This window comes from Lytechinus variegatus, chromosome 1 (genome assembly GCF_018143015.1).
Source record: "Lytechinus variegatus isolate NC3 chromosome 1, Lvar_3.0, whole genome shotgun sequence".
In the NCBI taxonomy this organism is placed as follows: domain Eukaryota; kingdom Metazoa; phylum Echinodermata; class Echinoidea; order Temnopleuroida; family Toxopneustidae; genus Lytechinus; species Lytechinus variegatus.
The window spans coordinates 28,532,348-28,676,526 of record NC_054740.1 but is presented as its reverse complement, the minus strand read 5'-3'; the positions used below and the strand labels follow the sequence as shown (position 1 = coordinate 28,676,526).

Below are 144,179 nucleotides of genomic sequence, written 5' to 3'. Positions count from 1 at the left end.
GTACCATATTTCCTTAGAATTGCTTTCATTTACCGTAGTTAGAAAAGTAAGAAAGCCAGTGAAAAATGTTCAGCTCTTTATTGACTCGGAAAAAATTATTTTATCATCAAAAGTGGAGTGGCTAAAATTTCACATTTTGCATCTTTAAATCCATGAAATGGTCATTTATTTTCCATATTTTCTTGTTTAAAAAAAAATATTTGGAAACCATCAAGTCTTTTCTTCATAATTTTATGATGTTCCACTCTGTCAATAATTTTATCTACATGTTTTCACATGCTACTTTTTTATCTATTTTGAGGAATACCTGTTCACTTATTAATGAATTATTACTAACATTGTTTAATATTGTATGATTTTTAAGTAATTTCTTTCACTATGCTTAGAATCTTGGGTGTGTGTGTGTGTTGTGTGTGTGTGTGTGGGTGTTTGTGTGGGTGTGACTGTGAGTTGAACTTTGATATAAATGAATTCAATATCTAATTTCTACTTCGCCTATTCCAGTACAATAACCTGTACTCGGCCATGTAATAAAGGCCCACATACCCTAACTTTTCCTGAAGTTCTTTGAAAACGCAGACTTCTACGAAAATTGCATTTCTCCATGGGGGAGTCTAAATTTGGTGGGAATGTATTCATTAATAACTTAAATATACATGACAATGAAGAAATCATCAAACTTTATTGGAAGTTTTGAATAATATACCCGAAATGTAAACTCTGTCTGAAACAGAAAATCACCATCATTGAGGCCTTTACTGAGCGAATTGTCCCCCAGAGCTCTGGCAGAGAGACAGAGCTCAGACTGGCTAGCTAGTATGCGCACGTGCGTGAGGCTCCCGCCGGCCTTGTAAAATAGATGGAGCTTTGTTTGATGATTTATTGTCTGATATTTACCTCATCCCCTCAAAAAGGGAAACAAATGAATTTTAAGTTATAATCAACAAATACGGCAAGTTATTTTTTATGTTAATAGGCCGTTTTGAAAAGCAAAGCCGAATGACAACTCACCAATGCGCGGTTACTAGACTGTGATTTATTTCCTGTGTAATTCTAATTATTTTATCACAGAATTGTGATATCGGAAGGGGGAAAATGTGCATTAGAAATTGCACATGATGGTAGTCATAATGGACCCCTATACTACATTCAACTGTTTCCCGGCCATTGCATTGATTTTTTTCATACCTGGTACCATGTATGGAAATACGTGGTACAGAAAAAATAACGCAATTTTGGAATTTGAAACTGCGCTACTCGCTATTTTTAAAGGCTTATTCATGATTTTGAGTGTGGATTTTTGATGATTTATGGAAAAACGAGGAACGGTACAGAAAAAAGACGCAACAACCACTTGCCCGATCGGGCAATTGACTTTGGGAAGTGCTTGCCCGCACGTCATTTTCACTTGCCCCGGGCAAGCGGGCAAGCGGGTTTGTCGCGCCCTGATACAGCTGAAAATCATAAAAATCAATATATCATACAATTCTCATTAATAATCAAGTGTTTTTATCCACTTTTAATTGTGTGTTATTCCATCTTAGATTGTGAGTTCATGCTGATAATTGCAAATCATGTTCCACTTTTGGTCTACTTTAAGCTACATGAAATATTTGAGATCAAAACCATATCATTTGATCTTGAAATTATTCCAAATATAGCTATTTGTTGCTTTATAAGTAGCATATTCAAATCGCACGTGTACATTGTACTTTGCAACACATTTCAAAATGGATTTTCTCATAGAGAGAATACATGATCAGGCTGATATATGCAGTATTAGTAGTCTGTAATGAGTACTTGGAAAATCTACAGTTTAGGTAACTATTCTATCAAGACATGAGTGGGTTAAAAACACTTGATTACTAATGAAAATTGTATGATATATTGATTTCGATGATTTTCAGCTGTATTTTCAAGGTCAGTGTCATGAGAGAATAGGTACTTAATCTGTAGATCCTCCAAGAACCCATTACAGACTACTTATACTGCAAATATCAGCCTGATCAGGTATTCTCTCTATGAGAAAATCCATTTTGAAATGTGTTGCAAAGTACAATGTACACGCGCGATTTGAATATGCTACTTATGAAGCAACAAATAGCTATATTTGGAATAATTTCAAGGTCAAATGATATGGTTTTGAGTTCAAATATTTCATTTAGCTTAAAGTAGACCAAAAGTGGAACATGATTTGCAATTATCAGCATGGACTCACAATCTAAAATGGAATAACACACAATTAAAAGTGGATAAAAACACTTAATTATTAATGAAAATTGTATGATTTATTGATTTTCATGATTTTCAGCTGTATTTTCAAGGTCATTGTCATGAGAGAATAGGTACTTAATCTGTAGATCCTCCAAGAACCCATTACAGACTACTTATACTGCAAATATCAGCCTGATCAGGTATTCTCTCTATAAGAAAATCCATTTTGAAATGTGTTGCAAAGTACAATGTACACGCGCGATATGAATATGCTACTTATGAAGCAACAAATAGCTATATTTGGAATAATTTCAAGGTCAAATGATATGGTTTTGAGTTCAAATATTATATGTTGCTTAAAGTAGAACATGTCCTCCAAGTTTTGGCTTAAGCTCACCCTTTGTATTGAAATGACACTCATTTGAAAGTCAATGTAAACACCATTTGAATGCCATTTGATTCTGGAAAATTAGCCAATTTACTGTTTTTATTGAATTTTAGGTGTGTTTTCAAGGTCATTACCAACAATACAAACTATTTTTGAAGATATATCCTTTTAATACTAATTACAGACTATCATCACAGAAGAGATCAATGTCTTTGGGCTCTTCATTTGAAAAGTGTTAAAAAGCATGTATGTGTCATTAGCATCAATTTTAGGGTGTTTACGACCATTTTGGAATGCGCAAATCAGCCCCTTAACATTCCGGTAGCAAAATTTCTCAAGTAACACTTGAAAATATGGGTAAATGTCTATCAAAACACAGAAATTGGTCCCCGTCCTCGATGGGACGGGAGGTGATCCGTGACCTTGAACTTGGCATCTTTTGAAAAAAATCCAACTTTGAGGGCGCCCTACAGGAAAACGACACATACTCTTGGGTCAATTTTTTGTAATTCTGTTGAGCATCTGAAAGTCCATAAATGTGCATAATATTTGGTTCTAAGCTAATTTAGTTTTGGATTTATGAGCCTCCAAACATGCTTCTGAAATCATTGACACGGATGCTTAACGCCATTTTCGGTGACCTCGTGTGCGAAATCCGGTTGACAGGTCCGCGCTACAGTATACTCTGCATGTTTAGACCAAAAAGTTCTTCCAATTTACTTAAAATGAAGACTGTAATCAATCAAACTTTGCTGCAGTAGTCAATCAAACATAGCCAATTTTATTTAAAATAATTTTGTTGTGTGCGCATTGGTTGCTATGGGAGGCCGTATCATAGCAACCATTTGACCTTGGGGCAAAATATTTCAGATTTTTCCGTCAGACACTTGGGGCAACATTTGGTGCGAGTTTAAAGAAAATCGAAGAGGGTCGGGTGACAAATTGTCTGAAAATTGGTTGATTTGACGTGGATTGACCCTATTTCTTTTTAGTACATCTAGTCAAAAATGCCTTTCCTTTATCATAATACGATTATAAACTATAGTGAAACATATGGCTAGATAAATAGTTGTACCCAGCTGAGGGACCCTTTCATCTAGTCTTATCGTGTTCTTAAAATTTGATTTATCTCAGTTTTGCACTTTCGTGTTTCATGCATGAGTTCAGTTCATTAGTCAAAGCGGTTATTTATTTCTCATACCGACTGAGTCAATAAAAACGCAACAATTTTTAGGTTTTTTTTACTAGTTTATTGTCATAAAAATTAGAGAGCTTGAATATGAGTAAATGTGACATCACTGACATGGTATGGTAGAGCAATTCTTTCTCACTGCTTTGAAACCATTTTTGATGAGTTTGACTTTTCTGGGACAGAGATGAAGCGAGAGCTATAGAAACAGAGAGAGAGGGGGGAGAGGGTGGATAATGGAGAGAGTGTGAGAAAGAGAGAGACGGGCGAAGGGGAAGAGAGATAAGAAGGTAGAGGAAAAAAGTTCGTTGTTTATGTTAATCGTGATAAGGCGGAAAGATAATGATGGTTAATCAATGGGAGTATTATTTGGGCTAGATAAAGTCTGGCGAGACAAGAGATTATGTGCATAAGATAAGACATCATTAATAAATCAATTTGGCAATTTCATTTTCAATGATCTTTCCAGTTTATATTGCTAATGTCTTGGAAACGAATAGGCAGTTATGTCCCATAAGCAATAATATAGAAGAAAAAAAAATAATATCGAATACGATAATCAAAGGAGGATCGTGATATTAATGATTCTTTCTTATACATAAATACATGTACGATTGGAAGTTTAGAACTGCATCGGCAGTTCGGCACATTTTATTTAACCCATACAACATGTTAATATTGATATATTTTAATGTTGTCAGCGATAAAGTAAAAAAGAATGCCTCTCTGATGAGTGATGAATTTAATTGTACATTGTTTCACTGAAAACTGAAAAGCCCTGTACAATCAGGAAATGACGGACATGCTTTGAGAGGAAACAGGAAAGTAAAATGAAACGAAACGGCGACGCAAAAGCACGCCTCCGCAAGTAATAGTAAGTTCGTAATTGTAGGATTCTTGGAAATGGCAAAGGCCGACGCCCCAAAGACCCAAACTAAGTACCATGACAACTTTAAAACTGATAAAATATGAGACTTCGAGAGATGGAAAATAATGAAGTTAATTTTTGCATATTTTTAATTAGGCTTCTTGGTACATCTTGAAGTTCTTGCATTATTCAACATTTCATGTATCAATACTTCATGTCTTACTGTATTTAACATTCTAAATTAGCCGTTATTAGTAGATTAGATTCAACTTTGTGATTACGGTTGTTGTTTTTTATGTGTGTCTTGTATTCCAAATGGCAAAGACCAACGTCCCAAACTAACCGTTACAACTTTGAAACATATAAACAGGAGACTTACAGAGATGAAAAATAATATAGAGTTAATTTTCGCGTATTTTGCTAAGGCCCATTTGTACATCTTAAAGCTCTTGAATTATTTATCATTTCCTCATTTTTACAATACTTCATGTCTTAACGGTCTTTAACTCTCTAAATTAAGCGTTATTACTTATTAGTAGATTAGATTCAACTTTGTGATTACTATTTTGCCGTTGTTGTTTTTTTTCCTTTCCTAGTTATAGCCTGTAACTACCGGTAAGTGGCTATTCAGAGTTTTGTTTTGTTTTTAGAGTTTAAAAAAAAAATGTTCGCAAAATAAACTTTGGAAGTTATGACTGAAAACTTACAAGATGACAATGTTTTGTCCGTTATCTAGACATCAACGGAGCCCTCAAATTCTCATTAGATTTTAGACCCCCCCCCCCTCCTGGCCTAAAGACAAGTGATAAAAGATACAAATAAATTTGGAAATCGGCAAAGATATCACTGAGTGACAGGTGAGAGACTGAGAGTGAGCGCGGGAGTAAGAATATACATGTAGATGTAGCATGGCATTTTCATTTCACGAACTACTTCACTAAATTCCCAATTCACTGAGCAAGATTTATTACGCACCGGGCACCCCAGTTACATAAGCTCATTAAGCTGCGCTGGAAGGAGTTTTATGGGAGAGAAATGAGACAATGTGCATTGACACGAGTATGGCCTTTTCTCAAGTCTTATCGCGATCACGCTACCAAAAATAGTAATGCATTGAAGTACCAAGCTATCATGCATGCGCTGCCGCACGTCTTGATAAAAGGCTGTATCATTGTCAACGACGAGTATGCGAGTGAGATTGTGTTCTGTTCGTCGGCGGCTATGGAATACCAAACAAATTTACGACCTTGGTTCGAACTTCGAAGACGGTATTATTACCAGGAAATAAAGACCAATTTTCCGCTTCAAAATAACTACTTAAGACAGATATACGAGCATTGTATGAATAATCTAGGTAATATCGGCTTTTGAGACGTGAAAAGTTACTGTGTGATAGACCCAGGCTTCGTAATCGTATGGTCCCACCTGTTGCGTTCCGTGATGGACGTTGTCACTCAATACTCTTGCACATTTTGCCTTCGTCCGAATTACAATTTGGCCGTAATTAATGATCGTAGATGGCGATATTTTAAGGTCAAATTACTACTCGAGTACTCGAGAAAACTCGAGTATTTTTTTTTACTCGCCTCGAGTAGTAAAATCACTACTCGTGCCAGGTTAATCGTGGTGATGGCGGAGGTAATCGTGAACTCTTAATGGTCGCATGACCTCCTGAAAAAGACGCATTATCCAGAGTTGTTTACCACGATATTCACCTTCTCTACAACATCATAGTGATGGCGGAGGTAATCGTAATCTCATAAAGGTCGCAGGACCTCCCGAAAAAGACGCATTAATATCAAGAGTTGTTTACCGTGATATTCACCTTCTCTACAACATCGTAGTGATGGCGGAGGTAATCGTAAACTCTTAAAGGTCGCATGACCTCCCGAAAAAGACGCATTATTATCAAGAGTTGTTTACCGTGATATTCACCTTCTCTACAACATCGTGAGGTAATCGTAATCTCATAAAGGTCGCATGACCTCCCGAAAAAGACGCATTATTATCCAGAGTTGTTCACCATGATATTTACCTTCTCTACAACATCGTAGTGATATAGCGGAGGTAATCGTAAACTCTTAATTAGAGGACGTATAGTCAGATAGTCGTAAATATTACCGCGCATGTCAGCGTGTTCAACTAAATCTTATTTGCCTCCGCTTAAGATCAAAACATATCGTCTTTTCGTTGTTTTTCTTCCTCCATTTTTGTCGGAGATCAAAACAAATTATCACCAATTATCATCATCGTTTTGTTCTTCCCGATTATGTCGGAGATCAAAACAAATCATAATCTTCTTCTCCACCTGCCTTTCCGCTAATATCGGAGATAAAAACAAATCATAATTTTCTTCCCCTTTATCTTCTTTTCCTTCCACCGCTTTTGTCTGAGATCTAAACAAATCACCAGCGCATTTTGACGGCAAACATGTCGCCACATGTTTTTTTTTTGTCTTGTTATGTTTTGGTTTTTCCGATCCGATTTTTTCCCCACTGGTCAAAAATCGGAGTTCGGAAAAATGTAGAAAAAAGGGGAAAATCGGATCGGATCGGGAATTGGAATAAAAATCGGTTACAGCATTAGAGTGGTATGATACCTGTAAATGTGAATAGCAAGAGGTTGAAAGCAATGCCAAAGTTCCAGTAGGTCATTTTCAAACGTGAGTGACACGACAATCGGAGAGGTTTAAGGGCTCATATCTTCAAACTTTAAGGTTATGAATCAATCATGACTACTATATTATATACAATGTAGGACTGGCATGGGCCACTACGAGTTTGATTTGAATTCAACAATTCGTTTAGCAGATATGATTAAAAAATGGTGCGTGAGTGACACGACAAATTTTGGACATGGGTTTCTGACCACTAACACATATGGTTGGATTCGTGCCCAAGTAGTTGTCATGGAGTACTGTGAGTACCAGTAAATGGACATAAATAGTGTACCTATCTAACACATATGGTCGAAATCAATCAAGCCTTCTCTATGGAAAATGGTACCCTCCTATATACCGTGAGTGACACGACATCCAAAACGTGAGTGACACGACAAGTGCAAAAATACAACATTTATCTCAACATTGAAAGTATTTTTTGCATGATGTAGAAGAGTAAAATACCATTAACCAAAAAACAAGCTTAATTACATAATAACTGCTTTCTTTTAAGTTCATAATATGTCATCCTGATGTTTTATTCTTGGTTTATGGTCATATTTGCCCATCAACTCACATTCCCTATACCATACCACATTGTCACACTAGGGCTTCTACCACTCTCCTCTTTAGAGGAGGAGGAGGCACTTGAAGGAGGTGTTATGAGGTCTTGGCATTGACATCAACTCAAACATTCTTTTTGTGGCCTGATATCATTCAAAACTTTGACTCTTTCTCCCTATCTGTATATGAAAGTTTACAGGTTTATACAATTCAGCATCCACAACGGATGGAATAATTTTTCCTTGTAAGAAAGGTATTCTCAATAGTCACTCACATCATCTTGCATGGTCTGGTAGCCAATGATATCATGTATGACTCCCTTTTCTTGAAATATTGGATTACAATATTATCCTCCTTTAATATTTTTATAGGCATTGTCCAAATAGGACATGGCAGTTTAAATGTCTTTTTTGGTACCAAACCACAATCACGTTGCTGCACACTTCAGATGGACTATCAGCAAATCGCCTTGAGAAAATTGGAAATTCAACTCAACAAGCATAGGTTTTCTCCTGAACACTGCTTGTATGTGGACCCTCCCAAGGCAGTACATGTAGGCACTGTACCAAAATTCAGCTCTATGCTTTTTGCTGGAATTTGTAAGCGCCTTTTCATTGCTTCACCTGAAATGTTTGTTTTCTTGCAAATTTGTTTATTTCATGTCCTGGAATACAAGCTTTATGGCAAATGAAAAGGTTGATTTAATCAATCAGAAGGAAAAGAAAAATATTTTCTTTTCTGAATTTGAAAAAATGTTTGGTGTTCATGGTGATCTCTTATATCTCATGTACACTACTTTACCACTAAAATTTCTGCAAATTTCAAAAAAGGATCCGTGACTTTTCTAGCTGAGTATAACAAAGAAATAACTTTACTCAAAAGAAAGGTGAACTTTCTGCTTATTTCTGTAAATGGAGACAGAGAATGTTCGAGTAATACCTACGTGTAGGTATGACTTGAACCATCACCCTCACCAACCCTTTATGCATTGTAAATATGTCCATTGCTTAAGTATAGTGGTTTTCTCTTGATACATTCATAATTTTGGGTTGATTGATTATGTTGTTATATTCTTAATCACAGTACATTAACCAAAATATGAATTAGGATCCGAGTCTTCACACCAATGGAAAATTGTCAGGATTTTTTAAACCAAGGCAACCAAGGAGAGGAGAGAAAATAGATGAACTCAATGTCAAATTCAATATTTCCATAAAAAGGAGTAAAATTAGGAAGATGGAGGAAATTATTAGCCTGAAATAGGCCTAAATGATGTCAGGAACAACATTTTGACTGTATCCCTGGTAAAACGCTTCAAAAATTAATGGATGTCCTTTTTTATACACAATATAATACGTGAGTGACACGACATTTTGTGAGTGACACGACATTGTGAGTGACACGACACAACTTTGACAGTTAATTTTAGCTTTACCTTAACACATTGGACAAAGTTACTTCATATACAATAAGGTACAGATAAACTGTATTTGCTCCAGTACTGGGATAAATTAATTTTCAGAATACACAGCTCTAGAAAACTTTTTGCATTTAAAACGTGAGTGACACGACAACCAGTTTTGAAAACTTTGAAACCCAATTTTTTTCAGAAAAACACTTCACAGAATTTTTTTTTGCTTTTTAGGAGTTAGATACAATACACAGCTTGTATCTTGCCAACAAATGTGCTTCTAATACAAATTTTATATTGTGATAGGCAATATGTGAATTTTAATGCAAAAATCAACATTTTGTAACATTTAATTTCCCTTGCATAAAATTCACTGTATCTCAAGACATAATTAATAATTTTATGTAAATGAAATGGAAAAATATACTTTAAGATGTCTAGTTTCAAAAAACATTGAAGCCTAATGATTTCCAGCAAGTTTTAATTTTCACCCCCATGTCCACTTTTGTTTGAAAATGACCAGTAGCACAAACAGTCTCAAGATTAGCAAGTGCAAGTGAGAATTTTTTTCAAGTCTATATAGCTGCCATAAACATTCAACTACGTAAAAACAATGATGCAGTGGGGAATAACTTTTCCTTGGACAAAAACAATACAAAGCAATGCCTCCACAGTCGCCCTGCAATTCTAGCCAGCACACTCAACACAACGGCAAATTGTCCATAGACTGTGTACAACGGATAGATCGTCTCCGCACAGCGATTCGAAGACCGCTGATTGGTCAATCGCGCAGATCACGTCATGATCACGTGGTCCGAAAAATAATTCCTTCGGACTGCGTGCGGAAGTATCGATAGCGATAACGATATCCGGTCACGTTGTGTACGCGGTAAATGGTCTTGGTTCGTGATCGGATCGCTCCGGTATCGATCGAAAATTATCGAAACTCTGCAATTTCATGCATATTCACGCGACGCTCCGAAACCCGGAAGCCAATTGACTTTGTGCACGTTGCGATAGACTACAAATTCTAACGAACACGATGACATACAGACGCTAATTTGTAAGATTTTGACGGAAAAGCAAAAAGTAATCGAAATTCTCTTACCTGTGCGGTATCGGTGAGAAAATAGATCCTCCGAGAATACCTTTCATAATTCATATAAAATACGCGAAAGTGAAATTCTAGGTCGATTTTGGTACGAGGTGATAGAGAATTGCACACTTGTTTTGGTGGAATTCTGTGTGGGGAAATAACAGGCTTGCACTGCGCATGCTTGCTATATTTTCATTCATAAATTGGTTCTCGGCAGTGGCTGGATGACGTCATGTAATAAGCAAAAATGTACACGACCGCTACGTTCACGCTCCGCTATCCGTTGTACACAATTTGTCGCTGTGCTCAATGCCTCATTCAGAATGCACCTAGAGGGCGGTTTTGCAACATACCTACCAGGTAGCCTGGGGCGTTTTGGGGAGTGAAAGTCATATACTATAATACTGTACGTATGGTCACTCCCCACTAACGCCTGGGAGCTAAGCTTGTAACCGATTTTGCAATCGGCAACCGATTCCATTCGATTTCACCACAATCGGCGATCACTTGCCGATCTTCGATCATGCCCCTTGAAGAAAAAAACCGAAAATACAAAATCGGCGTAGATCTAGTTACATTGCGTGATCGTTCAGAACATATTTCAAGATTGTTTTTGAGGTGCTAGCTATTTAGAGATGGCATTATTCAGGGAGAAAGACGCCGTATTATCTCTGACGAGGTTTAAGAGGATAGATATCTTCTCTTCAACCTTGTGGTGATAGCGGACCCCGCCATGAACTTTTAAAAGTCGTACTATCGACGGAGCTCATTGCGTTACTCTCTTACATCGTTTAGGATGATATACATTCTATTTTCAACCTGGTGGTGATAGCGGACGCCGCCGTGAACTTTGAAAGGTCGTATTACCGACGGAGCTCACTGCGCTACTCTCTTACCCTCTTTATGATGCTAGACATCTTCTCTTCAACCTCGTGGTGATAGCGGACCCCGCCGTGAACTTTTAAAGATCGTGATAATGACGGAGCTCATTGCGTTACTCTCTTACATCGGTTAGGATGATATACATTCTATTTTCAACCTCGTGGTGATAGCGGACGCCGCCGTGAACTTTGAAAGGTCGTATTACCGACGGGGATCACTGCGCTACTCTCTTACACTCTTTATGATGCTAGACATCTTCTCTTCAACATCGTGGTGATAGCGGACCCCACCGTGATCTTTTAAAGATCGTGATAATGACGGAGCTCATTGCGCTACTCTCTTACATCGTTAATGATCATATAAATCTTCTCTTCAACCTCGTGGTGATAGCGGACCCCGCCGTGAACTTTTAAAGATCGTGATAATGACGGAGCTCATTGCGCTACTCTCTTACATCGTTTAGGATGATATACATTCTATTTTCAACCTCGTGGTGATAGCGGACCCCGCCGTGAATTTTTAAAAGTCGTACTATCGACGGAGCTCATTGCGCTACTCTCTTACATCTTTAATGATCATATAAATCTTCTCTTCAACCTCGTGGTGATAGCGGACCCCGCCGTGATCTTTTAAAGATCGTGATAATGACGGAGCTCATTGCGCTACTCTCTTACATCGTTAATGATCATATAAATCTTCTCTTCAACCTCGTGGTGATAGCGGACCCCGCCGTGATCTTTTAAAGATCGTGATAATGACGGAGCTCATTGCGCTACTCTCTTACATCGTTAATGATCATATAAATCTTCTCTTCAACCTCGTGGTATTAGCGGACCCCGCCATGAACTTTTAAAGATCGTGATAATGATCGAGCTCATTGCGCTTACTCTCTTACATCGTTAATGATCATATAAATCTCTTCAACCTCGTGGTGATAGCGGACCCCGCCGTGAACTTTTAAAAGTCGTACTATCGACGGAGCTCATTGCGTTACTCTCTTACATCGGTTAGGATGATATACATTCTATTTTCAACCTTGTGGTGATAGCGGACGCCGCCGTGAACTTTTAAAAGTCGTACTATCGACGGAGCTCATTGCGTTACGCTCTTACATCGTTTAGGATGATATACATTCTATTTTCAACCTCGTGGTGATAGCAGACGCCTCCGTGAACTTTTAAAAGTCGTACTATCGACGCCATCGACGGAGCTCATTGCGTTACTCTCTTACATCGTTTATGACGATATTCATCTCCTCAACCTCAATGATATATTTGTCTTTGCAACTTCGTCGGGAGATGCTTCTTTTATATTTCTTCTTAGATATCAAAAGTTCATTTCTCAAGATAGTAATAAATTGATTTGAAAACGCTAGCTACCCAAAACATTTTAATAAGGCCGCTGAAACTCGATGTTGAGTTTCCCGTCGCCCACCCGTGTTATGAAATTTGGCCCGCGTTTGAAAATCAAATTCTGAAAATAATTCATTATTTCACTATTTTGACATAGATCTAGATTCATAACTGATTTAAAACATTTATATAAGCTTTTCACTCACACAATTACTTGTATATCTTGTAAATACCTGTAAATCTTTTCTTTCTAACTCAATACACGGGAGCGACGAGCGATTCGGCCCTCGCAACTGCCTACAGCTGCAAAGTACCGAGCATGAGCGACTCGCAACATGAAAATCGCTCCCGTCCGTGCCCATCCATTTTCCCATTTACGACTGCATTATTATTAGTAGTCAGACAGCCAGGCCAGCGCAGCCGCAGTTTGTACTTTCATGCATCGTCGCATTCTGACTTGTAACTGGGTGGACTTTTTAGAATCACAGGTGCGGCGCTTCAGAAAAATGCGTATCGAGTTTCAAACTCTCGATATCCCGTGTACTATTTTTCAAAACACTGCACGGCACTATCGCCGTAACTTTGATAGCAAAAAATTTCCTTTTCTATTGGATAAATTTTGTAAGATACCATCCTAAATTTGCAAGAAAATAAGATCGTGAACTCTGAAGAAAATCACAGTTTTTTTATTAGATTAATTTTTGGATATTCCACTTCTCAAATCTGAACTACATGTAAGCCACTTGGTGCCAAGGAAATTTGGTGCAGATCCAGCAGTTTTCAGTGAAATGAGGATTTTCTGTGGGGATCTTTGGTGGGTAACTGTCAGTGCCCGAGTGTATACATAAATTGGCGTTAATGCAGTTTCATACCCTCCTGTATTGCGGTGATAATTTACTGTGAGCTGTGTGTTGCAGTGGTCATTGACTGAGAGCTGTGCTATGTTTAGAGGCTGAGCTGTGCTAGCGTAGGCATGGCCTAGCCTACATGTAGCTTGAAAAATAGTTGACATGGCGACGTTAGCTGTCAGGCTGTGATGCATTCAATGTTTCATAAAATGATTTTCAAGTGAGTTTTTATTTAGTCAAAAGTATTTATGAAAAGGATTCCTATGAATACAATTCTGTTCAAATTTGATAAACTTCATCCTTTTCAACTTGATGTACGAAAATAGATATTAAAAAAAGAAGTTAGAACGTCCAGTTAATTTATACCGGTACAAGAAGTAATGAGAAACAAACATTTAACATTAGATCTACATGTAAATGGACAACAATTAAGAAAATAATCATTCAACAATTAATTACAATGAAGAAAAAATAAATGGCAATTGAATAAACAATGTTTAACATTAAACAAATTTGTAAACAAGCAGGAAAAACTGCGATGCAAAACCATGCGCTGAATCACTTTTTTAAAAATGGCTCTCGATCCAAAACTGAAAATGGCTCTCGCAAAATTAAAAATGGCTCTCCTTTATTTTTCAAAAAAGTTCCTGAAAATAAAAAGTAATTTCAGCACTGTCCAGTACATGTCAATAAGGTAGGGAGGCGTCTCAGTGAGAAGGAATATTAAAGGGACATCCAAGCAAAGAATCGGTGTTATGTGTTAATATGTGACGTATCCCCTACCACTACCAAGTCACCTTAGATCTACAAATTATGAAACAGCAATACAATCCACTCCATTTCAAACAACTCAAATGAAGATATAAACAGTGTTTATTTTCCAATAAAATTTATTGAGTGTATTGCAGAAAATGTCCAAATTAACAAATAAAAGTGTGTTATAAGGTTACAAAAGGTCAAACTTTCATCTTCTGGAAAATAATGAATTTATGAATAATGAAATCAGTTCCTCATTATGAGCTGGAAAAAATGGGACGGGAAACTCAACATCGAGTTTCATTGGCCTAACATATTTCAATTCAGCGTGCGTGCTTGCGTCTTCTACTACATTTTAATTGCACTTGCGACTTTAAGATGATGCGTCGTACGAGATCAAGATCATTCCAATAATTCTAAATCGCTATCACCTAAAAATACTTATAAAAGATGTCCCGCCAATCGTTCATTAACCTGTGATATATGAGAAATATTTTCATTTTATTTTCCTTTGCGCCTTTGCTCGGAAGATGCGTCTTTCGTTTATCTTTCTAATAAAAATCACTCTGTTTATTTTAAAGCAATAACACCTCAAAACCCCTTTAAAACATGTTCCAAACGATCGCGCATGTTGGCGACTTCCATTCCAATGCATTCGTCTTTGTGACTTTGTCAGGAAGATGCGCGCGACCGCGAACAAAATGTTGATGTATTCCTTTGTTTTTAAACATCGCCGATTCGATTTTCAATTCGATTTTGATTTTAGGAGCTTAACTGCTGATCGGATTTTCGATCTTATTTTTGTTCCGATTTACAACATTACCTATATTTCCCCACATACGGGTACAATACCAGAAACTTTCGCCCCCGAGAATTCTACTTTCCCTCTAAAAAGATCTAGCCCTAAAACGTACGTGGGGTCCAACTTCATTTAGGTATGTGCAAATACGGGGCATCGCGAGCGCTGGTTTTGGTGGCACGGTTTTCGCGCGGGTTTTGCTGCAAGTGGCATCGCCTCTGTCTGGGCGGCTCATCGAAAATGGGGTTTAATGCCCATGCGCACATAGTAGATATGCAATCTCGTGCCTTTTAACAGACAGTTGAAGATGTGCACTTGCCAGGGTTCCCGCGGTCATTAGTAGACCGGCCAAAACGATTTTTTATACTTTGGACGGCAAAATTTGTTAATGCTTGCTAATGCTTGGCATCCCAGCTAATAGTCTTGCAAAAATACCCAGGAATAGCGTACGGCCGGATGCCAAGCGCAATTTTGCGTGAAAGTGTCATTTTTAGCGTAAAATCTGAAAGACTGTCGAAAATCACGCATTTTGATATTTTGACGGATTATCATCATATTTTTTATTATCTTTGATATGAAATTATTTTTATTCAGAATTTCAAATTATAAGTCTACTAAATATGCATTTCAAATTTGAATATTACACACACACATATGGCACAGGGAAACATAAAACCGCGATTTCCTCGAAATAAAAGTTTGTGAAAACTATCAATAGTTTGAAGTTTTTTTACGCAACATAAATTCTTCGATTTAAATGCGTTTATCCATCGAATGTATAGTAAATGTCCTAGTGCCACAAATATTAAAAGAATTTTCAAGTAAGATGGTAGATATCTCATTTTATGTTATCTGAAAGGAGACAATGTGCATTTTACCAGGTGCGCATTTTAAAAGAAAAATTGAAAATACCGTACATTATGTACATAATTACATGTGTAAGTACATACTAAAGCGAGTTTTTATTTACATGTATAAGTCCATAATAAAGCGAGTTTTTAATTGGATAGCACAATTTGTCAACTCCTTGCATCCCAGCTAAAAGTCTTGCGGAAATACTGAGGAATAGCGTACGGGCGGTTGCCAAGTGCACTTTTGCGTGAAAGTATCCTTTTTAGCGTAAAATCTGAAAGACTGTTGAAAATCACGCATTTCGATATTTTGACGGATTATCATCATATTTTTGATTATCTTTGATATGGAATTGCTTTTATTCAGAGTTTCAAATTATAAGTCTACTAAATATGCATTTCAAATTTGAATATTACACACACATATATGGCAATATAAAATATAAAATCGTGATTTACTCAAAATAAAGGTTTTTAAAATTTATTAATGGTATAATGTTTGTTTTCCGCATCTCAATTTCGTCAAGATTTAGTGCTAACCGAATAAATACTTAATAATTGTTGTCATGTCACATATAGTGAAAACAAATACTGAAATAAGATGCAAAATATATATCATTTTATGTTATATATGCGAAATATAACAATGCACATTATTTTATCAGATGCGCATTTCTGATAAAAAAATAAACAGCGCACAATATTACATCGATATTGCACATAATCTTATATCAGTGCGATACTCGTCATGATATTATACAGGATTATGTTTGCTTTTGTAGAGTTCGATCTTCTTGCTATTTCCACGAATGAATTGGTGCTGAACTTAAATCTACCTGTGGCGATATTCAGAAATAGGTCTGATATTTAATTTGCCGTTACCATGGTAGCATTAATTTTACAGGAATATCTATATCCAAAATCATAGAAAACATACATGTATGAATAAAGCGATTGAATTAGCATTTTTAAACCACTCTGTCAATTTTCAGTGTAATGCTTATTGGATTTTTTTTTCTCTTTTCAATCAAATCAATTTTATGTTGGGGTGGACTTAGCTTGTCCTTTAAAGTTCACATTTCAAATCTTAAAGCTCATTTCATCACAGTGTATTGCCATTTTGGGAAATGCCGTCGCACGACCATTATGACAAACAAATCTAAAGGCTAATGACCAGCGTCCAGCGCATATATTGTAATATATAGATGGTCGTACAACTGCATTTCCCAAAAGGGCATTGGTATGTCCAGGGCTGCCCAGGGTCGGGCTGTCCGGCCCCCGTCTTATAGACCAGGATATATAACAACATGGACCTGTGATAATAGCAAATGCAAAAACTTTGATGAAGTAAAATGAATTGAATGAAAGTTACAATTTGCAATGCAAAAGACCAAATAACATTATATTACTCATATTTTAACATAATAATTATAGCAGCAGGACATTGGAAACAACTGAAATTAATAATAAAAAAAACGCCATCCATAGCTCATCGAACCAAAATAACGTATGACCTTGATCATGTGAACTGAAATATGTGCAAAATGATCGATGATACTTTATTACCCTTATGTTCAAGTGTAATGATTAACTGGATCAATAAAAATAAAAAGTTATGATGACATTTAAAAAAATACCCCATATGGCCAACTTGAAAGTTCAGTGACTCTAAATGACTTTTGACCTTAATCATGTGATCTAAAACTTGTGCAAGACGATCAGTGATACATGAATATTAAAGTGTCATTAAAATTAAAGTGTCATTAATTTTTTTCTATACGTTCAAAGTTATAATGAAATTTTGAAAAATGTAACTTTGGTTAAGATTTCAAGGTTGATATGACGCTGTTATATCAAAACTACCGTCACCTCCACCGGAGAAGTGGCTCCTTTAGTCCTGCTCTGCTATGCCGGCGAGACAAAAAATAGGTACTGCCGTGCAACGGCAATTTTTTAAAATATACTTTGATAATCAAATAAAATGTAAATTGACAGAGTGGTTTAAAAATGCTAATTCAATCGCTTTATTCATACACGTATATTTTCTATGATTTTGGATATAGATATTCCTGTAAAATTAATGCTACCATGGTAACGGCAAATTAAATATCAGACCTATTTCTGAATATCGCCACAGGTAGATTTAAGTTCAGCACCAATTCATTCGTGGAAATAGCAAGAAGATCGAACTCTACAAAAGCAAACATAATCCTGTATAATATCATGACGAGTATCGCACTGATATAAGATATGTGCAATATCGATGTAATATTGTGCGCTGTTTATTATTTTTTTTATCAGAAATGCGCATCTGATAAAATAATGTGCATTGTTATATTTCGCATATATAACATAAAATGATATATATTTTGCATCTTATTTCAGTATTTGTTTTCACTATATGTGACATGACAACAATTATTAAGTATTTATTCGGTTAGCACTAAATCTTGACGAAATTGAGATGCGGAACACAAACATTATACCATTAATAATTTTTAAAAACCTTTATTTTGAGTAAATCACGATTTTATAATTTATATTGCCATGTATGTGTATGTAATATTCAAATTTGAAATGCATATTTAGTAGACTTATAATTTGAAACTCTGAATAAAAGCAATTCCATATCAAAGATAATCAAAAATATGATGATAATCCGTCAAAATATCGAAATGCGTGATTTTCAACAGTCTTTCAGATTTTACGCTAAAAATGATACTTTCACGCAAAAGTGCACTTGGCAACCGCCCGTACGCTATTCCTCAGTATTTCCGCAAGACTTTTAGCTGGGATGCAAGGAATTGACAAATTGTGCTATCCAATTAAAAACTCGCTTTATTATGGACTTATACATGTAAATAAAAACTCGCTTTAGTATGTACTTACACATGTAATTATGTACATAATGTACGGTATTTTCAATTTTTCTTTTAAAATGCGCACCTGGTAAAATGCACATTGTCTCCTTTCGGATAACATAAAATGAGATATCTACCATCTTACTTGAAAATTCTTTTAATATTTGTGGCACTAGGACATTTACTATACATTCGATGGATAAATGCATTTAAATCGAAGAATTTATGTTGCGTAAAAAAACTTCAAACTATTGATAGTTTTCACAAACTTTTATTTCGAGGAAATCGCGGTTTTATGTTTCCCTGTGCCATATGTGTGTGTGTAATATTCAAATTTGAAATGCATATTTAGTAGACTTATAATTTGAAATTCTGAATAAAAATAATTTCATATCAAAGATAATCAAAAATATGATGATAATCCGTCAAAATATCAAAATGCGTGATTTTCGACAGTCTTTCAGATTTTACGCTAAAAATGACACTTTCACGCAAAATTGCGCTTGGCATCCGCCCGTACGCTATTCCTCAGTATTTCCGCAAGACTATTAGCTGGGATGCCAAGCATTAACAAATTTTGCCGTCGAATCCTTATCTAGAGCACTTTTTGAGGTTTGGCCGGTCTACTACATGGAAAACCTGGAAAAGTCATGGAATTTTTCATTTGTTTTTCCAGGCCTGGAAAAGTTATGAAAAATGAAAAAATCAAGCTATATCATGGAAAAGTCATGGAAATTAATAAATTTGCTTATTTTGACCTTATGATTCAAAATTATCATGATTATGTATTTTGTAACTTGTTTATTTTAAGCTACTTATTTTTTTCTTTCCGAGCGCAGCCAAACAGTGCAGAGAAATCAGCTCCAAATCATGTTCGGCCGACTCTCTCCCGCCATAGCATGCAGCATGTATTTGTTTGTGTGTGATTAGGCTTTGTTTTCCACATAAAATTATTACGCAAAAAAAAGTGCCGATAGTATTTGTGTGTAGAGTCAAGTGTGAGCGTGAATCAAGGCTGTATGCCACTCAAAATGTTTCTTCAGCCCGTGCCCTACTTCTAGCATATCGCATACACATTCAAAATATTTCCCCCCAAAAGAAACAAAAATAGTTCCACCTCCCCCCCGCCCCCTTACTCGTGCATTCAAGCTTCCATGTACGTATGTACTGATATTTGTGGCATGATATGCGTGCGGATGAATATCAATACATAACATGCATTACACGTGAAATTAGAGTTTGTTTTTTTGTGTGCGCGACCGAGTGTGAAAATCACGGAAACTCATTCTTGAATGCCGAGAAATATTGTTTTTGTATAGACTTCGTCTAATTTGGCCTCATGACAGATGTTTTGGATGATAATTTATTGGAATTATTTGGAGCATATTTTTGCGATGAGCAGATTAAGACATGAAGATCGACACAATCGTAAGCATGTTTTCCCCAGTCCCATATACCGATTTTGGAGTGGTAATCAAGTGTGTATGTGTTGGCCGTTTTTATTTTGTGGAAACTGAGACCGAGTGACACTCGTAATTATAATCGTGAAGATCATATGCGGAAAATTATGAACGTCACCGAGCATTTCAATTCATGGACATAGAACTATTTTCCCCACATTTACAGGATTTACATGATTTTCTTTGCTTGAGAAATAGTTATTTGGAGCTATTCATTTGTGATGTGATTTGTACATGTACCAGTTGCAGAATAATTTGAACTCGTGAAATGATGTAGGTCAACACTCGACAGATGGATTTATGTGAAAATCAATTGTGAACGCTTGTTTTGGCTGTTTATTTTTTTATCTGTCAAGTGAAATTACATTACCACAGGTAAATTGCTAGCCATGCGAGGTTAATATTGTCATGGAAAATTGACAAAAATGCATGGAAAAGTCATGGATTTTTTTTTAATGGAAGGTGCAGGAACCCTGACTTACACTTTCTGTACATATAAGTTTCAATGTGGATACTCGCCTGTAAAGTATGGATATCGGAGCTTGAAAGTTCATCAAATTTTTGGACACATAAATGTTCGAAAATTTTTTATGGTAAGTAGAAGAACGTTCCAATTAGGTATGAAAATTGACTTTAAATGTATTAACATTACTAAAAAATCTAAAATCATACCATTCTGACATTGTGCAGTCCAGATATAAGAGGTGCCAGCTACCCTTGTCACAGCCGGTCTCTCGGCAGTCGAGCTGCCCGATGCGGTGGGCTCCCGTCGGTCTTTCGGCAGTCAAGCTACCGGTACCCGATGCGGAGGGCTTGGTGAGGGGAGCGGTCGATAGTGAGTCGTTCATGCTGGATTGAACTTGATCTGTATTGTTTTCACTTGATAATATTGTGCCATACCATAGATTATTATGCTGATATTGATTTAAATATTTGTCACAAAAACATTCTTTCCTCCCAAGGTTATAGAGTCGAGATGTTTGATTGTTCAATCCCTTCAATCAGTTCTTAAAGTGGACCATATGTATCCCACTAAAGTATTGTATAACACCCTAAAACTTGATAATCTTGAAGACCGTAGATCAAAACAGTTGGCTCTTTCTATGTATCGTGCCATCTACAAACTTGCTCCTGATTATATTTGCAATACATTTTCCATTCGTAACACACCTACACCCTATAATGCCAGATCTGGAAAAACCCAATTAAGGTTAACGCATCCAAAGACGAACTAGAATTTAATTCGTCATGCGGACGAATTAGGTGGTCTGTCATGATTTGTCATTCAGTGTCGGCTGATGTATGAAATAAATCATTTAGATATCATTGATAATCTTGATCGTAGACATCCTAAGAATAAGTTTTGACCATTACTAAATGTGATTATTGATGTGGTGATGACAATCGTCAGACATACATCTTCAAACAGATACATACAAGATAGATGATTATACCTCACGGATCAACACGGCAATGCCGGCATGATCCGGGGAGGTCCGGGATAGTTTTGCCCCAGATGACTGTGAACACGGCATCAACACGGCAGCTTCACACGGATCTACACGGATCATGCCGGCAGAGCACGTCGTCAACACGGACCAATACGTCAGCAACATGGACCTACACGTCAGCTACACGGACCACCACGTCAGCAACACGGACCTACACGTCAGCAATACGGACGAACACGTCAAATGCGTTATCCATTGAGCTAGCATATTCCCCATAGAGATTACACGTAAGCAAGTTTGAGAATTACAATTCAAATTTTGCAAGCGAAATACTGGCATGATCCCGGCATCTGATCAAAAAATAACGTGCAAGTTCCGAAAGCTTAGAATCTCAGCTACAACATACTAAAAGCTCAGGGAAAACTGACAAGAAACAATGGAGATATGGCTCACGAAATAGAGGAATGTCGAATCTAGTTTTGAGAAAAATTCATGTCCCATAGAGATTACACGCAAAACACATGTGATATGAAAAAAGCAATTATAATCTGTTTTATCTTGCTAAATTTCAACTTTAATACCTTTTAATTATCATAAAGGATGATTAAAGAAGTGGCAAAAAGAAAAAAAAAGTGAAAAAAAAAATCATCTTGTTCACCCCAGGACTCGAACCCGCGCCCTTTAGAAAGCAGTCAAAGCCACGATATTCCCCATAGAGAATACACGTAAGCAATTTTGAGAATTACAATTCAAATTTTGCAAGCGAAATACGGGCATGATCCCGGCATCTGATCAAAAATGGAGGGTAACGTCCGAAAGTTAAGAATCTCAGCTACAACATACTAAAAGCTTAAGGAAAACTGACAAGAAAAAATGGAGATATGGCTTACGAAATAGCGGAATGTCGAATCTAGTTTTGAGAAAAAGTCATGTCCCATAGAGATTACACGCAAAATGAGGAAAAATGACATGCCTCTTTTTATCGCTGTTTTACGCAATGATGCGTTTCTCAAAACGAAAAATCATGATTACTAAGGAGAAAGAGTACATTCTAAACTACAACATATCGAAATCTGGGCGAAAAACAATCTATATTCGAGAAGTTACAACCAAATTTGCATAAATTTGATGACGTCATTTTTGAAAAAATTAAATTTTTAGTTTAGGCGCCATTTTGATGACGTCATGATATAATTTAGGGACATTGATGACATGAAATCAAATCTACAACTCATACTCTATCGATATATGAAAAAAAAATGGGGGGTCAATGGACTATTTAAAGAGCTACAGTGAATTTTCAAGAGGCATGTTTTTGCCCATATATGGCCTATAGTGAGAGCTCGCGCGCACACGTGCTGCAAACTTCAAGGGGTGTTAATTTCGTCATCAATGGTCGTAGAAGGTTGATCAAGGTATCAAATTGTTCAAAATTTTATTATCAATGCTAAGATGTAAAAAAAAACGGTGTTTCTGGATTGCGTTAAGGCGTTACGCGCGGAAGCGCGCGCGCATGCGTGCGCGCGCGCAAAATTTTGAAATGCTTAAAATGACCTAAAACGTACTCTCGTTTGGTCATAAAGTGATTTTGAGCATTTTTAAATTTTGACGCGCGCGTACGCGCGCGTCGTGACCTCCAGGTGACCTTTGATGACATGACCTGATGACCCTTGACCTGAAGTTAATGTGATGATAATTTGATTGATTTTTGATAATTGATAATGGAGATATGATTGATAATGTGATTTTACAAAATGGCGCCTAGATGACGTCATCATGACCTGATGACCTTGAAAAGCTTCACTGCACGTGTCCATGACAGATCCTATAGATGACATGAAATTCAATGAAATTGAGCAAGTCCATTTTGAGATAACTTGGCGACAAGAAAATCCGTAAAAATAAATAAATAAATAATAAGAAAATTCTGACGAAATTAAGAGGTGATCTGTCATAGACAGACAACCTAATTATGGTAAAAGATGCTTCGTCTACCGAGGTGCCCAAATATGGAACTCTATTGAAAAGAAAATCCCTCCTTTTATCACTATACATTCCTTTAAAACACATCTTAAAAACATGCTCATCCCCCCTCATCCTGATTATTGTTGTTAAAAGCACCTGCATCATTCCCCCCTCATTTCAATCCCTTAGCCCCTGCTTGAGTTTAGTTTATCTTTATTTTATCTTTAAGTTATTTCTCTATTGTTTTACATTTATTCCTTTTATTCCCCCTATTGTTTTTGTCTCACCTGCGAAGCAGAGTGAGACTATAGGCGCCGCTTTTCTGACGGCGGCGGCGTCAACATCAAATCTTAACCTGAGGTTAAGTTTTTGAAATGACATCATAACTTAGAAAGTATATGGTTCTAGTTCATGAAACTTGGCCATAAGGTTAATCAAGTATTACTGAACATCCTATTAAAGTTTCATGTCACATGACCAAGGTCAAAGGTCATTTAGGGTCAATGAACTTAGACCATGTTGGAGGAATCAACATCGAAATCTTAACCTGAGGTTAAGTTTTTGAAATGTCATCATAACTTAGAAAATATATGGACCTAGTTCATGAAACTTGGACATAAGGTTAATCAAGTATCACTGAACATCCTGCATGAGTTTCATGTCACATGACCAAGGTCAAAGGTCATTTAGGGTCAATGAACTTTGGCTGAATTGGGGATATCTGTTGAATTCCCATCATAACTTTGATAGTTTATGGATCTGATTCATGAAACTTGGAAATAATAGTAATCAAGCATCACTGAATATTTTGTGCAAGTTTCAGGTCTCATGATTAAGGTCAAAGGTCATTTAGGGTCAATGAACTTTGGCTGAATCGGGGGTATCTGTTGAATTACCATCATAACTTTGAAAGTTTATTAGTCTAGTTCATTAAACTTGGACATATGAGTAATCAAATATCACTGAACATCCTGTGCGCGTTTCAGGTCACATGACCAAGGTCAAAGGTCAATGAACTTTGGCCGAATTGGGTGTATCTGTTGAATTACCATCAAAACTTTGAAAGTTTATGGATCTGATTCATGAAACTTGTACATAAGAGTAATCAGGTATCACTGAACATCCTGTGCGAGTTTCAGGTCACATGATCAAGGTCAAAGGTCATGTAAGGTCAATGAACTGTGGCCATGTTGGGGTTTTTTGTTGAATAACCATCATATCTCTGTAAGTTTATTGGTCTCGTTTATAAAAAGTGGACATAAGAGTAACCATGTATCACTGAACATCTTGTGCGAGTTAGAGTAGTATTCAAAGTCAGCACTGCTGCTATATTGAACCGTGTGATGCAGGTGAGACGGCCAGAGGCATTCCACTTGTTATATATTTTGCTTTTATTATAATATTGTAGTTTGTTTCTTTCGCCTTTTATTGTATGTTCTTATGATTTATGTCATATGGTTTTGTGTTTTTGTAATTATCATGTTTGATTATTTATTGTACATTTTAATTGTAGTGTGTATGGACCCTTACAAAAAACAGCATGTGCTGATAGGGTGTTCCATCCCACAAGTGGTAGATAAATAAATAAAATGAATAAATAAGAATAAAATAATAATTTATTTGGGCAAATGCCCATTAAAGATTTTCATGTGTCGCATGCATTTGTATTCCTTCACATGCGAGATGAAATGAACCCATGAGTGCACTGATGTAGCAGATTCCTCATGAAAAATTACCCCTTTTCTTCACCGTCCACTTCGAAAATTCACCGTCATGACCATTTACTTTTGTTTTGATAAGCATTTTTGTTGTCATCCTCACACGAAACAAATGGGCTTCTGATATCAGTGAGGCAAAATTTTGGGTGGGAAATTCTGCTTTTGTTGGTGTTTCTTAGTTTTGTTCTTCTGCAAAGCAAGTCTCCGATAAGGGAGATTAAGTGTCTCTAATATTTGGAGAGAGCCTCCCATGATATTGGCCATGTGTAGCCAAGAGGCTTCTAGAGAGTAAAAATAATTTACTAATGTATGCCTACTGTCCATGAAACCAGGAATTCCTTCCCATTCATTACAGCGTTCTCGCCAGTGTATAATACGCATGGTGCAAACACCATGCGTGTGGAAATGGAGACCAAGTGGAACCATGTGTAAAATTTCAGCGACATGCGTGGAAAAATTAAATGGAAATATTCAGAAAAAAATAATACACTCCATGAACTCATCTTAGTGATATCAACTTCATTTATCGGGTTGCGCCGAAGTCCCACCAACTTAAGACCACTTACAGGCCTACTACGGCTAGGAAAGTGGCAAGGCGCCCAGCTAGCTCGTGGCTGCTATTGCGGGCATGACGGCACGGTACGGTCGTTCCGTTGCCTATTCCCCCGTCTGCCCTGCACATCACACCGGCTATGCTCCATGACCTACCGGTAGCTGCGCTTACTGATATGATGGGAGTGGAACTTGGAATAAATGCATTGTATATATAAGGAACATGTACTTGTACTGTGTTTGTCATTTATCCCGCCCTCTATACACACAATGAACGAATAGCAAAGGAGTTGTACTGTGTTTGTCATTTTATCCCGCCCTCTCTGCACACAATGAACGAATAGCAAAGGAGTTTGAGAACTGTGCGTGACCGCTATGGTGCATGGATGTTAGGCCTGGGACAATTGTCATTTTTACCATTCAAATATTTCCTGAAAAAATAATCGAATGATTCGATTGTTCGTCGGGAATCGGGTCTTTTAAGTCACAATAGTTGACCTACTTTATGGTGAAATCTCCATCAAAGTCACATGTTTAGAATAAATGAAAGTAGGACCTTTTTCCCCTTCTCCATGATATTTATATCAAAAGAAACTACATGAAATGAGATTAAACTTTCAGTTTATTGTTCCAATGAAAATCCTTCCTAAATCCATGCTGGTACTCTGGTGTTATGCATGCATCCCTCCAAGTGCCACACCCCTGCATATGAATGAATCAGCCCAGATCAGCCAAGTCCAAAGTCCAAAGCCCAAAGATGTAAACAACTCATTCATGAACTATTCTTTGAGACTGACCCCAGGTGGAGCATTTCTTGAACAATTTCATCCCTTGCCCACACCATGTCCCCGCCCCCACTTGTGGCACTGCCCACGATTTGACACATGTATTTCAAAAAAATATTTTGCAAAATATTTAATTTGAAATACCTTTTAAAATTACGATTCTTTATCATTTGAACCTACATGTATAACTGGGTCTATTTTTGGAGACTAGTCGAGAAAGTACTGGTGAAGACGGGCGCATGTTGGAATGTAGTTTTCATTGTGTGAGGGGGATAGAAAAAAGGTTGCATTATTGTTTTGAAACATGAAAGGAATTCTCCGGCTCCCACCCTTATCTTTCTCTCTCCCTCACACACACACAGATGGGGGAGGGGTCAATTTATTTCTGAAGTCATGACCTCTCCTGATAAGGGAACCACTGCCTTCTTCTTCGTTTCCCCAAAAGTTTCTATAGGCGGTTTCAAACCGCCTCGATCACAAGAATCCCCGTTAAATTACGAGAACTTTTTAAGGCTAAAAAAATACCCGTTAATTATTCCTGCATTCACACCGCCCCGAAACACATCCTTCGGGATAAGTTCCCGAAGTTACGAGCATGCGCAGTATGGTCTGATAAGCAGGCAAGGCGCGAGATTCAAAATCACTAGCCCACCAGCCACCCACGCCGCCGCGCCCAACGACACGCTGGGCTAAAAAGTTCCCATAATTTGCTTTCACATCGCCAAAATACCTGCGACCTTGGAAAAATCCCCACGAAAGTTCTCGTAATTTCGCCAAGTACCTACTATTTAGCGGGTATTTTCTTTCGGGGAAATTACGCGTAGTTTGCTTTCACATTACCAAAATACCTGGTATTTTCTGATCGGGGTAAATTTCCCGATCAGAGAATACCTGGAACTGGTGAACTTCGAGACGGTCTGAAACCACCTATTGGCTATCCGAAGGTCCAATCAGCTCAAGTGAGCTTGGTTGTGTGTTTTCTTATTTTGTGCACGCAGACAATGAACTCATTTTGTGTATCGAGGGCAAGGTTGGGTGGGATTAAAAAAAAAATTGGAGCGCTTTCATGTTGGTGTGTAACTGTGAATGTAATACAATCATTGATTATTTTTGAAAAATTATCTCGGTAACATAATTTTTAAACCTGTATGAAGTGCCATCATTGTTTTCTTGTCATTTTGTTATTATTACTTGGGTATTCGAGTTCTCCCAATGTCATAATCGGGATCTGCCGAACATTTGATTTGTGTAAAGTTTGCTAATCGATTGGTGATTGGCAGCATGCCAATCGAACCATTCGATCAATCGATGTTTACTCCCAGGCCTAGCATTTATGTGCATTTGTGTGGGCTTAAAAATACGCCACAATGGGGCTTCCTTGGGGTCTCTATTTGATGAAAAGGCCGTCGCTTCCGCGCTCCGCGCGGGAGTGGCAGCACAAGTCCCCGACATGGGTGAATTTTTTTCTGGCGAGAACGCGTACCACCCCAAAACCTTAAACTTTCGCATGCATCGGTAACGTTGGGAAGAACAATAGGAAACAAGATGGCGGCGTAAACATTGGGCAAGTCCCTTCCTTTTTGTCTCACCTGCGAAGCAAAGTGAGACTATAGGCGCCGCTTTTCCGGCGGCGGCGGCGTCAACATCAAATCTTAACCTGAGGTTAAGTTTTTGAAATGATGTCATAACTTAGAAAGTATATGGACCTGGTTAATAAAACTTGGCCATAAGGTTAATCAAGTATTACTGAACATCCTATTAGAGTTTCATGTCACATGACCAAGGTCAAAGGTCATTTAGAGTCAATGAACTTTTCCTGAATTGGGGATATCTGTTGATTTCCCATCATAACTTTGAAAGTTTATGGATCTGATTCATGAAACTTGGACATAATAGTAATCAAAGCATCACTGAAAATTTTGTGCAAGTTTGAGGTCTCATGATTAAGGTCAAAGGTCATTTAGGGTCAATGAACTTTGGCCGAATTGGGGGTATCTGTTGAATTACCATCATAACTTTGAAAGTTTATTGGTCTAGTTCATTAAACTTGGATATTAGAGTAATCAAGTATCACTGAACATCCTGTGCGTGTTTCAGGTCACATGACCAAGTTCAAAGGTTAATGAACTTTGGCCGAATTGTGTGTACAATGTATCTGTTGAATTACCATCATAACTTTGAAAGTTTATGGATCTGATTCATGAAACTTGTACATAAGAGTAATCAAGTATCACTGAACATCCTGTTCGAATTTCAGGTCACATGATCAAGGTCAAAGGTCATGTAAGGTCAATGAACTTTGGCCATGTTGGGTTTTTTTGTTGAATAACCATCATATCTCTGTAAGTTTATTGGTCTTGTTCATAAAAAGTGGACATAAGAGTAACCATGTATCACTGAACATCTTGTGCGAGTTAGAGTAGTATTCAAAGTCAGCACTGCTGCTATATTGAACTGCGTGATGCAGGTGAGACGGCCAGAGGCATTCCACTTGTTTTCATTATATTTTCTCATTTTCTTAACGAATTCTTGTTTGAAAGTAAAATTGAAATGTCGGAAAAGAAGTTGTATCCCATGTACATGATTTACGGCTAAATCTTAATGAAAGTAGAAATCTCGGGGGCAAAAAGTTTCAGGTTTTTGTCTCGCCTGTGTAGCGGAGCGAGACATAGGTATCACTATTTCCGGTGGCGTGGGCGTCGTCAACAATTGTGTTGTACACCCAATAACTTTCTATAGCTTCGAGATGGGATCACAAATTCATACCAGAGGTCCATCTCCTGAAGGCACAGGTCAAGTTCGAATTTGAATAAGGTTAAAGGTCAAAGGAAAATTGTTTGTTTTGTAGGTATAAAGCAAAGCAGACCACTGAATCTAAGTCAAAATATACCCAATACAAAAATGTACTGACCTCTGCTCTGCGCCAAGCAAAGAAAGACTACTATCATTCTCAACTGCAGTCTGCATGTAATGATGTTAAAGGAACATGGAAGGTTATTCGTAATGTTTTGAAATCTAATCCTAGACCACAAACTATTACAAAACTTGTCTGGAAAGATGATTGTATTGAAGATAAGAAACTGATGTGTGAAGCATTTAATGATTATTTTTCTAATATTGGTACTACTCTATCTAGCACTATACCTAATATCCAAGAAACCTTTGATAATTATTTGGACAGTCCAAATGAAAAAAACCTATTTTTTGTTCCTGTTGTCAATACTGAGGTTATAGATGTTGTAAGTGGCTTGAAAAGGAAGAAGAGCCCAGGTTTCGATGGTATAACTAATGACTTGATAAAAGATGTAATTTCATTTGTAGTTATACCTCTCACTCACATTTTCAACTTGTCTTTAGTGCATGGAAGTGTTCCTGCAAAAATGAAAATAGCTAAAGTTGTGCCTATACATAAAAAAGGAAACCCTGTAGAAATGGGTAATTATAGACCTATTTCTCTACTCTCTGTATTCTCTAAAATCTTGGAAAAACTTGTATACATTAGATTGATTAAGTTTTTGAAGTCTTTTCAAGTTTTCTCAAGTTCCCAATTTGGTTTTCGTGAGAAGCACACAACTTCTCATGCCATTCTATGCCTGTTAGATAAAATATCTTCTGCACTAGATAAACATCTTCACACGATTGGAATATACTTGGATTATTCCAAAGCTTTTGATACAGTGAACCATGATATTATGTTGCACAAACTCTCCTATTATGGGGTAAGAGGGACTGCACTGGAATGGTTTAGAAGCTATCTTAATAACAGGCAACAATTTGAGCAGCTTAATGAAACATCTTCATTTATGCGACCCGTCACATGCAGAGTACCTCAAGGCTCCCTTCTGGGTCCCTTGCTTTTTATTTTATATGTAAATGATTTTCCTAAATCTTCAGAGATGTTTTCTTTTTTGTTGTTTGCAGATGACACAAGTGTTTTCTGTTCTCACAGAAACTTAGAAACTCTTTTAGGTGTTGTTAATAGAGAGCTTGGTGTGCTGACGAAATGGATTCACGCAAATAAACTGTCCCTTAATTTATTGAAAACGAAATATATGTTATTCAGTAACACTAAAACAGTTATGCCCGCTAATGTAGTCTTTGATCAGGTAAATATTGAAAAGGTATCATCTATTAAATTTCTAGGTCTTTACATTGATGATAAGTTGTCTTGGAAGGCGCATGCATCCCATTTATGTAAAGTACTCTCCAGAAATGTTGGTGTAATTAACAAGCTGAAGTTTATATTCCCTAGGAGTGTACTTCGCACATTGTACTCTTCCTTAATTTTGCCCTACCTAAATTACGGTGTGCTTGCCTGGGGAACCACAGCCAAATCTTACTTAGAAAAAATCCTGCTCATTCAGAAGAGAGCAGTGAGAATTATCTCGGCGGCTGATATGCGCGCTCACACTGATAAGCTTTTTTACGAAAACAAAATGCTGAAGGTCCAAGATATATATCGTCTATATCTCGGATGCCTCATGTATCAGTTGGAGAAAGGTGGTGTACCCATGGCTATAGCATCTATTTTGTTAAGAATAACCAAATACACAAATACTCTACGAGGCAAGCTGCTTTATACCATGTATCATCAGTAAGAACTCAGCTCAGAATTAATTCACTTGCATATGCTGGACCAAAATATTGGAACTCTCTAGACAATTCTATCAGGCAGTGTGTCAGCTTATCTGTTTTTAAACATAAACTAAAATTTTGTATATTGTACACCTACATTGAAACGTGACATTTCGTGCTACATGTCGTGCTGCATTATTGATGTTATTTTCTTTTTCTTCTGTTTCTATATCCTACTACAAGTATATGGATTATTTATAGACTGTTTTTTTTCTTTTCTTGGATTTATATATGTAATGTAAATAATGTATAATTTTAGACTTATATACTCTGTAGGCCTAAACTCCTCTTCAACTCTTGATTCTGAGTGTCTAACTAAAAAAAATCCTCATAGCGATATTTAAGTATATGTATTAATGCTAGATCTGTTATTTATTCATTTATACTTACTACAGACAACTGGATTAGTACCCCCCCGCCCCTGTTTTGTCGTGTGTACTTATCTTCCTCTACCCTACTCTAGTTAGTTGTTCTTTTTTATGTTACTACTGTATATATATGTATATATACTTTTTTTTTTTTCTTGCTTCTTATCTGCTTTTTTTTCAATGCAGACGTTTAATTATATTGTATCATACATATTTTGTTGTTGTATCAAAGGTGATCTGTGCTTAACAAGCGTTGCTTCTATACAGACCACCTCTTTCCCATATTTTCAATATCTTTTTAGCTCATTGTTCATAAGCTTTTATTCCTGTTGTGTTTTTTCTTTTAACCTTATTGATATCGTACATGTATGCATTGTATTTTGGTTGTGGAAAGAAATAAATGAACTTGAACTTGAAAGGTCAATGAACTTTCCATGACTGGCACTGTGCTATGTTGTACACATAATAACTTTCTATATTTTCGAGGTGGGATCACCGAATTCATACCAGAGGTCCATCTCCTGAAGGCACAGGTCAAGTTCGAATATGAGTCGAATTTGAATAAGGTTAAAGGTCAAAGGTCAATGAACTTTCCATGACTGGCACTTTGCTGTGTTGTACACACAATAACTTTCTATATCTTCGAGGTAGGATTGCCAATTCATACAAGAGGTCCATCTTTTGCAGGTGCAGGTCAAGCTCGAATGTGAGTTGAATTTGATCAAGGTCAAAGGTCAATGAACTTTCCATGACTGACACTGCTGTGTTGAGGTAGGATTGCCAAATTCATACAAGAGGTCTATCTCTTGAAGGTGCAGGTCAAGTTTGAATGTGAGTTGAATTTTATTAAGGTCAAAGGTCAATGAACTTTCCATGACTGACACTGTGCTGTGTTGTACACACAATAACTTTCTATAGCTTTGAGGTAGGATCGCCAAACTCGTAACAGACGTCCATCTCTTGAAGATGTACGTCAGGTTCAAATGTGAGTTGAATTTGATTAAGGTCAAAGGTCAGTGAACCTTCACACTACTTTGTTCCTCTAATGACATGAACTTTATAATTTTATACTTTTTAACACTAACATTTTACTTCAGAACTCAGTACTCTCTATACCTGAACCAGATTTTGTATTTTACTTGTTTATTCTTTAAAAGCTGTGTTATTTATTTAATGAGCTATAGTTCTTGGCATCATTTATAATATTCACGCAAATTTGCCAATGGTACAATAGAAAAGCTGTCGAAGTTTCTTAAATGTTATAGCTTCATAGTATTAACAGCATTCTTAGTGTTATGTGATTTTCTAGGGAGAAAGTAGTCCTGTACCATTAATGCATATATGTAATCTGTCAGAACCACAATTCACCCCCTAAACTGCTGACAGCCTCATAGCATAGTTTTGACATGCAGTCTCTTCATGACTGCAATATGCAGGCGAGACAACGCTTGGCGTTTGCCTTGTTGGGCGGAATGTGTAAATGAATGGGAAGGAATTCCTGGCGGATTTTTTCTCTCTAGAAGCCTCCTGGCTAGCCGTGTGCCTCTACTGCAGATCAATGACAATGATTATCAAGCAGAATATACCGGTAGGGGAGATTGATGTTAGTTGGAATGCGGGGTAAGTTGAAACATCGTAATTTTCTTCATCGCCTTTGGCTTTAAATAAATTTATGCAATTCTGCCAAGCCAGGAGGCTCCTAGAGAGTAAAAATCGTTTACTAACGTACGGTATGCTTACTCTCTACGGAGCAAGGAATTGTTTCCCATTCATCTACAAACACTGCCAAAAATCGTGAAACTTTCGCCCCTGAGATTTCTTCTTTCCTTCTAAAAGATCTAGCCCTAAATCATGTACATGGGATACAACTTCATTTTCAACATTTCTACGACATTGATTTCATTTTTAAACAAGAATTCTTAAAAAAAAAGAAAAATGTTAGGAAAAGACGGGAAAAGCTTGCCACCGTGTTTACGTTGCCATCTTGATTTCATTGTCTTTCACATAGCGACAGTATGCAAACCGCGCGATTTGTCGTACAATAAAAAACTAAAGAAATAGAGATGAGAGTTCGGTCCGGAAGTGATGCTTCTGAAATCGAAATCAGTTCGGATATCGGATCGGCAGATATTAAAAAACAAAAGAATACATTAAAATTTGTGGGTGGCCGGCACTTGGACAAATGCTGCAAGCTACGCTGATGACAGAATTTGTTTTAATTTCTTAATCTCTGACAAAAGGGGAGGAAGAAGATGATGATTTCTTTTGATCTCCGACATAATCGGAGGAAGAAGAAGAAGGTAATGATGATGCAGCGCACGACGCTTCCGCCGGTCAACAATAGTCCTCTACAATATCGTGGTGATTTTTTGGCGGAGGTAATCGCAAACTCATAGAGATCGCATTAAAAAGTTTCCAGAAATAGATGCACTACAATCTGAAGTTGTTTATGAGGATATTCGCCTTCTCTACAACATCGTGGTGATGGTGGAGGCAATCGTAAACTCGTAGAGGTCGCATTACTTCCGGAAATCAACGCCCTATAATCTGAAGTTGTTTCTGAGGATATTCACCTTCTTCTCTGCAATATCGTGGTGATGGCAGAGGCAATCGTAAATTCTTAGTGGTCGCATTAGTTATGGAAATAGGCTCACTACAATCTGAAGTTGTTTAAAGATGCTATTCACCTTCTCTACAACATCGTGGTGATGGCACAGGCAATCGTAAACTCTTAGAGGACACATGACCTACCAAAATAGATGCACCATTATCCAAATTGTTTATATTCACCTTCTTTACAACATTGTGGTGATTGCGGAGGCAATGGTAAAGAAAATGGGTATTAGACCAACTGGTTATTAGACAAAATGTTAATAGACAAACTGGTGATTAGACAAAGTGATGATTGGACCAAATGGTTATTGGACCAAATGGGTTTTAGATGAAATGTTGATGGACGGAATGGCATTAGACTAAATGAAGGTTGACCATGTGGTTAGTGGACGAGCTGGCAGTGGACGAATTGGCAATTTACCATTCGGAGTATCTGGATAACTGAAAATTAGGTCTAAAAAGGGGGCCATCAAAGCACATCCCTGTACCACAAATATACATGTTTGTGAGTGCCCCCCCCACCCCTATGGGGGAAAATGCTTGTAACCTTTGCATAAAGATTTCTGATTATGGTAATTTTGCAATGGTGTGAACCACCATGGAAACTGATTTTGGTCGACTGAGATTTTGAAAGAAACCAGTGAAAAAAACACTTCTAAAATATACCTTGGGTCAGAATTTACCATTCTCATATTGATGGTGTAGGAAGAACACAAAATTTGGGGTTGATTTATCAAATTATGAAGTAAGGTCTAAGGTCGTATATTTTATGGGGGGATAGGGTGCTGCAGATTCTGTTAACTTCCCAGGTTTTTGTCTCACCTAGATAGCAGAGTGAGACTATAGGCGCCGCTTTTCCGACGGCGGTGGCGTCAACATCAAATCTTAACCTGAGGTTAAGTTTTTGAAATGACATCATAACTTAGAAAGTATATGGACCTAGTTCATGAAACTTGGCCATAAGGTTAATCAAGTATTACTGAACATCCTATTAGAGTTTCATGTCACATGACCAAGGTCAAAGGTCATTTAGGGTCAATGAACTTAGACCATGTTGGGGGAATCAACATCAAAATCTTAACCTGAGGTTAAGTTTTTGAAATGTCATCATAACTTAGGAAATATATGGATCTAGGTCATAAAACTTGGACATAAGGTTGATCAAGTATCACCAAACATCCTGCATGAGTTTCACATCACATGACCTAGGTCAAAGGTCATTTGGGGTCAATGAACTTCGGCCGATTTGGGGGTATCTATTGAATTACAATCAAAACTTTGAAAGTTTTTGGATCTGATTCATGGAACTTGGAAATAAGATTAATCAAGTATCACTGAACATCCTGTGCAAGTTCAGGTCACATGATCAAGGTAAAAGGTCATTTAAGGTCAATGAACATTGGCCAAGTTGGTTAAGTTTTTGAAATGTCATCATAACTTAAACAAATATATGGATCTACTTCATGAAACTTGGACATAAGAATAATCAAGTATCACTGAACATCCTATTAGAGTTTCATGTCACATGACCAAGGTCAAAGGTCATTTAGGGTCAATGAACTTAGACCATGTTGGGGGAATCAACATCAAAATCTTAACCTGAGGTTAAGTTTTTGAAATGTCATCATAACTTAGGAAATATATGGATCTAGGTCATTAAACTTGGACATAAGGTTGATCAAGTATCACCAAACATCCTGCATGAGTTTCACGTCACATGACCTAGGTCAAAGGTCATTTGGGGTCAATGAACTTTGGCCGATTTGGGGGTATCTATTGAATTACAATCAAAACTTTGAAAGCTTTTGGATCTGATTCATGGAACTTGGACATAATAGTAATCAAGTATCACTCAACACCCTGTGCAAGTTTCAGGTCACATGATCAAGGTCAAAGGTCATTTAGGGTCAATAAACTTTGGCCAAGTTGGTTAAGTTTTTGAAATGTCATCATAACTTAAAAAAATATATGGATCTACTTCATGAAACTTGGACATAAGAATAATCAAGTATCACTGAACATCCTATTAGAGTTTCATGTCACATGACCAAGGTCAAAGGTCATTTAGGGTCAATGAACTTAGACCATGTTGGGGGAATCAACATCAAAATCTTAACCTGAGGTTAAGTTTTTGAAATGTCATCATAACTTAGGAAATATATGGATCTAGGTCATTAAACTTGGACATAAGGTTGATCAAGTATCACCAAACATCCTGCATGAGTTTCACGTCACATGACCTAGGTCAAAGGTCATTTGGGGTCAATGAACTTTGGCCGATTTGGGGGTATCTATTGAATTACAATCAAAACTTTGAAAGCTTTTGGATCTGATTCATGGAACTTGGACATAATAGTAATCAAGTATCACTCAACACCCTGTGCAAGTTTCAGGTCACATGATCAAGGTCAAAGGTCATTTAGGGTCAATAAACTTTGGCCGAATGGGGGTATTTGTTGAATTACCATCATAACTTTGAAAGTATGTTGGTCTAGTTCATAAAACTTGGACATAAGAGTAATCAAGTATCACTGAACATCCTCTGCGCATTTTAGGTCACGTGACCAAGGTCAAAGGTCAATGAAATTTGGCCATAATGGGGGTATCTGTTGAATTGTACCATCATAACTTTGCAAGTTTATTGATCTGACTTTTGAAACTTGGACATAATGTATCACTGAATATCCTATGTAAGTTTCAGGTCACATGATCAAGGTCAAAGGTCATGTGAGGTCAATGAATTTTTGCCGAATTGGGGGTATTTGTTGAATTACCATCCTATCTCTGTAAGTGTATTGGTCTAGTTCATAAAACGTGGAAATAGGAGTAACCAAGTATCACTGAACATCTTGTGTGAGTTATACATGTACATGTAGTTTTCAAAGTCAGCATTGCTGCTATGTTGAATCGCGTGATGCAGGTGAGACGGCCAGAGGCATTCCACTTGTTTTAATTGCTACGAATTTCTTCTGTTTTTTCCCCTCCTAGCTTAAAATTTTGCCGCAGTAGGATATCAGAAGCGTCTGATGATGGGATCATTACAGGAAATGTTCAGGGTAAGTGATGTCTTAAATTGTATATGACTTTCTTGATTTTTTCAAAGGGGAAATCCACCCTAACTAAAGCCGGCATGAATAAAAAGAGGGAAAGAAATAATCTTAATGCTGCCAATTTTTAAATATCAGATTTCACAAAACAGATACGGTATACGCACAACCTGGTCTAACCTAGTAAGTATGCAAATGATGTAACTGATGACTTTACCCACTCAATTTACAAGCATTCAAATATGAAGTTTTTTTTTCTTATAGTGTGAAATGAGGTTTGATTCTTCCCTTTACCCTATCTTAACTGGGCTATTTCAGACCAACATGCAGGGGGGGGGGGGAGTCAATTTGAGTCGTCATCGGCTCTCTCATTTGCATTATTCACTTGTTTATAGAGCTTAAAAATATGCAAAATGGCATAACTGCCTCATTTTACATCTGTCTTTGATCACAGAAACAGCATCAAGTGTCTTGTCTTAAGAAAAGGAAGATCATGCTATACCATGATTAATATGTTGGCAGCATTTTTGGGGATTTTGTTTGCCCTTTTAAATATTTCACCTTTCTGGGATACAAGCTTGTTGCCCAAGTTCTGCAGAGTGCAGTCTATTTACTTCCTCGGGAGGGGGGGGGGGGCATTGTTAATGGAACTTTTAAAGAATTTGCCTTATTGTGATCAATCTTGGTGGAGTATGTGGTAGACAGGTCTCCTTCATATTCATATTTGAGATCACTTTGACCAAGCCTGGTACTAAGCTATAGATGGGATGATTTGAAGTTCACCAGGATCCCATAACACAAAGGTTTACGATTAATCCGATCATTGATTTTCACTATTGATTGTACATTGTAGTCAATGGAATCAATCGTAGAAAAATGTTGTATGATCATTGCTATGCTTTGTGTTACAGGCCCCAGCTGGAGGGTTGTATCAGACAGACACAATTCCTGTATAAAACCTATTTTGATTATAAGGCTCAATGCATTTCTTTGTGCATTCAGTAGGCCAATGTAAATGTGATCTGAAGCAAGAAAAAAAAGGCTATTCCAGAATCTTGCAGCCTACAATCTTTCAGTAAATCATTGTCTTCAGTAACTTGAAAAAAAATTCCCTGAAATCCTCCCCAATTTGATTTAATGCCTTTATAAAGAAGGGGGGGGGGGGTAAAGTTTCCTGAATTGAAGCATTTCGGTCAACATCAGCAATAAGATTTCATTTATATTTCATGTCAAATAATTTGGAGAGGAATTGAATTTTTTTGTTAGTCATTTTTATAGTATTTCTTTGAATTTATTGAACTGTTATGTGAAGGTTTAGATATAATCACAAAGGATATGAAATGAATGACAAGTTTGAAGTCAAGGTCAAAGGTGCATGTAGCCTCTTGTCGAGGCCCTGGTGGCTGCTTGCCGAGCGAGCCAGGGCCTCTTGACATCTTACATGTAGCTGAATTATATATTCATGAGTCACATCTTCCGAATGAATGTAAATGAGCTCATAAATATTTAACGATAACCTACTAAATTGACCGGGTTCGGAATAGTCCACTATTTTGCAGGGGATTCATTTCATTGCAGGTCACTAAAGGGAATATAACCATCAGAATGCTGCAAGTAGTGGTACTACTACTACATGTAGTACTAACCGTAACTGACCCATCACTGTCCCAAAACTTCCGGGGAGATCGGCCTGCTCCACAAGGGGAAGCGCCAACTGAACAACTCGACTCCAGCATTCCCTCACTGCGGAGATAATCGACGCAAAATGGAATTGCATGAAAGATTACACTTTTTCCATATCCTGTGGGTAGATCTACAAACACGTCTCATTCATTCAGTGCAGATTTTATGATTCCATCAACTTGCAAATCCTTAGATGGGTAAACTTCAGCATTTTAGAGTAATTTTCAATGCTCTTTGATATTTTGTCATTACTCTTTGCCAAGAATCCATGGGTCTTCATTTTCCTCTGATGCAATTTCAAGATGAGCTCGTGAAAATTCAATATGATGTCATAGCAGCCCGTGCTCTCATTGGATGATTTTCACCAACAAATTTTTGGTCAGAATATTGGTAAAAACAATAAAAAACAAAAAGAAAGTCGGTGAAATTCGGCTCAGATGTCAAGATGCCGAATTCGCTTCACGAATTATGATATCCCTCGCTTAGCCCGAGGAAGCAGCCGCCAGGGCCTTGACAAGAGGCTAGGTCAAACGTCATCTGAGGTGTATTTTTCTTTTGAAATTCTTCTTCTTAACTGCCTTCAAAGTTAATACTGCCATTGTGAGCATTGTATTTCCTTCTTTCTGTACCTTTATAGGCTATAATAATAAAGGCTTGTTTATGAAATCATTGTTTCTTTTAGCTTTGGTTGCTGGTCTTCATGACTTGATTGATCAGACAATAAAAGGGAACTTGAAGCAGGATCTTGCAGTGTCCACACTCAGTGCCATTGTGGTAAGTATAGAGTACCAAAGATTGATTTCATCATTTTGTTCTTCGTGGATTTCAGCATTCTCATGGTCATATTTTGTAGTAGACTGGCCAAAACAATTTTTGTTTATACTTTGGACGGCAAAATTTGTTAATGCTTGCTAATGCTTGGCATCTCAGCTAAAATTCTTGCTTATATACACAGTTACATGTATAGCGTGCGGCCGGATGCAAAGTGCACTTTTGCGTGAAAGTGTCATGTTTAGCGTAACATCGGAAAGAATGTCGAAATCACGCATTTTGATATTTTGACGGAATATGTAAGAGATTTTGATTATCTTTGATATGCGCTTCTTATTTTTTGGAGTTTCAAATTTTAAGTCTCATAAACATACATTTCAAATTTGAATATTACACACACATCCATGTACATGTAAATTATATGGCACAGTGAAACATAAAACCATGATCTCCTCAAAATAAAAGTTTGTGAAAACTATCAATATTTTGAAGTTATTTTACACAACTTAAATTCATCGATTTAAATTCGTTTATCCATCGAATTTATGGTAAATCTCTTAATACCACAAGTATTAATTGAATTTTCAAATAAAATGGAAGATATCTCATTTTATGTTCGGAAAGGAGACAATATGTACATGTATTTTACCATGTGTGCATTTTGAATGAAAAATTGAAAAATATTGTACATAATGTACATAAATACATGTATAAGTACAAACTAAAACAAGTTTTTAATATATGTATATATAATCTTTATTTGCCAAATAATATACATGTAACATATTTATGCGGCACTTCTATAAAAGAGAGAGAGAACAAAACAAAACAAATTGTACACAATAAATCACAATTAATATAAATATAGGGAGAGAAGATAGATTAAATTGAATTGAAGCTAAGAAATACATAGGAATTCAATCAACTGACCCACTTCTTCCCTTGTTAACATGTTACAGATACATTCCTGGGGTGGTATTCTGAAAATTGTCTTAACTTTTCTCTTACCTTTTCTTGTAAGTCAGCAAGATAACAGCGCGCTAAAATTCTCTTAACCCTATCTAGGCCGGGGTATTTTGGGAATTCCTATGGCCGGGGGGGGGGGGGGAGGCCTCCCAGGCCCCCCCTAAGATCTCAGCCGTCGACCGCGCGATCGCGCTGAAAATTGGCACGCGGGTTGCCTGGAACATAATCTACAAGATTGTATGGTAATTTATTTCATGCGAATCGCTATTAAGTGATTATGCTAATTTATGCGTAATCAGTATGCGAAATCATACTTTTTCCTCTAACTCCCTAAATAAAGCTCCAAATGTACTAATTTTGGGTATAGAAACTCTTTGTGGTGTCTTTAGCAAGTGTGCATGAAAAAAATTGTGATATCAAATCATTTTCTTATGTATTATTTTTTTTTGCAATTTCTTATGTATTTCTTTGTTTTTTTCAATGAAATTTGTTGGGGACTCTTCTGTGATCATAAAAAGCATAAAATGAATACATTTAGACTAGAAAAACTAAAAATAATCATACATTTATGAATTCTGGTTGAAAACACAATTTGCATTGACTTTGTACATAAAATCACGTTTTTGAGCAATTTTTTGTCTGACATGCACTTACATAATGTTGCGTAATTTCCGAACCACTTACCCGTGTGACGCGAAATTGGTCTCAAAAGTTGCGCAAGACTTAAAAGTAAAAAGTCAGCGAGCGGCGCGGTAAAAAAATTTGGCACGGCGAAAATATCGCACGATTCGTTAAGGGGGGGCCTCCGAGGCCCCCCCCCGGCCTAGATAGGGTTAAATTGGTATTCTGAAAATTGTCTTATCTCTGTAAGGACGTTCCCTATTTTATCTCTGACATGCCCAATATTCTGTCATCAACCAATTATTAAGCTTGTTATATGCTTAGGCCAACCAATAGAAGCATCTCTTCTTAAAAATAATGAAGCGCATTGTTGATATGAGGCGTAATTTCCTTGTGCCCCCCGACCCTTATGCTTGCGCGCTTCTGTGCTAAAAATACATGTGGCTCTTCTCAAAGATATATTTTCTCTGAAAAGATTCATCATCTCGAATACCAATTTGTAATTGCTGAAAAGTCTACCAATCCGTCATTATAATGTCTTTTGAATGTCTCCTTTTGTAAAACATGATGTTCTTGCGGGATGCAGCAAGAAATAATTATTGCAGACTGGCAAATATCGCATGCAACAATAAGTTACAATATCCCCCCACCTCTTGTAAAATTTATTGTATTTTCCAAGGAAGTTAAGAGAACGTAAAGGTAAGAGAATTTTCGGAATAGCTTGTAACTCGATATTTTATCTTGCGCACAGACATAATATGCGCCAATTATACATTTACGCATTATCATATTTCTGACATCATACGCGCTCAGTGAAAGTTACAAGAAAAGTTAAGACAATTTTCGGAATACGGATTTTATTGTAACTCCAAAGATACAAGAATATTTCTCTTAAGACAATTTTCAGAATACGGCCCCTGATCTCTTACTGCTATAAGTTCTTTCAGAACATTCACATCCAGTTCTTTACATGCCCGGACATCACAGTCCTTACTCTTATTACATTCACTGAGAAAATATTGCACCTCATTGAAAAGGTCAAGTCCACCTCAGAAAAATGTTGATTTGAATCAATAGAGAAAAATCAGACAAGCACAATGCTGAAAATTTCATCAAAATCGGATGTAAAATAAGAAAGTTAGGACATTTCAAAGTTTCGCTTATTTTCAACAAAATAGTTATATGAACGAGCCAGTTACATCCAAATGAGAGAGTCGATGATGTCACTCACTCACTATTTCTTTTGTTTTTTATTGTTTGAATTATACAATATTTCAATTTTTACGAATTTTTCGATTAGGACCTCCTTGCCTGAAGCACAAAAAGTTAAAATAATGGAATTCCACGTGTTCAGGGAGGAATGAAACTTCGTTTCACATGACAATGACGAGAAAATAAAAATATTTCATATTTCATATAATAAAAATACAAAAGAAATAGTGAGTGAGTGATGTCATCAACTCTCTCCTTTGCATGTAACTGGCTTGTTCATATAACTATTTTGTTGAAAATAAGCGAAACTTTAATATGCCATAACTTTCTTATTTTACATCCGATTTTGATGAAATGTTCAGTGGTACATGTATGCTTGTTGAATTTTTCTCTTTTTATTCAAATCAAGTTTTTGTTGGGATGGACTTGTCCTTTAAATTATCACAAAAAGTTGAAAAAGGGTTCTTTTTGGCATATTTCAAAACCATTCTTATGAATCCCGAACCAGTCTTCACAGTTATGTTATTAAACTTTTGAAATCTATATCTTAAAGCATTCTCAAGAGGTTGACAATCAGACAGTAAAGCTACCAGATCACAATCAGCCATATTATTTATTCTCCAAACGTTTCTCAGAATTTTCCTCGAACAGGTGCATATGTTCAATACAGCTTTACTTCTTAATTGCCACAAGCATGCTCCATAGAAACTTCAACAATATTGTTTGAATAATAAACACTGCACTGATGATTTAATATGACCAAAATCAGATCTGAGAATATTGAAACTTTTCCAGACTTTAGCAGTAGCTGATGAAACCAAGCTATTCTTGTCAATAGTTGAAATATGGTGACCTAGGTGAACCCCACTATTGACATTTGACACATTAGTATCATTAATAACAACAGAATATTCCCTTGAATTGTTGTCGCCACCAGTTGTAAAGACAAGAAATTGACTTTTAGATCCATTGAAAGTAATATCAAAATCTGTGGCAAAGTTCTCACATATTTTTATCATGGTTTGTAAACATATCTTTGTCAGTGACATAAGAGTGATATCATCAGCATATTCTAAGCATCCTGCAAAATAATTACCAATTCTACAACCAATTCCTTCTTCAAGTTTTACAAGAAGGTCATTCACATAAACAGAAAACAGAGTTGGAGATAATACTCCTCCTTGTTTTACTCCGTTACTTACAGAAAACTTAGTAGACTTTTGACTTCCCCACTTTACCTGTAGTGCCTGATTTGTGTAATGATTAATTAAAAATCTAAGAATCAGAGGAAACATTTTTCTTTTCATTAACAACCTAAATAATTTACCATAGTTAACACTATCAAAAGCCTTAGATGCATCAAGCACAGCAACATATACATTACTTTTACAAGAATTATAATATGAAATGGTTTCCAACATTGCAAATGTACGATGAATATTTCTTAAACCCAAATTGTAAATCCGAAGTAGTCAAAAAAAACTTTGGATAGCAAAATTTGTCAATTCTTTGCATCCCAGCTTAAAGTCTGGTGGAAATACTGAGGAATAATGTACGGGTGGATGCCAAGTGCACTTTTGCTTGAAAGTATCATTTGTAGCGTAAAATCTGAAAGAATGTTGAAAATCACACATTTTGATATTTTGACGGAATATGTTAGAATTTTTAAAAACCTTTGATGTACCATAATTCTTTTTTTGAATTTCAAATTATAAGTCTATTAATCAATATGCATTTCAAATTGGAACTTCTCACACACATATACATGTATGGCACCATGAAACATGATACCGTGCTTTACTCGAAATAAAAATTTGTGAAAACTATCAATAATTCAAAGTGTTTTTTTACAACTTAAGTTTTCGATTTAAATGCGTTTGTCTATTGAATATATATCAATATGATGTCACAAATATTAAAGAATTTTCAGATAAGATGGGAGATATATCATTGTATCTTATCCAAAAGGGGACATGCATAATTTATCGGATGGCATTTTGAATGTGAAATTGATGTACTGTACATTATAAACATAAAGTACATACATGTACAGTGTACTTAAAATGAGATACAAAATTTCTGGCCGCAACTACCTCTGCCCCCTCCGCTGTCTAAGGTCATGTGTAGTGCCCGAAAGGATTATTACATGGGGCTGAAAATATACCGTTTTCAGAATAACTTTATTCTATTTTAGATTTGCTGGATAGGCACTCTACTCAGGATTACAAAAAAATGCTGAATAAATTTTCAACATGGCTTCGTGCTGGCATTTTTTTTTTTTTTTTTTTTTTTTTTTTAAACTGTGTTAACTTGTCAAGTTAGAAAATCTAAAATTTTTATCTTGCCCTCACGATCGCATTGTTCAGTTAAATACCCATCCATTGAATAAATTTGCAGAGAATATCAATTTTTCAGCTCTTAGTCTCTCCCAATTTTAGCTCGCGCTTTACGCTGACATTTTTGTTTCGTGAGCTATGCATTCTTTTCTGCCATTAAAACATGTTTAAAAAAATGCTCCGTTTTTAATTCGAAATTTTCAACTCACAGTAACCTCATTTGCTAAGAAAGCATGAATGCTTGTAAGCGACCAACCAGAGGGGTGACGGTTTAAGGTCCTCTCCGAGGGACTTTTAATGAGGATTTAAATGCCTAACCAAAGGGCACTACCGCACCAAGTAGGAATCAAACCCAGGTCATTGGAATCCGAAACCCCCTCTCTACCAATTGAGCTATCGCGCCTTAGAATGTTTCATTTTTATTAAAATAAAAGCCAGCTTGCGCTTGTGCTGGCTTTTTTTTGTTTTAATAGAACATAGTGTTCTTTATTTCAAAACCTCTTTAAAATGTCCGTTTAAAGATTGTGATGTAACAAAATCAGATTGCCCTTTGGGCTTGCATCAATTGTTTAGTTATTTAAAAAAATGTGTATTAAATGAGCCGTTTTTATATCAGAATATTACGAATTTCTGAAATTTAGATAGAAATCATGATCATAATTACACCTATGTATTGTTTAAATTGTGTAACTTTCAGCTCTAAATTTCATGGCATATACAAAAAAATTCTGCTTGTGCTTCATACTTTATTTAATTAGGCCTTGGACTCAGATACCTACTCATGTTTGTGAGAATAAAGCTAATATATAAGAACTTGATATATGAATCTACTTTGGTACCCCCTGCAAAAAAAAAGAATGAAAATAATTTTTTTTTAAATTTATAATTTCAAAATTTCTTTTTTATACTTGCTTGTAGTTAATGTGGTAAAGAATGTGCATGCAAAATTTTTGGGTTAACTATGTCCATCTCTCACTTACCTGTGTTTGTGTTGAATTTGTAGGACATCCATCCTGGTGTGCCATCTATCTTAGTGGATGTCTTCAACATTAAAGGTTAGTTGCGCAAAAGAAATCTCTTATAAAGGACAACATATACACTGTACAATGTTGTCCATGTACATGTAGGGAATGGAATAGATACATGTTCTTATTCTCTATTTTTCTTGTTTGAAAAAAATATTTTTTGGACCCTGCTCTGTTTGGACTTAATAATGATTATCAGGGCTCGACACTAGCGACGGTCCCGGACCGGTAAAAATCGCTGTCGGGCCGGTAGATTTTCAGAAATAGGAAGATTTACTGGTCCGACATGACCAGTAAAAAATATCATTGTCGGGCCAGTAATTTTTCCAAAAATAGCAAGATTTTAAGGGTCCGACATGACCAGTAATAGAAACCATTGTTGGGCCAATAACTTTTCCAGAAATGGTCAAATTCACTGCAAACCATTCCCCCCGATAAATTCTGTCATTCACACACAGAATGAATCGCACGTAATTGCTACTAGAGCAGATACAGTACAGTGCAGTGTACATATGTAGCTAGCCAGCCACACAACTCACGTGGTAAATTCTTTACTGGCTGCGCGAACGAAGCTTGGCTAAACTCTGGCAGAAATCTCTCACAGAACTGTCAAAATTCGCGGTTCATACTCATGAAAGGCTCTTATAATGTCCATATTTCCTAAAAATTGGAGTAACTCTGTCATATGTAAGCAGTAAAAGGATAAATTTTCACTTCTGTTTTGTTCAAACAGATCGGGTTTCGGGTGATATCGTCTGAATACAAGTTAGCCCCACAAATGCATTTCTGTGTGTGTTGATACACTTGGTTTCTGACTTTCTTTCGTAGCTATTTTAATTGAGCCAAAAAGAAATTGATAAATTATTCATGATGATAGTTTTAGCTTTCTTCCTCTGTTTTCTTCCTATCTTTCTTTCCTTCTTTCTTTTCAATCTTTCAAGTGTTTCTTCCCTAATTTTTTTGGTTACTGTCTTTTTTATTTTCCCTTTTTTTTCTTTAATTCGTTCTTTCATTCTTTCTATCCTTTAAAAATTTTTTTTTCTCTATTTCTTTTTTTCTTTCTTTCTTTCTTTCTTTCTTTCTTTCTTTCTTTCTTTCTTTCTTTCTTTCTTTCTTTCTTTCTTTCTTTCCTTCCTTCCTTCCTTCCTTCCTTCCTTCCTTCCTTCCTTTCTTCCTTCTCTCCTTCTTCCTTTCTTCCTTCCTTTCTTTCTTTTTGATATTTTTCTTTCTTTAATTCTTGAGTCCATCCATCCTATATTCATCTCTTCTACCTTTCTTTCCTTCCTTTTACCCTTTTCTTTCCTTCATTCTTCATTACTTTCTTTGTTTCTTTCTTCCTTCCACCAATCATTTATTTACCTTTTTTTATTTCTTCTTTGTCTCTCAGTCTTTCTTTTTTTCTTCCTTTCATCTATTATTTTGCCTTTTCTTTTTTTATGTTGCTTGCGTCTTTCCTTCTTTCCCTTCCTTCCTTGATTTATTTCTTTCCTTCTATCTATCATTTTACCTTTCCTTTATTTCTTCCTTAATTCCTTCTTTCAATCCTTCCTTCCTCTTTCTTTGTCCTTCTTTCCATCTCTCCTTAAACCCTTTCTTGTTTTATTGCTTCTTCTTTCTTTCCTTTACTACTTTCCGGATTTGTTCTTTCTTTCTGTATTGCTTGCTTCATTTCTTTCCTTCATTTCTTTTTTCCTTTTTTCCTTTCTTTCTTTCTTTCTTTCTTATTTTTGTTCCTTCTTATTCCTTCCTTCCTTTCCTTCTTTAGTTCTTTCTTTTTTCCTTCCTTCACATCTATCCTTTCTTAACCTTTCTTTTTTTACTTCCTTCCTTTTTATTCTTTCTTTCTTTTCCTCCCTTTCCTTCCTTCATTCCTTTCTCTTATTCTTTCTTTCTTTTCCTTCCTTATCCTTCCTTTCTTTCTTTCTTTCTTTCTTTCTTTCTTTCCTTCTTCGTTTCTGTCTTGCTTTCTTTTTGTCCTTCATTCCTTCATTTCATTGCGGGGGGGGGGGGGGAACGGAAGGCTAGACAAATAAACTTGCGCCTTTTTTTAATGTTTTCTTTATTTTGGGGACCAGTAGATTTTAGGTTCGGACCAGTAAAAATCTGAAAAACTGGGTATCTACTGGTCCGACATGAATAGGTTGGACCAGTAGAAAAAATGGGTTAGTGTGGAGCCTTGTGATAATAATAATTGGCATTTATATAGCGCTTTATCAATCTACAACTGCTCAAAGCGCTTCACAATTATTATTACCCGGTCACTGGATTCATAGCATTTCAAGCAGCCTGTTAGGCGCACACTCGCTAAACCAACCACGTGGTTGGTTGTTTCCTACTGGTACCCAATTAGCACCCGGGTGAGAGTGGCAAAGTGTGGATTGACGCCTTGCCATAGAAGGCTAGGCCATGGTGGGATTCGAACACACGACCCTCTGATTACAAGGCGAGAGTCAGAACCGCTACACCACAGTGCTTCCACAACCTAGCGCTCGTGTTGTGCGCTTCGCGCACTCCTTTTATTTCATCTAGATTTTTTCCAATATTGCTCTTACACCCCTGACCAAATAACATTTTGTGTACACTGAGTAGCATAGTACAAATTAAAAAAAAGATTGAAACTGTGAGAAAAAAATTCCAACCAAAATGTAGTCATCAGTTTGAAACCCTGCAATAGCTTCCACTTTTTAGCTCATCCGGCTTGAAGGGCAAGATGAGCTTATGCCGTGGCGTCCGTCGTCTGTCTTCCGTCCACAATTTCAAAATGCTACTACTTCACCATTTCAATTCTGTTTGCTTTATATGATAGCACTAGGTGGGGCATTCAAAACTTCTACACAGAATTTTGAAATTCATTCTATGCTAATTTATGCGCATTTTTCAAAATTAACAAAAAATGCTACTTCTTCTTTATTTGTTGACCGATTTTGATTTTTTGCTTCCATCTGGTAGAGCTTCATGAGGTTCACCAACTTCTACACAGAATTTTGAAATTTTGACCAGAACAATTTTTATGCTAATTTATGTGAAATTTATGCATATTTTTAAAAATTCACATAAAATGCTTCTTCTTTATTTGTTGACCGATTTTGAATTTTTTGGTTCCATCTGGTAGAGCTTCATGAGGTTCACCATCTTCTACACAGAATTTTGAAATTTTGACCAGAACAATTTTTATGCTACATTTTGTAATTTATGCATATTTTTAAAAATTCACATAAAATGCTTCTCCTTTATTTGTTGACCGATTTTTTTTTTTTTTCCATCTGGTAGAGCTTCATGAGGTTCACCAATCTTGTACACAGAATTTTGAAATTTTGACTAGAACAATTTTTATGCTAATTTATTTGAAATTAATTTATTCATATTTTTAAAATTTCACATAAAATGCTTTTTCTTCTTCAATTGTTGACCGATTTTTACTTTTTTTCTTCTTCCATCTTGTAGAACTTTATGAGGTTCACCAAACTTCTACACAGATTTTTGAAATTTTCAGTAGAAAATTTCTTATGCTAATTTAGGCGAAATTTATGCATATTTTTTAAAATTCACATAAAATGCTTCTTCTTCTTTATTTGTTGACCGATTTTGAATTTTTTGGTTCCATCTGGTAGAGCTTCATGAGGTTCACCATCTTCTACACAGAATTTTGAAATTTTGACCAGAACAATTTTTATGCTACATTTTGTAATTTATGCATATTTTTAAAAATTCACATAAAATGCTTCTCCTTTATTTGTTGACCGATTTTAATTTTTTTTTCCATCTGGTAGAGCTTCATGAGGTTCACCAATCTTGTACACAGAATTTTGAAATTTTGACTAGAACAATTTTTATGCTAATTTATTTGAAATTAATTTATTCATATTTTTAAAATTTCACATAAAATGCTTTTTCTTCTTCAATTGTTGACCGATTTTTACTTTTTTTCTTCTTCCATCTTGTAGAACTTTATGAGGTTCACCAAACTTCTACACAGATTTTTGAAATTTTCAGTAGAAAATTACTTATGCTAATTTAGGCGAAATTTATGCATATTTTTAAAAATTCACATAAAATGCTTCTTCTTTATTTGTTGACCGATTTTGAATTTTTTGGTTCCATCTGGTAGAGCTTCATGAGGTTCACCATCTTCTACACAGAATTTTGAAATGTGACTCGGCATACCGAAATGAGAGAGAAGTCGCAAATGAAAATTCCTAGAATTTCGACAAACTAATAAAAAAGTCAAAATTTTGAAGATTTTTTTTTTTTTCATTTTTAGATTTGTCCATGTTTCATAATTACTGTGTGAAAAAAATGAGTGAATTTGATGACGGGAAAGTGATAAAAAACAGTTTTTCTGCGAGTGTTTTTTTTCGGTCAGTTCGAATTTTTTTTATACTTGGCACGCTCGATTTCATCGAATTTCGCTTCATACTAAGCTCCGCCCCTAGCAACATAACGCCATTGTTGATTGGCTATTCATTTAAACTCAAGTACAGCTGGCGGCGTCCGCCGACCGTTCGCTCGATCGGTTCAGTGAGCCTCAAAAGAAAGATCAAAAGCATCGCTTTCAATAGGTATTCTGAAATTGAAAAGGGGGCTTCTGAAAGTTAACAAACGGGATTCAACTTCTAAAGGGCTATTTTTTGTAATAATGGTAGTTGGTACTAGGCGGGGGCGTTAGCGATAGATTGATAGGCCTACCTGATTTAGAGTGTATAGCTAGCTTGTCTCGCGAAAAAGGTCATGCGTAAACGCAAAGTGTTTATATAACGCGGTTTGTTGCGAGGATTAATTTCATAAAACATAACATGGACATGTTGAAGATTCTCTTTATTATTTGCAAGTGATCGGGATGTTTCGATGAGAAAACTCTAATTTCAAAATAAAGGGCTTAAAATACATAAAAGTGTTGTATGTTCGCGAATGTGGGTTAATTGATCTGCAGTATATCATTAACAAAAGAAAATAAGTTCATCATGAAAGCTTTGTGAGCTTTATTATTTCCAACTATTTTTGCCTTCAATTTTTTTTATCATGTTTGAATGAACGATAGAGAAAGAAATAAATGTCAGAACTTCGACAACTGAGGTACGGATCCAGGGGATGGCACGTCCCCCCCCCCCCCCGAGAAGAAAAAAAAACAAAATTTGTAATGTAAAAATGCCATTGAAGCCGAGATGTACCCCGGGATGTACCCCTTTTTGAAATCGAAGACTTCTATTCTTTTTTTTGCTTGTCAGTTTTTTGGCGGGTACGAAGTATCTAAAATTAATGGTTGAAATCCTTTTTTGGAAAATCCTGGATCCGCCCCTGACTTTGACCAATGAAATATGGGACCATGCAGTAGGCCTGCATTTTTAATTTTTGGATAATGGTATACGGGTCTTACGATATTGATTGAAAATATTAGTCATTTAAAATACACCTATTGAAATTATCATTTCCTAAAAGTCATTGTCATGTTGTCCCATTCGACTTTGCCCAGATCTATTCTCTCTTTCCCTCTCTGTTATTCTCTTACCTTCTTCTTTCGTCTTTCTTGTGTTTTATTTTTTCCTTTCTACTGCTCCCCCTTTTCGTTCGCAATTTTCTTTCAGATCAGTCGGTCTCTTCTTTCTAAATCTCCCCCCTTATTCTTCCTCAACCCCTTTCTCTTCTTTAATCTTATTCGTTAATTCCTCTTCTGTTTTCCGTTCTTTTCCCCTTTCGATCTCTTTTTTTTCTATGTCGATTATTTTCTCCTCTTTTTTTTCTTCTCTCTGCCCTTTCTTCACCCTCCACCTTTCCCCCCTAATTTCACCTTTTCTTCTTTTTCATTTCTATTCACATCTGTTTTTCGTTCTTCTCTCTTTTTGCCTGTTTTTCTTTCTTCTTTCCTTCCGTCTTTTCTCCCTCCCTCACCCACCGCCTCATTCCTCTTCCTTTTATCTTCGTTCCTCCTTAATAATTTATATTATTTCTGTTTTCGTTCTCCCTCTCACCTGCTCATCCCCACGATCTTATTCCTCCCCCTCCATTTCTATTTTCTTCCTCTTTACCTCATTTCTTCCCCTTTCCTTCTTTCTCTTTCTTGCTTATCCGAACGTCTTATTCCTCTTCTTTTCCCCTTCTTTTTGTTGTTCTATATCCTTCTTCTCCCTGTTCGATCTTCTATTTTTTTTTATATCACAGCCGTTCTTTATTCTTCCTTGCCACATCCATCGTCTTTTCCTCCACGCCCTTTTTCTTCTTGTTCTTATCTTTGTTTTATCCTCTTCATATTTCGGTTTATCGTTCTTTCCCAGTTTGATCTTCTCTTTTGTGTGTGTAAGCAATTTCGTATGCCAATTTCTACCCCCAAATGCCATCACAAACGCGTTCTGTACGTGCAGCCCATTTCACACCCGAGAAGGGCCCGTTTTTATTCCGTTAAAGGGACCCCTTTGCTTTCTGATATAGGTGACCTTTCTCTTATCAGTGCCCCTTTTACCCAAATAAAGTGCCCCTTACCAACACGCTGTGCCTCTTTCACCTGGGAAGGACAAGTTTTGTCACGGTGTATAACGAGTGCCCCTTTTAAACAAGAAATAAAGCAATATTCTGAGGGAAAAAATAATCATACGTGCATTAATAAGTTTCATGAGTCAGGTGAGTGGGTAGATGAGTACAGATGGGGGATTCTCCCCCCCCCAAAAAAAAAGAAAGAATAAGAGAAGGAAAGAGAGATATGACATTATTCTGAATAGGCCTATGTAAAAATCTAACACAAATTGGATTTTCGTTAGAAAAAAAGTTGATATTTGCTCGCTCGCAGCGTCGATACTACAGCCAATTCAAAAAAAAAATTAGCTCACCACACTACTTTAGATGCCTTTCTTTTTTTAAAAAAAGATTTAGTGCCCTTTTAACGAGAAGGTACCATTTTTCCTAGTGCCCCCCCCCCCCCTTCAAATTCGCTCCAACGCCCCTGAAGTAAAGTGCTTCAAAGGGCTTTTGATTATAATTTTTAATCTACATAAAATCAAAAGCAATAGAACGGGCTGTGGCAGAGAAATAAAAACAAAGGATCCCCCTTCTCCTTTCATTCCCGCCCGTGCTTTAAAGAGATTTTAATGTGTGCCTTTTAATTATCTTATTTTATCCAAGAGTTTATAGGCTAACTAAGATTTCGCCGGTTTGACGGTTAGTAATGGCGAAATGAAAGCCAAGCACAAGAACTGTGAATTGTTTCTGTAGAAGGATCAAAGGAGATCAGCGCTTTGTAACTTTGGAAAAAGCTCTTAACAAGAAGTAATTATCATTATTAACCCAAGCTCACAACCCGTAGTTTGGGCTGCCAGAACCCCGTAACACAAAGGCTAACGATCAATTGTGAATACGAAAGTACAATTATTGGTTGGTACCGTAATCACCTTTACAGTATAAACAGACCGCGCCGGCGCTGGGCGGCCGGCCGTCGGATCGACTGTTGTCTGGATTTTGTTACTCGCGCGCTACGTCCGGGCTTTTGTTATTTCAAAACGTGCTAAGTGTCGATCATCAACTCAATTAATCAATAATAAATAATTATTATTATTTCTGATTACTATTTATTCTGGTGCAGATGTCCTGCCATTACATGCCTTGATATTGCCTCCTATGTTTGTCATTGATTTATGACTATTTTTTTTGTTTTCTAGCATTGTGAATTTTATTAAAGAAGAATACTGATACAAATGTCTATAAGACTTTGTCATTCTGGGAGTGTTGAGTGAACTTTGCCATTGCACTTATTCTTCTTTACTTAAGTTTATTTTTTTAGAAGGGACTGAAAACAAGGGAGAAAGAGGGGTGGAAAGGAATTAGCCAAAACAGGGGAGGGGTGGGAAGGAATAAGCGAAAAACGGGGGTGGAGAATGATGGGAAAGATTAAGCGAAAAAGGGGGTGGAGAGTAATTGGAATTAGCGAAAAGGAGCGAGGAATGGGAATGAATAAGCAAAAACAGGGCAGAAAGAGAGAGGGATGATAGGAATTAGCGAAAACAGGGGAGGAAGAGAGGGATGGGAAGGAATAAGCGAAAACAGGGGGGGGGGGGGGGTGGGAAGGAATAAGCAAAAACGGCAGAAAGAGAGAGGGATGATAGGAATTAGCGAAAACAGGGGAGGAAGAGAGGGATGGGAAGGAATAAGCAAAAACAGGGCAGAAAGAGAGAGGGATGATAGGAATTAGCGAAAACAGGGGAGGAAGAGAGGGATGGGAAGGAATAAGCGAAAACAGGGGGGGGGGAAGGAATAAGCAAAAACAGGGCAGAAAGAGAGAGGGATGATAGGAATTAGCGAAAACGGGAGGAAGAGAGGGATGGGAAGGAAAAAGCGAAAACAGGGGGGATGGGAAGGAATAGGCAAAAACAGAGCAGAAAGAGCAGAAAACAAGGGAGAGAGGGATAGGAAGGAATTAGCGAAAACAAAGACAAGAGCAAGGGGATCGGTATTATACAGTGATAACATGAGAAAAAAATATGACACAGCTTTTATTGATTCTGTTGTCCTTTCTCTAAAATTTCAATTTTCTTCTTGTAAAATAATATCAGTGGTGTAACAGGCAGGGGGGCAGGCTGCCCTTGCTGATTTCATCGCCATAATATAATTAAAAACGGTGGGGGCGGAATTAAGAAAGGGAGCAAAAAGAGGAAAGGGAAAGAAAGCGAGGATAGGGGAAAGGAGAAATGGAAACGGAAAAGTAAAAAAAAAACAATGGAGGATCCAGGGAGGGGGGGGGGCTAATATTTGAAAAAATAAAAGAACGAAAAGGCGCCGCTTAAAAAAATGAAGGAAAGAAAAGAACATTTTGACAGGGTCAGACTTTACCCCTTTTTCAATTTGTACTTTTATGGCGCCGGTGAAGTACAAAAATATGTATGCCGCTCGGCATTACGCCCCCCCCCCCCTTCGCCAAAAGCTGGATCCGCCTATGAAAAAGTAAGAAAAACATACAAAGCGGGAAAGGAAGGAAAGAACAAATCATTCCATTATGCTAGCGTGATTAGTCAGAAAGGGAAATAAATGACAAAGATGCACAAAATAGCAAACAATTAACGGCGGGAAATCAAGCTGAGGTAGAATGGAATGAGTCAAAAGTTCGATTGGAAAATTAACAAAACGGACAAAGAAAACAGAGAACTATAAACACAACCGGGTTGTCTTGTTTTAATGTTTGAATCATACTTGCAATCAGATTTAAAATGGCGGCTAGTTTTAAGGTTTACAATGAGACTTGGTGATTTTATTATTTTGTTTAAATCTATTTATTATTTTTTTTTCTCTCTCTCTTTTAGGGGGTCTCTCTCCTCCAAAATAAATCATTCAATCTTACAAAGGCTTTTGCATGGTCTCATTCTTTATCTGTTACTGTGTTAGAATAAAATATTGGTTGAGCTTGATTTGATCCGAATCAGCATTCATGTTGGAGGTGCCATGGCCGAGCTGTGTCTGGCTATACATGGAGAGTTCAGGTCATAATGACACGCTTGATAGACTACATGTCACGAGTCCGGGTAAGAGTAAACGCCATCGACATTCAAACAAGCCGATGGCACAATCCCTCCTCCATGGTTTTAGGTCCAACTTTTTAACCCCGCCTTTTATTTCATTAATAAGGGAGATCATGGCATTCTTTTTTTCTTTCACGAAGATCATTATAAAACCCCGGTTTAACCAATGATGTGTACGTAGACGATAATTGATTGACGTGGAACGTTGTTTCGTCTTGCAGTCGCGCGTGACTAGCAAGTTGACTATTGTTCTCAATGCAGCCTCCTCATTGGTTAATCGTTTCGCCTTTTTTGGCACGCGGTTACTAGGGCCTTTCGGTTAGCTCGGCGGTGGCAAAATATATTTTTTTCATGGAGCAGGGTCAAAACGGAAGTCAAACTTCGAAGGCGTTTTTCTCATGATTTTTATTTTCAAGAGCCCAATTCTTCCTCCATTCTAAAGCTAATATCTCCACTAATATTTACTCCTAAGGGTCGAGTGATATATCAAATTAAAGGTAAAGAAACGGGGAATAATAATCACTAAAAAAGTTGGATTTGAAAAATTCCGACTTGTCTCTCATTTCGGTATGCCGAGTCACAAATTTTGACCAGAACAATTTTTATGCTAGATTTTGTAATTTATGCATATTTTTAAAAATTCACATAAAATGCTTCTTCTCCTTTATTTGTTGACCGATTTTAATTTTTTTCTTCCATCTGGTAGAGCTTCATGAGGTTCACCAATCTTGTACACAGAATTTTGAAATTTTGACTAGAACAATTTTTATGCTAATTTATTTGAAATTAATTTATTCATATTTTTAAAATTTCACATAAAATGCTTTTTCTTCAATTGTTGACTGATTTTTACTTTTTTTCTTCTTCCATCTTGTAGAACTTTATGAGGTTCACCAAACTTCTACACAGATTTTTGAAATTTTCAGTAGAAAATTACTTACATGTATGCTAATTTAGGCGAAATTTATTCAGAAATCACAGAAAATGCCTCTTCTTTATTTGTTGACAGATTTTGATATTTTTTCTTCCATCCGGTAGAACTTCATGAGGCCCACCAAACTTCTACACAGAATTTTGAAAATTTTCAGTAGAAAATTATTTATGCTAATTTATGCGAAATGTATTCATAAATCACAGAAAATTCCTCTTCTTTATTTGTGGACAGATTTTGATTTTTTTCTTCCATCTGGTAGAGCTCTATGCGGTTCACCAAACTTGTACACAAAATTTTGAAATTTTGTCTGGAAAATTATTTATTCTAATTTATGAAAAAGTTATTCATAAATCACAAAAAATGTTTTTTCTTCATTTGTTGATCAATTTCAGTTTTGTTTGCTTTATATGATAGCTCGAGGTGGTGATACAAAATTTAAACATAGAATTTTGAAACTCATTGAATCTGCTATTCATATATTTTCAAAACTCACAAAAATTGCTTACTTATTTGTTGATTGATTTAGGTTATTTTTGTTCCATCTGAGAGCTACATATGGTTCACCAAGGTTCTACACAGAGTTAATAAGCTTTGACTAGATAATAATTAATACTTAATTCATATGAAATTTATTCATAGATCACAAAAAATGCTTCTATGTCATTTCTTCATCAATTTCAATTCTATATCCTCAATTTATGTCACCAATATAATTCACTACAGTGTCAACTGGGCTGAAATTAAAATTGTGTTAAATTGTGTTGCGAGATGCCGGATGAGCTCCACATCATTGATGTGCTAGTTAATATATTTCTTTTCAATATTGATTTGATTTTCCAGATATTGAAACCACTTCAACAGAGGATGGCATATGCAAGGAAAATTTAATCTCTCTTCTGACAGCTTGTACAGTAAGTAAATTGATTATTGTATAGAGAGAATGAATGAAGGAAAGAGTTATGTTAAGGGAGGCATAGCAAATTACGATGAGGAACATCACTTATTCAGCAAGCCTGTTTAAGCACCCTGGATCTCCCATTATTATGCACAGGTGACAAAGAAATTGAACTTAAAAGATATATATTTGGAAGAGTCATCAGTTTGCCCCCAAGTTTTAAAACAGAGTAAATTCTGTGTGACTTTTGGATAAGGTTTTATGAAACAGTTTACACTGTTTTCGTATCTAGGGAAGATGAAAGAAATAACTCAAATTTCCACTCATAAGCTACAATTAAGATACATAAAAAATATATGTAACAAACACTAGATAGAGGGGGGTCATTTTGACATTGACTGGTAAATCTAATGTTATCATATTATATCCGAAAGTGGAATTTTGACCAGAAGGATTAGCCCAAAAGATATCTTTAAGGAGCTCCAATGCTTAATCACCAACTACTCAAGTGCAACTTCTTTTCTTTTTTTTGCCCGGGGTAACATGTACTAATCCCAGTGGATTTGTAGATTGAAATAGAAATTATAGACAATCTTGGGAGGTTTGATCCTGTTAATAAAGGTGATTGCTTAATACATTTTTATTATCCTTGTCCTATATTCTCCATGCAGGCATTCTTGGATAGCGGCTTATTGAAGGAGAGATTAGACAATGACACTCTTGATGCTATCAATGTTCTCTCCAACAAACAAGCCTTTGCTCAGAGATATGTCCGACTCAAGACAAAACTATAGTGAGTAAATCATTTTTTGCACTATACGTAAGCTCAACACATTGTTTGATTTTTATATTATAAATATAAGGCTACTTCATTTTATTTTAAAAAGGATGCCAATTTTTAAGGAGGGGAATGAAACTAATAAGAAACTTATATCTTGTACTTAAATTTTTGTTTCTTCTTATTTCTTAGCACTTTTAAGCGTCCCTATAAATCGCTTGATAAATTTTATATATTATTGTCTCACCTGCGAAACAGTGAGACGAGTGAGACACTAGGTGTAACTTTTCCGACGGTGGCGGCAACGTTAAGTTTTTGAAATGACAGTATAACTTAAAAAGTATATGGACCTAGTTCATGAAACTTGGCAATAAGGTTAATCAAGTATTACTGAACATCCTGCCTGAGTTTCAGGTCACATGACCAAGGTCTAAGGTCATTTAGGGTCAATGAACTTTAGCCAAGTTGGGGGTATCTATTGAATTACCATCATAACTTGGAGAATTTATGGATCTGATTGATGAAACTTGGACATACGATTAATCAAGTATCACTGAACATCCTGTGCAAGTTCAGGTCACATGATCAAGGTAAAAGGTCACTTAAGGTCAATGAACTTTGGCCAAGTTGGTTAAGTTTTTGAAATGTCATCATAACTTAAAAAAATATATGGATCTATTTCATGAAACTTGGACATAAGAATAATCAAGTATCACTGAACATCCTGTGCGAGTTTCAGGTCACATGACCAAGGTCAAAGGTCAATGAATTTTGGCCATGTTGGGGGTATCCGTTGAATTACCATCATATATTTGAAAGTTTATGGATCTGATTCATGAAATTTCGACATAAGAGTAATCAAGTATCACTGAACATCCTGTGCGAGTTTCAGGTCACATGATTTAGGTCAAAGGTCATTTAAGGTCAATAAACTTTTGCCATGTTGGGGATATTTGTGGAATTACCATCGTATCTCTGTAAGTGTATTGGTCTAGTTCATAAAACTTTGACAAGAGTAAGTATCACTGAACATCCTGTGCGAGTTTCAGGTCACATGACCAAGGTCAGTGGACTTTGGCCATGTTAGGGGTATTTGTTGAATGACCTTCATAACTTTGAAAGTGTATGGATCTAGTTCATAAGACTTAGACATAAGAGTAAACAAAGTCAAAGGTCATTTAATGTCATTTAACTTTGGCCATTTTGGAGGTAGTGATTAGATTGCTGTCATAACTTATAAAGTTTGCAGATATAGTTAATAGAATGTTGATATACTGAATCGCTCTCCTTGAGGAGCTCAAATCAATTCAATACAATGCATGTATGATAAATTTAGTGTTGTCAGTCGGTCCGGGATTGGGATGAATTCCCGGCGGTCTGAGGCTCCGAGACGGTTCCGGGATCAATCAACTTAGACTGTATCCCGGCAGGAAAATAAAATCAATAATGGCCAAATTCATGTTGTAATATTTCCCTAATTAGTAATTGTACTTACGAAATACGAGAGAACAATTTAGTTTCAACTGGCTGTGTGCACATGCACCTCGAAATATTACGCAATTACATAGCTACCTGTCGATCGCATGAGCATGCACGCAATCTAGCTTTGCACACGGCTCCGAGAGATCTACGCAGACAACAATCGTCTACTGTATAGTCTCATGTGCAAACCTCTTTCGCCTCAGTTCGTTTTACCGAGTCATTCATTTACCCCATACTTTCGAGTTGAATCTGCTACGATATGTATGGACTAGTGAATTTATCATGAAATAATTTACTAACAATTGACAATGATGATCTATGAGTATTTGCAAATTTATTCATTTAAAAAAAGTCGACATTAATTTTGCGATGATTGTATTTGTTGGGGTATTTTTTGCGAAAAGGTTTGCAAATAACAACTAGACGAATGCACACCATGTTTCAGCTGGTTAGAGCCGGGAGAGAGAGAGAGAAGGGGGGGATTACGGTAGTGCTGTAGCTCGGATCACCTTCCGAACTGAATCCCGCCGGGTTGAGCTGGTTCGGTTCGGAAAATACGAACCGGGCTTCATTGCCAAGCTCTCTCAACCCGGAAAATTAACCCGAATGCTATACAACTTGTTTCCGTCATCGCGATTAAACTAAAAAGCCATCTATTCACCTGCAACGCCTTTCAAAGTTAGAGGCAGACGCAAGCCAAGCCTTACCGCTCATTCATAACTTTAAATAGATCGTCCGGTCTGTCCATGCATGACGATTGGCCCTTGTACTTCTATGTAGCTGTGTTTTCTCAGCCAGAGATAATCCAGCGAAAATCAATCTTTGCAAGCCACGTCCCCCTGCGCAGCCCGCCCTGCGTCTATTCTGTGTACATGTGGCTGTGCGGCTGCACTGTAAAATGTGTGTGTCCATTACTAGTAGTGCACAGTGCATGTTGAATGCGTGTGTATGGAATCATGTGATTGATCACCTGGTCAGGAATGGTTCACTTGCATGATCGAGGGCCCGGTTGTCATGTTGACATTAATCTTCTTGGTTTGTGAGCTACATGTAACTGTCATCAGAGGTGGCCATAAAGAAGTCCGAATGAGAATTATGTTTCCTTCGAGATGATTGTGATGACAAACAAATGACTTTTTTGTGCAAGGGTGAAATATACTAATCTGTTCGCCCCCCCCCTTGTGAGTGTGTTTTTTAAGGGGGAGGGGAGCGGACTGGACGAGTTCTGGTTAGTGTTGTGATGATTGCCAATTTTTATCTATTTTTGTATTTATCTATTTATTTATTTATTCATTTACCACTTGTGGGATGGAACACCCTATCTGCACATGCTGTTTTTCGTAGGGGGCCAATATTAAGGCTTATAAAGTGTATAACAGTTTATTTCACAATTATTACGCAACAAACAACACAATTTGTTTACATTTGTAATTTTTTTTTCGTTGATTTTTTTTACCTTTCGTTATTAATCATTTGTGGCATGCTATTAAGATGCAAATTCAGAAGAAAAAATCAATATAATAGACGAGTTTTCAGAATATGAGTTTAATGAAGTGCCCTGAGTACGTTTGTGTGTATGCGTGGGACGTATTACAAGTTGGTGTGCGATTTTGAAATTGAAAGAGGTGGTTAAAATTGCTATAGGGATAGCTTCGAATGAATGAAAAAAAAGGGAGAGAGTGAACTTGGTATAATTCTGAGTCTGAGAATGACAGGTTCTAATATAGAGGGGATGGGAAGAATCCTGACTGAGGCTAATTGTAAAAAGGCATACAAAGCAAGGACATCAAATAGCTCCTTTTTAAAAACAAGTGAGGTCTCTTTCCCTTTGTTCAATGATCCAATCTTCCCACAGATGTCTCTTTCATCAAAATAAACATTCTCATTCACTATCGACTTTTTTGGTTTCGATGTTGTGCCCGGAAGTAACTAAATTCCCCACCCCCCTCCCCTGTGTTACGATGGTACATTTACGACTTCTGTTTATTTAAAGTGTGACGGAGTGAAGAAAGCAATGGATATTGAAATCAAGAATGTGTGAGAGAGAGAGAGAGAGAGAGCGAGATGTGAGGGTAAGAGGAGGGAAGAAAAATATTCATGCAAAGTTTTAAAATTTGTACAAGAATGTTTTGAAAGAAACTGAAGAAAAAGACCAGGCAAGATTTCAAAAGATATGAATGTTATTCCATCTCATTTTATTTTGATATCGTGGAGAATATTGCAACAAAATGAACAAATAAATATTACCTATACAAAAGAAATAGGAATACATGTTGAACATTAATGGGATGCTCTTCCTCGTCTTATTTTTTTTTCAAACTATATTTCAATCATTTTGTGATTGGTTTAGTTCATTGACTTAATTCATGATGAAAAATCCCCTTTCCAATTTTCTGATCAATAATAGCTATTAATAAAGTATTGAAGTACCCCAAAAGCCAAAACCCATTTCTAATCAACTTTGGCTTCATTCCACTGGAATTTCCATCGCCCTTGTTTATAATTTATTGACAAAAACAATGTCTGGAGAGTATCTGGAATTAGGTCACCGCGAAGAATAATTTCGACAGCCTGGTATTATAAACAATGTGGTTTCGGCTTTCACACATTCCAAGCATGTTGGCCTTTCATTCAAGACCATGTGCTTACGGCCAGAGAGTGACTCCTGTAATTGACAGATGAATGAACCAATCACAGCTCGCAAAGACTAAAGTTAACCGTTACTGGGTGTGTTGGTGCGATCACGGATGGGAGTGGTCGTATTTCTACTGGCCAATGGCTGATGAACGGAGATGGTTGGACTATCATAGCGAGGGCCAGGGCGGGAGCGCAGGTGCGCAGCGGATGAGGAAAAAAGTCGAATACGGTGTTGACAGTATAGTAGAGAGTTTGATGATAGATTAATTATCAAGTGGCGTATATTTTCGGGGTTGTGTTTTCTTTTGAGGACAAGGTCAGAGGGGTGATGTCAGCCACAGTAGTTACTGTCAAAAAGGTCAAAACATTACATTTTTTGCACAACGCACATCAAATTAAACTGGTCCGGGTTACCGAACCGAACCGAGACGGACTTTGATTCTTATAAGATTTCCGAGCCGATTTCGGGCCGAGTTGAAGGCTCCGAGCTACAGCACTAGATTACGGGAAGTGCTTGGTCGTTCACGACTGGGGACCATCTGTCATCGACAGCCATTTTTTAGACGATCGGGCAACTTCTTGTTTTTTCGAATCATATAAAGTTAAACATAAAAAATGCAGATTATTTATTCATTTATTTATTCATTCATGCATGTTCACCGTATTACACAGATAAAATATAAGTAAATAATGAAGAGACAGACGTTTTCTGCATAAACTAAGCATAATCACACCTTTAAACCGATTTTGCATCCATAAACAAAATTAAATGTAAGAATAAGGAAAATAGGAAAGAAAGAAAAGAATACAAAAGTGAAAGACTGCCTAGATATAAAAATGAAGTATCAAATTGTTATGAATATATGGTATTAGTAATTCAACAAAATGATGAGAAAGAAACGTGTGTCCTCTGGATCCCCATGTCATAAAAATAAAAGTGAGATAAGAACATATCAATCAAGAGAGAGGATATTAACATCAAGGAGATGACATAACAGGGCAGAGTTACGAGAGAGGGAGAGAGAGAGTGAAACTGAAAGTTAATCCATATTCCGGGCTAGCTAGGGCCACAGGCGCACTGACAAGACATTACGCAATTTGCTTATATAACTGTCAACCACGTGCGCACCGACCACAGATCAGTGGCACCGACACGTGTGTTATTGGACTGTCAGATCAGCAGCTGGATCGACTCAAACATAATTCGGGTCATGTCAGTGGTCATCAATGTTTACAGTTTGCGGTGGTGGCACGCTTTGACTGTCTCATCATTATTTTCCCCACGTTTTGAGTGAATGTTTCCAATTTGCGGTGGTGGCATGCACACTTTGACTGTCTGGTGCACCGCCAGTGCGCAGTGTTGTATTTAAGGCTGGAAATGTAGGTACACAGTTTTGGATTGCATTTGTGCGTGGAGATACGTTTCGGGATTCGGGACGAGCCGGGATCCCGATAAGGAGATAAGGAAATTTTGAAGTTGCCGGGACGGTTTCGGACCAGGATTTTTTTTCTAGATAACAACACTAGATAAATTGTTGATTTTTTGTAACATCGTAATAGCTGTGTAGCTATTAATTAATCTGTGGTGAAACTAGGCCTGGGTCACAACGTTTACAAAATACGCTCCTGCCAAAAAAAAAAAAAAAAAAAAAAAATTACACCTTTAAATCCATGAAATGGCCATCTATTTTCCATAATTCCTTGAAATTATTTTGAATTAGTTGAAAACTGTCAGAAAAATGTAGAATATTCACCTCTTTCCCGACTCTGATTTGAACTTACTCTCGATAAATATTGTAGTCCCACATGTAGACTTCAATTGTGTTGCCATGAAAATCTACATATGGGACTACAGTTATTACCGAGTTCAAATTCACATCAGAGTCAGGAAAGAGGTGAATATTCTTCATTTTACTGATAGTTTTCAACTAAATCAAAATAATTTCAAGGAATTATGGAAAATAGATGGCCATTTCATGGATTTAAAGGTGTAAAATATGAAATTTTAGCAATTTTTTTTTCTTAGGAGCGTGATTTTTTGCTCTCCTTATTTTTTTTAGGAGCGCGGTAGGAGCGCCAGTGCGATCGCTCTCAAAAATGAAGGTCTGATACAGTGTAGGGGTAATTAAGTATCACTGACAAGTCTTAGGTCGCATGATCAAGGTCAAATGTCATTTATTGTCAATGAACATAGCATTGTATCATTGTATGAATGGTTTTTTTTATGAACAATTATTTTATAGTAGTTTTCAAAGTCAGCACTGCTGCTATATTGAATCGTGCAATGCAGGTGAGACTGCCAGGGGCACTCCACTTATTATTATTATTTATTTGGAACTTGTTCAAGAAAATGGTTTTCGGCCATAAAAATGTTTTGTAATTACATGTATGTATGAATTGCTTAAGAATCGCAGGCTTTCAGCCATATGACATTAAAATCGCATTGTTAAAAGAGGCTTGGGGTTTTGGCTGAACTTGCTGTACTTATAGAATAAATGTTTACACATTGTCCCCTTTTTTATTTTTGGCAGAGGGGCATGCCATCTTTCTTTCTCAAATGTACACTAATGTCAGTTATAATATTCATATAACTTTATCCAGATTGCATCAGAAGTAGTAGGTAAAACATCACCTTTACCAGCACAAGAGTAGTTTCGATAAACTTTTGCATATGTGAGTTGGATGGGCCCAGTTTTGGAGAATCTTGATTGAAATTATTCTGTAAAGCATATCTCTGAACTCATCCTTGATATAAAGAAATTATACAAAGTGAGATATCATTTATTTATCAACATTAGCGGACCGTGACCCAGAGGAGACAAAGCATTGGGGGGGGGGGCACTGCATTGTCTGTGAACAATGCTGTGCCCCCCCAATGCTTTGTCTCCTCCGGGTCACGGTCCGCCACTGCTTATCAATGTGAGGATATGCTGACTTGTCTCTTTACTCTGTTGATTTTCAGTACAGTTCTTTACTACTGATTCATGGGGGTAGTAAATTTTCCCAACTTTTTCTTTCTTTACTCAGCTATAAACAACAAAAGTTCAACCTTTTACGTGAAGAGAGTGAGGGCTTTGCTAAGTTGGTCTCGGAGCTTACTCAAGTCACATGTGATCCCTCTACAAGCTCTCAGGTGTCAAAGACTATCAAAGCACTTATAGGTGTGTATGTGATAAGTTAGATGACTATTCAGTGCGCAAAGCACTTACAGGTGTCTGTACGTAATAGGGTGGATGGATGTTAGAAGTAGGCCTGTTTTGAAAGTCCATTTTTGATGCATGTGTACACGGCATGTTTTTCGGTTGTGTACATGCTGTAAACACAAACAACCAGCTATGTAAGTTATGATAACTTGTGTTCCTTACGTAGTCTAAATTTCTACTAGTAATTCATGAACTGACGATGATTTCAGTACTCACATTTTTTCACTTTATTTTTCTTTCTCATATAAGCAAATATAAACTGTTGAAAATGACTGTAGATTGCTTTGATATCAAAATTAATCGCCAATCTCACTCAAAAGTTTGTGCGGGAGATCTTAGATGACACTGACATTACCACCACTCGATCCCTATCGAGGCATGGTCACTGCATTTAACCACCCATGCATGACTGTTCACATGAAAATTTCATGTCATACTGGAAGAATAATATTGTCTGATCATGTTGACATACAATAATTTGCCTTTAATCAAATATCTATATTGAATATTTTAACTTATATAAGTGTCCAAGAATTTTTTTTGTTATAAATAACAAAATATATAATTGTGGTGAGTCAATATCTGATGAAAGTATTATTTCCATGCTTTCCCATTTAGGTGGATTTGACCTTGATCCAAACCGGGTCCTTGACATCATCTTAGAGGCCTTTGAGACAGCTCCTGAGCTTGATCATGTCTTTGTTCCTCTACTCAGGTCATACATGTGTGACCCTCTAACAGTATGTCAGGTCTTAGGCTTCAAGTTTCAGTTCTACAAGGTCAGTCAGAATCTATTCATCAAAAAGGATGCTTCTTTTATAGGTGAAATTAGGAATCAAAGCATGATCTCCTTCTCTGGCATCCCTTCCCCAGCATTCATGGTACCAATCTGTGTGTATCAGATTCTCCCTTATCTTACTGTATTTTCAGGAAATTTACTTTTAATAGCATTACTAGTCTTGAGCATGATCTTGATCCTTTCCCACTTATCATGAGCTCCTTTTATTTCAAATTCGCTCTACCAAATATTTGAAAGCTTAAGGGATAAACCCCATTTGATATTAATTTGATAGATTGGTAGTAGGACATTGTTTGTGTTAGTTGTGCAACTGTTTTATGAGAAACCTGATGCTGAGAGCAATCATCAGACAAATTTGCTTTGTAATATGATTTCTAAATGTACGTAGTTCCACTCCTGTGAATAGAATGTTCTTGAGTGTTTGATGTCCCTTGATAAAAATTCATTGAATCTAATTGATGGAATAGATGCCATGAAAGTGAGATTTTTTTCAATGCCTCTAATATGTTGCATGAAGCAAATGCAGGTGCAATTACGGTAGCGCTTGTAAATTTTAATTTGGTTTCTACGGAATCAGTTGATCACTGTAAAAAAAAAATGCGTGTAGGAGAGTCCAGTTAGTACCTAATGCGGTAGCACAATCATATCTAATGACATTCTTATTTTTGCAACTTGGCTCTCAAAAACTGTTTTATACCAAACTGCAGAAATGAAATGGAAGTCAAAGAGTGTGTTTCCTTATTGTAGTGGGGAGCAGTTCCATCAGTAGCTGATCTTAAATACATGACATGTAACAACACACTGTTGATTGGTTATTATTGAGTGTCCAAATTTGAAACATAGTGAATCCTGTGCTATATATGTAACAAACTTTTTAATTTTACAATTGTTAATGGATACAATTTTGTATAAATGTGAATTAATGAAAATAAATGAAGCACGATATGATTTTCTACTTAATTCTTTGAAGTTGCTACCCTGGCCTGAAATGTAAGGGTTTGGTGAAATGAATTACTCTAGCATTCTCCTGTCTCCACTCAGTGGGAAAGCTTTAAAGAACAATTAAATGATTTTTCTTGATGGAAATAGCCTTTGAAAGGATTATCACAAGGCTGTTATTTTTTTCTGGATATAGTCCAGGGGATATACAAAGATCGTAGCCTCTCTCATAAGTCAAGCTGTGCCAAGCAAATGAAAAATGTGCACAAGTGAAATAGAACAAGATTTCACCTGATAGTGATTGGAAAGCTCTATTCAAGGAGGCATAGCTGAGTTGAATAAGAGTGTCTCTTTGTTTCACCGAATGTGAAATGTCCGAACATAATTCTATGCACTCATCGTAGAATATTTGCATTTCAATATCTGTGCTACATTTTCATACAGGAAGAAAATATACGAACTCCAAAATCTCTTCACAAGGTCACAGCGCAGCTTCTTCAACATCATATTGTTGAACTGGATGACATATACCCTCATGTAAGTTCTCTTTTTTAGTTTCAGCAGACTCTGCCAGTTTAAGCTTTTTCATTTTATTTACTTCTGTCCTCATGTTCCCTTCAGTGAAAGTAAGTGCAGTTAGCACAGACCTGCCAACCAGTACGTTTTTGGCGGATGTAGTATGTTTTTGCCACCAAAATACGGCAGTATGTTTTTTCTTTAAAAGATATGTTTTTGTAAAAAAAGAAGAAAAATTATCTCTGTATATCTCTGTTTCATAAAACTTACACAAGTATGGTTATAAGATCAATGTAATTTCAGGTAACTTTTTTTCAATCATTTTGTTTAAAACCAAGGTGAGATACACACATGCTTAAATGTTTTTTTTTTCATCTGCAAGAGCAGTGCGCATTTTAGCTTGCATGCAGCTTGGGTGCTGCCATGAGCTAGTGCACCACATATTTTATTATGAAATACACTTTTTTGGGAAAAATACAGTTTTTGTCTTACCTGCATAGCAGAGTGAGACAATAGGCGCCGCTTTTCCGACGGCGGCGTCAACATCAAATCTTAACCTAAGGTTAAGCATTTGAAATGACATAACTTAGAAAGTATATGGACCTAGTTCATGAAACTTGGACATATGGTTAGCAAGTAATGCTAATAGTTCTGTCGAGTTTCAGGTCACATGACCAAGGTCAAAGGTCATCCAGGGTCAATGAATTTAGACCATGTTGGAAGAATTATTTTCAAAATCTTAACCAAAGGTTAAGTTTTTGATATGACATCATAACTTAGAAAATATATGGACCTAGTTCATGAAACTTAGGCATAAGGTTAATCAAATTTACTATGCGTGTACACTTGTGATTTGAGTGGATTCTGTAGGAATTCATGTGAAATCGTATCCAAAACTGCCATCTATCGTGTTAAATGGTTGAATTTGTATGAGGCTACTTCCTATGGGAGACTGATTTATGTTTTAAAAATTTTGGGGGCTTACTTACTGTATGAACAAATGCATGATTGATCTGAAAATGTGAGTATTGATGGAGAGCTGAGAGAGCTTAACCCTAAGTACATTTATGAATTTTGGCTAAAAACACTACCGTAAGTAAAGGTGTATTAACCGCACCCGTGTATTAATCGCACCCCCAACTTTGGACTAAGAAAAAAAATCTTCTCACATTTACATGCATATTTGAGGTACTAAGAAACAAAAACTAAGTATAAGATTTCAAAGTATCCAAAGAGATTACCGATATGCGGAAATCTGCTGTTCTTGATCAATTCATCTACAAATGTAAGAAAAAAAGAACGGTCCCAACAATATTGGCCACTAACACACTCACTCACCTCACAGTCTGAGTCACTGTGTACACACACACACCACTGCCATTACATTGCAAACTACGATACAGTACCAGTCATGCTAGTACATCTTATCAAATTATGATATGTGTCTTTCCCAGCGTAGGAGGAAGAAACATTCACATTTCTTGCATCGCAACCTCACAATCACTTTCAGAAATTTGATGTCTTAGCATGAATTTTGGATACGGGATTACAGGAAGGTTCAAGAAACAAAGAAATTGACATTTTTCCAGTTGTTTTTTACGGCTTCGTGCCGTCTCTCTCGTGCATTGTTTACATGGTATCATATGAAAAGCAGCAAACAGGAAGGAAAAAAAACAAACGGGACTTTGAATAGCGCCAGCTTAAGTCGCACTGTAACCATATTACAACGCAATCTCTAAGCTCACTCAACTCTCGCTCAGCAGTGACAAAATATTACTGAGTATGCTTGGTGTCTCTTTTAACTTAGCCAGGGAACTTCACTACTTTGAATCGAGAATAAAGTCAAAATTAGTGTCATGAAGGTGGGTGCGTTTGTTATGGACAATATTTAATTAAGATCGTAATAATCGCTTCCCATTACCCGTGGCTCATACCCCTCTAAACGACATTGCCTGGGCGGCTACGCCTGGCCACTCGATGTGTTGTGAACTGGCAGACATCGTACATGGACGGTAGGGGTTACGGCGGGCTGGCTCAGACCCGTCACCGTGTATAAACCGCACCCCCGACTTTTGCTTCTATCCCGCCGAGAAAAAGGTGCGGTTAATACACCGTTACTTACGGTATTTGTATTGGATTTGTACACAAATTCATGTTTTTGAGTAATTTTGGGTCTACATCACATGCACTTACAAAATATTGCGTAATTTCGGAACTGGATACCCGGGGGTCACAATTTTGGTCTCAAAAGTTGCGCAAGACTTGAAAGTAAAAAGTCCGCGAGCGACGCGGTCAAAAAATTTTGCGCAGCGGATTTATCGCGAAAAATGTCGAGGGTGGGGCTGAATCAGCCCCCCAGTCTTTTTTAGGGTTAAGTGTCTGTCTTTAGTTGATTCTGTCTGTGCATTTTACCAGTAATTGTCTTGCAAGCACAAGATTGCATGTTCTTTGACTTTTGAAATCATGTTTCTTAGTGCTATTCTGACATGGAATTACAAATTGTAGCATAAATCAGAACCACATACCTGGAAGTTGCGAATCTAAGTCTTAAAAATTTTGCAAGACTAGAAAGCAAAAAACTATGAAATTTTGTGGTATAGTCTTTAAGCATTTGAATAGTTATTGTCAAAAATATTGGCTACATAGATTTAAAAAGTATAGTGTTCACCTTAACAATGCAGCATGGCTGTTTCATTAAAGGACAAGTTGATTGAAATAAAAAGAGAAAAATCAAACATGCAAACAATGAAAATTTCATCAAAATCGGATGTAAAATAAGAAACTTACATGTATGGCATTTCTAAGTTTCGCGTAGTTGGAAAAAAAAATTGTCTGTGTGCAAATGAGGGGACTGATAACATCATCCACTCACTATATCTTTTGTATTTTGTGATAGAAATATGAAATATTCTGATTTTCTCCTCATGGCAGTATGAAAGAAGTTTTATTTTCCTCTGAATACGTGGAATTACCATTGTTTAAACTTTTTGTGGTTCAGTCAAGTTGGTCCTTTTTGTCATATTTGTAAAAAATGAAATGTTGTATAATTGAAAAAAAATGAAAGAAATAGTGAGTGAGGGACCTCATCTACTTTCTCATTTGCATGTCACGAGTTGTGCATATAACTTTTTGTGAAAAATAAGCGAAACTTTAAAATGTAATTTCTTATTCTACATCTAATTTTGTTGAAATTTTCAGCATTATGCTTGTTGGATTTTTCTCTATTTATTCAAACCAATTTTTTTTCTGGGGTGGACTAACCTTTAACAGTATAGATAGTATACAGCTTTATTGCAAAAAATAATGATTAATTGATTGATCATTTACATCTGTTCCTATAATCTGACTTCAAGCTTGCTCCGACTGATGTGGATATCTTCAAGGCCCACAAGCAGGAGATTATTGATGCAAGGCAGTATGCTAGGAAGATGAGCATGGCTGTTCTTGCTGACAAGGATGACAAAGATGACAAGGAGAAAGAGAAGGAGAAAGATGAACAGGTTTGATTTTTTTTTCTAGTTTCTCTCTGAAACGCTTTAAAAATCAGGATGATGACACTGAAGTGTGTGAGCTGTCTAGGTAAGGTGAAATCTCCATCTTCCATTTTTTTGGTCCTTAAGACCTTCCTGCTCTCAGAGACAAAGTTGCATTGATAACAATCTTCTTGCAGGGAGAGTCAGATATCTTTACTAAGTGTGACTGTAGTACCCCTGATCCCAATACATATATATAACAGTAGATGACTGTATTATCTATACTGTATGATTGAACAGCAAATGCACTGTTTCCATGACACTTGCTCCTAACCTACAAAACTAACTAAAACTTAATCCCTATTTCTATATTATTCTGAACCAAACACTCTTTAAACCTCTACCTTCAGAGATAATTAGACCGGAGCAAATGTCATTGTCACCAAGGCTGTTCTGGTTTGGACTACGTAATGTTAGTATTTTATACAAATTTTTGTTTTGCCTGAATAGTAGAAGCAAGAGTGTGTTTTTTTCAACAAGGCTTCATTTTAATACACAAACATGTTTTAAACGTCATCATGATTAAAAAAGTACAAGCTCCTGTTTCATGCAACTTGGGCATAATAAAAATATCAGTGGTCATTTGGTTTGGATTTCAGGCCAGTAGACTTGGCTTTATTGTTACGTATTAATAAAACTTTATTGCAGGTTAAGATTTTGACTTTCGAAGATAGATTTGTATGAAACTGATTGCGTAATACAGTAAGGTGAATGTACCCATTTCCTTCAGAATTATTATTAAGTTAACTTGTAAAGTGGATGATAAACATACCTTGAAGGAAAATTGCTATAGACATGGAAGTTATGATTATGAACTTTCAAAATCTATAGCATGATATCCAGAGGAAAATGGTTCACTGCAAACATCTACTCTTCAGCCATTTATTTATACCTGGTCCCATGCATGCGTATCTGTGTATATTGTAGATGTAAGTTTTTGTCAGAATTGAGTCGGTATGTTGTCATTGGATGTTTCCAGTTACTAAAGGCAAATATCATTTACACTGTGCTTTATAAACTACCTCACAATCATTTTTAGACACATTCATTAATAATTCAATATGACTGCCAGAACTTTTATCACCTTCTTTTTCTTGTGTCCTATAGGTTATTGACAACCAAAAGATTGGATTGTGTGAAGCCATGATTCTAATAGGAGATTGGGTACATGCCAAGAAACTATTAGACAAACTGCCTGAGTATGGCACTACGAGTAACCCTACTGTGTCCAAGGCTCTCTGCAACCTCATTGAATCTATACTTCAACCTCTGTACACAAAGTAGGTCCTGCCTTGTATGCTTATATTCTTTATATGTTTTAAAGCCAACCCTCTCGTATACATTAGCTCATATCACAATTATGAATAATGTCTCTATGCGCTTCCAAAGGACTTGAATATTATTACCCCAGCTGTAGCTAGGCAGCTGTAATTACCAAGATTACAGCGCACATGCATTTCAAGGAATAAATTCCTGCCAGGTACCCATTCACCTCACCTGGCTTGAGTGCAGCATAATTTGTAGACAAATTTCTTGCCAGATGAATTTATGCCATGACTGGGATTTGAACCCACGACCCTCTGTTACAAAGTTCAGAGACTAATCCACTGAGCCACAACACTCCACATCTTTAGTCTTTCAGTTGATTGCAAATATACAAATCGCTCTTTGGTCTGTCTTGTATTAATTCATTACGTTGGTTCAGTCCAACTTTGTCTATTACCAGACTGGTCTGAAGATTGTTTCATTAGATTTTTTTATCAGACAGTTACTACTGTCAGTGGCAGTCAGATATATGCCTCTCAGCAAGTTAAGATCAAGGAAAGTTTTCATGTTTGACAACTTGTCAGACAACAACTTTTGATCAAAGGCTTTTTAGTTTCTCACTTCTTTAATTCCACTTTGTTGACAGCAAGTTTGTCTGTTTTATAGTTGGTCTAATGATGTTATATTGTATAAGCTGGAGTTTTATGTGTTTCTCTTGAGATCATATTACAAAGTCCAACATGGTCAATGTCCTCTTTGCTCTATATGGCCAATGTTACATGTGTAGCTGAAACCCAGAGTGCTAATATAGCAACTTATGTTAATGCTAAAGTCTCAAATCATTGAAAAAATTACCATCTGGGGTCCGAAACACAAAGCTTAGCAGTCATTGTAGAACTTAAAATTTTTTTTTTTAATTGATTGCATTGACTTTAATGCACGATTCTATTGTAAAAAATCAAGCACACGATTCATCAGTAAACTTTGTGTTACAGGATCCAGGTCTAATTACCAGCTTTAATTGATTTTGAATGAAGTAATGACTAGACAGAAAGAAAACTTGACCAAATTGATAGTAGTAAAAAAAACCAAACTAATGTAATTTGGCAATGTGACAAGTAAACTTACAATTCAATCAATCAAAATGATTGTTATGATCTATTGTGTGTTGAAGGAGTTGTCAACCACAGGGAGCAAAAGGGCATCATATACCTTCACCTCCGAAGAATGGCACCTTGCCGGCTGTTCAGAACCTAGGAGACATCAAAGGAGTCCTTGAGATGTGTCGCTATCTTGGACCATATGCATCATTACAGCCTATCCTCATCTGGAAACTTGTCAGGCTAGGCAAAGCACTACTTGCTCAGGTAGTTTTCTTAAATACCTTTCATTACAATTTAACATACTGGTAATTTTGTTTGTTCAAAAGGAGCATAATTTCAATAGACTCTGGTTAGCTTGCTGGTAGCTCTGAGCAGAGAGGTGCAGTGTTTTCTATTATATCGTATTTTATTTATTAGCTAATGATTATCAATTCTTTTAGAAATCTTGATTGTGAGATTAGTTTATATGCATAGAGGTGGATAAAAGTAAAGCTTGAGCATTAAGTCATAATAGCCTGAAAGCAACTGCGCTGTGCCAGCCATGTAAACTGGCCGCCATTAACGAACCGGGCAATTGTACCTGCTCGATGACATATACACAGCTAGTAGTCATTTTTAAATTTTATTATTTCCCAATTCTTTAGAATATGATTGTGTTTGTTCCATTGCCCCTATTTTGAGGGTGCTAAACACGAATATGAATGTTACAAAATGATGTCTTTGGTTCTTGCCATGGCAACAGTTTAATTTCTCAAAAATAATATTCCTTTATGATGGTACATAAACATGATATTATAAATGCTCCAATCTTAAAGTCTTAAGCTTCCAATGTAATGAATAATAAAACTTCCAGATATTTGAAGTCAGCACAATAGTTGATATTGGACCATTGCCATGGTCACAGCTTTAACCTAGAAAAATTAAAAGGATGGGGGGGGGGCATCTGATCTCAGCCACCCTTTGGGGGCAATTGAAATTCGTCTTGCACATTCTTTACCACATGAACTACAAGCCAGTATGAAAAAAAAATCTGGAAATATTATATTACATTTTATACTACTTTTTATTCATTATAAATGAAATATGCAAATCTACTCATGAAAAACATTATTTAACACTCAATTTCGCTTCAAATTTTCTTTTTTTCAGATGTCATCTTTGTAATATAATTCAAATGTTTCCTCAAATAAAATTTGTGAAAGCCAATTTTATTTCCCCATCTATTTTGTTTTTTAAATTTATATTTTTCTTTGTTTTTTGTTAACTTTTGTTTTACATTGTTTTATTCAATGGATATCTTTACATACCATATAGCAATGTAATGGAACCCTAAATTGATTAAGCTAGCCAATTAGAATGAAAAATAATCACCCTTTTATCAATTTCATCTGCCATTGACTTTGTACAGAAAGTATAAAAATTAGCCATTTTTGGCATAACATTGTCTCTTAAAAAGTCCTATAGTGCAGCGATGTTGTACCTGTATGTCGCAAATTTGGTCTCAAAAGTTGCTGGAAACTTAAAAGAAAAAAGTCATAAAATTGAGGGGACCATCATGCTTCAACCCCCTCCCCAACATCCTTATAGGGTTAATCCACCTCTATGGTTATATGCCAACTTTGTTTTCCATATCAAAGAAAATTTCATTCAAGTGACCACTGAATTGCGGAATTCCCACTGGCTTTGTACATGTAGCACTATAGGTATTAGTCTGCTGCAGGCTATGATGGAGTTAGTGCATTTTGGGTTTTCCTTATTAGTTAGCCTATCTTTCTTTATATGATCTGTTTAGTTATATCCTTTTTTAGCTCATCCGGCCCGAAGGGCAAGATGAGCTTATGCCGTGGCGTGGCGTCCGTCGTCTGTCGTCGGTCCACAATTTCAAAATGCTACTACTTCGCCATTTCAAGTCCGATTTCAATTCTGTTTGCTTTATATGATAGCACTAGGTGGGGCGTTCAAAACTTAAGTTCTACACAGAATTTTGAAATTCATTAAATATGTTAATTTATGCACATTTTTCAAAATTCACAAAAAATGCTACTTCTTTATTTGTTGACCGATTTTGATCTTTTTGCTTCCATCTGGTAGAGCTTCATGAGGTTCACCAAACTTCTACACAAAATTTTGAAATTTTGACCAGAACAATTTTTATGCTAATTTATGCGAAATTAATTTATGCATATATTTAAAAATTCACATAAAATGCTTCTTCTTCATTTGTTGACCGATTTTGATTTTTTTCTTCCATCTGGTAGAGCTTCATGAGGTTCACCAATCTTCTACACAGAATTTTGAAATTTTGACTAGAACAATTTTTATAATAATAATAATGATACATAAGATTCATATAGCGCACTTTCCATCTTGATTAGATGCTCAAGGCGCTTCAGAGCAGAACAAAAACTATTTACATATACATGTAATACGTGTCTGAACAACACTTTTATACAGGTAAGTTTTCAGGTTGCCCTTGAAGGTGGTCGCTGAAGTCTGGGTTTTCAAACTGTGTGGGAGAGAATTCCACAGGCTAGGTCCTGCATGAATTTTGAAAATTTTCAGTAGAAAATTATTTATGCTAATTTATGCAAAATGTATTCATAAATCACAGAAAATTCCTCTTTATTTCTTGACAGATTTTGATTTTTTTTCTTCCATTTGGTAGAGCTGCATGAGGTTCACCAAACTTGTACACAAAATTTTGAAATTTTGTCTGGAAAATTATTTATTCTAATTTATGCAAAATTTATTCATAAATCACAAAATGTTTTTTCTTCATTTGTTGATCAATTTCAGTTTTGTTTGCTTTATATGATAGCTCGAGGTGGTGATACAAAATTTAAACATAGAATTTTGAAACTCATTGAATCTGCTATTTATTCATATATTTTCAAAACTCACAAAAAATGCTTACTTATTTGTTGATTGATTTAGGTTATTTTTGTTCCATCTGAGAGCTACATTAGGTTCACCAAGGTTCTACACAGAGTTAAGAAATTTTGACTAGATAATAATTAATACTTAATTCATATGAAATTTATTCATAGATCACAAAAAATGATTCTTTTGTCATTTCTTCATCAATTTCAATTCTATATCCTCAATTCATGTCACCAATACAATTCACTACAGTGACAACTGGGCTGAAATTAGAATTGTGTTAAATTGTTTTGCGAGATGCCGGATGAGCTCCACATCATTGATGTGCTAGTTATATGTTTATTCCTCTGTTTCTTCTGTGTTTGTAGAGAGCCTCAATGACAGAGGAAAAGAAAGAAGATTTGGTGAGTCGGACTGAGTTTGTAATCCTACACCTCATTCATACAACTTTGTCATTGTCATTGTTTTATATCGGGAGCCTGAATTGAAGACTTGAAAGGGAGGATGAATCTGTTTTTTTAGAGAGATTTGTTCAATATATTGCATCACAATTGACTTTAGAAGAAGGGTGTGATATTGTTTGAAATATTCTGTTTGTTTTTTTTAGAAAAGTAAAACTATACAGCCTGCCTTATTAAACAGGGCATACTTCCAGGTTTGCATAATTTGCAATATTAACCTGTGACACCCTGACTTATTGATAAAGGCACTATGATTAAGAAAATGATTCAAAAGTTTTGCAAAGTTTATTGTTAGATGTATTTTTTTTACATTGGACATTAAACCATATCTAGGCCGGGGTATTTTGTGAGTTCATATGGCCAGGGGGGAGGGAGGACTCCTAACTGTTCTATTTTTTTTGCTAGAGAAACTCTTTGTGTTGTTCTAACAAATGTACATGAAAAAAAAGCAATATCAGATTAATTTCTAATGTATTATTTTTTCCAATTTCTTATGAATTTCACTGTTTTTTTTTTACCTTTTTGTTTTTTTATTGTTTTTTCAATGAACTTTGTTTGGGACTCATTTGAGATCATAAACAGAATACCAGCAACACTAAAAATAATTTAACATTAATGATTTTTGGTTAAAAATGCAATTAGCATTGACATTGTTTCTCATATGAATATAGTTTTGCTAGCAGATGTGTCAATGATTTTTTGTACATTCATGAATTTCAAGGTTTAAATAATGATATGGACTGTCTCCTTTTGAAAACGTCATTAACCTGATTCGAATCATATTGCCCTGTCTTCAACTCCGGGCAATACATTTAACATTGTTTCTCCTATTGTTGTTTATCATTATAGAATTCTGTCTTTCATGAGATGCTATCGGTGATTGAGCAAGTGATATTACCCTCTATCAGCATGATGCCATGTAATGCTTGTCTCTCTGAAGAGGTCTGGTCTCTAATGAAGATGTTGCCGTATCATAGAAGGTAAAGATACACACAAAGTTTGCTCTTGAGTGAATTTGTATTGAGTGCACACCATATGCCCTTGCAGTTACATTTGACCTGTGCAAGGCATTTGACCCTCATCATTTACCATTTGGAGTACCTCAGCGCTTCATACCTTCTGGGCAATGAGTCTTATCGATCTTATCCATGTATTTGTGCATCCTTGGTTTCAATGGTCAACAGCACATGATATTATGCATCTTCTTGGTTTGAGACGAGCCAAAATACTCAGAGCAGAATTTTTGTTTCACAAAGGGCAGCACTTGCCTTCTTCTCTATTGTCACTACTCCCAACATTTGGTGCATTAAGAAAAGTCACACTAAGTGCAAGGCAACATATATACAGTTGTTGCTGAATCCTTGTCCTAACCACTTTGTTTTCTCAACCCAATATGTACAGATACTGCTTGTATGCGCGATGGATAAATCATTGCTATGGTATCCATCCCCCAATGATTCGGATCAAAGCTAATACTACAGACAGGGCCAAGTACATCATGAAGAGATTAACCAAGGAAAATGTCAAGCCTTCTGGAAGACAGCTTGGGAAACTAAGCCATTCCAATCCCGGGGTACTCTTCTCTTATGTAAGTACAAATATATGTCAGTTTGGTTGTGTAAATGATCTTGATGTAAAATGTTCAAGGCAGAAATTAGTTATAGCAATCACAATATGAAAGGGAAATGCTTTAAGTAAAAAAAAGTAAATTTGACAAGAATGAATTTCTCAAATCCTAGGTATAATAATTTGCGATAATAATAACAATTAAGTGATGGTGTTGATAATGAAGGATGCTGCTGATAATGGTGAGGATGATAAGATTGGAGATGATGATGAGAGAGTTGATGATGGTAATGGTGGTGGTGATAATGGTGACAATGGTGAATGGGGGGGGGGGCAATAAATGATGACAATTGGGGTTCAATAAATGGGGGTTCATATTTTAATGATGATGACAGCAACAATGAAGATAATTATGGTGATGATGATTTTGAAAAGTATTGATAGGAGTTCTAAATTAGTTTAAATGCATGGAATGATGTTGCCTACTACATATGCATCCATTTTTTGTTTATATTTCTCTTTGTTTCTCATTTCACTTGACCAGGTATTATCTCAGATTCAGATGTATGATAATCTAATTGCTCCTGTGGTGGATTCTCTGAAATACCTTACATCACTGTCATATGATATACTAGCTTGTATCCTTGTTATTATCAGTAAACCCCAATTGTGTCCTAGAACTATCAGTTACTATTCCATGAAAGTCATATATGATTGTTATTTTTATTAAGTACAGGCAGTTACACTGTATGTGATTACAATTTCAGATCACTGAGTGAAGGACAATGGTCATCTAAAATGAATTTTAATTTGATAAAAATAGAAGTTTTGTTCATCATTTCAAAAGTGCTTTATCAAATGTTTACATGATGGTAATGGATTTGTCTATCTCAAATGCCATTTTAGGTCAGTGAATTATTCTAAGTTTTAAAATGTATTTTTTTTCAAGGAGTTTCTGCATTTTATTCATAAATCAATGATGAATTAACATGTTCACCTAATACCAAACATATATTACAGTTGAATACAATTCAAATGTGACAATTGAAGAGATATATTGTAAATAATACAGAAAAGACTGATAATTAAATCATACATAAGCATGTGATATAGTGAGTTCGATAAAATACGGGGTCAGCTACTATAAGTACAGAGGTGCTTGAAGCAATATCAATTTTTCTGATTCATGCTCATATTCCCTGAAGTCTGAAATAGCAGTAACCAGTACATTAGTTGTACTTGGACATATGTGACCAGGCACCACAAAAAAGTCACCAGAAATAAATATAAAGCCCTTCTGAAAGAGGAGTTTTTAAGCTTCATAATGATATAGAACTAATGCACAAGGATTGATCCTAACACACACGAGTGAGACCCACACAAGTAAGAGGAGAATTTTCGCTACTGTGGGACACTCCTTTTGAGAAAAGAGGGATTAGATATTACTATAGAAATTACTAGTCTATTGAAGAATACTTACTCTTCTGCTATTGTGTATTGTCAAAAAAAGGAAGATTAAATGTGGATAGAAGAAATTATCAGCTTGTCCCCAATTTTCGCACACTAATTAGGTTCATCCTGGCCATTATTTTGAACAAGTATTGTTAGAATTTCTATGCATTTCTTAGTTTCAATTTACTCCATCTTCCTTCCCTATTTGTGTATTTAATTTGTGATTTATTGGTTTTTTTTTTAAAGAAGTGTCACATATATGTGACATATTTTTTGGAGAATAAAGATGATATATATTAATGTTAGAAGTTATTAAATCTATAGGAGTTCAAAGAAAGATAAATATTCAGGTTTTTGTGGAAATAAATAATGATATTAATTTACTCAAAAGGACAAAAATAGGTCTTATAAAAACACTCAATAATTACACTTTAGGTTTGATTGGTACATACAAATTTTTACAGTGAACAAGGGAGAGTATACTCTTTCAGAAAACACCGAAATCTGAAATTTGAACATTCTGACCAAAATGCTATTTATATTGGCTCCATTTGAAATCACACAGTGCAACTTTTTTGTGGTGCTGGGTCACATATAGGGTAGGATTACATTTCAGGCTTTGAGTGCTCAGTAGCTGTAGAGCAAGACCAGTGTGGGCACATTTCGGCATTCAGCAAGTAAAAGGTTAATATTGCTGATTGATAATTTTGGAAAGATTGTTTTTTCATTTTATTACTGGTTTCATGTTTGGTATCACGTTTTGCTATTGATATGCCATATTGCCCTTTTTCTTGTCAGTTTGATCGCTTTATAAAATCACAAATGAAAAACTAGCAGGGCCACCAGACTTTCCCTGGCCAAAGAGAAACCAGTCTCAGTGCATCCACAGCCATGGCTTTGATGACATTGGAGTAACTTTAGACCTGGGGGACGTTGTAGATATCTGTTTGTAAGTTAAGAGCGACTTCAAGAGCAACTGGTGATCCTTTCTTACACTGTAAATAATCACCAATGAACATCTAATGGTGACTGTCAATTACCACAAGAAAGGATCACCAGTTGTTCTCAGGCACTCTTTTTAATGTACGAACAGCTTTATGAAACATCCACCATTACTTTTTCTATTCTGATGGTACATGTAAGTCTAAAACGAATATTTATATTTCAATGTTGCAAATTGAATAGTGATGTTGTATTGAATTGAACTGAAAGTTGTACCAGATATGTCCAAGGCAAAAGAGAGGCTGATCCTCCAGCCATTGAAAGCTGTTTTCTAGGTGTCTTTGAATCAATTCAAAATCTGAAATTCAGTGTTCAGAAAGAAAGGTAATTTCTTTTTAAGAAGATGTATCAGTGATGTGAAGACAACAATTCTGCTATATTTAATTGTGTAATAATGGCAAGGTGTTCAGGAATATACCCCAGTTTAATGATTTAATTTGTGTTTATGGTAAATTTTATTGCTTTGTGATTATGATTCCTTAAGTTTGATTTTGTATCAGATTGTGTGATAGAAGCTCTAGCAAACCCAGAGAAGGAACGCATGAAACATGATGAGACCAGTCTTTCACTTTGGATGCAAAGTAAGTTGTAAAAGATGTTACAAGAAACTTACAATCAATTGCAAGCATCAACTAATTCCTATTTGATAAATTTGAAATGTAGCAAATCAAATTTAACTTTCTATAGCAATAGCTGAGTAACAATCATTTGGAAGGAAAAGAATAAAAAGAGTAGTAGTAGTAGAAGTAGTAGTGGTAGTAGTAGGAGTAGTAGTAGTAGTAGTAGTAGTAGTAGTAGTAGTAGTAGTAGTAGTAGTAGTAGTAGTAGAAAGAGTAATAATAAGATTAGTATTAGTATAAGTAGTAGTAGAAGTATCAGTAGTAGTAGTAGTAGAAGTAGTAAGAGTAGTAGTAAGAGTAGTAGTAGAAGTAGTAGTAGTTGTAGTAGCATTAGCAGTAGTACATGTAGTAGTAGTAGTAGTAGTAGTATTAGGTGGTAGTAATAGTTGTTGTAGTAGTAGTATTAATAGTAGTAGTAGTAGTAGAAAATTAGTTTAGGAGTGGTAAATCAAAAGTATTTGGTGGTGCCAATAGTTGAAATGATGACAATAATTCTACAAAACAACCAATTGACTTTTCTCCAACTGTATTTGTGAATTGTTTTGTTGGTTATTGAAAAGATGTGTTTTATTCCTGTTACTTAGGTTTGGCATCATTTTGTGGGGCCATGTTTCGCAAATACAACATTGAGTTGACGGGACTACTCCAATTTGTTGCAAATCAGCTCAAAGTTGGCAAAAGGTACTGAAACTTTTTTTTTGTAAAGCTATATTTTTTCAGCAGATTGAGTTGTAATAAGATTTTGTCTATAACTCATATTTCAAGATTTGTGATATTTTACAAAGCTGTTATACAAGCTATACTTGTTAAACTGCATTTGAAAAAATTTCAAGTGGTGATATGGAACCTAAAAATGATTGGCTGAATGCGATCACATGACTAGTCATTTATTTTAGATAATAAAAACATTAATTAATGACTGGTATTGACTAGACCCCGCTGAAAAACAGCCTTATTCTTCACTGAGAGGCTCTTCAGGTCATATGTGGAGGAAAAAAAATGATAAAAGAGGATCTTTTTTTTATCATCTGAAAGAAGTAGAATTGATGATTGAAGATCGCCCTCCTTGAAATAGATACCTTAATATTGATATCACAATGTATCGAGTCTTCATTAGCAAACAGTTACTATATCACTAGCTTGATTTTGCCTTTTCATGTTGTATAGTTTCGTCTTCAAATCGCAGCCATCAATAGCTAAGAGCCATCCAATAACTAAAGAGCAATTTTTTCCAGATTAGGCAATTTATCTGTAGTCATTTTGCACCCAATCTGAAGAAATTTCTGAGGTCCCAGGAGAATAATCTTAGGCAGGCTCACCCGTATATTCTTTGTTGTTCTCTTTTTGAAAATACAGTTTTGATCTTTTGATCTTGAGAGAAGTGGTGTTGAAAATGGCTGGAATTGAGGTAACAGAAGAGATGACCGCTGACCAGTTAGAAGCACTGGCTGGAGGAGAGCTTCTCAGAGCCGAGGTGGGTTAGAAATGATTTGATTCAATTTGGATGTTATAGGATAAACTAGTGCTAATCCAAAACGTGTACTGCCAACAGTTTGACCTTGTTTAGAAAAAAAAACTTTCCAAAAAGTTGTTGAAAATTTCACATATCTTTACATCTGTGAAATGCCCATCTGTTGTCCATGTTACCTTGAATCATTACGATTTAGTTGGAAGCTGCCAAGAACATGAGGAATGTTTCCTTTTTTTTTCTTGACTAAAATATCAATTTATATAAGATACACTCAGATAACATTATACCACTCCCATCAATTTCTGCATATGGGATCTGATCTGCCCTTTTCTGGCACAGTAAACAAAAATCTGTAAATCTTGTAGGCATTAATACATTTTTTTGCGATGGATAATCCAAGAGTGAAATAGAGAATCTCAGATTTTTATTGTATGTATAGTTTTGGGCACCTTTCAAGACTTGAAATGGAATTATGGGAAGAGCATAATTGACTTGCCCCAGAGAAATTAATAGTATTAGCAGAGCCCATGGAATTCCACAGGTGCCTCCTGTGAGGAAGCCGTACCAAACTGAATTAATGGGTTTATTACATGATTAGGGAGGGTCCTTATACCCCTGCCAAACAAAGTTTGAAGTGGGAATATAGGAATCAGTGTACGGGCGGTTTGTCGGTCCGTTGCAAATCTTGCACGTCAAACTTTCTTCATCAGTTTTTAACCAATTCTCATGAAACGTGGCACACACAGTGGTGTTGGGGCAAAGATGTGCAAGACATATTTTTTGTATGTGTCTAAAACTGTGTTGCCATGGTAACCGGATATTATGGCAAAAATAATCTTGCAGCCAAGCCACTTCCTCAGTTTTTAAGCAATGAAATTTGGTGCATACATTGGTCTTGAGGGAAAAATCTGCAAGACACATGTTTTGTATGTGTTGGAAATTTTGTTGCAATGGTAACAATATACATGTATATGTGTCAAAAAATTAAGCAAAAATACAGTGCGTATCAAAAAAAAGTTTACACTTTGAAAAAGCCCTGGGAATTAAAAAATTTACAACATGCAGGTAATTTTTTCACATATAATCTTGGGTTTGGGTCTCATCTATCCAATGAAAGTAAAATTTTTGACAGAATGTTACACTTGAGTGAGCACTGTCCATTTCTGTAAAGCTCGCAGAAATCTGTTTGCGCAGAAATGCTTGTTTTCATGCTGTGTCAAGGGAAAGGACGAAATCAAACTTACACTACGAAAGATTTATCATACATTTCCCTTGCACTTTTAGTCAATTGGAATAAAACGGATAAATTCAAGCATTTTGTAACAATTTTGCCACCCAAATTGAAATTTCAACACTTAATAAGCACAACCTTTACCCTATTTGTGCCAGCTGGATCTGAGGACATAACTGAATCTAAACAAAAATTTTATATCAGACATTTCCAGCATTTTTTCACTAACTTTTTATCATTGAAAGTTGGTTTACATTTCATTCCTCATTTAATACTTGTTTCTCCACACTTTTCCCAAGCTTAGCAATGATTAACAAATGAAAATCAAGCTTAAGCCATTCCATGCAAATCACAGCTCAGTGTAAAGCAAATATCGTCACGATGGCCTCGGTGTGTGGGGGAGTGGGGTGGGGCGAAATGCACTCTTCGAAGTGTTTTGGGCAAGGAAACAAGTCAAACAATGTAGAAGATATCTTCAAATCAATTTTACCAGCTAAATTCCATATGTTCTTCATGATTAAGGTCAACTTTTATTCGCATAACTGTTTCAAATTTCTGCGCAAATCATTTTTCACTAACTTTTCAAAAGTAAGTGGTGCTCACTCAAGCGGAAATATTTTTCGACAGTTATATCGTCATTTGCTTTAATGGACCTGTACCAATGTTAAAATGTGGAACAATCTTCAGGATATTACAAATGTATAGTTTTACAGGATTTTTTCAAAATGTAAACTTTTTTTTATATGCACTGTATATGTGTGTGTCACAAATCATGTTGCAATAGTAACAACACATTATGTGATGAAAATTCTGTAAAAAAATTGCGGTTTGTACTTCTTCATCAGTTTTCAACCAATTCTCATGAAATTTGCCTCTCAGTAGTTTTGAGGTGAAGATGTTCTAGACACATGTTTTATCTGTGTTGGAAATTTGGTTGCAATGGTAACAAAATATGTGTCAGAAAATTAAGCAGAAATCTTGTGGGTTGAACTACTTCATCTGTTTTAAACCAAGTGTCATATCTAGGCAGGCATTGGTCTTGGGGTAATACAAGGGAAGACATACCTTTTTCATGTGTTGCCATGGTAACAGTGTACGGCGGGGGTATTTTAGATATTTAACCCTAAAAAGACTGGGGGGGGCTGATTCAGCCCCCCCCTCGACATTTTTCGCGATAAATCCGCTGCGCAAAATTTTTTGACCGCGTCGCTCGCTGACTTTTTACTTTCAAGTCTCGCGCAACTTTTGAGACCAAAATTGTGACCCCCGGGTACGCGGTTCCAAAATTACGCAACATTTCGTAAGTGCATGCAGACCCAAAATTACTCAAAAACGTGAATTTGTGTACAAATCCAATGCAAATAGTGTTCTTAGCCAAAATTCATAAATGTTTAATTATTTTTCCTTTTACTGCTTAAAATCAATTAATTTTATCTTGTTTATGGTAAAAATAAAGTCCCCGACAATTTCCATTGAAAAAACAATAAAAAACAAAAAGTCGAAAAACAAAGAAATACATAAGAAATTTAGAAAACAATAGAATACATAAGAAAATAAATTTGATTTTGAAATTTTTTTAAAATCAATTTGATCAGATGCCTATCTAGAGTAGGTGAAACAAAAATTAGCAATTCAGGGGCATTATTTTATTAATTAGAGCAAACTTATGATTTTACGCATAAATTAGCATAATTAATGAGACATGAGATTTTTTGCCGAATTTGATGTTATAGTTTTGTAGATAATGCCATGGGTAATGCGTGTGCCAATTTTCGTCGCGATCGCGCGATCAACGGCCGAGATCATAAGGGGGGCTGAATCAGCCCCCCCCAGTCTTTTTAGGCGTCGAAATAGCCCAGTCTATTTAGGGTTAAGCTTCTGCAAGGCTAATACAGTGTCGCTACATTTTCAATCATTGAAAATGCAATTTTGAAATGTTTTGAAAGAAATGTTATATAATCATAACCTGTCACAACCTTCAAATTTATTTTAATTTTCTTTAAAATGAACTCTTGGATTTGCCTGAATGGGTCATCGCTGTAATAATTATTATTTGTTTTTTTTTAATTGTCTCTTCGACTACCTGTTCCTCAGGGAGGTTACTTTACCCAGGTGCGTAACACAAAGCGATCATCACAGCGTCTAAAGGAAGCTTTGCTGGAAGATGACCTGGCTGTTAGTATGTGTATGCTAATGGCCCAAGAGAAGTACAGGGTTGTCTATAAACATGAACAAGGAACTCATCTCAAACTTGTTGGAATGTTGTATGATCAGGTAAGATTGGTTACTGTGAACATATTTCATTTACTTGCTTCATATTCTTACCCCAAGGCTTACAGAGAACAACCCTCAATGGATTGGGCTATTTGGGATGTATTGAGGATGGGGGGGGGGGGGGGGTCATGATGCTCCATTCTGATCTTGGTTGCTATTCGCACGATTGTGCCGAAATTTGGTGTGCACATTCTTTACCACATAAACTACAAGCAAGTATGAAAAAATTCTGAATGCTTGGTCTCAAAAGTTGCATCAGACTTCAAAAAGAAGTTATTAAATTTTAATTAAATATCTTTTTTCGTTTCGGAAATATCGTGCGAAGCGTTGGGGGGGGGGTCCAATCCTTTCAGGGTTAAATAACACAGTCGAAAGGGGAATGAAACCTTTGGAACAAGTAGGCGTGTGTCAAAACAGAAAAATCAAAGAATAAGAACGAAGAAAGTTTGAGAAAAATCAGACAAATAATGAGAAAGTTATGAGCATTTGAATATTGGCAATGTGACAAGGATGTGTGATGTCACATGTGAACAACTTCCCCTTTGATGGACTATAAAATACCCTCAAAATGTCTCTTTTTGCTGTTTCTTATTGTGATACAAACTCTGTATCCATGATGTATCCTTTAAAAATCTGTATTACATGCCCTCCTCTGGAAAGAACACATGATCTACCGATAGATGTGATAAAAGAGGCAATTTAAGTGAAATATATACTAAAGTAATGGGAAAAGTTGTTCACAAGTGACATCACACATCTTTGTCGTATTGTCAATTGGAGGATCCCCATAGCATTCGTGATCGCAATATTCAAATGCTCATAACTTTCTCATTATTTGTCCGATTTTATGTCAAACTTTTGTTGATCTGTTTTTTGTCTCACCTGCGAAGCAAAGTGAGACTATAGGCGCCGCTTTTCCGACGGCGACGGCGGCGGCGGCGGCGTCAACATCAAATCTTAACCTGAGGTTAAGTTTTTGAAATGATGTCATAACTTAGAAAGTATATGGACCTAGTTAATAAAACTTGGCCATAAGGTTATTCAAGTATTACTGAACATCCTATTAGAGTTTCATGTCACATGACCAAGGTCAAAGGTCATTTAGGGTCAATGAACTTAGACCATGTTGGAGGAATCAACATCGAAATCTTAACCTGAGGTTAAGTTTTTGAAATGTCATCATAACTTAGAAAATATATGGACCTAGTTCATGAAACTTGGACATAAGGTTGATCAAGTATCACTGAACATCCTGCATGAGATTCACGTCACATGACCAAGGTCAAAGGTCATTTAGGGTCAATGAACTTTGGCCGAATTGGGGATATCTGTTGAATTCCCATCATAACTTTGAAAGTTTATGGATCTGATTCATGAAACTTGGACATAATAGTAATCAAGCATCACTGAAAATTTTGTGCAAGTTTCAGGTCTCATGATTAAGGTCAAAGGTCATTTCGGGTCAATGAACTTTGGCCGAATCGGGGGTATCTGTTGAATTACCATCATAACTTTGAAAGTTTATTGGTCTAGTTCATTAAACTTGGACATTAGAGTAATCAAGTATCACTGAACATCCTGCATGAGATTCACGTCACATGACCAAGGTCAAAGGTCATTTAGGGTCAATGAACTTTGGCCGAATCGGGGGTATCTGTTGAATTACCATCATAACTTTGAAAGTTTATTGGTCTAGTTCATTAAACTTGGACATTAGAGTAATCAAGTATCACTGAACATCCTGTGCGTGTTTCAGGTCACATGACCAAGGTCAAAGGTCAATGAACTTTGGCCGAATTGGGTGTATCTGTTGAATTACCATCATAACTTTGAAAGTTTATGGATCTGATTCATGAAACTTGTACATAAGAGTAATCAAGTATCACTGAACATCCTGTTCGAGTTTCAGGTCACATGATCAAGGTCAAAGGTCATGTAAGGTCAATGAACTTTGGCCATGTTGGGTTTTTTTTGTTGAATAACCATCATATCTCTGTAAGTTTATTGGTCTAGTTCATAAAAAAGGGAAATAAGAGTAACCATGTATCACTGAACATCTTGTGCGAGTTAGAGTAGTATTCAAAGTGAGCACTGCTGCTATATTGAACCGCGTGATGCAGGTGAGACGGCCAGAGGCATTCCACTTGTTTATTTTTCTGTTTTCTCCCATGCTTGTTTTAGATGATTTTATATCACTCTCTTTCCTTCATTGCTAAATGATTACAAGGAATGCATATTTCTTATTGTTTTAGTAAAAGGTGCAAATGGGAATAGTAATTGTATGTTGTCATTGTTTTTCATGTTATTGCATGTGTAATCGCTGCAATTAACTTCATGTATATTAAGTATCTCTTTTTTTTCTTTCATCATCTCCTTTTATCCATGTGGAGCATGATATGAGGGGAATTATTTGAACAGTTTTTTTTGTGCTCTAAACGAAAGTGATTTAAAAGTGTATGATTATAGTGAATATTTTTGGAATAAAGTGTGATGGCCCTTTTATGTTTTGGTGTGCCCTTGTTTCCTGCAGTGCCAAGATACTCTTGTACAGCTAGGTGGGTTCTTATCCAACCTACTGAGTATAGAAGACTATTCCAAGCACTTCCCTGATCTAGTCAACATGGTCACCAACTATCATATCACTCCTGAGAGTGCCTTCTTTCTCTACAGACCAATGTGTACCAACAATATACAGGTGAGTAGTCGTGGATTCCATGGAATTCTTGTATATCTCACACAGTCCAGGAGTATGTTAGAGGGGTTCCATGAGATTGGTCCGCTCTGAATTCCAAACACTAATCAAATGACCAACTTCAACCCCAACCCTAGGTGTAACACTATACCCTAAACCCAACTGAAAACCCTATTGCAGCCCTAACCCTGCATCCTAGGAATAGGATTAATCCTAATAAGACGGGGATGGGGGAGGGGCCTGATGTAGCCGACAAAATTTTCGACACTCTTGCCAATTTTTGTCATGATCGGGTGATCCACAAGATCATTAAAGATTAATTAAACTGGCTGAATCAGCCCCACTCCCCCCTCCCTCCATCTTCTTAGGCATCAAAATGTCCCAGTCTATTAAGGATTAAGAGTACCAGTATGTAAGATAATACTGTACCACAAGAGATTGCTTCAAGGTAACCAGTATATACCCTAGGGAGGGTTAAAGGTACTAGTGTGTAACCACATTGAGTAGAGCTAGGGAGGGGTCAAGGATACTATTGTATACCTGTTGGTTGGCACCAATAGAGGGACGAAATCTAGGGTGCCAGAGAGCAAACCAGGAGGGATTGAAGATTATTGCTGTGTATCCATGCAGTGTGTACTCATAGTCAACACTTGGGAGGGAGTCAAGTGTTCCAGTGTATACCATAAGAAGCCATGTACATGTATACCACCAAAGTGTAGCTGTACTTTTGTGTGTAGAAGTTATTTCATTCAGCTTATACAGCTCAAAGATCGGTATGCATAAACAAATTTGATAGATTCTGCAAATAATAAGACTCTTACAATTTCTTGATTTTGCTTTATCTTCTTAAATAGTCAAAGGTAGATGAATTACGGCGACTGGAAAAGAGCAGTAAAACACCAAGTAACCGCACCCAACGATACGTCCAGGCATCCCAAGCTGTTATGTCTCCATTGACTGAGGGAATAAATTCCTTCCATCCTCTCAAAGTCTGGGATGATATCAGGCAAGTCTTGAAATTATTTGATATTTATCCACAAGCAGTCGAACTGTGGACGTAAGACCCATTCTAATTCATGAAGTCCTTTCCATAGCCAGCAGCCTAGCCTTGTGACATAATCAAATTGAACTATTGAAGCTATAAATTACCACATGAACAAATGTATTATTATTGCTTGGCAAGGAACCTCTTGACAAAATGCCATGCTTGTTTGGCATATTAGTGATCAGTAACTTGTTTTCTGCCCAAATCAGTTCCCACATATTTTTGTTTATCTGTGCAAATCATAGGAAAGAGGTCGGAGATTCTTGTGAAATGGAGTTTTTATTTTCATTTCTACAACTGTAATTATTAATATTTCAATTGATATAATTGCTCACAGTAATCACATTCAAGTAGGGCCTCTGTGCAAGTCAAGATTGGTTGGACATATCTTATTAACTTGTGTGATTTGTTAAATGTTTATTGAAATTATGTGTGCATTTGCTTTGTGTAGAGATGTGGATTGAGGGGCAATGAGAGAATGTAATTTGATTATGTACCCATTAAATTTTTTAATTAAAATCCTTTTGTCCACATTTCTTTACAGCCCACAGTTCTATGCTAGCTTCTGGACTCTGTCCATGTATGACCTTCATGTTCCGAGCCCAAGCTATGACAAAGAAATCAATAAGATCAAGGTTACCATGGCAAATGTTGACGACAACAAAGAATTGGTGAGAATCCATAACTTCTGTGTGACTGAAATCGATTTCAAACTTGTTTAGGTTTAGTGAAAAACGGGTTAACATTCGAATTGTGTGTTGATGTGTACCAGGTCATCTGCATGTAAGCATGTAATTGCCTTGTTAGGGGATGATACCAGGTAGTCCTTTTGTCATGACCCCCCAATATAAGATAGATAAATGAATTTATATATATATATATACATTTAAAAATCGGAAAATGATAATAGATAGTAATGATGATAATGACTATAATGATAATAATAATGATAATTATGATAAATAATTGTATAAATGAATTAATAAATAAATACTGAAAAGAGTAAGTAAAACAAAATGAATGAATACAGTTAATTAATGCTGGAAATAATTGAACGAATAAATAGTGTAATTTTCTATATCAATACATGAATTGTACAAGACCTTCTTCTTCACAGGTCCTTACTCATGTCATGTCCTGTTATGACTAATCACATAAATCAAATATGTGGATTAATACAGAATAATCATGATTTATTTAGGGGACTAGTTTTAGAAAAAAGGAGAAAAATCCAAAAAGCAAAACACTGAAAATTTCATTCAAAGGAGTAAAATAAGAAAGTTATGACATTTTAAACTTTCGCTTAAAGGGGAAGTTCACCCTGAAGAAAACTTTGTTGTAAAAATAGCAGAAAAAATAGTAAAAAATATTGGTGAAGGTTTGAGGAAAATCCATCAAAGAGTAAGAAAGTTATTAGAGTTCAAAGTTTTGGATTTGTGACGTCATAAACGAGCAGCTGCCCCATGTGTTATGTAATATAAAATGCATGAATTTCAAATTTTGTATGGTTCCTGATGACTTAATTTTGTTATCTATTCATGATCGGGTGTGAAATGATTTGTCTATTGATATACAAAAGGTACAGTGAAAACCATTTTCCATTTTCTGAGAAAATGACATTTCATTGTTTTTTTACCATTCGCTATGTAGGATTGCTGCTCGCATATGACGTCAAAAATCAAATAATTGAAATTCTAATAACTTTTTAATTACTTGATGAATTTTTCTCAAACCTTCGGCAATATTTTTTATTATTTTTTCTGCTATTTTTACAATAAACTCTTTGTCAGGGTGAACTTCCCCTTTAAATTTCAGAAAACAGTTATATGCACATCCTGGTCGGTATGCAAATTGGAAGACTGATGACGTCACCCACTCACTATTTATTTGTACAACAGTTTATGATTAAGTTAATTTGATCCTTATTGTCAAATCTGTAAAAATGAAAATATTGTATTATTTAAACAATAAAAAACAAAAGAAATAGTGAGTGATGGACATCCTCGACTCTCTCATTTCCATATCGCTGAGTTGTGCATTTAACTGTTTTGTGAAAAATAAGCGAAAAAATGTCATAACTTTCTCATTTTACTTCTGATTTAGATGAAATTTGCAGTGTTGTTTGTTTGATTTTTCTATATCGATTCAAATAAACAATTTTCTGGGGTGGAATTGATCCTTACAGGTTCAGAATCCTTTTCCTTTTTGCTGGTTAAGAAAATAAGCATGTTTATCAGTTTTACTTATTAAAGATTAAGATGGTTTTTGTCTCACCCGCATAGCAGAGTGAGACTATAGGCGCCGCTTTTCCGACGGTGGCTGCGGCGGCGTCAACATCAAATATTAACCTAAGGTTAAGTTTTTGAAATGACATCATAACTTACAAAGTACATGTATATGGACCTAGTTCATGAAACTTGGCCATAAGGTTAATCAAGTATTGTACAACGCCTACTTAGCTTGTTGTACGCGATCAAATGGGAGGCTGAATGTCACACATTCATCCCGTTGGACACAAGACGTACCATCCAAAACGTACCATCCAAAATGTACCATTGCATGGCTTTAGGAGGTGACGTCACAATGCGATTTCATTGAATAATAAGTACAACCCGCTGGCTAAATGCGCATTGCTGTCCAAGATCATGTGCGCTTGTGGGCCCAGCTTGTGGGATTTAGCTTTTCGCTTTCAATATTTTGCTCCCTTTTCGTAGATTACTGGAGGGAAAAAACTCTTGTTTTTTCCATATTATCGCTAGATTCCGAGGCGTTGTACAACACAAATAGCGAATAGTCTTATTCGTGCAATGGTGCGAGATTTCGCATTCGGTGAAAGAAACGCTCTATTCAACTTGGCTAACGCCTCGTTGAATAGAGCATCTTTCTTTCACCTCATGCGAAATCTCGCACCATTGCACTCATGCCTATTCGCTATTTATATATTACTGAACATCCTATTAGAGCTTCATGTCACATGACCAAGGTCAAAGGTCATTTAGGGTCAATGAAGTTAGACCATGTTGGGGGAATCAACATCACAATCTTAACCTGAGGTTAAGTTTTTGAAATGTCATCATAACTTATAAATTGTATGGACCTAGTTCATTAAACTTGGACATAAGGTTAATCAAGTATCACCAAACAACCTGCGTGAGTTTCACGTCACATGACCAAAGTCAAAGGTCATTTAGGGTCAATGAACTTTGGCCAATTTGGGAGTATCTGTTGAATTACAATCAAAACTTTAAGTTTTTGGAACTGATTCATGAAACTTGGACATTATAGTAATCAAGTATCACTCAACATCCTGTGCAAGTTTCAGGTCACATGATCAAGGTCAAAGGTCATTTAGGGTCAATGAACTTTGCCGAATTGGGGGTGTTTGTTGAATTACTGTCATAACTTTGTAAGTATGTTGGTCTAGTTCATAAAACTTGGACATAAGAGTAATCAAGTATCACTGAGCATCGTGTGTGAGTTATAGTAGTTTTCAAAGTCAGCACTGCTGCTATGTTGAGAGGGCCAGAAGCATTCCACTTGTCTTATCTTTCGCTGGTTTGTGAGTAATTTCTATACATGTATCTGTATTACTTTACTTTTACCTTGTCATATGGGTACATTAATGCTTCATATAGGCCTCAGCTAAAAGGAAGAAAGAAAAGGAGAGATATGCTATCATTATTGAGAGACTAAAGGATGAAGAAAGAAAGCAACAGGAACATTGTCAGAGGATAGAGGCCCGTCTTAAGAAGGAGTGTGAGACATGGTTCACCGCACGTAAGCAACCTACCTTTTACTCTTCTCATCTCTGCATAATGTGGTATACAAAATAGTACACCAGGGCCTCTTGGCATAACATTTACTATTATGGTAACTAGTACCATGGTAGTGCTGGTCACCAACCAATCAAAATCAAGGATTCCGTTACCATCGGATTGCGAGATTTACCATAATGGTATTAATTTTTATGCAACAGGGACCTAGGGGGTGTTCAGTAATAGTTACGTGTGACTTATCGGGTGCTGCAAAAAACTTTGAATGCAAATTGAGTGTAGCTCTCAAAATTGAGCTGCAAAATACTGCAGATCGTCTGCAAATCAGCTGCAAATTACGTTCAGTCGCAAGGATTTTTTTTGCAATACAAATTGGCGATTGATTGCTAGTTGCAGTCGATTGGGATCGGCTGCAAATTTGCAGTCGATTTGAAATCAATTGCAACTCAACTTTCTAGCAATGCCCCATTAGAGTCATGCTGAAACGTCAGCATGCTCATGACCTTTAACATGTAATGTGAATGATGAATATGCGGTAATACACATCACAAGCACATGATCTAACCAGTGCAGTGATGCATAGGTGCGACTGACCTCTCACTGAACTGAAGCACCCATCAGGAAGCTCAAGGATCTGGCTAAGAATTTTCACATTGAATGAGCAATAAATATTACTTGGATGGTACTTTGATGTTCCTGAGTGAATTGTTTTGCCCTATCTTGTCTGTCAAAAAAGAAGATCATCTTTAACCCTAAATAGACTGGGCTATTTGGACACCTAATAAGACAGGGGGGTGATTCAGCCCCCCCCTATGATCTCGGCCGTCGATCACGAGATTGCGACGAAAATTGGCATGCGCGTTACCCATGGCATTATCTACAAAACTATATTATCAAATTCTGCGAAAAATCTTATTGCTCATTAATTATGCTAATTTATGCTTTAAATCATAAGTTTACTCTAATTAATAAAATGATGCCCCTAAAATGCTAATTTTTGTTTCACATAGTGTAGATAGGCATCTGATTAAATTCATTTTTCAAAATTTTCAACATCACATTTATTTTCTTTTGTTTTCTAAATTTATTATGTATTTCTTTGTTTTTTGACTTTTTGTTTTTTATTGTTTTTCAATGGAAATCATCATTGACTTTATTTTGACCATTAAAAAGATAAAATTAATTGATTTTAAGCAGTAAAAGTAAAAATAAAACATTCATGAATTTCGGCTAAAAACACCATTTGCATTGGATTTGTACACAAATTCACGTTTTTGAGTAATTTTGGGTCTGCATGCACTTACGAAATATTGTGTAATTTCGGAACTGCGTACCTGGGGGTCACAATTTTGGTCTCTAAAGTTGCGCGAGACTTGAAAGAAAAAAAGTCAGCGAGTGACGCGGTCAAAAAATTTCGCATGGCGGATTTATCACGAAAAATGTCAAGGGGGGGGGGGGCTGAATCAGCCCCCCAGTCTTTTTAGGGTTAAGAGTATGAAGATCAAGCCTTGAAATAAGTGGGCGCTGAGTGCAAATTCGCGCTCATAAAGCCATCAATTGCGCCCATAAAGCCCCAAAATCATCAAAATTTTGATGACCGGGCGCAAATATTTTCCAGGTAATTGCGCCCGCCGTGAGTGAGCAGTGAAGCCATATCATACATGTAATTTAAATATCTGAAAAGCCAAAATCAAGTAACTTTCAATTTACGATGAACACAGTCTAAAATTGCCAAGTGCGTGTTTTTTTCTGTACCATAAAAAGTGAGCTACGTCCGTCTTTTTTTCCTGTAATACATGTGCGCGCGTGCTTCCGGTAGCGGTTTTTCCATACTTCACCATGTCCAGTTTCTAATGCACACATTTCCAAATTGGGATATCACAATTCTGCGATAAAGTAATTCGAATTGCACAGGAGATAAATCCCTGTTCACAGCATTAGATGTGCGAGTCTTTTATCCTCACAGTCGCCGACTTTGCTTGTTGAAACGGAGCCTTAATAATAAAAAGTCACTTCGCTTATAGTTGTGAATTGTAGCTTTTTAATTACTTTCTTGGAGAGGGGTAAATATCAGACAATAAATCATCAAACAAGGCTCCATCTAAAAAAAAAAAATAGGAGGACGCCGTGCACTTGAGTGTGGTGTTAGCTAGCCAATTTGAGCTCATAATCTCTTCCAGAGCTCTGGGTGAGAATTCTATCAGTAATGGCCTAAGTGATGGTGATTTTCCGTTTCAGATGGAGTTTAGATTTCATGTTAATTTTTGAAAACTGTCAAAAAAACTTTATGATTTCTTCATTGTGATGAATATTTAAGTTATTAATGAATACATTTTCACCGAATTTAGACTCTCCAAGAGTGAAAGGCATTTTCTGTGGAGATCTGCGTTTTCAAATAACTTGTGAAAAACTTGGCACGTGTACATGAACCTACAATACACAAGATACATGTAGGCCTACGTAGCCTGTGGCTACATGTATATGTGCTGGAATTTGAATAGACTGAGTTAGATATTGATTTCATTTCTTCATTTCTTTAGCATAATTTATATGCAATCCAAGTGCACCTCACAGTCACAATCACACACAAACACTCACCCACACCCGTGATTCTAACCATGAAAAAAACCTTAAAATTATTTATTTTTTTCTAAATTTATTATTTGATCTGAATTCTCTCTTCATCTCTCTCTCTCTCTATATTTTTATTTTATTCATTTATTTAGATTTTTTTTTTTTTTTTGGGGGGGGGTTCGTTGATCGTGGTTCATTAAAGATGAAAATGAATTAGCCCATGTGTGTGTGTGGTTCTAAAGGGAAGGTAGAGTGTCAAAACACACTTAAACATTTAAATCTGATTTCTTAAATGTTTGAATAAGCCTAATACTTAGCATATGCTATTCATGTACTATTTAAAAAATTACAGGAGCTGTGCTTACTATAAACAAATTTGTGGTGTGGTTCACCGTTTTATATATATATATACTTTTTAATTGCCCCCGGTTCCAGAAAATTGCCCCCGGTTCCTGTAAAAAACCCGTGAGCCGGGGGCAATTTAAAAAAAAAAATTGCCCCCGGCTCACAGGTGCTTATTTCAAGGCTTGATGAAGATACATTCTAGATTTTGATCTGTGAATAAACCATGTAAGACAGTGTGAAGGTATTGTTGATGTTGATATTTTTTCCCCATTATGTTTGTAAAGATGTTGCTGATGTGTAATAATGGATAAAAGACATCATTTTAGACTTCATGTTTTTTAATTTTTTTTTGATTGGCTGAGTGTTGTGATGTTTGTGTCAAATAATGATTTACTGTAATTTGCCTCATGTTTGAATACCGTATTTTCCGTGTTTTCATCACAAAACAATCAGGTTTTTTTGGAAAATATTTTTAAATTGATAGTAGTTAAATAAATAATATAAACCAATCTTTACAAAGAAGATTTTTCAAAGAAAGCTTCGCAAAATATACTCCCTATTTTTAGTAAACAACAAATAATTATACATTAAATATTCTATATTATTGTTGGTTCAAATATATACGTAATACCACCAACAAAACGCAGTCAATTTTCCGATGAAAATTTGTTGTTTCTGTGAATAAACAGCACCCAATATTTCAAGATTATAAAACGGGAGAAAAGCCGCGGTTTATACACCGGATAATACGGTATGTGAAATACTAATTTTCACAAGAAACATTAATGGTGCTATCCCTAACCAACCATTAGTGACTCATATATGACTCTCATATATGATACATTACATCAATTGAAGAAAATAATGAATTGCCAGGGCTTATATTTATCTGCGCTCAAATATGTGTATTCAAGGCATTTATGTGGGGGAAGCAATTTGAAAATTGTACTGATTAGTATAACTATAGGTCCCAATGCTCATTCATACTCCGTCCAGCATGCATTTTGAATCTGTGCATTTCAACCAATAATTATCACTACATTGCAGGTTCAACAAAGAATGAGACCATCACACAGTTTCTACAGCTGTGTGTCTTCCCACGTTGCTGCTTCTCAGCCAGTGATGCCCTCTATTGTGCAAAGTTTGTTCTGACTGTTCATAAGCTAAAGACACCAAATTTCTCTACTCTTTTGTGTTATGATCGGGTAAGAAATCTCCTTTTTTTCAAGACAATAGGCTTTAATGCAGAGTAATTTTAGAATGCCTTTATTTGTTAAAATATCTGATTCAATGAGATTTCTTGCATATGCCAGGTACCAATTGGCACCATTTAGTACATTTTAATGTGGCATATTTGCAAATTATCTGTAGCGACCGCACAGAAACGCTGTTCGTGAAGGTGTTAGCGCTAACAAGTCACTAACAAATCAGCCACTAACACCATGAGCAGAATGAACGCACAGAAAGCGCTGTTATGCACAAGTGTTGATAGTGGGTTTGAGCATTATAGATAGGCAAAATCTATGACGTACTATAGTGATGATGTGCGGATTGATACAATGTCAGGGCCTTTATCCCATAGGCTCAATGTATTATTCTCATTAAACAGGGGCTCGGATTTGCAACATTGTTTCTTACTTTGTGATGAGATTGTACCGCAGTATTGATTACTGAATTCTGATTATTGTAACCATAGTAGGTCCATGTTTTAACATAATACATAAACCTTAACATCCATGAAAAAAATGATCTATTAATGGCAAAATCAATAATTTTTTGATAAAGGAAGGGGGCTATATAGGTTTGCCACTAAAGTGGAAGAATGACTTCCTTCTATGGAGGTGTATATCGGGAAGCAGGATGTGGAGTATAGTCATACAAACAATTGAACATTAATAAAATACAAAAAATGCATTTAAAACTATGTGATGTTTTTTTTGCATAACTTACGTAAAAATTTTATTATATATTATATTTTCTATAGGCGAGCTGATGATGTCATTTGTCATTTCTCCACTTATTAATGTGTATCATGGACCAATGAAAAAAATGGACGATTAACGCGAGTATTTCTTTGATCCAATGATAGTCATCGTCATCTGATTATATGCATCTTAATGAGAACATACAGGTGTTGTTACAATAGCAATGACCATGACTACCAAGGGTATCTGATCACCCCAAAACGGAACAGTTTCCCGATCCTGATTTTTGTTTGCTGATACCCTGTTTCAGCGTGTGACTCTCAGTCGACATGCTTCATATATGGAGCAGCAAACTTGAGAGCAGACGATTTTTATGATATGAAAATATATGATATTATTCGATCCGCTAACTATCGCTCACACCTTAGGACCTCAATAACATTAAGAGATACATAATCTATAAAAGTTATGTGCCATGTATATCTGGAATATTATGGAGAAACTCGGGAAATAGAATTTTAAATGGTAAACATTCAATCACAATATTGCCTCTAATATTTCCCTAAATAAAACACATGGAACTAAGATTACCTAAGGTAAACAAAAACTGCACATCGATTTTCCTTTATTTCATTGATTTGTTATCAACTGCGCCTATAATTTGTGAAATATGAATGTCCAATCACGAACTGCTTCAGTCCCTTCTCACGGTGATGATCATAGGACCAAAGAAGACTAGTTTGAAGAGAATGTTATTCAGATGACAATTACAGTCACCTGTAAGTTAATTCATTGTCGAAGCGATGAATATCCATCTCTTCATAGGTCCATGTTTGTATATATGAAATCATGTTCATTTAAACTGAATTTGTTCTTACAGTGGAATAAATGAGTTTATGGGACCTTGTTTATTAATGACTTATATTGGTTTTGCAAGCACAATCATAATCACAACATGGGGGAAAACAAGGTACATGTAATAATAATCATTAAAACAAAAAAATGGGACTTGGCTTCGTAATTCTATACTAGGGTATTCATGGTGGCATGATAGGCATGATAGGCATCATTGTTTTCAAAAATACTGTACAGTATTCACTTCATTCAATTCATATTTCATTTGTCTTTCTTCATTATTTTCCACTGGAGAATTATGCTATTGATCGTAATTACAGTCTTCTCATCTAATTTCATTCTGTTTTCTCCCATACTTATTGGGGGTTGGAGCATTGGCCGATCCAAAGCAATAATTTTTAATGTAAACATGCCAGCCATTTTTACCCAAGTGTGCCCCCCTTTTGAAGCAATAAAACCCCCTATTTTTGCATGTCAATTTTTGTTGGGACAACAATACCTTTAATTTTAGACGTAAAACTTTTTTTTGCTTGTCAAACTCTATGTGACCCCCCCCCATTTCCGGGCCCCTTTTGTAAGAAACTTGATCCGCCTTTGGACTGGAGTACACTTTTAATTCTGTCTATTTCTATTTTAAAGCACTTGATATAAAAAGAAGACAAGTTTTATGTAAGATACGCAATAGATATTCACTAACATTGTCACTATCGGTGCCCTTGGCAATGTAAGTGAATAGTGCAAACATTAGCGCTAATGTTAGTTTCTGTGCGACCTTGTAAGGTTAGTCTAACAGCTCTAGCTAGTGATTGGGCTAACATTATGCTTCCTCGCTAACAGTGCTGTTAATGCTCTGTTAGCGCTAATGTTTCTGTGCGGTCGGTACTGATTGGCAACTTTCCTTCTTTGGCAATTTTTCAAGAAACATCTGACATTTATAAATATCAATATAAAATGTTGCTTTTGTCACTCTTTTCCTTGTTATTATGTAAGGTAATGTTTTTTGTAAGAGCCCTACACAAATAATAAGTTTAGTTCTTCATTTGGAGTATGTGTTTTATAACACCTTATCTACATCTTATCTTGTATCTTTACAGGTATTTCAGGATATCACCTACACTGTAGCCAGCTGTACAGAGCATGAAGCCAGTCGGTATGGCAGGTTCCTATGTGCAATGATGGAAACAGTCATGAGATGGCATAGGGATAAGGAAATATATGAGAAGGTTAGATTTCAGTATTTTGTAAATTTGACAGGTTTTTTTTTCGATCGATCAATCGAGAGTGCCGTAAAGATGTTTTTACACAAATTTTTACATGACTTTTACTATTTTTATTATTATTATTATTTTACTTAATGGGATAAACAAGTATAAAAAGAGTGACGCACCTACATTTATGAATATGATGTAGGCTTTGGCACATGACACAAAGAAAATGTGGCTTGTTTTCCAAAAGTCACAAAGTTTGAACAAGGGATATAATAGTTCCCTGGCCCCCTTTAAAATATTTATTCATACGACCCAAATTATGATAAATATTTCTTTAAGAAGAATATTTCAAACATGTTCTCTGCTGCATCTTTAAGTACAAATCCTACTCAGGATTAGTCTGCAATGCAGACTCTGAATGGTTTGTGAGATTGGATCTGCTACTGGTTTGCGAAGCAAACCAGCATAAAAGGGCGAGCGAAGCGAGCCATAGTAGACCTAGTCTGCTATGCAGACTCCATGAATCAGCTGTAGTACACACTGCAGATGTGGGTCTACATTTGTAGACTAACTCAGCATCTTTCCTATTATCCCGTTTATTCCACATGAAATAGGAGAATCTTCAATGTAAATACATTTTTAAATTTTCTGCGGAAAGATAGGTCTCTGACCTATTTTTTTTTACACCGCCTTCACAATACACCTTTAGTTAAGGTTGGTAATTATTTGTATTCTTTTAGGAATGTGGCAACTTTCCTGGCTTTGTAACGGTGCTTAGAGCAAGTGGTACAGAGTCAAGTAACAAGGCAGATCAGTTGGACTATGAAAACTTCAGACATGTCTGTCATAAATGGCAGTACAAACTGACAAAGGTAAGAACAATTACAAACTCCCTGGTATACTTTTCAAATTTTAATGGAAAACATCAATTTTTTAATCATTTAATCTACCTTTGATGCTTTCAATCCTCTACTGAGTGTATTTTGGTTACGCATTGATTTTTCCATACTTTTGTTCCTAAGGTATTTCTCCATGGTGACATAAATAGTAAATAAAATATTCAATGTTGCTGCTACAGAACATTATTTCTTATAACGTCAATATTTAGAAGAGTGAATTAATACAGCAAACACATGATACTACGTCTAATTAGATATATATTCACTTTGAAATCACCCAATGGCTATATATTCTTTGAGAATATCTGGAATTCAAAACAAATATTATTGTGATGCTAGATCATGTAACCTCAGACACAAGAATTTCATTTACTACATGTAATGCTGATAAAAAATTGGAGAAAACCACAGTATAGTTAATTGATATCAGTAAAGTTAATTGATTTGTTAGTGAGTAGAATGGATGTGTCTCAGAATAATTGGACTAGAAAGATGGCACAATGTTAGTGCATTATATCATAATTATATAATAGTATAATGATTGGACTTAACCCTAAAAAGACTGGGGGGGGGCTGATTCAGCCCCCCCTCGACATTTTTCGTGATAAATCCGCCGCGCAAATTTTTTTGACCGCGTCACTCACTGACTTTTTACTTTCAAGTCTCGCGCAACTTTTGAGACCAAAATTGTGACCCCCGGGTACGCGGTTCCGAAATTACGCAACATTTCGTAAGTGCATGCACACCCAAAATTACTCAAAAACGTGAATTTGTGTACAAATCCAATGCAAATAGTGTTTTTAACCAAAATTCATAAATGTATCATTATTTTTTCTTTTACTGCTTAAAATCAATTAATTTTATCTTTTTTATGGTCCAAATAAAGTCCCCGACAATTTCCATTGAAAAAACAATAAAAAACAATAAGTCGAAAAACAAAGAAATACATAAGAAATTTAGAAAACAATAGAATACATAAGAAAATAAATGTGATGTTGAAATTTTTTAAAAATAAATTTGATCAGATGCCTATCTAGAGTATGTGAAACAAAAATTAGCATTTCAGGGGCATTATTTTATTAATTACAGCAAACTTATGATTTTACGCATAAATTAGCATAATTAATCAAACATGAGTTTTTTGCAGAATTTGATGTTATAGTTTTGTAGATAATGCCATGGGTAACGCATGTGCCAATTTTCGTCGCGATCGCGCGATCGACGGCCGAGATCATAAGGGGGGGCTGAATCAGCCCCCCCCCAGTCTTCTTAGGCGTCGAAATAGCCCAGTCTATTTAGGGTTAAGAAATCTCCAAAGAAGTGAAGGGATCAGCTAGAGAGTGAGAGAAGTGTTTTCGATTGAGTAATGCACAATGTTCATGTCCTGTTATTGATTTGATCCACCAAATCTTGCCTAGAATAGGTTCTATTGTTATGCATTGTCTCCTATTCATGCCAGTTTATTGCTCGTGGCTGCTGTCCATCATCTCCATCTTGATCAAACATCTTTAAAACCACTACTTTGTCTTATTATACCACACAAAGCCCACAGATTTTTGTTCAACAAATTTAAATATGAAAAGCCACTATGAATAGAGGTTGCTAATATATGATAAATTAGTGTGAAACCTATTGACCTCGGTCACATTTGCTCTACAGCAGGCGTACATTGAGTCGAAGACAGCCATTTTATTCATTTTTATTTCAAACCAGCTATTTGTAGCTGGTATAAAAAATGCTAAAACGACTGTAGAGCAAAGGTGACCGAGGTATTAATAGTATCATGTATGGCATACAAGAAATATTGGCTTGTTATATGTAAATGTTGGTGGTGTGTGTGATCTTCCTTTTCAGGCAGTGGTTGCTTGTCTGGAATCCAAGGAGTATACTCAAATCAGGAATACTCTTATACTTCTAACCAAGGTATAGTAATATTTTTCTCAGTGGGGGGGGGGGGGGGATTGACAGAGGTGCCACTGAATTTAACTTCTAATAGCTTCTAAAGTTAAGTGCAACTTAAATTCAACCATCAGGAACATGTACTTTATTTTACTTTCAATTTTTTTTTATTAGTTTCATCTTAAAACAACCACTTTCTAACAGGTCTTTTGCAATTTGATTTGTACCCCATAATAAGGCAACTCTTTAAAAGTCTGTTCCATGTGTTTTAGAAGGAATATCGCCTTAGAAAGGTCCTTTGCTTTTTTATAACCTCCCCCCACACACACATCCCCAGTTTGTCTATAATAAAATATGATAATTGGTCAGGATAAAAGTTGTTGAGGGCAAGGAGAAAACACACTTATGAAACATTATTATACTGTACACCAGCCATTCTCAATTACTTTTTTTGAAGCGCCACATTTCTTGTTGAGAATTTGTAATGCTCCACTATCCATTACGCAAACCAGCAATGTATCAGCGGAGGGGATCCAGAGGTCCCTAATGGGGGTCGAAGGGGCAGAGCCCCCAGAAGTTTAAAAATATGAGACCTTTTAAATCGCCCAAAGGGGCTATAATTAATCTCAACAGAAGAAATACAAATACCAACAAACTACACAATATTAATATGAAAAGAAAAATGACCAGTGATTTTTTCACAACATTCCAATGATACCACTAGTTCAGACTGTTCTGCACCAGATCTCTTGGCTGAAGCAAGTGGCATAATGAGTAAAAAAAAATGAGGGGGCTAGATATGGCAGCTGAAGCAACTTATTGGAGTTTTCAATACAAAAATCTATATTTTGACCTAATATTAAAAAATAATACAATGTTCAACTCTCCTTTTCCTTTTCTTTGCACGGGGAGTGGGGGAGGGGGCAGGCAATCCCCAGCCCCATCTGTACGCCAGTGGCTGAAGTTACGTTCCCCGATTTTGCAAGGTCTGAAAATTAGGCGTTGCACTATTGACGCTCCAAACTGCCCCTCTCTCTACAACCATGGACCTATTACATCAACTCACGTGTTGTATCATTCGTTCAGTTCGTGTTAAGTAAGAGTGCATGCAGGCAATCATGGCAAGCAATACAGCTGAGCATACATGTATTTCACTTTTACAACTTCGGATTTTAATCGGCTCCGGAAACAAAGTTTCTGCTTGTTTGTGTCCCAAATTCATAATCTTTTATGATCAGGATGTTCTTTGAATATCATAATATTTGATGTTTAACTCTTAACCAAAACGTATACTCACTGGAAAAGGAAAAATTTCTCGCCGTTGAAATAGATATCCTACAAACAGGGTTTTCAAATCACTTGTGTGGCACATAAACTTTGTACAGCATAGAATAAATAAAAAGGAAAACGCCATCGATCCTCCATGATAGGGGCTATTTAATGATAAATTGGACAAAATTTGAGGAATCAATTAGCAATTTTAAGTGTCAAGTAAAGAGTTTCTGTTTTCTCTTTGTATTAAAATGATCACTAAATCCTTTTTTTTTTAGGTTACTGGTAGATACATTTTTTCTCCCCAATTTTTCCTTATTTTTACTTTTTTTAATACCGGCTCCCAAGCGCCACTCGGCAAGGCTCGGTGCGCCACAAGTAGCGCGCGTGCCACCATTTGAGAATCCCTGCTGTACACATTTTTAGGAGCAAAGAATATTCTTTTTTTGTATTTACTATAAAATAGTAATGTAATTCAAAATGAGGATGAAATAGGTTGACTATCATATGACTTACATGATTGTATAATATAAATGTTATTGTAAATATATGAGGATCATGTTCATAATGATAATGATTAATAAAGATATCTGTCAAATGGACAGACTGCGTAATTATTTGAAATACTGTCATACTTTCTTTAAATGTATAGAATAAATTTTAGCTGTCATATCGATATGTAATGTTTTTACTAAATGCATTCCCACTTTGATACATCTTCCTATTTCAGATCTTGCCATACTTCCCATTGGTGCAGAACCTTGGTCAGGTACTTGAGAAGAGAGTTGACAAGATCAGAACAGAGGAGAAGGAAAAAAGACCTGATATTTATGCTTTAGCAATGGGGTAGGTACAGTACCTGACTGAAGTACCCCCACATCCCTTTGTTTCTTTCTCTAATATTCTCTCTTCCTCCATTGCTTAAGATATTTCATGATTTTCATCAAATCTTTGCCAATGTCAGCAATCCTCAAAAACTAGGTTGCTGATTCACCCATCAACATATTTCATAGAGGCCAGTCTTCAGGCATTTGCCTGATTTTAAGGCCCTGACAACTTCCCATTCCAGGATGTTTCCGGCATCATATATGAGGTTTTAACATGTTCTGGGTTCTTTTGCCTCAGTGAGTAAAACTGACTGGCATCAATGATATTTATGATAACTTTTTTATTTTTGTCATATCAAGTCTGTTTCAATTCAGACAATGAATGGCCAAGTTCCTGAGAGGGGTTCCAGTCTTTCTTGAAGTTAAAGAGAATTTATGAAATTATCCTTGACCCTGTAACACAAAGCAGTCATATCGATATATTTACTCCATTGTAAATTTTGATGTACTTGGTATATTTCTTTTGAAATGCCTTTTCCTGTCATTTTAGTTGAATTAAGGACTTTATTTTTTGGTAGGAGGTGAATAGGGTAAATGAAGGACTAACACACTACACAACCAAATTTCAGCACATCAGTTAACTGGTGTTTGTATTTACTGTTTTTGTTTAACTTGGACACTGGGTTTCCCTGACAAGGTTTTTGTCTCACCTGCATAGCAGAGTAAAACTATAGGCGCCGCTTTTCCGACGGCGACGGCGGCGTCAACATCAAATCTTAACCTGAGGTTAAGTTTTTGAAATGACATCATAACTTAGAAAGTATATGGACCTAGTTCATGAAACTTGGCCATAAGGTTAATCAAGTATTACTGAACATCCTTTTAGAGTTTCATGTCACATGACCAAGGTCAAAGGTCATTTAGGGTCAATGAACTTAGACCATGTTGGGGGGAATCAACATCGAAATCTTAACCTGAGGTTAAGGTTTTGAAATGTCATCATAACTTAGAAAATATATGGACCTAGTTCATTAAACTTGGACATAAGCTTAATCAAGTATCACCAAACATCCTGCATGAGTTTCACGTCACATGACCAAGGTCAAAGGTCATTTAGGGTCAATGAACTTTGGCCGATTTGGGGGTATCTATTGAATTACAATCAAAACTTTAAAAGTTTTTGGATCTGATTCATGAAACTTGGACATAATAGTAATCAAGTATCACTGAACTTCCTGTGCAAGTTTCAGGTCACATGATCAAGGTCAAAGGTCATTTAGGGTCAATGAACTTTGGCCAATTGGGGGTATCTATTGAATTACAATCAAAACTTTAAAAGTTTTTGGATCTGATTCATGAAACTTGGACATAAGAGTAATCTAGTATCACTGAACATCCTGTGCACATTATAGGTCACATGACCAAGGTCAAAGGTCAATGAACTTTGGCCATAATGGGGGTATCTGTTGAATTACCATCATAACTTTGCAAGTTAATTGATATGACTTTTGAAACTTGGACATACATGTACATGTAAGAGTAATCAAGTATCACTGAATATCCTGTGCAAGATTCAGGTCACATGATCAAGGTCGAAGGTCATGTGAGGTCAATGAACTTTGGCCACATTGGGGGTATTTGTTGAATTACCATCCTATCTCTGTAAGTGTATTGGTCTAGTTCATAAAACGTGGAAATAAGAGTAACCAAGTATCACTGAACATCTTGTGCGAGTTACAGTAGTTTTCAAAGTCAGCACTGCTACTATGTTGAACTGCGTGATGCAGGTGACATGGCCAGAGGCATTCCACTTGTTATTATAACTATTCCATTTGGTAACATTAGGGTTATAATATGTTTTGTTTGTTGTATCGTTTCATTCTTGTGTTTGTGACTAATTTTTAAAGGATGGTAAAGAAATGAATTGAATTGAATATTGTTGATATCTATCAACTCTGGTATGGCTACGAGCATGGATTGATATGGTATGATAACGATGATTAACTTGTAGTTACTCTGGCCAACTCAAAACAAGGAAACAGCACATGATCCCAGAGGACAAGTTTCATTTGAAAGATGTGAGTATAAAATTTATTTTTTCTATTACAGAGGAAGTCTATTATTCTTGTCAAGTTGTTTTCAATGAAAGCAAAATAATAATAGGGATTTGTATAGCGCGATCTATCTAGAAGCAATCTATTCCGAGGCGCATTGTTATGACTATTATTACCTAGGCTTTAGCTCGAACTGTCTTTCAGTGCTCTGGCATTCAAGGAATTAATCCTGCTGGGTACACATTCACCTCACCTGGGTTGAGTGCAGCACAGTGTAGATAAATTTTTTGCTGAAGGAAAACACGTCATGGCCAGGATTTGAACATGTATCTTCGAACCCATGACCCTCTATTTGAAAGGCGAGAGTCAGAACCACTGGACCACGACTCGCCTACATAGCAGAGTGAGACTATAGTCACCACGTTTCCGACGGCAACGGCGGCGTCATCAACATTGAAACCTTAATCAAGGTTAAGTTTTTGAATTGTCATAACTTAAAAGTATTGTTACGATACTGCAACAAATAACCATGAAAATTTAGTTTTGAATTTGATTTCCTTTTTCTTTTATTAAGGGAAATAGTTTAATCATACAGTAAAAAAAACAAAAATAAACATCTTACATGTCTTGAAGAGTTATATGTGCACTCAAAAGTTATGATAGTCCTTAAATTAGATAAAATCCAAGTTGGTTGGCGAAAATTCCTTAAATTAAAGTTTACAATGATGGCGATGATGAAATTGATGTTGAAGCACGATGAATGACAAGAGTCACTGTAATGAGTTGTAATGTCTGTGAAGACAAATTTGATGATGACAGTCAATTTCAGCAGTCCATGGGTTGAAAAGCGTTCATTTAAACAGCTTGATGATCTCGATGAGAACTGAGACTTCCTCTCAAAGTTACTGCAAGGAGTTAATTGAAGCATGCAAATAATTCCACAGAAGATAAATGTTGTATTCCAGTTGGAAATAAACTGTGCTCTGACATAAAGTCTGGTGTGAATTTGAGTTTTCATCTGCTATAACGAAGAAACTGCCAGTTCATATAAATATATATTTCCACTATTGTGGAAGCTTCTAGTATTGTCTTTAAAAAGAATATTCTCCTTTTTTCTAAAGCAGTTCAGTTCTAGAAGACTCTGGAATGACCTCAGTGAATTAACAATGTAAACAAAGCAATCTTATTGTGATTTTCCATTGCTGGCAGGCTCTTTTGTTTAGCAGTCTTTTTATTGTCTATCTTGTACATTCCAGAAATACCAAGATTACATTCTGGAATATTCTTAATCATTATATGCTAAGAATACCTTAAAGAGGAAATACCTAAATAAATGAATGTAATTGTTCTTAAAATTCTTATATATAACAGTATTAGATCATTAAACTTAGGCGTCAGGGTAATCAAGTTTTACTGAACATCCTGCCTGAGGTTTAGGTCAAATGACCAGGGTCAAAGGTCATTTAGACCATGTTGGGTGAATTAATATCAAAATCTTTACCTTGGTTAAGTTTTTGAAATGTCGTCATAACTTTGCACTGCTGGTATATCGAGTCGCGTAATGCAGGCGAGACTGAACATCCTGTGCAAGTTTCAGGTCACATTACCAAGGTCAAAGGTCATTTAGGGTCAATAAACTTTGGTAATGTTGTGGATATTGTGGAATTGTCATCATAACTTTGAAAGTTTATGGATCTAATTATGGATCTAGTTAATGAAACATATACACAATGGTAATTAAATATGATTGATTGTCTTGCACAATTCACAAACCACATGATCATGGTCAAAGGTCATTTTGGGTAATTGACATAGTATTTTATTATCATAAGAATGTTTTCTTTTGTGAATAATTATTCAGTACCTGTTTTCAAAGTCAGCACTGCTGCAATATCGAATTGCCTAATGCAGGCGAGACTGCCAGAGGCATTCCACTTGTTTCAGTGTAACAGCCTATTGAATCACGCTTCTAACACAACATGAAGTCAAGGTTTTGAGGCTGGAGAAAGGCATGGAAAGCCGAGTGTCCAAATCCCCAGCAAAACCTGTTAATTTTAGTTTTTCTTAAGCACAATACTCGGCTTTCAAGCGTTGAATATAAATTTGTCAATTGCACTGGTCTGGGTCTTTCAAAAGGCAAGAAGATTCATAACAATTCAATGTTGGTGACAGAATCTTTTTCATTTACAATTGATAGGAATATATTCACAAACAAATAGTTTATAGGAACTTTATTAAGCAAATTAGAACAAAAATTATGATTTCATGAATAAGTTAGAATGATGAATGAATTAAGTTCAATTGACCTATGCAGTCACTTAGATTATGAAATGTTCTACCTGCATGTAAATTGTCGTTGTGATTGCACAGTACACAATCGAGATCTAGAGGGGGTCATAATGCCCTTCCCCCAAAAAAAGATAAATAAGTAAATAAAAAGCCCAGGTATGCTTGAGTTAAAGATGAAAGTTTCAAGAAGTAAACTTAATATTTTATATGAAGTTTGGCATAGTGCTAGGAACACTAAAATCAGAATTTGCCTTGTTGCGAACCTTGTGGTTGGAGTAAAGTTCAAATCGGCTTTAAGTCCCAGCTGAAAGTATTACGATGTGGGATTGAATTTGCTCTTTTTTTCTACTATGAGGCTCAAAAAAGACTGAAATTTAGATAATACTATTCATGTCATATCAAACACTTACTTTGAAAATTGGATCACAAAGGATCTTGTACTTTGGACCAGGCTTTATAATTTTCTCTTTATATTCTATAATGTGATTTGATATTGGTTTATCAGAAGCCAGTTTCAAGCTCCCAGTCTACTACCCAATCCTCAGAGTCATCAAGTAAGAAGGCCACATCGTCTAGCAGTTCAACATCAGTCAGTAGCACCAGTAATGCTATTCTCAATGGTGTAGGCAAGGAACATCTTAGCAAAGGTTTGTTTCTTATGCAGTCTTGCAGGCTATTCAGGGATCATGCAACTAGTCCCATTCTAAGTCATTTTTAGCATTCACATTCGAGGCACAATGTTTCCCTATTTAAATCTCATCTATGTATTGAATCTGTCACACTTACAATCACATTCATCAGATAGCTGAAGTTTAGCATGAATTTCCATTTTGTTTCTTGGATAGACTGTAGGCCTATGTTTATCTCCTGTGTAGTTTTGCTATTAATTGAAGTTAATAACAGTCAAGATTTACACAATCAAAATTTCCTCTCAAATGCATTAAGACACTGCAATAAAGTTTGCTTAAATGTTGATTGTTATCTTCACTCTGTAGTAAAAGAGTATATGAGTCCATCTCAGCGTTTATATTGACATCAGAGCTGATATAGTGCTCATTCCAGATCACATTACTTGTCCATGGTTTGAATAAATATATCTTATTCTGCAATGAATTTGACCACATTATTACCATCTTGATGAATAAAATAATTTCATGGTTCCCACCCCCATTTCAACCTTCTTTTAAAGTGTTTCATCAGCAAGGTGATATATCTGATGGTAACTGTTGGATAATGATTACTTGTCAGTGCTGACAATTTTCATGAATAAGTCCCCTGTTTTGATGCAAATGTACTTTTAAAGCTTAGTATTCATGAAACTTTTGATTAAACTATTGAATAGAAGCTGATACTGAAAAAGTTCATGGAGCAAGTAGTAAGTCGTCCAACAGAGAATCGTCATCTACGACGAAATCATCATCCACATCAAAGTCCTCTGTCAAGTCATCATCTCAGTTGCAGGGCAAGTCATCAACGTCGTCATCATCATCATCCAAGTCGAGTAGTAATTCATCAAAGACGTCTACATCCTCAGCCAGTGTCAGTGCCAGCACATCATCAGGATCTAAGAAATCAGATTTAAAGTAAGTGAAAGATAAAGGGCCAGGGGCCTGTTTAAAGTTTGCAAATGATAGTAACTTCGCTATTATAAAACCTACCATCATGGTAACAGGTCACAGCAGCCATTCATAATCAAGGTTTCCATGACAGTTAAAAAAGTGGAAAGGTTGACTCTCTGTATGAAATGTGACCGTGGTCTTGTCAAGTAATTTTGACTGTTATATTTTAGGGGGATGCCACCTGATCCTGCTGAAAATCAACATGCATTTCACCCTAGTGACCTTTCACATGTATCTCCAAAAGTTCATTCCTCATTTTTTACAGGAAGAAAAATCTTAGTTTGATGCTTTAATGGAGCATAGAAAATATCTATTTTCATTTTCTTGTTGAGACTGCTTTTGCTTCATCAGCTTCGTATCAGTGAATGGTTGATGTTTCTGAAATTATCTTCACTTTATAGTGTAAAAAAAAATGATTACTCTGGTTCTATCTGCAAGGAGCAAAGAAACCAAGTATGATTATAGTTTTAAGCTGAACTCAAATATTTTATGCACACTTTAACTTCATTAAACAATGGAATTTATGCTGAATACCCACACCTGAAGCTAATGAATGTGGATAAGCACTTGTGGGAACATAATTATAATTTCTTTGAAAAGGGGCTGTCATTTGATAAAAAATTGCTCGCTCATTTCCCTTGTTTCTTAGCAATTACCTGTACACAGGTTCACATGATTTGGGACACAATACATACAAAGCAGGTGATAATTTTAATTCTTAAAATCACCCATGGTCATCTTGTTTTGTTTTGTTGGTCTAGATCATCCAGCGATGGGAGTAAATCCAAGAGAGAAAAAGACGATCACAAAGAGAGCAGTGTGAGTAGATCAAACAAGGAAGATAAAGCTTCTAAAGAACACAGAGTCATCAAGGAAGAGAAGGTTGTCAAGGAAGTTAAAGTTCAAAGGTCATCAGAAGGCAAAAGGTCTGGGAGCAGTGAGAAGTCACACCGAGAAGATGGAAAAGGTGAGTATTTATCCTTCAAAATTTGACAGGTGCATGTTCCACAAGACTGATAAACATCTGAAATGAAGTCATTGGTTATGTGATGATATTGACTTGGAACAGATTGAATATAAACTTAGAATACGCAATTTGAACACAGAAAAAGTAAAAACAGTTATCATTATTGTGTGAGGAGATCTGGGGCCTGTCTTACAAAGAGTTACTATTGATACGATCAGTCGCAACTATGGAAAACCATTAAAGTCAACATATGAAATGCATGTTTGTTCATAAAATAATTTGAGTTGAATGTAAATCCATAAATTCATTGATTTTTTGACAATATGATGTGTTCTCCTTTGTTTACAAATGACATGTTGCAAATTTTCTGCAGAAAAAAATTATGACACTGCTGGATCAATGATAAGTCTTTGCAAGGTGGGGCCTGATATTCATCTACAAGTTTCAACTGCATATTTACCTGAATTAGGGAAATTGACCATCACATTCTAATGCGGGTGATTCTCCCACTCCCCTTAACATTTTTTTTGTGGAGCGTTGTGGCCCAGTGGATTAGTCATCTGACTTTGAATCAGAGGGTCGTGGGTTCGAATCCCAGCCATGGCGCAATTTCCTTCAGCAAGAAATTTATCCATATTGTGCTGCTCTCAACCCAGGTGAGGTGAATGGGTACCTGGCAGGATTAATTCCTTGAATGCACTGAGCGCTGAAAGGCAGCTCGAGCTAAAGCCAGGGTAATAATAATAATAACAAACAATGAGCCTCGGAATAGAATATTTCTAGATAGAAGGCGCTATATAAATACCTATTATTATTATCATTATTATTATTTGTGAAAAATCCGAAATGTGTTTGTGATTTCATTTTTTTTCATTGATCTTGATCATCATTTAGACCAACTTTTTGATCCCGATTCCAATGTTATGATATACCTGCGCAACAGCCCCCAAATTACCCAAAGGTGGCCAGTCTTAAAAGGTCACAGGCAACAGTTAAAGCATCTTTTAATTTGTACTTCAATGATGCTGTCAACATTTGAGATCCCCCCATCCATCTTTCAGGCATCAAATTATTCTTTTGAGGGCTAAATGAAAATTAACTGCTGTGAGTGCTCAGTTTATAACTTGTTGATCTCCACAGCATCTAGCAGTAAGAATTACAGCAGTGATAACTGGGGTGGGGCTCCATCAACAGAGCTTGATAGCTGGCCAGAGGAAGGAGAGAGGGTAAGGAAGGTGGAGAAGAAGGCCACCCACCGAGATAAATCCAAGGAGAAGGAAGAGCGTGGTAGTGACGGGGGTCAAAGGTCATCTAAGGAGAGGTCACAGAGGGAAGAAAGTGTTGCATCTAACTCCAGCCAGGGATCGGTAGGCTCAGCATCTAGAAAGGAATCACCAGCAACCAGCTCTTCAGACAGAGGTCAGAACAATAGAATATAGGGCAAGAAAGATCCTTTGGGGATTTTTTTCCAATATATATTTTTGCTCATTATAACAATAATAATTGATAAATGAAATAAGTAAAAATAACAATAAAATAATAATAATATTGAATAAATTAAAATGACATTAAGTGAAATAAATAAATAGATGCAAAAATTATTGAATGAAAAATACATTTTGCCATATTTCTTATTCACTGAAAATTAGTTTTATTGTCATCACACATTTTTTTAAAGATGGAATGATTTAGTCCAATTCAAATTACAATGTTGAATCTGTACCAAGGCTAAATACTGTTTATTTCTATTTTTATTTTCAGTGGAGCACAAGAGGAGAAAAGTGGATGCATCAGCTATACTTGTGAGTATAATAGCTTGTATTCTTAGGTCATTATTATAAGCCTATTTTGGAGGAGAAAACATTTTTTTTCTGGGGTTAACTTTCGAACTCACAACCCTATTCTTTCTACATTGTATGAGATGTTTTTCACTGTTGTTCCGAAAATTGTTCAAAAATGTGTGAGGTCAATGCAAATTGAGTTTTCTTATCTTAATTAGAAATATATGATTATTTTTTTTAGATTCTTAGCAGCAGAAATTAATTGATTTTAGCATAGCTATACTGTAAAAAAAAATTGCAAAAAAAAAAAACACCCAAAGAATATTTTTTTAAGTAAGGAAATACATAAAATACAGCAGACAACTACCTGTATCTTCAAACCAAAGTTCTTTTAACCCTATCTAGGCCAGGGTATTTTTGGAGTTCATGTGGCCGGGGGGGGGGGGGACCTCCCAGACCCCCCTTGAGATCTCGGCCGTTGACCGTGCGATCGCGTCGAAAATTGGCACACAGGTTGTGTGGGATATAATTTACAAAATGGTATAGTAATTTATTTCATGCGAATCGTTATTACCTAATTACGCTAATTTGGGCGTAATTAGTATGCGAAATCATACTTTTTCCTCTAACTGCATAAATAAAGCTCCAAATGTTCTAATTTTTGGCATAGAAACTCTTTGTGATGTTCTTAGCAAGTGTGCATGAAAACAATTGTGATATCAGATCAATGTGTATTAAATTGTTTTTGCAATTTCTTATGTATTTCTCTGTTTTTTGGACCTTTTGTTTTTCATTGTTTTTTTCAATGAAATTCGTTGGGGACTCTTCTAAGATCATATACAGCATACAGTACATACATTTAGGTCAGCTAAACTAAGAATAATCATACATTTATGATTTTTGTCTCATCTGCATAGCAGAGTGAGACTACAGGCGCCGCTTTTCCGACGGCGGCGGCGTCAACATCAAATCTTAACCTGAGGTTAAATTTTTGAAAAGACATCATAACTTAGAAAGTATATGGACCTAGTTCATGAAACTTGGACATAAGGTTAATCAAGTATCACTGAAGATCCTGCATGAGTTTTCTGTCACATGACCAAGGTCAAAGGTCATTTAGGGTCAATGACCTTTGGCCGAATTGGTGGTATCTGTTGAATTCCCATCATAACTTTGAAAGTTTATGGATCTGATTCATGAAACTTGGACATAAGAGTAATCAAGTATCACTGAACATCCTGCGCGAGTTTCAGGTCACATGGTCAAGGTCAAAGGTCATGTAAGGTCAATGAACTTTGGCCATGTTGGGGTTTTTTGTTGAATAACCATCATATCTCTGTAAGTTTATTGGTCTAGTTCATAAAAAGTGGACATAAGAGTAACCATGTATCACTGAACATCTTGTGCGAGTTAGAGTAGTTTTCAAAGTCAGCACTGCTGCTATATTGAACCGCGTGATGCAGGTGAGACGGCCAGAGGCATTCCACTTGTTGGTTGAAAACACAATTTACTTTGACTTTGTACACAAAATCACGTTATTTAGGCAATTTTGGGTCTGACATGCACTTATATAATGTTGCGTAACTTCAGAACCATCAGAACCACGTACCCGGGTAACGCAAAATTGGTCTCAAAAGTTGCGCAAGACTTAAAAGTAAAAAGTCAGTGAGCGGCGCGGTCAAAAAATTTTGCGCAGCGGAAATATCGCACGACTCGTTGAGGGGGGCCTCCGAGGCGCCCCCCCCCTCGGCCTAGATAGGGTTAAAACAAAATAGTTAGGAATGCATTTGCATTCTAAGAGCTAGATTTTTTCTCATCAAAATGTTCTTATTAATGCATAAATTAGCATAATTTGTATTTTAAACATCTGAATATTTTTGAAAAATTAATCATACAGCCTTGCAGAGTACCTCACATACTACTATTATGTCAATGTTTGCGACAATTTTGTAGTCAGCGGCCAGGGATGGGGGGATGGGATTGATGCATACAATAATGTATAGAAAAAGATCAAAGTTATGTGGTATCTTTATATAACACTGCATTCTGTGAGGGAAAAAGAAACATCTGGTAGTTCAAGACTCAAAATTATTTTATATCTTTTTCGAGCACATGAAGCTTTTGATCAGATGTGGCTACATCTTAGTATTACGTGCCTTAATTCACTTCAATTCATTTATTTGACATTCTTTAAAATTATTCAAACACATATATGATAGGATGGTATAATAGATGGATTAATATGATGCAGGGCCATACTGCTCTTTTCTTACTTAGTTACTAAGGGTGTTTTTATCTTTAAGAATGTTTTTTTTTAAGAAAAATTAATCATAAATAATCATTGACAGTAATACCTTTACATTTTTCATGCAGTATTGGGAATTATTTCATAAGAGTTTTCTTGACTAATATTGTCTTTAAAATGTTGTAATGAAATAAATATTGACATAAAAAAGATGACAGTATGTCATTATTTTTAAAGAAATCCCTATAAAGACGCATTTAGTGTGGAGTGCAAGTGCATTTAAATTTAATAAATTGACACGATCTCACTCCTTTGCCACCTTGAGCCTTGAAGAAGTACTCTCCCAAAAAGCGTACACGCTGTCCTGGAGAGGGTTGTGCTGTGTCAGGTGCTGCCAGTGCTTCAGGTGATGTGGTGATCCTGTGGTGGTATTCTTGGTGCACTATATACAGTGTGCTAGGTGCAGTGTGTGGGGGTTGCGTGTGTGCCCCTCTTACAGCATCCTAAGGGGCGGGGAGGCAACATTTGCTGAATGATAGGCAATGTTGCTTCCCGGAAGCCAGCTATAGAGGTCGAAGTTACAGCAGCGTTTGGGAGAGTATTCCAAATACAGATGGTTCTTGGGAACATACTGTACATGTAGCAGTTCACTCTACAAAAAGGTTGGGTGTACTTGAGCTGATGTCCAGTGTGTTGTGAACATTTGTTTAAAAAGATTTTCATTGGTTGAATGACATGAGAGTGCTCTAAAACAGCATTTTTCATGGGTTATTTGCTTCAAAAATAGCTGTGTATTACAGAGATAATTTGAAGATGAAATGGTTCTCAGAATACCTATTTGAAAAAAATGTAAGGATGTTTCACAGATAGAGCATTTTGTTTTATCTGAATATCCCCCATATCTTAAAATCTTTTTCCAGGTATCTAGCTCTAGCTCTCCTGACCTAGCAAGGGAGACATCTTCTAGCAAACACAGGAGAAGTAAGGTGAGATACAACTCTCTTCTAAGAGTGGAATTTTATGATAGGCCAAATTTATTTCATCAAACAATGCATTAAGGGGAAGTTCACCCCAAGGAAAGTTTGTTGTAAAAATAAAAGAAAAAAAAATGATAAAAGATATTGGGGTCAATCCATGTCAAATCAACCAATGCTTGTCACCCGACCCTCTTCGATTTTCTTTAAAGCCGCACCAAATGTTGCCCCAAGTGTCTGATGGAAAAATCTGAAATATTTTGCCCCAAGGTCAAATGGTTGCTAAGATACGGCCTCCCATAGCAACCAATGCGCACTCAAAGAAATTATTTTAAATAAAATTGCCTATTTTTGATTGACTACTGCAGCAAAGTTTGATTGATTACAGTCTTCATTTTAAGTATATTGGAAGAACTTTTTGGTCTAAACATGCAAAGTATATTGTAGCGCGGACCTGTCAACTGGAATCCGCACACGAGGTCACCGAAAATGGCGGTAAGCATCCGTGTCAATGATTTCAGAAGCATGTTTGGAGGCTCATAAATCCAAAACTAAATTAGCTTAGAACCAAATATTATGCACATTAATGGACTTTCATATACTAAACATAATTACAAAAAATTGACCCAAGAGTGTGTGCCGTTTTCCTGTAGGGCGCCCTCAAAGTTGGATTTTTTTCAAAAGATGCCAAGTTCAAGGTCATGGATCACCTCCCGTTCCATCGAGGAGGGGAACCAATTTCTGTATTTTGATAGACATTTACCCATATTTTCAAGTGTTACTTGAGAAATTTTGCTACCGGAATGTTTAGGGGCTGATTTGCGCATTCCAAAATGGTCGTAAACACCCTAAATTTGACGTTAATGACACATACATGCTTTTCAACACTTTTCAAATTGTGATAACTCAAAGATGAAATGCCAAAAGACATTGATATCTTCTGTGATGATAGTCTGTAATTAGTATTAAAAGGATATATCTTCAGAAATAGTTTTCATTGTTGGTAATGACCTTGAAAACACACCTAAAATTCCATAAAAACAGTAAATTGGCTAATTTTCCAGAATCATATGGCATTCAAATGGTGTTTACATTGACTTTCAAATGGGTGTCATTTCAATACAAAGGGTGAGCTTAAGCCAAAACTTGAAAGACATGTTCAACTTTTGTTCTACTTTAAGCAACATAAAATATTTGAACTCAAAACTATATCATTTGACCTTGAAATTATTCCAAATATAGCTAATTATTGCTTCATAAGTAGCATATTCAAATCGCGCGTGTACATTGCACTTTGCAACACATTTCAAAATGGATTTTCTCATAGAGAGAATACCTGATCAGGCTGATATTTGCAGTATTGGTAGTCTGTAATGAGTTCTTGGAGGATCTACAGATTAAGTACCTATTCTCTCATGACAATGACCTTGAAAATACAGCTGAAAATCATGAAAATCAATAAATCAGACTGAACTCAAAACCATATCATTTGACCTTGAAATTATTTCCTTGTATTGAAATGTGTTGCCAAGTACAATGTACACGCACGATTTGAATATGCTACTTATGAAGCAACAAATAGCTATATTTGGAATGATTTCAAGGTCAAATGATATGGTTTTGAGTTCAGTCTGATTTATTGATTTTTCATGATTTTCAGCTGTATTTTCAAGGTCATTGTCCTGAAAGAATAGTTCCTTGATCTGTAAATCCTCCAAGAACTCATTACAGACTACTAATATTGCAAATATCAGCCTGATCAGGTATTCTCTCTTTGAGAAAATCCATTTTGAAATGTGTTGCAAAGTACACGTGTGATTTGAATATGCTACTTATGAAGCACAAATAGCTATATTTGGAACAATTTCAAGGTCGAATGATATGGTTTTGAGTTCAAATATTTTATGTAGCTGAAAGAAGACCAAAAGTGGAACATGATTTGCAATTATCAGCATGAGCTCACAATCTAAGATGGAATAACACACAATGAAAAGTGGGTAAAAACACTTGATTACTAATGAAAATTGTATGATTTATTGATTTTCATGATTTTCAGCTGTATTTCAAGGTCATTGTCATGAGGGAATAGGTACTTAATCTGTAGATCCTCCAAGAACTCATTACAGACTACCAATACTGCAAATATCAGCCTGATCAGGTATTCTCTCTATGAGAAAATCCATTTTGAAATGTGTTGCAAAGTGCAATGTACACGCGCGATTTGAATATGCTACTTATGAAGCAATAATTAGCTATATTTGGAATAATTTCAAGGTCAAATGATATAGTTTTGAGTTCAAATATTTTATGTTGCTTAAAGTAGAACAAAAGTTGAACATGTCTTTCAAGTTTTGGCTTAAGCTCACCCTTTGTATTGAAATGACACCCATTTGAAAGTCAATGTAAACACCATTTGAATGCCATATGATTCTGGAAAATTAGCCAATTTACTGTTTTTATTGAATTTTAGGTGTGTTTTCAAGGTCATTACCAACAATGAAAACTATTTCTGGAGATATATCCTTTTAATACTAATTACAGACTATCATCACAGAAGATATCAATGTCTTTTGGCATTTCATCTTTGAGTTATCACAATTTGAAAAGTGTTGAAAAGCATGTATGTGTCATTAACGTCAAATTTAGGGTGCTGATGTGGTTTACGGTATACCATGTGGAGTGTTATAGAAGCAGTGGATAGAAGAAGAGAGGAAGTGGATAGGCGAGAAAGTGGAGATTTTGAGAATAGAGTATTCTTTCTTGAGAATAGTCCTGAAAAGGACTGTAAACCAGAAGGAATGTTGAGTGAGAACAGCTTGAGTAGTAGAGCTGATGAGGAGATGCTGGCTTGCGTCGGCGAGTAGAGATGATGAGTAGTAGAGAGACTCGACGTTTCGGACAGGTTGACTGTCCGTCTTCAGGAGCTTCTATAACACTCCACATGGTGTACCGTAAACCACATCAGCAATTGTACATGCCACCATGCAAACCTTCAAACATCCAAATTTAGGATGTTTACGACCATTTTGGAATGCGCAAATCAGCCCCTAAACATTCTGGTAGCAAAATTTCTCAAGTAACACTTGAAAATATGGGTAAATGTCTATCAAAACACAGAAATTGGTCCCCCTCCTCGATGGGACGGGAGGTGATCCGTGACCTTGAACTTGGCATCTTTTGAAAAAAATCCAACTTTGAGGGCGCCCTACAGGAAAACGGCACACACTCTTGGGTCAATTTTTTGTAATTCTGTTGAGTATATGAAAGTCCATTAATGTGCATAATATTTGGTTCTAAGCTAATTTAGTTTTGGATTTATGAGCCTCCAAACATGCTTCTGAAATCATTGACACGGATGCTTAACGCCATTTTCGGTGACCTCGTGTGCGGAATCCGGTTGACAGGTCCGCGCTACAGTATACTCTGCATGTTTAGACCAAAAAGTTCTTCCAATTTACTTAAAATGAAGACTGTAATCAATCAAACTTTGCTGCAGTAGTCAATCAAAAATAGGCAATTTTATTTAAAATAATTTCTTTGAGTGCGCATTGGTTGCTATGGGAGGCCGTATCTTAGCAACCATTTGACCTTGGGGCAAAATATTTCAGATTTTTCCGTCAGACACTTGGGTCAACATTTGGTGCAAGTTTAAAGAAAATCGAAGAGGGTCGGGTGACAAATTGTCTGAAAATTGGTTGATTTGACGTGGATTGACCCATTGATGAAGGTTTGAGTAAAATCTGCTAAAGATTGAGAAAGTTCTGAGAATTTCAAGTTTTGGATTTGTGACATCATAAACAAGCAGCTGCCCAATATATGTGGTATAAAATATGTGATGTGAAATGCATTCCCATTGGCGGCGGAGCAGAGGATTATCGTTTGTGTTTGGGGGGACGTCTATTGTTGCGTCCCCCTTAAACACAAAAGATTATCCTCTGCTCCGCTGCCAATGGTTCCTGATGACTTGCTTTTGTTTTCTTTTCATGAATGGGTGTGAAATTATTTGTGTATTGATATACAAAAGGTACATTAAAACCATTTAAATTTTTGAAAAAAATGACATTACCATTTGCTTTGTAGAAATGCTGCTCACAAGTGACTTCACAAATCAAATGATTAAAATTCTAATAATTTTTTAATGCTTTGATGGATTTTTCTCAAACCTTCATCAATAGTTAGTATTATTTTTTCTATTTTTACAATAAACTTATTGTCAGAATGAATTTCCCCTTTACTGCTTACTCTTGACTGTATTGTTGTTAATGGACATGACCACCTCAACAAAAAGTTGATATCAATAAAAAGAGAAAATCCCACTAGCATAATACTCAAAATTTCATTAAAATCAGGTGTAAAATAAGAAAGTTATGACATTTTAAATTTTGCTTAATTTCACCAAATAGTTATATGCACATCCTACTTGGTATGCAAATGAGGGAACTGATGACCTCACTCACTATTTCTTTTGTATTTCATTATGTGAAATATGAAATACTTTTATTTTCTTGTCATTGTCATGTGAAATGAAGTTTCATTCCTCCCTGAACACATGGAATTCCATAATTAAAAATTTTGTGCTTCAGGCAAGGAGGTCCTAATCGTCAAATTTGTAAAAATTAAAATATTGTATAATTCAAACAATAAAAACAAAAGAAATGGTGAGTGAGTGACATCATCGACTCTCTCATTTTGGATGTAACTGGCACGTTCATATAACTATTTTGTTGAAAATAAGCGAAAGTTTGAAATGTCATAACCTTCTTATTTTATATCCGATTTTGATGAAATTTTCAGCATTGTGCTTGTCTGATTTTTCTCTATTGTGGACTTGACCTTTAATGTGGATAAGATTGTCCAGTGAAACAAAGTTGTATTTCTCCCTGAACATGGGGAATTAGCATTGTTTAACATTTTATGGTCCTTACCGTCAAATCTGTAAAAATTGAAAGATTGTATAATTCAAACAATAAAAAAAGAAAAGGTATAGTGAGTGAGGGACATCGATTTCTCTTTTGCATGTGACTAAATTGTGCATATAACTATTTTGTGAAAAATAAGCAAAACTTTGAAATATCGTAACTTATTTTGATGAAATTTTCAGTATCATGCTGTCTGACTTGTCCTTTAAGTAAATATCACACTAAAGGCAAACTCCAGAATTATGAATCAATCATTCATGTTCCACAAAACTGTATTAGGTCCCTGTCCAGTCCCGTCTAAAGCTTGTTTAATTTGTTTTTGCACGTAAATGCTTTTACAATTCTGAATTGGATGTACATATTTCTTCTTGTTTGTAAAATCCTATTTCATACTTTATACCTTTCCTATACCTTTATCTCTTAGGGACTTGCAATCTGCTATGTGTGATGTGCTATAAAAGAAATAAGTATTATTCATTGTGTCGGTGCAAGAATGCCCTTAATACCACACTTGAGTGCATCGCATGCGTGCAAGAATACCCTTAGCAGCACGCATAAGTGCATTGCTTAAGGGTGTTTCTGTACTGATGGGGTGCAGAAATGTTTTGCTAAGGGCGTTCTTGCACCAACACAATGTATTATTCTTAAGTTTAGGTGAGTTTGATTAAACCAGCATCTCAAATTTCGCTCTCTACTCTCCCCACTTCTGTTCCATATTCCAGAGCAAGGAGCGTCACAGGGAAAGAGAAGTTCTTGAAGCCCCTGAGCCAGAGAGAGAAAGAAGTAGAGAGAAAGATAAGAAGAGTGAGAAGAAGAGGGATCATTCAGCCAGTGATGTCAATCATGAATCTAAGAGACATAAAGGCAGTGATTCAGGTATGAGGTTTTTAATGTAAATCTTGGCGATGATATAAGAGTGTTCATCTGACTCCTAAATATGGGACTTGATGAAATGTTGTTTTTTTTTTGTTTTCTCCATGCCCTCAAATTATCAAGGTTTAAACATTAAGGAAGTAAAAATGAAGACTTATGGGTAAGACATACAAAAAGTTAATTATTGTATTGGATTGCCAAGCTAGTGATCAGAAGTTTGTGATAAGAAAAATAACTAAAATGATACAATGACCTGAATATACATGTAAAAGTAAGATGACTATTCAAACCACGGTGTGTGCAGAATGCTTGAATCAAGTGCATCTCATTTAACCCTATGTACATGTAGGCTTGGGAGGGGGCCTCCGAGCCCCCCCCCCCACATAAATATTTACGCAATATTTTCGCCACTCGAATTTTTTTTACCGTGCCACTCAATGACTTTTTACCTTTAAGACTTGCGCATTTTTTGAGACCAAATTTGCGACTCCGGGTGAGCGGTTACGAATTTACGCAACATTTTGTAAGTGTATGTCAGACCAAAATTGCTCTAAAACGTGATTTCATGTACAAAGTCCATGCTAATTGTATTTTCAACCAAAATCCTAAATTTATGATAATGTTTAGTTTTGCTTGTCTAAATGGATTTATTTTATGCTGTTTATGATCTCAAAGAGTCCCTGACAAGGTTCTTCTAAGAAACAATGAAAAAACGAAAGGTCCAAAAAACAAATACATGAAAAATTGTGAAAACAATATAATACATGAGAAATTGATCTGATATTGCAATTTTTTCATGTTCATCTTTGTCTCACCAGCATAGCAGAGTGAGACTACATGTGCAGGGGCCGCTTTTCCAAAGCTTAACCACAGGTTAAGTTTTTGAAATGACAGCATAACTTAGAAAGTATATGGACCTAGTTCATGAAACTTGGCCATAAGGTTAATCAAGTATTACTGAACATCCTACCTGAGTGTCATGTCACATGACCAAGGTCAAAGGTCATTTGGGTCAATGAACTGTTCTCTTGATGTTGAATGGATTTTGTTCTTGGTCTTCTATGCATACACAAGTTGCACAAAACTGATATCTCTTTATTATTATTTTCAGGTCATGAGGGGAAAAGTAGTAAAAGGTCATCATTAGGTGATGGAGCTAGTTCAAGCAGTAGTATGAATGGAGAGAGGATGGTGAGTGGTCCCATACATCTTGTTTAATTCAACCAATTTATCAAAGCTTATTTTGAGTGGAAAGAGAAAAACAAGATATTTTTGAAAATTTAATTGAGATCAGATGTTAGATAACGAGGTCTGGAGTTTTGCTTATTTTTCACAGAACAGTTATATGCCAAACACAGTCATATGCAAATGAGAGAGTTAGTGATGTCACTCACTATTTGTTTTGTAGTTTATTGTTTGAATTATGCAACATTATTACAAAAGAAATAGAAGAAATGACAACAAATGAGGCAGTTTGCAGATATGATGGGCAAAGTTTTGCAGTGCCATGCACGCAAAATCTGATTAATTAAAAATCTGTTAAATTTTCTCTCAGTAGCATTCTTTTTCTGTAAATTTTTGGCGAGCTCAGTATATTTCATATGGTGTTAGTATTGATGAACAATGAATTGAAGTCAGCAGGGGTGGTATTCTGAGGTCATTTTATCTTTAGAATATTATATTTTATCTCTTAAAATGAAATTGGTATTCTGAGATGACATTTTATCTTTTTATTTTTTTCAAAGTCAGCACTGCTGCTATATTGAATTACGTAATGCAGGTGAGACTGCCACAGGCGCTCCACTTGTTATTTAATTAAATGAGCTTTTAAAGTAATGGGAATTATTGTAGTTGTAAAAGAGAACGAAATGCAATACAGGAGACAATGTTCATGATTCATACATGTTTTTGTCTTGCTTGCACAGCAGAGCAAGACTACAGGCGCTGTTTTACGACCGCGACGGCATCATCAACATTGAAATCTTTACCAAGAATAACTTTTTGAAATATCATCAGAACTTAAAAAGTAAATGGACCTAGTTCATGAAACTTGGACATAAAAGTTATCAAGCATTACTGAACATTCTGCCTGAGTTTCAGGTCACATGATTAAGGTCGAAGGTTATTTAGTCTCAATGAACTTGACCAATATCAAAATTTTAACCATGGTTAAGTTTTTGAAATGTTGTCATTACTTAGAAAGTATATGAACCTAGTTCATGAAACTTAACCACTTGACTGCTATAGGCTGTAATGCGCACTGACCCCCCTGGTGCTACTGAATGGGACTTACAAGTTAGATCTATTTGGGACTACAACCGACAGCAACTTGGGGGACAAATTGTTAATAATCACATCACGTTCCTCATCACTATTTCCAATATCCGTACAAAAACATCATACTCCCCTTCTGACACAGAAAGCACTACATTTATTACTCCTATTGTCTAAAGTTTCGTCAAAATCCTTCTAATTCATTTCTCCACTGCAAGTCGCCATTTTGAACTGAGCGTCGTACACTTTCACTATGGAAAAGTGAATTCAAACATATATAAATCACTGCAAAAGTTTTGATAACTTGGTGGAATAGCGCAATCTGGTGACCATAATCTAAAATTTGATATACATGCGCTGTTTTCATCGTAGGGGTATTAACAGCACGGTGCTGATGCCTGAAACTGAAGATAGGTCAATCACGTAATATCACGTGCCCAGCACAGATCGTACACTCGCCCAGCACTTAATATTGCGTGCTACGCAGTCAGGTGGTTAAACATATAGTGTATCACTGCCTGAGTTTCAGGTCACATAACCAAGGTCAAAGGTCACTTTGGGTCAACAAACTTGTGCCATGATGGGGGTATTTGTGTAATCATCATCATAACTTACAAACAGGATTCGTATGGGTCATGAAAAACCTGGATTGTCTACCGTGTAAATAAAAGGTGTAAAAGTCATGGAAAGGTTATGGAATTCTTGCTAGAAAGGTCACGAAAAGTCATGGAATCAAATTTATGAAATAGAGTATCAACCCGGTACAAATATTATGGATTTAATTCATGAAACTTGGATAAACATTAAAGGTCAAGTCCACCTCAGAAAAATGTTGATTTGAATCAATAGAGAAAAATCAGACAAGCACAATGCTGAAAATTTCATCAAAATTGGATGTAAAATAACGAAGTTATGACATTTCAAAGTTTCCCTTATTTTTAACAAAATAGTTATATGAACGAGCCAGTTACATCCGAATGAGAGTCGATGATGTCACTCACTATTTCTTTTGTTATTTATTGTTTGAATTATACAATATTTCAATTTTTACGAATTTGACGATGAGGACCTCCTTGCCTGAAGCACAAAATGTTAAAATAATGGAATTCCAAATGTTTAGGGAGGAATGAAACTTCATTTCATATGACAATGACGAGAAAATAAAAATATTTCATATAATAAAATACAAAAGAAATAGTGAGTGAGTGATGTCATCAGTTCCCCATTTGCATATCGATCAAGATGTGCATATAACTGTTTTGTGAAATGAAGCAAAACTTTAAAATGCCATAACTTTCTTATTTTACATCTGATTTTGATGCAATTTTCAGAGTTATTCTTGTTGAATTTTTTTCTTTTTATTCAAATCAAGTTTTTGTTTGAGTGGACTTGTCCTTTAAGAGCAATCAAGTATCCCAGAACATTGTCTGCGAGATTCAGGTCACATGACCAAGGTCAAAGGTAATTTAGGGTCAGTGAACTTTAGTAATGTTGGTGGTATTTGTGGGACATAAGAGCAACCATGTATCCCTGAATATCCTGAGTGTGTTTCAGGTCCAATGACCAAGATCAAAGGTCATTTTACCTATCTAGGCCGGGAGGGAGGGGGGGGGGGGGGTTGGCCTCAGAGGCCCCCTCAACGAGTTGCATGATATTTTCGCCGCCCAAATTTTTTTGACCGCACATCTCGCTTTTTACTTTCAAGTTTTGCACAACTATTCAGACCAATTTTGCGTCACCCGGGTATGCGGTTTTGAAATTACGCAACGCTTTGTAAGTGCATGTCAGACCAAAAATGCTCAAAAACTTGATTTTGTGTACAAAGTCAATGTAAATTGTGTTTTCAACCAAAAATCATATATGCATCATGATTTTTAGTTTTGCTGGTCTAAATGTATGTATTTTATGCTGCTTATGGTCTTAGAAGAGTTCCCAACCAATTTCATTGAAAAAGCAATGAAAAACAAATTTGAAATTGCAAAAATACATTTAGAAATTGATCTGATATCACAATTTCTTTCATGTAATCTTGCTAAAAACACCACAAAGAGTTTCTATGCCAAAAATTAGAACATTTGGAGCTGTATTTATTGAGTTAGAGGAAAAGTATGATTTCGCATACTAATTACGCATTAATTAGCATAATTACTTAATAACAATCCTCATGAAGAATAAAACTATACAATTTTGTAGATTATATCCTAGACAATCGGCATGCCAATTTTCGGCGCGATTGCGAGGTCGCCGGCCGAGATCTCATAGGGGGCCTGGGATCCCCCCCCGGCCATATGAACTCCCAAATACCCCGGCCTAGATGGGATGAAGGTCACTGAACTTCAGCCGCATTGGGAATATTTGTTGAATTGGCATCATAACTTAGAAAGTTCATGGATTTAGTTCTTGAAACATGGACATCATGGTTATTCAATATGAATTATTGTTTTGCACATTTTTTTAGGTCACATGGTCATGGTCAAAGGCCATTTTGGGTCAATAGACAGGTATTTTATTGAATGTTTGTTTTGTGAATAATTATTCAGTAGCTGTTTTCAAAGTCAGTACTGCTGCTTTATCAAATTGCGCAATGCAGGTGAGACTGCCAGGGGCCTTCCACATGTTTGTAATGTAAATACATTTAGGAAAAAAGGTATACTGCTTCAGAAAATACCGAAACAGTAATAACGGTGTAATATTAAAGTTTAATAATTTGCTATACTCTCATACACTCAGTAGGGGGAGGGGGATCCATAGAGTTAATAAATCTGATCCAGTTTTCTTCTTTTTATTCTGAAATCTGCCCATCCGGATTAAAACCACTTTCGATAGCCTCTATTTAAACGCACATTGCAGTCTTTTGTGGTGTTTCATCATCACACATATCAACTGACCTTGATTGACTACTTTTTTATCTCTCAGGATGAGAGAGATCGAGATAGAGAGATGATGAAAGAAGAAAAGTCCTCAAGAAGAGAATCAGATGTGAGGGATAAACCTGCAAAGGAAAAGAAAATCAAGCGAGAACCAGTCGATGAGGATAGAGATGATGACAGACAATATCCTTTCTATAGATAACCATTTGACTCCTTCTCTGAAGATAGTGTTTCTTATTTGGTTCATATTGCTTGCAAAATTCTTGATAGACAGGGTATTTGAAATTATTTTTTTTAGCAAGCATATAAATTCAAATAATTTTTGAATTTCTGTTGGAGAGCCAAGGAAGAGTATTTTTAAATTTTGCACTGCCTCTTTTCTGCTCTAATAACATAGCAATCAGGTGGCCGCTGATCCTTGAATACTGGGGAAGATGAAAAGATAAAGAAGAAGGTTGTTTTATAAAGCTGTTATAAGGTTACGCAAAACTTTACGAGCTGCTGGAATATGTTCTTAATTATTAGTCAGCTATGTGGGGATGTATCAATAAGTACAAGAAAGGATCACCGGTTGTTTGTGAAGTCTGACGAACAACTTCATGAAATGGCCACCAGGGGCCCATTTCATAAAGGACTTGTAAGTTTGTCATAATGGCAACTACAGGTACTGTGGTAACAGGGCTCAGAAGCCAATCATAATCAAGGTTACCATGGAAGTTGCCATTATGGCACGGTTGCAAGTCCTTTATGAAACGGGCCCCAAGTGGATGTTTTATAAAGCTGTTTGTAAAGTTTTACGAGGGACTGGAATATGTTCTGAAATGCTGGTCAGCTATGTAGGGATGTAGGGGATCACTGGTTTAGTTGAGCCATTTGACATCATTTTTTCCAAAGGTCACAGTGACTTTCAGTGGGGAGTAGAAAGTTTTATTTATAGGTGAAAATATTTCCCAAGAATCAAATTAAAGGCAAGGTACATGTACTTATTTCTACAATTCTAACATGCAAAATGCAATAAGTGTCACAATTTACCCCGCCTTCCCTTACTCATCATGAAAGTTCAAAGATGCACCAACCCAGTAGCTTGTTCTGTTTAGGACTCATTGGAAATTTACATTTTTTCTGAAATTCATTTTAATGGGTGAAAGTGTACTAACCCTATGATATTTTTAAAGAAAAAAAGTATTCAAAAAATCAGTGTGAAGTTCAGGGATAGCAGATCTTGACTGAGAAATGTCTTGAAAGGTTAAAAAAAAATGTAGAAAATCAGTGAACAGGAAAAGCAGATTTTGTATCGCCATATTTAAGAAAAACAAGGCTTCAAAAGCTTGTTTTAAGATTGTCAGACACATATTGAGATATGTTTTGATTTTGATCCTTAACTCCTGTGTACTAAATCCAGCAGCTCAAGAAAAAGAAGACCTTGACGACACATTCTTACCTGGACGAGGAGGTGAAAAGATTCATCTCAAAATTGTCTGTATTTTCAACTGAATCTTGTCATTCAGGAGAGAAGAAAGATTATCATAGCAACGTTATTGTATATATTTTTTGGGGGTAATTATTCATGTATTTTCTCTGCCCATTTTCAGAAACTATCATGATAAAGGTGTTTCTTTTTAGTCGTTATTGTGTGGTTTGAATAGACACACAACAATGGTTAAATGTTATCATGAGCTCCACAACACTGAAGCTTAGTGTTTGATCATAGAGCTAATTTTATGCTTGATTGTTATGTGCAATCAATCATACAAAAATGATCATTAGCTTAGCTTTGTGCTTAAGGATCCTGGTGGGTGACTATCTTGTTATAACTTGTTGGGGATGACTTTCAAATTAATCTCGGTCAATTGGTTGCTAAGATTTTAGGAGCTGATAGTGGTTGTTAATAAAATTGTTTTGTGAATTGATCCCAGTTCCATCATCTAAAGATTCGAATATTAGAGTGCTTCCAAATTTTGAACTGAGAAGACTAATGCTAATGATGATTTCTTTTACCATTATTCTGCGAACAAAATATACATTACTCCCATTACAATATGGCTTTGTCATAGAACCACCACTAGCAACCCAAGGTAGAAGACAGAGGTAAAATTTAACATTCTTCTGTTTGGGGATTGATTCTGCTTCTATTTATTCTCAATAACTTGTATACTCTCTCAAATTCTTGGTGGTGCAAATACAGTGTGACCATTGATAGGGGAGATCTGGGTTAGTTCGAACATTTTTGACAAAAATGGCTGTAAAGTCCAAATTTATTTTATTTGAGAAACAATCAATATATCAGCTTGAAGCCTATATCTAAGTGCTTCAAATGTACCCCATAATATTTTCAACTCTATGATGATTACTGAAAAAAAACCCGCCTTGAACAAGACCATCGCAAGCATTCCAATTTACCCCATATACGGGTAAGTTGGAACATGGTATGGGGTAGGTTGGAATACTGCATGATCAATCAAGAAATACTAAAACTACTTACAACCGTAATAGTACATGGTTAGCCTATTTACTTTATTTTTTCCAAGTTCAAAATATAAAAAGTGGATTTGTTGAAGTGAGTTGAACTATATGATTTCTATTATACAGCCACTCATGCAAGTCGACTGTAGCAGAATTCTACTTATTTGGATGTGTTTGATTTTGCATGTAATTAAATGTACTATCAGCAATTTCATGTACTTCTGCATCAAATTTACATGACAAAAATTAATTGTTCATATTTTTTAAATAATTGTGCGAATAAGCATAAAATTGCCCTAAATTTGTTTTTTATTTTGGGGTATGTTTTTGCCTTTAGCTCTATTTATTAAGCTACTAGAATGCTACTTTTTGGTGAGAGTATCAATGAGAAACAAAACAAGCATGGTATACAATACATGTTCAGAGGAGTGTGAAATACTCTGTACATTTTTTTCTCATATCCAATGTTTTTATTCATAATTATGTTTTGGGCAAGTTGAAACATATTCCAACTAGCCCCTTCAATTTTGATCCAACTCATCCCAGGGGCCCACTTGACATTACAAGCTTACAGCCCCCCAAAAGGGGACTTCACCATGGCATATTAATAACCTTATTTTGTAGCTTGGTACAAGTGTCCATTATACCCCCAAACAGGCCAACTTGATCTATAAACTTCTCTGGGATAATAAACATTTCTGAAAGAGAAAAAAAATTACTCAGAAGGTGAAAAAACAAAAATTCCTTTTTAACATCACTAGGCTTGTTGCACATGTGTTGTCTATAATACGGTGGATGGCTGTTGATAGTAGCAATAATTTGAGGGCATTATTGCATAAATTTATTCAAAGACAATAAAGAAAATTACAATGTTTCAACTTACTGCACGTTCCAACTGACCCCAATCTCCCCTATAAAACAGGCTCTGTCATCCATGGTTAATGATTGATGATGATGATCCAAGGTGGATTCATTTTTTGAAACTTGAGCTGGGACTCATACAGAAGATTACTTGATAATATATGTAGTCACAAGAAGGTGGGATGGGGATATCCCAAGGTATGAGGTACCTGGTATGGTCGCCCAAGTGACATTCCAATAAAGTTTGAAATCAGTATCCCTTTGAGATTTTTCTGAATCTTTTACAAGCCTTTGTAAGATAACCCCCAGGTGGAATATTATGTATTACAGTACAATATCTTGAAATCTGGTTGATATGTCTGATATTTTCATTTGTCATTATGTGGTGACAGATTTTTAATAATTTTGCTTCATAATGATGTTATTTATCATATTAATGTGTTGACAGTCATGCACAATTCATGATTATTAAACTTACAAACAGCTTTACAAAATGGCCCCAGGGCAAATTGGCTACCCAAGTACATCTGATAACAACAACTTGACGGGTGATAGTTGTCAATTTGTTTTGCATTGAAAAATCACAAAATATACATGTATTGTATGAGTTTAATTCTGTATTGCCATGGAATTCTAGATGATGAAGATACATGTACAAAGTGCAAAATATTAGCCACCCCAATCATTTGCGAGTGCTTTAATTGTATTTTAATGCAATTACCAAGGAAGTTTTCTTGGGAGGAAAAATAAAGAGAATGTTTCTCTCCATGAATTCAATAGGAAGAGGGGAAAAATGGTTATGAAAGCTTCGTTGTAAAATGATCGTTATTCATCTTGAGAGTTCTTTTATCCAAATCTTGTTTTTTCACAATTTTGGAATGATCGTGGTATGATATCCCTGCTTTTCACTTATTGTACATTTTTAATGTAGTAATACACAGTCACTTGTTCTGCACCGAAAACGTGCAACAGTACAGTTCTCCCGACTTTGTTATTGTGTTGCCAAGAAGTTTGTATACTGTTCCAACACAATGACAAAAAACACATGTTCACTATCCTATAGTATTGATGAGTGCTTTTGTGTTTTTACAGTGCTCAATATTTTAAATATCACAGAGATAATAAAAAGGAATGCTTAAGCCTGGTGGGTGTTTCATAAAGCTGTTTTTATGTTAAGAGCAACTTTACAAATGACTGTTGATCCTTTCTTTGTGCTAAATCAACATGAATAGAACTATGTGGAGTCACATGATTACCACGTAGAAAGGATCACCAGTCTTTGTAAGGTAGATCAAAAACCCACGTGGTGGATGTTTAATAAAGTTAATTGTAAGATACAAATAAATTTAAGCACAACTGAAACATGTTCGTAGATGCCAAGAAGTCAGCGAAATAATAATCAATTAGCACAAGAAAGGGTTACCAGTCAAGTACAGTGTCTACAAGAATTATTTGTACACTTAATGCAGCAATGCAAAATGAGAAGATGAACTATGTTGGAACCAAAAATTCCTAGGTTGTCCATCAGAAGATACAATGAATTATATGCCACATGAAAGGGAAGTATATCAATTGTTTTAAAACCTAGCTGGAAATTGTGATCGGTCACGCATGAATGATTATGAATAATGAAATGCAATAATGCATATTTTAAGACCTTGCTCTGATTATTTAAGCATAGTGCCCAGTGATTCATTGATCATGACTTGTTTTCGCAAGAGATGAGATGATATGTTTTCATTTGATATACAGTGCGTCGGTCAGTATGTGATTAAGCTATGATAAATCATCTCTAAACCTCGGTTTCGTTTTTTGTGGGACACACTGTACAGGTCTTAATATTTCAGTTGGTATTACAGATTTCATAAACGATTTAAAACAAATTGATGCCTGACTGCTGTTGCCCCATTGAACTTTGTACAGGGGTGTATTTAGATTCATTTCTAATATTTCATTTCCTGTCAAAATAAATAAAACATGTGAAAATGATCTGAAATTTACATATAATGAAAGCATGTCATCTAATCTCTCAGAAAAAATAAGAAATAAGTCATGATCATTGAAGTATTACGAGTTATATTTCAATGATCACAAAAAATATGAAAATATTTTATATTATCACACATAATGAATTATCACCATTTATGTGTGACTGATAAACATTTCCAACGAGATGAAAAGACTATACTTTTCTCTTTCATGTGATATATTATTAACTAGAGTTTATGAAAGCCAGGTTACAATTTTTTTTAATTTTACCATAGTCTATCCACTCATTTTTCAGTGTTTTTAATGTACATTGTACAAGTAATTCTTGTAGACACTGTATGAGGTTATTTGTAAGATACAAACAGCTGTATGAAACACCTACCAAAATGACAAAACTCAACACTATGGGTACCAACTCAATTGGATATGAGGCATACAACAATAATGTTGCAGAGGCATCATAGAATTTGTTTGTTTTTGCTAGGTAACAAATATTGTGGACCAATGAAAGAATATGAAGTGTTTGCATTTGTCCAAAGCTTGTAGGTTGACTCATTATGCAATACCATATTTAGCACTCTGTGTGACCATTATGTCATACAGGGGCACTTTTGAAAATCTTTTAGTAAATTTATTAACATGAGATGATTTGTCTCATATGTCTGGGCTCTGTCCATGAGCTTGACAAATTGTATCTGAAGGTCCTTGACTATCTGTGATACATCATGCAAGTGTGTGTCAATGTCATTCGATCTCGTAGATTGATGAAACTCCTTTACAGGTGAACTGTATTCAATTAAACCTTTTTTCTGTTGAATGTCATGTACACAAGTTCTAAATTGTACACTTGAAAAATGGAAGTGCTAAGATTTTCAGTTTAGTTTATTTTGTATTTTAAAATACATGGGCCAAGGAGACTGATTGTTTGTGTAATGATTGTTTGTAAAAGTGCAGAACTACTACTGGTGATGATAAATTGCTTTGAACCTCAAACCCACTTGTATAAATCATTTTCTCTTTTACAGTTTACATGAAAATGTAATATGTAAGTAAATAAAGTGTAAGTAACATCAAAATAGTAGATGTTTACGTAGTTCTCACTGTCAAAGCCATGCCTGTCTCAAAGCCTCCTACAAGTAATTTAATCAAGAGTTAGGTCATAAGTACATCCATCCATCAAAATATTTAGAATATTAGTACTTTGAAATAAATGTCCTTACGTTACATAATATTGACCCAACAATAGTATCAAGGATTACACTTTCATTTTGAGAGACAGTTTTAAGAAATCCATCATCCCATGATAAGTTAGCATGTCAATAAATAGAAATCCATGAAAAAGCTACATGCATAGCTCCTGCAAAAATTGCTTTTCGTTTTAATTTTGTAGAAAATGACATAATGTTGAGATCATGTTTTAAATTTGAATTTAATGTTCAGACTGTTGGTTCAAATGTCACAGGCAAATGACATGAAAAAACCTACAAACCATCTTTATGCCTCTGCCCTTCACCCATTATGCTTGTAGGTTCTCCAATCAATCAATCAATCAATCCGAAGGGCCAGATGAGCTTATGCCGTGGCGTGGCTTTCGTCGTCCATTGTCTGTCGTCTGTCCACAATTTCAAAATGCTTCTTTGTCATTTCAAGTCCGATATATATGATAGCACTAAATGGGGGATTTAAAACTTCTACACAGAATTTTGAAACTCATTAAATATGCCATCTTATGCACATTTTTCAAAATTCACAAAAAATGCTTCTTTTTAATGTTTTATCCAATTCTCATTTTTTTTGCTTCCATGAAGGATAGAGCTTCATGAAGTTCACAAAACTTCTACATAGAATTTCGAAATTTGGACTAGATTTTTTTAAATTCTAATTCATGCGAAATTAATATATGCATATTTTTTTAAAATTCACTTAAATTGCTTCTTATTTGTTGATTGATTTTGATTTTTTTTCTTCCATCTGGTAGAGCTTCAAATGGTTCATCAAGCTTGTACACAAAATTTTGACATTTTGAGTAGAAAATTATTTATGCTAATTTATGCAAAAATTAATAAGTCACAGAAAAAATCATTTCAAGTCCGATTTCAATTCTGTTTGCTTTATATCACAGCATTAGGTGGGGATTCAAATCTACCACACAGAATTTTGGAGCTCATTAAATTCAAAAAAATTCCTTCTTATTTTGACTGATATTGATTTTTTTCCATTTGGTAGAGCTGCATGAGGTTCACCAAACAGAATTTTGACCAGAAATTATATAAAATTTATGCGAAGTTTATTTACATGTATGATCACAAAAAATGCTTCATCTTTTTTTGTCAACCGATTTTCATTTTTTTCAACCATCTGGTAGAGCTACATGAGGGTTACCAAAGTTTTACTCAAAAATTATTTTATTCTAATTAAGGCAAAATATATTCAGAAATCCCGAAAAATGCTTTTTCTCCTTTATTTGTTGATCAATTTCAGCTATAGGTCGGGATACAAAATGTAAATTCGGCAATTTGAAACTCATTAAATATGCTTATTTATTCATACTTTTCAAAACCCACCAAAAATCCATGTACATATTTGTTGACCGATTTTGGTATTTTTTGTTCCATCTTAGAGCTACAAGAGGTTCACCAAGGTTCTCCATCGAATTTAGAAATTTTGACTAGAAGATTATTTATGCTGATTTATAGGAAATTTGTCAATAAATCAAAGAAAATGCCTCTATGTAATTTCTTCATGAATTTCAATTTTGTTTCCTAAATTTTTGTCACCAATATAATTTACTACAGTGTCAACTTGGCTGAACTTAAAAATTGTGTTAGATTTTGTTTCGAGATTCCGGATGAGCTTCTTGCTGCAACTTGAGAACAGTTTCGACAAAACCAATCTTGGTCAAAGAATGTATATCTAGGAGCAATGATGATTTGATTTGGTGGGGGGGGAGGGATATCTCCAGATAACAGAGATCATTATATACACAGAACTTCGGTGTGAGTTAAAAAAAAATGAAACCTCACAAATCCCCAGTTTATTTAAGGAAAGAAATATAAAATGAGCTTAAGTTTGACCATTAATTTCTAGCAACTCCAAATAACGCACAATGCATTTTTGATATCATTAAAAAGATCATTAAATCCTCTTTAAAATGATACCATGTTTGTTATGATCATGCCATCACGAAAAGAGCAGGATTCAAAAGTGTTGGATGCGATCTGAATTGAAAAGCTGCAAAATGAGCAGAAATAGACATGAGGGGTCAATAAAGATCATGATTATTTTGTCTGTGTCAATAGAGATGAAATTCCATTCAAATGAAGCCCCCTGCTTCTTCATTTTTGATGTTTTGTTGTGGTTTATGTAGTGATGGTCCTGTGTGGTTTGAAATACCCATGATGTTTGTCTGTTATGTGCTTGTTTGTGCAGAGGAGTGTTAATGTTGATGTTAAGGTGCATGAAAAAAAAAACCACTGAGCACGATGGAAAAAAAAATATTGTGTCATTTTGCAACTTTCTCCACATTTCAAGGCTCTGCACCTCCATGTGAACAAAAATGATATCATGTAGGGTATCATTTTAAAGAGATTTAATCATCTATTCATTGGTATCAATCACACATTAATATTCACTAAAACCGAGAAGTATTTCCGATCAAAGTCAGATTTCCAAACTTTTTGAGTTGTTATGGCTAGAAAGAGTATGTTCTCCCAAATAATTTGATTCCATATCTATGTGGTACGTCTCAATAGGTAGTTATTCTTTCAGTGATGCAAATTTTGACTTAAATATGCCAAAGTAAGGCATGACTCAGATTACTGAATCTTGGACCCCGTCTTAAAAGGAGTTACGATTGATCCAATCAGTCGTAACTCTATGGAAATCCACCACGGTCATATTTTTTTCTACAGGATATTTGAACTATGTCCTTTGTATCCAAAGAGAAGCACAGTGAATTTCCAAGTTAACAATGATTGCATGAATATACATCATGGCTAGAAAATATTTTGAACAAACGTGCATAATACACGTTAATATATATATATAGACGGGGCCAGATGTCCATGTCACAATCAAGCATTGATATATATATTACAAGCATTTATTAAAATGCTTGCAAAACACCTTATCAATAATGAACATTGCAATTGAACACTTGTAGTATCAATTGTCAAGTTTATTTCATTGAAAAGTGAATAGGATTATGACATCTGACTCATTCATTGCAGCTATTGACAGGCCCCGACTTACAAAGAGTTGCGATTGATCCAGTCGATCGAAACTATGGAGAGCAAGCAACATCAACATCTATCATGTTTGTTCAAAATATTTTCTAGCTTTGATGTACATTCATCTATTCATTGTTTTCTTGAAATTTCACTGTGCTTCTGTTTGTTTATAAAGGACATTGTGCAAATTTCAAGTAGAATATTTTTTGACAATGATGGATTTTCATAGAGTTACGATTGATTGGATCAATCGTAATAGGGCCCAGGGCCCTATCTTACAAAGAATTGCGATTGATAAACCTCAACTATGGAAAGGCAGCAACGCCCTCATCAAAAATGCATGTTAGTTCAAAATGTTTTGTAGACATGAAGTGTATTCCATTAATTTTCTTGAAACTGCTTTGCATTGGATTTTAATGCAAAAAAAACCCTCGTAGGAGTATGACTTAATGGATATCTGGATTCACTAACTGCCGTCATGCCTTACTTCACGTATGTTCACGGCCTCAAATCAGTGGAGCGCGCCATTGAAAGGTCTTCTCGCTTAGCCGTATTGTTAGAGACGTTCGTGAGCATCCCTTTTTTCACTCTCTAAAATGTCTGCGACATTAAAATCATAAAAACAGTAGAATCGTTAAATTTTAGTGAGGCTATGAATGTTTATCATTTACGTTAACTATCAGTTTACCAACATATACCAAATTTACAAGCACTGTGTGGGTAGACTTCGAATTATCAGTCATTTCGATGCAATCCCAAAATTGATGAAAATATAACAGAAATTTGATATAACATTGAAAAATCCTTATTTTCGAATCCCCTTAAATTTTCATTTTCTTTAAAAGCATCTTAGTACATTTTTTAGAATTTTTCATAAATGATAACGGCAGTGGATTTTGTGCTCCAGTTTTTTAAGGAAAAGACAGGCATTTGAAATCAGGTAATTTTTTTTTATATTTTCAAAAGAAAATAGTTAGATTCGAACAACTTACTAATAGTTCTCCAAAAGAAGGGTTATATTCTATTTTTTTGTGTGTAAATGATACATGACGCTAAATTTTACGAGTATATCAATGCATGGGGGATAACCTTTTCCACAATGGCCCGTATTCACAAAAGAAGTTTAAACCACCCCTGGGTTTAAACCCCCTCCTGGTTTTTTGAAACCATGGTTTAAACCCTAGGGGGGTTTAAACCATGGTCTGATTCACAAACGATGGTTTCTTGAAACCATGGTTTAAACCACAGTCTAAATTTAAACCGTGGTCTAAATTTAGACCATGGTTTAAACCATGGTCTAAATTTAGACCATGGTTTAAACCATGGTTTTTTTCCTACTGAGCATGCTCAGTAGGTCAGATGCTGTCTGCTACATCCAAAATGGAGGAGGCTAGGTGTGCTGTAGCTGGTAGGGAGAGAGCAAAGGGAAACTGGCAGACAGCCGAAAGAAACCTCCTCCTCCAACTAATCACTGACCGGAGGGAAGTTCTGCTCTGTAGGAAGACTGATTATAACAGCAATTTGAAAAAAACAGCTGCATGGGATGAGCTAGCCAGTACATTCCACTCCAAATACGGTAATAAATGGAGCACACATCAAATAAAAGACCAGTGGAAAAGAATGAGAATCAATGCTAAGAAAGAACACTCAAATTTCATCAAAGAATGCAGAAAGACTGGCGGAGGTCCACCTCCACCCGAGCCCAGTCATTTAAGTATGGTGGTGAAGGAGCTGGATTTCGAGCAATACAGGAATCCATACGACGATGACAATGAAATCGCTGCAGAAAACTTGGCATTGGGATCGCTTCGGCCCATGGCAACGGGTCGTGCCACCGAGTAAGTCCATTTTATGGTTAAAATCAACATTTTCTAGAACTACATTTATAATCAGCTCAAACAAAATGAATATTTTATAAATATGAAATGCTGTCTGAAATTTCAAAACGACAAAATTGGGTAAAATTAAACTTCAAACTTTGGGCAAATCACGATCGTCTGCTCATCGTCACTCGTCCGAGTTCAGTCCCATCCATTGCAATCCATGTTATGAATTTTAACACCACCGCTAGCGAACGAGCTGGTCGCCCGGAACTTCGGGATACCACCGACTCAGCTTGTCGAACGAAGACGATCACTGCCAAATTAGGGTTTATAGTCCCGGGTTCGATGATCTAATGAATTGGCAAATTTCCTCACAATATCATAGAATTTCATTTTAGTTGCTAGAATGAAGAATATTCTCAAATAACTACTTACATTGGCAGTGTAGAATGTCGCTCTCGTAAAATATGAAGCCTACATTAAAGTAAATTAGCAGCCAGCCGGCCGGCCAAAGGCAAAGTTGTCAAGTTTTATAGCAGAAATTCAACAATTAATTTGCATATACATCCATTGCGCAGAATCCAAACGTTGAGTTCGATTCAGAGCGTCATGTTTGTTCTAAACTTGAAGTAAAATGATAAAATCAAAAGTAGATATGAACTTATCACGAAAGCCTATTATAATGTCCATCAAAATCAAAAGTGAGAGAGAGACAGAGTAAAAATAAGCAAAAAGCAAAAAAACACTATCTCCATCATAATGAAAGTAATTAACGTCAATTCAACTCCATGGCATTACTGATAATAAATCATGAGGAACGTCTGAACATTACCCATTAATGAGAGGCTGAAGTGATGAATCATCAAGAATTTCCTGGGGGGGGGGGGTTATCAACGTTGGTAAAATACAGATGATGACCGAGTTAAAAGTGATTTCATATCCTTAGCTGATTAGAAAATTTGATTTAAGAGTGTGTAAAAAGAATTTATTATAAGTTTTTAAACGCTCACTCTTTTTAATTCCCCTAAAACATGCTCATTCTTTTTAATTCCCCCTAAAACAGCTTCATGAATTTTATTCCATGGAAAAAAAAGAGATCAATTATCTTAATTTATTCCCAGTTGCTGAGGTAGACTTGGGGGGCGGGAATTTTTAAATGTTTAATTTTCAAAGGAAAATAGGGAACATCCTGTGGGTGAAATTGAACCCCTGAAATTCATTGAAGGACCCAAAAAAATATTTGAAAGAAGGATTTTTTTTTCCAGCTGGAGTCTAAAAAAAATGGGAGGGGGTGGAGTGTGGGGGATTTTGAAATGTTTAATTTTCAAAGGAAAATGGGGTACGTCAACATGGGTGAAATTGAACTCCCTGAAAATTTGCGGAAGGACCCCAAAAAATATTATGAAGGATGTGTCCCAGCTTGAGAATCAAAAAAAAAATTGCGAGGGGGGGCGTGGGGTGAATCCTTCTTGCCCATGGCAGATCTTCTAAAAAAAAATCATGAAGAGAAGGTGGGGTAGGGACATATTGTGAAGAAATACCCCCTAGAATTTTTCAAAATTTTCTTTTAATATTTTCTATTTAGATCTGTGCTATTTTCAGCCAGAATTAACTATCCAAAATCATCTCAAAATTTTCACTTTACTACAACGCCAGCACTCACAGCTGTTGTTTGTTTTGAATCTTGAATGAACGTAGTAAAATCAGCTGAGTGTGTTTACTACAGCAGTCAATGAGCATAGTAACGGAGGCGAATTGTGCTATTTTTAGAACCACAGCAATACATAGGATTTAGTACGTGGGACAAGGTTAGGTTAATAGCGTGCACGGTGATGCACGGAGCGAGTTTTCTCGATAAATTGTCACTTACCTTGTAAATGTCTTTTCAGTGAGGAGCTTGATGCTCTATTTTTCCCTTTTATGATAAAATGATGTCTTTAATGATCCTATTTTAGTCACTAGAAGTGATTATTCCCTACCGGAAATGGTACAGTCTGTATTTCGTGTTTCGCGGGTGATGACGTCACAAACTTTTGGCCAATCACGTAAGCGGGCAAGTCCAGTTTCTGTCAGGCGATAGGGGCCCGATAGCCAGGGGTATAAAAGGGGCAGGGGGTGAAAATTTCTTCACTTTGCATCTTAGTGAGTTTCTGTTCACAAGAAAACTTCAGCCAGTTGAGAGCGTCAGCATTCTGACAGTTTGTCCCAAGCGCTAATAGTAGCAAGAATCGTGAGTGGAATATCTCTTTTAAACTTCTTAGGTTACATAATACCACTACCCCCCCCCCTCTCTTTCTATAAAAAGGAATTTTGATTATATTTGTCAGAACTGGAATTTCGAAGTTCTTTATAGAAATTTTAGGCTTGATGCCTGATCGATGAGATGAATATTTTTATGTCTGCCCTTAATGTTAGTTTTACTCTAGAGATATTACTTGATTGCTGATTTATTTTGTATGTGGTACACAACAGAATTTAAGGAGAGTTTTGTTTTTGTTTTCCCTCTTTCTCAATTGATAAAGGCAGAAGTATGAAACATCGTAACATTAGGGAAATTGGGGTAACATAGGGAAAGAAATGCAAGGGTACCTCGTCGTAGTATGTAGTCTAAGTTATGTACCAGTAGTTCGTTTTGTACTTCGTAGTTAAATCTAAGTCTCTTTTATCTTGTAAATATTCAGATGTTATTTTATGATGTGTGTATGAAAATGTTGTAGACTGTTTCAAGTCAGAGAGGTCGATTGAAATGAGAATGTGGAAGTAGATTTTATTGTATTGTGCATGGAAGAATATGAATCCCCCCCCCCCTTCCCTTCGATGAAATTGACTGGCGTTGAGTACCGAGGGCAGCTCGAGCAAAGTCGATTGACGACAGCAGAAATGAGAGGTTCGACAATTGACAATCCTGCATAAGGAACGTCATGATGGATGAGTCAAGTTCAGTTACATCACTCGTCATCATGCATCGCGTAAGTAGTATAGGGATGTCTATAGGGTCATGACGTCATCGTCCATTTATGGACGATGACGTCACGAAGTGACGTCATGAAGCCACGCCCCCTAGCCATGACGTCACGAAGTGACGTCATGAAGCCACGCCCCCTAGCCTGACGTCACGAAGTGACGTCATGAAGCCACGCCCACTAGCCTGACGTCACGAAGTGACGTCATGGCTGACGTCATAGGATTGCGACACTATTGCGAAAGGGGTGGGTCGACAAGTCAGGACGAGCAGGGACATGATGGAAATGGGACGGAGTATAAAAAACAAGGTTTAAAAAAGAAAAAGGAAAGGTATAAAACGAGGGGAACACGGTCTTGTTTCATTGAACACGGCAACGTATCCTACGAAGCGAGGGACTACAGCAATCGAGGGAGAAAAGGAAAACCTAATTACCATGTCTAAAAATACAGCTGTAAAAATAGCCGACAGTGAATGGTGTCAGGAGTTTCAAAAACAGGTGGAGAAAGCGGACCTGCTCATGGTGATCGAATACCTCACGATCGTCGAGGTTCTCAAAGACCTGGCCAAGAATCCCAGCAGTTGGATAGAGGATATGGTGAAAGACAATCCTCAAATGAAGGTACACCAGGCTGTTCAATACCTGGATCCTCAGAAAGTGGCGAAATTCTACCCTCATGTAGCGAGAGTGATGTGGCTGAAACCGGAGTTGATGGACCCATGCCTTTTCACAGAATACCTCAAATACCTTCTGAAAGGCGACACAGAAGCAGAGTTGAAAAGAAGGAGAGAGTTAATAGCGGCACACATCGAGGGAGTAGACTCGGCAGTACGGACGGTGTACCGTGCCATGGGGGAGGGGACGGGGTTGCCGGAGTCAACTTACGTATAGAGGGAGAACGACGACAGCTGTTACTGTTGATTATCCAGCGTTCCAGCGCAACGCCTTGCTCGGAAGAAGACACTTCAAGATTGATGTTAATGTGTCAACGTATCGTGAAGATGGCAGAGTTTCAACAGTTGGAGAGGATTGAACTGTACCCTCATGACGATTTAAATGCTTTTGTACAAATTCTCCTCTTAAATTGTTTCGGAAATAAATCAGATGCTGTGACTAGGGAAAGAGCAGGTGTCGCTGTATGCTATTTTCTTGACATCTATAATTTAGTAGAGGAGGAGAGGAAATCAGAA

At 36.0% G+C, this 144,179-nt stretch overlaps 1 protein-coding gene across 1 annotated transcript; it reads left to right on the top strand.

Annotated features, from left to right (window-relative positions):
• Positions 1-37,265: 37,265 nt before the first annotated feature.
• LOC121410538 (THO complex subunit 2-like) lies at positions 37,266-130,112 on the top strand (the record flags this gene model as incomplete). Its single annotated transcript, XM_041602696.1, has 39 exons — positions 37,266-37,341; positions 39,698-39,789; positions 45,925-45,976; positions 57,215-57,285; positions 57,941-58,062; positions 65,194-65,327; positions 65,988-66,148; positions 67,552-67,644; positions 70,977-71,123; positions 72,264-72,436; positions 73,597-73,789; positions 76,774-76,809; positions 77,716-77,846; positions 78,268-78,454; positions 78,977-79,070; positions 81,387-81,467; positions 82,091-82,187; positions 82,863-82,980; positions 86,303-86,482; positions 89,013-89,177; positions 90,029-90,180; positions 90,764-90,890; positions 93,855-93,996; positions 97,959-98,116; positions 100,786-100,914; positions 101,640-101,771; positions 103,653-103,721; positions 105,700-105,815; positions 107,808-107,874; positions 110,645-110,786; positions 111,482-111,722; positions 112,520-112,725; positions 113,866-114,144; positions 114,487-114,527; positions 117,672-117,737; positions 123,367-123,520; positions 124,629-124,708; positions 128,708-128,844; positions 130,055-130,112. Coding segments are annotated over 39 exons (4,875 nt in total), but the record flags the coding sequence as incomplete, so codon positions are not given.
• Between the last annotated feature and the right edge of the window lie 14,067 nt (positions 130,113-144,179).